At 42.0% G+C, this 110,836-nt stretch overlaps 1 protein-coding gene across 1 annotated transcript; it reads left to right on the top strand.

Moving 5' to 3' along the window:
* Positions 1–2,056: 2,056 nt before the first annotated feature.
* LOC143932951 (uncharacterized) lies at positions 2,057–73,588 on the top strand. The gene is made up of 15 exons (XM_077455883.1): positions 2,057–2,269; positions 7,742–7,969; positions 26,373–26,576; positions 27,792–27,947; positions 35,253–35,375; positions 36,138–36,311; positions 37,896–38,100; positions 41,109–41,198; positions 44,733–44,852; positions 46,874–47,037; positions 48,894–48,980; positions 52,227–52,373; positions 64,041–64,244; positions 65,755–65,861; positions 73,329–73,588. The coding sequence occupies exons 1-15, from the start codon at positions 2,057–2,059 to the stop codon at positions 73,570–73,572; spliced, it is 2,466 nt and encodes an 821-aa protein (XP_077312009.1). The 3' UTR covers positions 73,573–73,588.
* The last annotated feature ends 37,248 nt before the right edge of the window (positions 73,589–110,836 follow it).

Raw genomic sequence — 110,836 nt, 5'->3', positions numbered from 1 at the left:
CATTGAGACTCAAGGGGATTAGGCTAATGACAACAACTGGATATAATAGCAGATTAAGAGGATAGGTTGCATAACAATAACATTAAAATTTGTGTCATATCGGAATCTACCTCTATCTTTTCTACCTGAAACAAAAAATATTGAGATGATCATTGACCACATTCACAGGTTACCTAAACCTACATTTCTTTCTGAGACAGTGCCTAGAAATGTGATTCTTTGTATTCACTCACTCATGTTAAGGAACAATTTATGTAAAAAAACAAGAGCACTAGTCACCCTGCCTGACCCCTATGGCCAACTACAAATATTTGCAGATATATCGTAGCATACACTGAGCCATCACAGACAACTCAACACCATCACCAAGGCATTACGCAACAATCACATTCAGTACCAATGGGTAGCATCAGCCAAAATTTCCAACACTTACAACGGTCTAAAGCACATGGTGACCTCGGTTAAAAATGGGCTAAGTCTATTTCAGGAATGGAGCATTATTCCTAACACACCTGATGCAATCTCCATGGATCAAAGTACTGAAAGGGGCCTGGCAAACTCAGCCGATACCACAGAGTTCAAGCAGACCCCCTCAAAATAATTAGCAGACACAGGAATGTTCGCATTAAGTGGCCAAGTGTTCCTTGCCTATACTCGGTCTTGTAAACTCTTTACCTTCAACCTTGCATTCTTTGGCACCGTGAATGATTAAATACTTATATGATATATAACACAAAATACTGTGAATTTAAACAGTAAAAAATATATCTTGTGAATAAATCATTTTTAGCGTCCAAAATAAAAGTGCAAGTGCTCCATGTATTGCACAAAATACTTGGAAATATATTATAACAAAGTATATTTGTAACAGTCCATTATAGCAGCAAGACACTAGTATCACTTTTTATGCTGCTATAATAGACTGTTACAAATATACTTTGTTATAATATATTTCCAAGGATTTTGTGCAATAGACGGAGCACTTGCACTTTTATTTTGGACTCTAAATATTATTTATTCACAAGATATATTTTTTACTATTTTTAACTGTTTAAATTCACAGTATTTTGTTATATATGCATATAAGTATTTAATCATTCACCGCTTGTTTCTAGCGCTGCACATTTGTCATAGAAGTTTGCGTTATCACATTTGGGGAAGTGTTGACAGCTGTTATTAGTTTAATTTATACTTCAGGTTTCAGCAGCTCACAAGGTTTTACCCATTTACATTCCTTTGCACCGGTTGTCACCGGTTGTGCCTGCTCATAGGAAGCGATATCTAGGCGCTGACCTAGAGCAAGTTTTGTTTCTTTTTTTCTTACGATCACTGCTTACCAGTTTCTTATAGCAACTGCATCAGGTTGCTAAACGTTAACAGTTGAACTTATATGCATATAGAACATCTTTCACACAAGTTATATAGCTGTACCTCTGCGGCCCGATAGCCAAGAGCTTCCCGTGAGCTCAAGAATCAAGAACAGCTAAAAACCTCGATCTTTGATCTACATCTTTATTCCCGCTACAGCTGATACCTCAACATGACCATAAAGATCCTATCGCTCAATGCTAACAGTCTTAATCACCCGACCAAGAGATCATTCCTCTGGAAGTTAGCAGCACAAACCAAATCTGATATCATCTGTGCCCAAGAAACTTATTTCTGCAGATCTAATCCTCCTCCCTGTACTAACAGAAACTTTCCTAACATTTTTATGGCTAATGCCCCACACAAAAAGAAAGGTACCCTGATAGCCATCAAGAACTCTGTTCATTTTCAACTGCACTCATGGACTAAGGATCCAGAAGGGGCTACGTTATAGTGGTGGGAACTATCAACAACTTCCAATACACCATCATATCCATTTATGCACCCAACATCCACCAACTGAGATTTATCCTCAAATTACACATAATAGTTCTGGCTATCCAACAAGGTGCAGCGGTGTGGTGAGGCAACTTCAACATCACCCTGGACTCCCACATGGACTCCACATCTCTTCCTAAATGGGGCAAACCTGCTTTAAATCCATTGTTATCTAATACATGCTGGTACGATGTATGGAGATGTCAACACGCTTAAGAGTGTGACTACACATTTTTCTCAGCCTGCCGCAACTCATACTCTCGCATTGATCTCTTCCTACTGGACCAGTGGACATTACAAAAAGTCTCATTTGCATGTATCCAAATCCTATTCAGACTCACTACGTACTAATGTGGAAGACTTTTTTGCACCTAATACAGGCTCAGTAAAGAACACTCACACGGTATGGGCTGCACACAAAGCCTTTGTGCAAGGTCTCTTTATATAGATAGGGGCCCGGGTTAAAAGGAAGAGGGCACTGACAAGGTTTTAGATGAAATTCATCATTCCAAAACTCACATCCCTTTTTTCTATCACCCTACATCTAAACAAAAATGAACTGATCCACAAGCAGCACAGTGGTGTAGTGGTTAGCACTCTCGCCTAGCAGTAAGAAGGGTTGCTGGTTTGAATCCCAACCACAACACTGCCTGCAGTGGAGTTTGCATGTTCTCCCTGTGCCTGCGTGGGTTTCCTCCAGGGACTCTGGTTTCCTCCCACACTCCAAAGACATGCAGGTAGGTTAGTTGGCTTCTGTCCAAAATTGGCCCTAGTATATGAATGGGGACCATGGATTTTGGGCTCCTTGCGGGTAGGGACCAATGTGAATGTGCATTGTACAGGGATAGGGACAATTGTATACACTCACTCAGGTTGAACTGGATGGAGTGGTGTCTTTATTCAACCTTACTAACTATGTAACAAGCTATTGCAAATGCATTCAGTGTATTCTACAACAATCTTTATAACCTAAAGAATGACAAATCCACAGCTCAGCCAGTTGATTCATCTATTCAGGCATTTTTTGATTCTGTTCCGCTTCCCAAGCTAACCGATGCCCAACTGTCTGCCCTCAACGCCCCATTCACATCATTAGAACTAGGGTAAGCCATTGATTCCCTACCTAAAAACAAAGCTCCTAGACCAGAAAGTTTCGTGGGGTAATATTACAAACAGTTCAAAGATTTGCTCACTGACCACATCACTCCTATGTTCAACACTGCTGCCTCCTCTGCCTCGTTCCCTCAAGAAATGTTAAAAGCCTTAGTCATTACCTTGCCGAAGCCAGGGAAAGACCCTACTACCAACCCCCAAAACTTTCGTCACCCGGAGGATGATAAACATTATCCATCATGCTTGATCCCGTGGAGTGCATTTTCTGCTTCTATCTTTGGACATGGAGAAGGCATTCAATCAACCAGGCATTGAGGAAATTTGGTTTTCAGGGCCACATCCTATTAGCAATATTGGCACTATAATCTTGTACCTCAGCTCAAGTTTATTGTTCATCTCTGTTATCCACAACCTTTAGCATTACAAATGGAACGAGATAAGGATGTCCCCTTTCACCCCTGATATTTAACTCATTGATGGAACCACTAGCGGAAAAAGTTAGATCTATGCAGGAAATCAAATGCCTAATACTTGGATCACAAGAACATAAGAAAAATGTATTTGCTGACGATGTAATTCTCATATTATCCAATCCTAGCTGATCCCTGGCCTTAGTACAGAATACCCTTGAAACGTTTAGCCAAGTATCCTACTACAAAGTTAATGCCACTAAGTCCTTCATACTCGCCATGGGAATCCCGTCCAAAAAACTGTTTTTTCTAAGTAAGCAACATCCATACATATGGGCTAAAAATGTAATATCTTACCTAGGAATCAACCTTACCCAACATGTATCCTCCTTATTTCAAGCCAATTATACCCCATTCCTTAACAACCTACCTAAGGAACCTGGAAATATCTCCAAATCCCACTTTATGTGGTCAGGCAGGCTAGCTGCTTTTAAGATGCTTAAATTACTGCAGCTTCTCTATACTTTTAGATCCCTCCCCATCCCAGGTACCTTTATCCTACTTTGAGTCTTTACAAAGCATACCAAATAAATTTGTGTGGAACAAGTCCAAAGCCAAGAGCGCCAGGGCCAATCTAACAAAACATAGATTAGCAGGGAGAGCAGGATATATTAACTTCAGAGATTACTATAATGCCTCCATACTATCACAACTCAAACTCTGGTTTAAAAACAATGTCAATGGAGAGATATGGAATTAAACCAAATCCCAGGCCGCGACCTATATGTCTGGCTATTAACCTCCCTGGCGGTATGATTAGTTCTGGTTTTAGGTGCTGAAAGCGGTACAATTATTTTGCATGGAATATTGGCGTTTTATATTGTAGTCCTGTAATTCTTAGGAATAACTCTCTTAAATCTGTTCAAACCAGAGTCTAGTGGACATCCCGGGTATGATAACGTTTATAATGTAATAAATAATAATAAAAATTATTCAATAATGTAATCAAATCCAAAAACACTGAAATTTGCTCATTTGCAGAATTGTCACTGTCATTAGATTTAGTGTTTGATAACGAATTTCCCCACAAATCGCTATCGTTCAATTCTGCAAGTGATTCTAATTTATTATCGCTGTTTTCTAGTTGGTCTAAAATCACTTTTGACATAAAGGGACACTTTTTGGTTGCTATGGACAATCTCCAAATTCCAGGCAGAAAAAACAGTATTTATAATATAAAAGGGCATGCAGGGCACTGCACAGACAGCTAGGGACAAAGGGAGTGGGTCATTTTTTTATACAGTACTGTAATCTGTAAGATTACAGTACTGTGTGTGTATTGTGTGTTTTTACTTTTTTGAATTTGGCATCGTAACGTCGCAGGGAACGGAGCTCGGTGGCATTCGGGCACTGTGTGAATCGAGTGGAGGACAGCTCGATCACACAGCGTGGAGGACATCGCTGGATCCAGGGGACAAGGTAAGTAACTTCTCCCTGTATCCAGTCATGCGATCCCGAGTCTGGCTCGGGGTTACCGCTTATGGTACTGAAATCCCAACCCGAGCCAGACTCGGGATCACCGCTAGGGAGGTTAAGCAACCCCCCACCTTAAAACCAGCAATTTACAAATCTCTCCTACTATCTATGAATCGGTAGTGGCATTTAATTACTGCTTATCTAGGGCCTACAAAGGTGATAAACCCTACAAAATTCCAGCACCATTATCTGTCAAACATCAATTAATCCCAGATTTTTCCACTCAAAACTGGTAAAATCAGGGTATTACTCATCTTTCAGACTTATACTTTAAGGATTTAATCAAATCATTTGCTGAGCTGAGGAAGGAATTCTCCATCCCCCCGGGACTATTTTAAGTATATCCAAATAACTCACTGTCTGATTCGTAACCCACGGCTACAGATCTATGTCCATGAAAAAAATCTGGAAGTACCTATCCAGCACTTCCATGAACACTAAAGGCATATCACAATTTTACAGCCTCTTAGATGCCAAAAACACTTTCACTAAAATACCCCCAATCCTAAAATGGGAAAGAGATATAGGTAGATCGTTCAGCCCTTCTCAATGGTCTATAGCATTGGCATCTGGCTATAAAGCAACCCGCGCTTCCAACCTCTGGGAACTGATATTTAAAACAAATTTCAGATGGTACATTACCCTGACCCAAACACACAAACATGCAATGTCTGCAGTACCTACCTGTTGGAGGAACTGTGGGGAGATAGACAACCTCCTGCACATTCTCTGGGGGTGTAACAAAATACTGACATTTTGGGCAGATGTCTTTGTACTCATTGGCACAATTATCAAAACCCCAATAACTCCATCACCAGAACTCGCCCTGTTAAACATAGGAATTGAATAACTATCCTTCCAGCTTCAGGGCGTGACCACTCACATCCTGTTAGCTGCACGACTCACAATTGCCAGACACTGGAAATCTGCGGATCCATTACTAATTGATGAGGTAATCTCTTCAGTTCACACACATGGATCTTACGAATGTATGTGCGCATCATCCGAAAATAGACTTTCTTCCACAAACAAATTGTGGACCTCTTGGTTTGAATGGTTCCAAAGCAACACATGCTTTTAATTCTCTTGTTATAATGTACAACGTCTCTAAGTAATTCCACATTTTTTCCTTTTTTTATGTGAGCGATATATGTGTTCTGATACTCATGACCAATCTGTTTGTATAACATGTACACCCATAGTCACTTTGCCTTACTTGCTATTTTACTTTGTATTATGACAAAAATGCAATACAAACTTATTGAACTAATAAAAACAATAATAAATCCAACAAGGAGAGTAGAAAATCTTCATAATAGTGAAAGCATGTGAGCAGACCTAGGATCTCTAATTTAGAAACCTCACTAATAGAGTCCAAAAGCAATAAGATAAACTTCAATCAGGATGACTATCCTTCCAGCATCTACCACAAACTGAAATATCTGGTTTTGTTGGACTCACTTTTTTCTATGTCATGTTTCAACTGCTAAGTCTTCCACTGGCCACCAAACTTGACATCCAAGTAGTAATTCCGCTGAAAATAAATCTCAATCTTTTGTTAGAAAGCATGAGTCCCTCTGCCAAAGGTGGCAGAAAGCTGCAAAAATGTGTTACACAGGTTTTGTCAATAGCATGCCTTATAGGTAAGCGGGGTAGTAAAAAACTTTCCACCAGCTGAACATAGACCAAAGAAGGGAGCTGGACATTTACAGTACATTTGACAGTACACTTTACAAATCACATATATTCCTACATTAATTAAACTGTATATAGCTATTATTTATACACAATATATTTAGAGGAAGCGTTGAACTACTAGGAAGAAATTTAAACCCAGCCTACAGAATTGTTCTCCAATAGAAGATCTTTCAAAATTGTCTACATATGTTTTTTGCCTGCTAAGAAAACACATACACAGTCCTGAACTTGTGTTTATGCTGCTCCTGTAAACTGCATCCCCACAAGCGATACCTGACATACAATAAACATCTCTATTGATTGCACTAAAAGGCATGGAGGAATGGGGTATCACGTGACACAGCCTTCCCATTCAAGTCATTCACCATCTACCGTATGCTCATTGGCAACCGAGAGGACTGAATGCAACTGGATCCACCTATATAATTTAGTACACTAGTAAAAATAAAAAAATGTGAAACAAAATCTTAATAACAGGTCTATAAATGGTGAAAATGTAAAGTTTTTGTAATTTCCTGAAACCTCTGACTGCAGATCCAAACTGAAATGAAAATTTAAATTTCAGAAAATGACAAAATGGCTTGTGTAGCAATTACATATATTATATATAAATATTTTACTTACTGTATATTTTTAGTAGGGTTTGGGTGGAGGTAGGTTGTTCAAAACTGTAGATCTTAGATACATTTTTAATTTATATAATAAGCACCCATTTAAAAATATTGAATATATTTTATCGAAGGGCACTATTATTGTAAAAATTAGGGTAGTAATATTACTATAAAAATAATTACATGTTTATGAAACTTAGTTCAGGTAGACAGACCTATTTTTTACTTTAAAATTAATCTATAGATTCATATGGATAACTTACTGAGACAATGCTGAAAATAAGAACTTGGCCTGGTCATTAAGATGGTAAATTGGTATAGAGTTACAATAAATTTTCTTATTGTTGTATTAACTTAAATAACATTTTGTTAAAGATATAATTCTTTACTAACTTTATTGTTTTTTTTTTTTTGTTTTTTTTGTTTTTTGTTTTTTACCATGTCCTTATATCTGGAACAATGGTGAAGACATTATAATATACTTAGTATTACCTTTTCTGTAAACAGATCAGTAACTGTGCTGAAGAAATACAGAAGATCATGTCCAAATTACCCAGCATGTCTTATTCTGCAAAAGCAGCTGCAGAAGAAGCTGCAGACAGAATGGAAAAGCAGTATGTGGAAAAGCTGATAAGTTTTTTAAAGAAATCATACAATGAAAAACAGAATCCGCTACTGCTGGCTGAAATGAAGTCACAGCTAAAAGAGGAGCATTGTGCATTAACAGAAAAATTGGTAAACATTGCCACAATTTCCACATTACAGTTAACTTTACAATATTTTCTAAGACCTCTTTCACACTGAAGGCGCTTTTCAGGCATTTTAGCACTAAAAATAGCACCTGTAAAGCGCCCGAAAAGCACCTCTCAAGCCTCCCCAGTATAAAAGCCCAAGTGCTTTCACACTGGGGCGGTGCGTTTGAAGGACCGAAAATAAAAGTCCTGCAAGCAGCATCTTTGGGGTGGTGTGGGAGTGGTGTATACAGTACTCCTCCACCGGCCCTATCCATTAAAATCAATGGGCAGCGCTGCTGAAGCACCTGCAAAGCGATTTGGCAGCTGTGCTTAGTGGAAGCTTTTAACCCTTTTCCTCGGCCACAGGCGGGATTAAAAGTGCCCAGGTGGGGGCCAAACAGCACCGCTAAAAGTATGGTAAAGTACTTCTAAAACGAACAGCCCATGTTATAGAGTGAAAGGGCTCTTATACCCAAAATTCAATATCACAATATTTACTTACACCCTTATGTGTTCTACGTCATGTACTATGTCGTTATCAGTGATTTGGGTTTTAGCAGCAAATACTTGAGATGAGCAAACTTCTCCCACTTTTCACTTAATCTGCCCATTTGGATTGTTTTTCACTATAGTTATTTTATTGGGTTGCAATATTTTGCAATATTGCACATTAACCTCCCTGGCGGTATGATTAGTTCAGATTTTAGGTGCTGAAAGCGGTACAATTATTTTGCATGGAAATTTGGCGTTTTATATTGTAGGCCTGTAATTCTTAGGAATAACTCTCTTAAATCTGTTCAAATCAGAGTCTAGCAGACATCCCTGGTATGATAAAGTTTATAATATAATAAATAATATTAAAAATTATTCAATAATGTAATCAAATCCAAAAACACTGAAATTTGCTCATTTGCAGAATTGTCGCTGTCATTAGATTTAGTGTTTGATGATGAATTTCCCCACAAATCGCTATCGCTCAATTCTGCAAGTGATTATAATTTATTATCGCTGTTTTCTAGTTGGTCTAAAATCACTTTTGACATAAAGGGACACTTTTTGGTTGCCATGGACAATCTCCAAATTCCAGGCAGAAAAAACAGTATTTATAATATAAAAGTGCATGCAGGGCACTGCACACACCACTAGGGACAAAGGGGGTGTGTAATTTTTTTATACAGTACTGTAATCTGTAAGATTACAGTACTGTGTGTGTTTTGTGTGTTTTTACTTTTTTGAATTTGGCGCCGATCTCCACTCCCGTGCGCCGTAACGTCGCAGGGAATGGAGCTCGGTGGCACTTGGGCACTGTGTGAATTGAGCAGAGGACAGCTCGATCACACAGCGTGGAGGACATCACTGGATCCAGGGACAAGGTAAGTAACCTCTCCCTGTATCCAGCGATGCGATCCCGAGTCTGGCTCTGGGTTACCGCTTATGGTACTAAAATCCCAGCCCGAGCCAGACTCGGGATTACCACTAGGGAAGTTAAAAAAAATCCCTTTTAGACATCCACATGTTTCATCTTATTATGGCTTAAATACACATCAAAAATCAATTGTCGGAAATTTCGAGCATGTGTAGACAATTCCAACGCAACAAATTCCACGCATGATCTGAATCAAGTACGAGACGGAAGCCCTCAGTCTGATAAAACTAACATTCGTAATGGAGATAGATTCATTTTTTAATGAAGCGCCTTCTCTTTTTCTTTAGAATGCTAGAATAATGAAGTTCTTTTTCTGCTGATATTCACACAGAGTTCTGACAAACTGATTTCTTTACTATTTCTCGTGATCTCCTGAATAATCTTTTTTTTTTATTTGCCAGATCTGCAGAATAATGTTTTTTTTTTTTTAATAGTGATCTGATTTTTTTAAAATGTTTTTTTTTATAGTGATCAATTATAGTGATCTCCATAATATTTTTTTTTGTTTTGTGTGTCAAGTTAAAATAACACCATTATTATCTTATACTTGTTAATTTGACATTGTCTTTTTGAAATCTATCTAACTACTCACAAACTGTCCTTTTTGAACTAAAACACATAGTCAAGTATTTGTGAAAAAAAACTAGATTTATTAGTGGTCATAACAAAATAAAGAGGAAGGCAACACTGGATAAACTGTAGGGTAAGTACTCCTGCGCTAAAAGGAATCTATAAGTATAGTATATTAAAACAATAGGTGCTGCATCCACCGTAAGGACCAAACTCGTGTCCAAGTATTGTACAGTTAGAAAGAGGGAGGTGGTGTTGCGCTCCTTACAGAAATAATGTCCAATATTGCACTAGAGACTCGTTACACTCAGTTTGTTAAAAGTATTTTATTTATTTATTTATTTTTATATATATATATATATATATATATATATATATATATATATATATATATAATTTGAGTTTCTCCTTGATAAAATAAGTCACTTTATGAACTATTCACCTTTTGCATATGTTGCACAATTTTGAAATCACTTGTAGTTACACGATTTATCTTTTATGCAATATTGCACATGCTTGATATATGTTTTATATTTATTTTTAAATATGTTAATTGCACAATAGAAAATCTTTTATGATTAATATTTATGTCCCTCTTAATGTATACGCCAATCAATTCATGATATTATTTCATCTGCACATTTGCACTTTATTGGTGACACCGATGAATGTTTGCTAGTTTTAAGCACAATCAAATAGTTTAATAATTTATTATATATAAAAGGAAAATATATATAATATTCTGTAAGGAGCGCAACACCAACACTGGATAAACTGTTTGAAATTGGTGAAGCCTTTGTACCCCAGAACAGACATCAATTCTTTGACCGAAAAATTGGTACCCTGAGGAGTCCATTTAATAGGGAATACAATACAGTCCAGGACTTAGAGAGAGCGGGAGCAGCAGCAGATGACATGCATGTCCTGAGGCTGTGGTCTTTCAACAGCCAGCGTCTTTTGCCAGACCAGACCAAACCCAGGCCATCACTCTCTTGTCTTCCTTCCATGCTTCCTTCCAGGCTGTGACTGTGGTGTTGGAGTTGTGGCAGGAGGTGAAGGAGGAGTATGGTCAAACTCACATACCTGACTTTTTGTGAGTTCACCCATTACCCCCTTATTTATGGCCTGATACATGACTTCATCACAAAAGAGGCATTGGCCCACCTCCATTTCCTGCAATTTTCTGGCTGCCATGCCGGCATAGGCCTCTTGAAGATTGGGGGGTGGTTCTGAGAGCCACAGTAGCCTGCCGAATCAAAGAAAGCACTGACTCCTCCACGTTACTCCCCTTCCTGGACCTTTTTGTTGGAAGGTGGAGGGAAGGAACCTGCATTTCAGTCAGGCTACTGAGCACTGCCACCTCTTGGCTGCAACTTTCCATGGCCACCTCTTGGCTGCCACTTTCCATGTCCACCTCCTAGCTGCCACTTTTCATGGCCACCTCCTGGCAGGGCTGGTGCAAGGATCGTTGACACCCTAGGCGAAACCTAATTTTGCCCCCCCCCCCCCCCCGGCTGCGCCCATGACTCCACCTTACCCTGCCCTTGCTACACATGACCTATCTGACCCCTACACTGACCCCTTGACACATAAACGAATCCACCTGACTCCTACTTCCTGCACTACTCACATCACACTGACCCCTACACTGACCTACCTGATAATTACATCGACCTACCTGGCACCTACACTAACCCACCTGACACCTACACTGCCAATTACACTGACACTGACCATCACGCTGACACCTACACTGACCATCACGCTGACACATACCCTGACACATACCCTGACAATCACGCTGACACATACCCTGACACATACCCTGACAATCACGCTGACACATACCCTGACAATCACGCTGACACATACCCTGACAATCACGCTGACACATACCCTGACACATACCCTGACAATCACGCTGACACATACCCTGACAATCACGCTGACACATACCCTGACACATACCCTGACAATCACACTGACACATACCCTGAAAATCACACTGACACCTACCCTGACACATACACTGACACCTACCCTGACAACACATACACTGACACCTACCCTGACAACACATACACTGACACATACCCTGACAACACATACACTGACACATACCCTGACAACACATACACTGACAACACATACACTGACACATACCCTGACAACACATACACTGACTCTGACACATTACACTGACTCTGACACATTACACTGACTCTGACACATCACCCTGAAAACACATACACTGAAAACACATTACACTGACACATTACACTGACACATTACACTGACACATACCCTGCCTCTGACACATCACCCTGACACATCACACTGACACATACCCTGAAAACACATACACTGACACATACCCTGACTCTGACACATCACACTGACACTGACACGTGCACTGACACATACACTGACACTGACACATACACTGACACATACACTGACACATACACTAACACATACAATGGCACTGACACTGACACATACATTGACACATACACTGGCACTGACACATACACTGACACATACACTGACACATGCACCGACACTGACGCATACACTGATCATCACACTGACGCATACACTGACCATCACACTGACACATACACTGACACATACACTGACCATCACACTGACGCATACACTGACCCTCACACTGACGCATACACTGACGCATACACTGACCCATCGCACTGACACATACACTGACACATACACTGGCACTGACCCCTACACTGACCATCACACTGACACATACACTGGCACTGACCCCTACACTGACACATACACTGACCATCACACTGACACATACACTGACCATCACAATGACGCATACACTGACCATCACACCGACGCATACACTGACGCATACACTGACCCATCGCACTGACCCATCGCACTGACCCATCGCACTGACCCTCACACTGACGCATACAATGACGCATACAATGACGCATACACTGACCCATCGCACTGACCATGACACTGACCATCACACTGACACATCGCACTGACCCTCACACTGACGCATACACTGACGCATACAATGACGCATACACTGACCCATCACACTGACACATCGCACTGACACATCGCACTGACCATCACACTGACGCATACACTGACGCATACACTGACCCATCACACTGACACATACCGTGACACTGACACATCACACTGACACATACACATACCATGACACATCACACTGACACATACACTGGCACTGACACATACACTAACACATACACTGACACATACACTGACACTGACACCTACACTGACCATCACACTGACGCATACACTGAGGCATCACACTGACACATACACTGACCATCACACTGACACATACACTGACACATACACATACCCTGACACATCACACTGACACATACACTGGCACTGACACATACACTGACACATACACTGGCACTGACACATACACTGGCATGACACATACACTGACACATACAATGGCACTGACACACATCACACTGACACACATCACACTGACACACATCACACTGACACACATCACACTGACCTACCTGACTCCTACTTCCTGCATTACTCACACACAAACCCCCTCCATACAGCTCAATGGATCCATCCTCCTCCTTACCTCTGCTCTTTGATGCTGCCTTCAGCGACCATCATCCGGGCCTCTCCGACTACTCCGCACTGGGTGTGCAGAATTCCACACCCACTCCGCCGGGGAACACAGAACACCCACTCCGCCGGGGCCACGCCAGCGCCGTGCACCCGCTCCGCCTCCATCATATCCCCGCCGGGACCAGGCCAGCGCTGTCCACCCCGCTCCACGATGTCCCCGCCGGGCAGGAGGTCAGCTGACCAACCTCTCAATGCTCCCATCTCCGCTGAGCCCCGCCCCTCCGCTGCACTCACACAGACACACAGCGCCGCTCCAGAGGGACAGGCTGGAGCAAAGGAGTCCCGGAGCGGCGCTGTGAGATAAACACATGTGAGCACGGTGGGGCGCTCAGCGGGAAACATGGGGGATTGGTGGCACCGGCGGCCCACTACAGGGGGGGGGGCGAGAGATCAGAAGAGGAGCCCACACTGGACAGAGGCCGTGGTTGCGCCCTAGGTGGTAGTGCGCCCTAGGCGGCTGCCTACTTCGCCTAGTGGTAGCGCCGGCCCTGCCTCCTGGCTGCCACTTTCCACGCCCTCCTCCTGGCTGAGACTTTCCACACCCTCCTCCTGGCTGAGACTTTCCTGTGTATGAAAATGGGACATCGTTTCAGGTTTTTGGTCATCAATTACACACATTTTTGAGCTCATGACTGTTGCAAATTGAATGTTAACAAATAGAAAAGACTTTACTTCTGACCCCAGCATTTGTCATTCTTGTCCCAATGATTTTTGGCTACTACTGTCTATTGATATGTAAACCCCTTTGTTAATTCTGAAATTAGTGATCAATAATAACATCTAGTTAACCTCTTTTATTTTTGACAAGAAATAAGTTAAACAATGCTATACCTGGCTCAAGCTGGGCTCCTCCATATCTTCCTGGGTGGAAGGCCCAGGTTGGACTTCTGAAGCCTCATCTGAGGTGGAAGGAAGAGTGGAAGGAAATGTAGAAGGTTGGGAGTGATGGCCTGATTTCAGTCTGGTCTGACAAAAGCCGCAGTTTGTCGTAGTACAGCCTGGGGACATAAACATTGTTTGCTGCTGCTCCTGATCTCATGGAATCCTGAACCTTCTTGCCCTCCCTATTATATGTGCTCCTCAGGCCACCAAATTTGCACTTTAAATATGGTTGCCGTGGGAATCACAGGCTTCACCAATTCCAGCAATTGATCCAGCGCTGCCTTCCTCTTAATTTTATTATTATAAAAAGGGTGTTTCACCTGCCACAGACAGGGGAGTGCCCTGTATTTATCAATGAAACTAGGGAGGAAGTCATGATCGTTGAATCTATCCATTTTCTCTGCAAGACACAACACAAGACAAACCCTAATGTCAGGCTAAATTCTCCTAATCTTGTCCCAATATAGGCCTCAATCTATAAGCAGTATAAGCCACTGATCCCCCAAGTTAAAATTGTACCTTCATTGGCACAGTTGGTGCTTGCGCTACTCTGTCCTCCGCTCACAGATCATACGTACAACGCACGCATGTTATGCTTCATATAAACTGGGCAAGCGTGAAACTCTGCCCGCCCCTGACCTTCTTTCTAGTATATTCTCCACCCCTTCTCTTGTGGCGCAGTGGAAGAGCACATGCGGGAGATAGAGCAGGTGCATGCAGAAGAGAGCAGCAACGACTAAAGCCCAGAGCCACAAACCACACGATCCAGGAGATTTAAGGCATCAAATATGTCCTTTGGTGAGATGGTGGAGATAGTGGACATCTTGAAGAGAGCTGACTATGATAGGAAATATGGACCGTACACCAACCTAAATGTGAGAGGCCAAAATCATGACTAAAGTTGTGAAAAATCTGCAGAAGAATTCTGGGGTACGGCAATCCAAGAATCAACTGAGGAAAGACCTCAAATTGAGGGAGCAGGATCAGTACAGAAGAATCAATAGAGTGCTGCAAAAAAGTAACTATTTTGTCATGTGTTCCTATTATTATTATTACTTGCGTGCTGCTCCATGTGCTTTTCTTTACTGTTGTACAGTTAAAAATGGCGTTTAAAATGCCAAGTTTCAGGTCCGTGGGCACAGTAATCGTTTGTAGTAAACATCGTTCATTTGCCTGCTAATACAATGTTTTTTGCAGGTGCAGGTTAACTACATTTGTTCAGGCCTATTTATATTAAAAGAAGTTTGTTGTCTAGATGGATTTGTAACTAGAATGAAATGCAAACTTGATTCAGTGTAAAGAGAGGACACTTAGCAGCTGTTTACACATCTGAATGCAGGAGCACTAGTGTGGGACACCAGACCACCCTTTTTAGGGTGTCCCACACAGGTGCTCCAGTGGATACTAGGGGTGTCTCCATGTAGGAAACTTTACCAAAAAAGGTACATATTCCAGCTTGAAGAAAGGGGAAAAAGCATTTCTTCAGCTTGGAACTCCAAAACAGACCTTCAAGCAATATTTCATATTTCTATTTCTTGCCTCAAATATCTGTGTGCTAAGTATACCTTTTTTTATTCACATAGGACACCAGGGACCCCCAACCTCCTAAAGAAGGGGAAGTCACCACACAACAACATGAGGATGTGGAGGGAGGAGAAGTTCATGACATGGTTGAAATAGTGGAAATAGATATGGCGCTATACCGGTATGTGAGGACTCTCAGTATGCTGGCAAATAAAGTGTGGACATAAATGTGCTAAGTTGTGTTAGTGAGCATCACATAAGTGGGGGCACATATAATCCTCAGCGTGCTGGTTGATTTAGCACAGAAACACGTATTGTATATATTTCTCAGCGTGCTGGTTAATAAAACCCAAAAACCACAGAAAATCACAAAATAAAGGTCACAATATCACAAAACCTTGTGACCCCATTATGAAATGCTTATCTCTATATCATAACAGTATATGGTTATTAGTAAGGTGCAAGTGCAAAGAAAAAAAAAAAAAAAGTAAAGCTGAAAGTAGGACTAGATGTGGTAACTGGTGAAATAACCGTGAGTGTTATACTAATATGCAAAAAAAAAAAGCAAAAATAAGAATAAAAATAAAAAGTGAATATCACAGTGATGACACAATCTAATAATTAGTCCAATTGTGATGCTATATAATAAACATAAAAATACCATAAAAACTAAATGCAATAAAATTTAAATACAATAAAAAGATATAATACGAAAAAAATTAATAAAAATATAATATAATATAAAAATAGCGTCCGTTGACGAAACGCGTAGGGCGTGGCCAGGCAGCGTACACCTCGAGCTCAGACGGAGATAACAGAGCGGGAATTTTAAAGTTATATGCACTACCGCACTTTTAAACAGCCTGTTTGTAAGTAGTTTTAATCTATTTGCTGCAATAAAAACAAAGTTTTAAAACGGTATCACACTATGGATGTGCCTCTTCTCTACTTTATATAAACGTGGCACACTGCACTCACGGAGGAACGAGGGATCCCTAACTTTTACAGCTGAAGGAAGCCAGAGAGCGGCACAATAGCTAATATTGTGAAAGTTGATCCACCCCGGATGGGGTCCTTTTTCCGGTGAGAGCATAATAATACAACACACTAATAGCCACCGAATGTGAAGAACACAGCTGGAAACCATCACCCCCCTCCTTTTTTCACTTGCGGAACATTCCGTCACTCACTAGAGACTTGTTTCACCACGTTTAATGTTCACAATTCACCTGCATTTTTTGCACATTTTTATTTTTATTTTTTATTTTTATTTTTATTTTTATTTTTATATTATATTATATTTTTATAATTTTTTTTCGTATTATATCTTTTTATTGTATTTAAATTTTATTGCATTTAGTTTTTATGGTATTTTTATGTTTATTATATAGCATCACAATTGGACTAATTATTAGATTGTGTCATCACTGTGATATTCACTTTTTATTTTTATTTTTATTTTTGCATTTTATTTTTGCATATTAGTATAACACTCACGGTTATTTCACCAGTTACCACATCTAGTCCTACTTTCAGCTTTACTTTTTTTTTTTTTTTTTTTCTTTGCACTTGCACCTTACTAATAACCATATACTGTTATGATATAGAGATAAGCATTTCATAATGGGGTCACAAGGTTTTGTGATATTGTGACCTTTATTTTGTGATTTTCTGTGGTTTTTGGGTTTTATTAACCAGCACGCTGAGAAATATATACAATACGTGTTTCTGTGCTAAATCAACCAGCACGCTGAGGATTATATGTGCCCCCACTTATGTGATGCTCACTAACACAACTTAGCACATTTATGTCCACACTTTATTTGCCAGCATACTGAGAGTCCTCACATACCGGTATAGCGCCATATCTATTTCCTCTCTTTGTTTTTGCATCTTTCCACCCATCTGGGTGGAAATCAATAGAGGCTGCTCTTACCTTTACTTTGTACTCAGTTTTTATTCATCTTTACTCATATTTAATTCTAAGGTTCCATAGCGCAACCTACACCCCATTTAATGGTTGAAATAGTGACCACAACAGGTGAGTGTCCGAGACCACTGCTTCAGGTAATGGTATGCCTGCATATTTATAATGGTGTGTTTTTTATTTTAGGTGATATGGATGTTGTGGAAGAGGAAACTCATGTCACAAGTGCAAGTGCACATGTCCTCATCGGGGAGATCATGGTGTGCAATTGGGATTTAGAAAATATAAAGGAAAACATCAATGGTGTTTAACAAAAAATGAAGAACATCATTAATGTTTTAGGCATAATCTAAAACACACAAAAAATTGTACCTTGTTTACATTAATTCAAGTTTTAAAGTATTTTAAAAGTCACATTTTAAACATATTGTGTCAACATGTGCTATCTGCCATCACGGGATAGCAAGGTATACGTTTTGGGAGTACAACCCCTTCCTCGCAACTAAATTAGATGAGAGTAAGGGGTTGCACCCCCGAAACACGTCCATTGATCCCCCATGATGAGCTAGCACATGTTGACATTAGGCATGGGGTCAGGAGGAAAATCCACATTTTGACTCCCCATTTATGTGAATCTTCAAAATGTAGCTTTTACAGGGGTGACATCACCGCATCTGATGAAGGCAATACCAACACAGTTTTGACATACTAATTTCTGATATTGCCTTCACTTTCTCAAAGTTGAACTTTGTAAGTTCAGGATTTGTGTATGTTATGGTTTTAAACATGCCTGTTTAACCAAAAAAAATTATATTTCTAATGTCAAACATAAAAACAAAAATGTTGGTTTGTTCAAAAACCCTTTTCTAATGCACATGTGAATTTGCTTTGAGTAAAATGTTTTATACTCAACAATGTGTGGCTTCTTCTTTCAATGCTCAATACCAGTTTTTTGAGTAAGTTGGTGTTTACAGTGACAATGGGGGTTATTTACTAAAGGCAAATCCACTTTGCACTACAAGTGCACTTTCAGTGCACTTCCAGTGCACTTGTAGTGCAAAGTGGATTTTCTTTTAGTAAATAACCCACACAATGCTCTAAAATTGGCCCCAATCAGGCCATTTTATGCACTCAAAACAATTAATTCATGGTGCTGAAAAGGATGATTAGTTTTAACATTAATGCAATACATACAACAAAACCAATGTGCGTGTGTAGCAGACCCACAACAGAATAGTTAGCTGAGGAAGAGATTGTCACCAAATGTATCAAATAAATTACGTTTGTACTATTTAAGAAACTGGCCAAAAATCCCATTGGAGAACCTAGGAGACAGCTAAAAGAAACACAGTAAATCAAATGAAATATTATTTCAGTTTAAAATAAAAATGTATTTTAAAAATGTTTCTCAAACTCGCAAAGTACTCCAGAAATTTTTGTCTGACTTTGCAGGCGTATTGCAGGGGGGGCAAGCCAAGATGGCCAGCTTCAAGCGCCATCAGGGTTGGTTGATCGGGAAAGCTGGCCTCAGGCCCAACTAAGGCCACATAGTTAGTAGCATTTTTCCTTAGAAAATTGTGCATGATGTAGCAGACAAGGACTATATGGTTGATTTTATATTCTGCCATGTGGATTGGCATCAGGAATAGGCAGAACTGGCTGGCCATTTTGCCGAAAGCATTCTCTACCACTCTTCTGGCTCTGGCCAGCCGGTAGTTAAAAACCCTGTGGCCTGGGGTGAGGGTTCTCATGGGAAATATCCTCATCAGATGTCCTCCTAGCCCAAACGCTTCATCAGCAATGGACACAAATGGAAGTCCAGCCACGTTTTCTTCCACAGGTGGCAAGCCCAAGCCAACATTGTGGAGCCGTCTGTAAAACTTCATTTGGGCAAAGACTCCACCATTCCACATCCAGCCATTCTTATGAATGGCTGGAATAGTGGCGTTGAGACGTTCAATCCACATCACTTCTCTTTGCAATATAATCCCGTCCCAGTCACCAGGGTTGTCACAATTCCGATACCAGTATCGGTATCGGGACCGATACCAAGCATTTGTGCGAGTATTTGTACCTAATCTGATACCTGCAACCAGAAGTCGGCAGGTGGAGAGGGCGGAGCGGAGATGGATCTGGCAGTAGAACTATGGGTAAGCTGGCCTGGGCAGGGATGCAGGGCGCTGCCGCATATTCTGTCCAAAACGGTGACTGGAGCCATCACATTCGGTACAGGAAGTGACGGCTCCGTGTCTCCTTCAGAGGGTAAACATCACAATGCCCATTTTGGTACACCCTGCACTCGGCTGCAGTAAGCCAGCAGTGGATATCTTGTTCAGCCTATATAGTTTGGGCTGGGTGTAACAAGATGTCTACAGCGGGATTACTGCAGTCGAGTGCAAGGTGTACCAAGATGGGCACTGCAGCATACTTACTAGATGTTAAGAGACATGAATGATGAGAGGCAAGGAAGGATTTTGCAATGCTATATGGCATATAGCATTACAAAATCCTTCCCTGCCTCTCATCATTCATGTCATTTATTATGCAATTGCCAATAAGTGCTGCATTTCAGTGCCCGTCAGTGCCATCTATCAGTGCCCACAAGTGCTGCCTATCAGTGCCACCTATCAGTGTCCATAAGTGCCATCTATCAGTGCCCACAAATGCTGCCTATCAGTGCCACCTATCAGTGCCCATCAGTCAGTGCCAGCCATCAGTGTTAGCCATCACTGACAGCCACCTGTCAGTGCCAGCTATCAGTGCCCATAAGTGCCATCTATCAGTGCCATCTATCAGTGCCCATAAGTGCCACCTATCAGTTCCCATCAGTTCCCATCAGTCAGTGCCATCTATCAGTGCCAGCCATCAGTGCCACCTATCAGAGCCCATATGTGCCGCCTATCAGTGCCATCTATCTGTGCCCATAAGTGCTGCGTATCAGTGCCATTTATCAGTGCACATCAGTCAGTGCCATCTATCAGTGCCCATCAGTCAGTGCCAGCTGTCAGTGCCACCTATCAATGCTCATAAGTGCCGCCTATTAGTATCATATATCAGTGCCCATAAGTGCTGCCTATCAGTGCCATCTATCAGTGCCCATCAGTCAGTACCACCTATCAGTGCCTTCTATCAGTTCCCATCTATCAGCTCCCATCAGTCAGTGCCATCTATCAGTTCCAGCCATCAGTCAGTGCCACCTATCAGTGCCCATTAATCAAACTGTCTTAAAAAAGTGGTATCAGGAAAACCCTACCAGTCACCCTATCTTTGGCTCTGATGGACCATCTCCAAGACAAGAAACATCATTGCCGTTAGGTCAAATTTATGGTGTAGCCCAATATAGCGACCTACAGTGGGTAACTTGCCATTGCCAGAGTAGTACAAGTGATCTCCGATTCTTTGACAAAGTTCACGAATAGTTTTGCCCACACAGAATGCCTTGCATTTACAGGTCATCAGGTAAATCATCCCCAGTGCACCACAGTGTGAGGGAGTGCATGGGGCTATGGTTTTGCCACTCGGCAACAAGTATTTGATGCCCTCAAAAATCCATGGACAGCGGGGACATTGGCCACACTGAAAAGTATCACGTGGTCCAACCATGGGCTGCTGGGGGATCCTACAGTGACTACTAATGAGGCAGTCTCTAAGAGAGGAGGCTCTCTGGAACATTAAGTTAGGGGTGAATCTTACATGTCTATTAAGCACATGATGATCGGTGAGCAGGTGCCAGTGTTTGGACACAATCTCCCTCAATTGCTGATGATGAGCATAAAATTTTGTGATAAATTTAACAGTATTGGTTTGTTGTGGTTTGGGAGTATTATAGAGCAAAATTTGATGGAAGGCAGGGGTCAGCAAGGTGTCCACTAGGGTGTTTCATTTTTCCAAAGATGTGATCAAAGATATGACTTTGCTTACGCCCCGAGTCTCAGTGATGTAAAAGATAAACATATGCCAAATTTCAAGAAGATTGGATAATATTTAGCGTTGCACACATTGATCACTTTTATCAAAGCAGAATCTTTGGGCTTCACTTGATAAAAAGTCATATACAACAATGCTGGATGAAGAAAGTCCCATTCAAGGCTTTCTAGAAGAACGAGTGAAAATGGTTAACTACATCCAAAATGTCCTAAAAGACGTAAGTCATCCAAGAGAAGACTACAAAGAGTTATTACAACTCTAATTCATGTACCTAAGAGGTTGGTCTAAAAACTACTTCAGTTTCAAGATCCCAGGGGCACTGCATCAAGCAAGGTGGATGGCAAAGGCAATATATGCACTTAAAATTGTCCTCTTCACTAAACAGTTGAATATTCCTCAACGACAATTGGAAGGAATGAAATGGGTTGCACATTCTGTCAGCCTCATATATGTTCATTTTTGGCATGAGGCAATTGTAAGTCAATGGGCTCCAAAGGATGATTTGGATATGCTACAGCTTTTGAGTGCTTACCCAGATGCAGACATCAAAAAATGCAAAGAAAAAGGAAGTAAAACGATTAGAGGGTGAAAACATGGTTTTTGAAGGAAAAGACTTGAGCCATTTCATTACTAATAAAACAAAGACGTTCTTTGAATTGTTTGGGATCCACAACGTGACAGAATACAAGAGATTCCACCGTTCAAAGTTGATATGCCTATCATATTATCTATTAATCTTAGTGTTTAATAGTATTTTAAGTTTGTGTTTTCTAGTTTTCCCAATAAAAGTAATTAACATTAAAAAATCTTATTTTTTGCCTGCTTTTACAAAACAACCTCTAAATATTATCCAATCTTCTTGAAATTTTGCATATATCTTTTCAGACTCGGGGGAATAAGCAAAGTCTGCAAAAATTTTACAGTTTATTTTTTTCCATTAGAAAATGAAATATCCTAGTTTCCACACGCTGGACACTGGTGTCGGTGAGTGGCCTTGCAGGGTTTGTGGCCACCGCAGAGCATTTTTTATACTAACTTGAGTGACTGCTGCTATCACTGTTCCTCCTTCACCCGCCCGATACGATGGCTAGGCTCAGCCGCTCAGCTCCAGTGTCCCTCCTCCTGGAGATGTAGATCCGTCCCATGCTGCCCACTCAAGGGGAGTAGTGGTGGAGTCCTGCGTGCTGAGTGATCTTCAGCAGCTGTCCAGTGCAGGAGAAAACCACCAGAGAAGAACAGACAGCCAAAGAGGAGGAAACTCAGCCTCAGACGAGGCAACATATTTAAAGCGGAGTTCCACCCAAAAGTGGAACTTCCGCTGAACGTATCTGCACCCATTTCCGTGAATAGACTCCCGCGGGAGTCACGCCCCTTCCCGCACTCCCCCCACTGTCTCCTGGGAAACACACAGGTCCCAGGAGATAGCGGGGATCACTTACGATGTGCAGCGCAACTCGCGAATGCGCAGTAGGGAACTGGGAAGTGAAGCCGCAATGCTTCACTTCCTCATTCCCTCAATGAGAATGGCGGTGGCAGCAGCCGAGAACCGAGCAATTTCTCAGCTTCGGCTGCCGACATCACTGGACCCTCAGACAGGTAAGTGTCCATTTATTAAAAGTCAGCAGGAGCAGTATTTGTAGCTGCTGGCTTTTAATAAATTTTTTTTAGGTGGACTCCCTCTTTAAGCAGAAAATAATAAGTTAAATTGTAGGTGCTGCTAGTACAATGATATAAAAATATATATTGTGATCATGTACTGTGATTTGAAAGCAGTTCTCATTTATATAAGCATGTTGATGATTGATGAAAGGATCTATAGAGTGGACTAAATTATTCATTGTATGTGGAGTTAACTGCTGGACGCAGTGGCTGGCTCTGAAATGTTAATGTAAGTCAGTAAAAAGCTGCTCAGTGTATGTTGTGAATCTGGCCTGCTCTAAAGGGGGTCCTGCCCTGGCCTGCTCTAAAGGTGGATCTATATAGGGGAGGGGACCCTGGCCTGCTCTAAAGGGGAGCCATGGGGGACCCTGGTCTGGCCTACTCCAAAGGGGCAATCTATATGGGGGACCCTGGCCTGGCCTGCTCTAAAGGGGATCTATATAGTCCAGTTTCTCGATGTCCACCAGCACACACTGATCGCTCAGTAAATAGGCAGAAACAAGGCAGATTGCCATTCTATCAGTACAGAAGGCTGTTCCTGTGATTCCTCCTGATTATATTCTGGCTACGGTTCACACCAGTCTCATTTCTCCTTTGGGTGTCCAAATAATTGGCGCTCAGGTCCATGCTCCTCCTGAGAAACCTTGTGACCACTGCTTTGTCCCTGAGAGTCTCCATACAGCCACCCTGGAAAGATTCAACTGTTTTGGGCCATTTCCCAACAAGTCTGGTGGCCTAGTTTAGGCGCTGATGTAGTCACATTCATAGCTGCTTGTTCCCTGTGTGCTCAGAGTAAGATACCACAACATCTTTCAGTGGGCCTCCTACAACCCGTTCCCAATGGAGAAAGGCCTTGGACCCACCTGTCAATAGATTTCATTGTGGAGTTACCCAGCTCTCAGGGCAAAACAGTTATCCTTATGGTGGTTGATCAGTTCTTGAAGATGTCTCATTGTATTCCACTTAAGAAGTTGCCCACATCTAAGGAACTGCCTTCCATTTTTGCTCGGGATATCTTTTGCTTACATGGGCTACCCAAGGTGATTGTCTCGGACAGGGGTAGTCAGTTTTGTATTCCAGTTCTGGTGAGCCTGAGGAGCATCTCTGTGGTCTTCATTCCACTTGGGCACAAGTCCAGGAAGCTTTGCAACATGCCAATGATAGGTACAGACTCTATGCTGGTCACAGACGCCTGCCTGCGCCTTCCTACCAGGTTGGGGACAGTGTCTGGCTGTCATCTCACAAACTCCAACTCCATGTTCCCTCACTGAAGTTGGCACCTCGGTTTATTGGGCTTTTCCGTATTCCTCGCAGGATTAACCCAGTGTGTTAAGTTTTAGACCTTCCTTCTAATATGCGTATCTCAAATGTATTCCATGTCTCCTAATTAAAACCTTTGGTCTGCAACCGCTTTACCACCTCAGTGCCATGTCCTCACCCAGTACAGGTTAAGAACCATGAGGTGTATGAAGTACAGTCCATTGTTGACTCCTGTAGTTTCCGTGGGCGCATGCAGTACCTGGTGCATTGGAAAGGGTACGGTCTGGAGGAGCGTTCTTGGGTCTCATTCTTGGACATACATGCCCCTGTCCTCCTCTTTGCTTTCTATAGATATTTTCCCCTCCAACCTGGTGGTCCTTTGAGGGGGAAGGGTCATTGAGTCAGGGGTATTGTCAAGGCTGGACTCAGCCCTTCTCAGAGCAGGCCTCTTAGCTTTTGGTTAATTGCCAACCCCAATCTTTTCCAAGGTGACTCACCTGATGATGATATCCTGTTCCTCAGTCCTGCTGGTTACTTAAGCTGTTCAGTTCAGTTCCTCTCTACCTTCACCTTGGTCAACACATCTAGAGAATCTCTCCTGTGTACCTGTTGAAGATTTGCTTGGCTGACGTCCCTTCTGGTTCCTGATCCTGCTTGCTGTTCCAATATGCTGATTCTCCGGTTTCCTGATTTCCTGGCCTGTCCTGAAGTACACTAATTTCTGGCTCCCTGATGTCCTGGCTTGTCTGACTATCCGTTTCAGTTAACGAACTCTAGCTATGATTTGACTACGTTGCTCTGTTTACCTTTTACTATTATTATTATTATTATTATACAAGTGTGATTTTATCTGCAATTCTGTCTCGGGTCTGATTCATGGTTTCTGACACTGATAGACCTGTTCGGTTTGTTTTGTTCCGAATAAATATTCTGATAAATTTTTCATTATTTGGGGATTCGGATATATCCGAATACCCGAATTACAGTATAAACATAGTTTACCGAATGCTCCGAATAACAAAAATAAATTTGTTTGAATTTCCAAAATTCTAATTTAAATTTGAATCAAATTTTATACCGAATTCCATTAAAATTCGAACTGTAAACATATTTCTGAAATCAAACACTGTGTTTGTTATTAGAGTAACATTTCGAAATAATGCTGTTTTTGTTATGCCAAAGGCTATTTAAAGAGTCATTGTAGTCATTTGATGACGATTTTTCTTTATTTTTTTACTTTGCCTCATTCAAATAAAAAAAAGTATAACATTTTCGTTTTGACTGGTTCGAAATGTATCAGTTTGAACGTTTCAAATTGAAGAAATCCATAAATTCAAAGAAACATGCACATGTCTAGTCCCTGAATTTCTGCTTTGTAATAGTTCGTCTAACTGAATTTCCATTTGTACAAAGTCTGCATTTCAGATTTACTAGCTTTCTTTTCTAAGATAATTTGTGTTTTGTTTTTATATTCAGTGTGGTTGTTTACTATAACACACAATTATCATCTACAAAAAGAGTAATATTCTTGCCTCTTTTTAGCTACATGAGAAAGATACATTATCATTACAAGAAATGGCAAAGTGTTCAGAAACCAGATGCAAAATGGATTTTGCCATATGTTTTATGCTATATCAAAGGCATTTGCGACAGACTGTTATACTGCTACAAGAGTGTTTCAAGGCCCACAAACAAGATCAAGAGAAATTCTTCAAAAAATGGAGCTTGCACGACTCCACTAACACAGTAAGTTTTGCTTATAATAAAATGCAAGTTTTAGATTTCCTGTTGAAAGAGTTTTCAAGGATCTACTAAGATCAGAAAGAATAATACAATATGGAATGTATTGTTTGCTGGACTTGGCAATCCTTATTATTTGTAATACTTAATGCACAGAGAAGATGGAGTGCTGTGGGAGTGCCATCGTCCCAATACATACAGAAAAAGAATTGCCCTCCAAGTAACCAAGGGGCACTATTATCGGCATAACAGGCGATATGAACTAAAAAATATAATTTATAAAAATATAATTTTAAGGTCATTAAGGTCAAATTTCAAATTTCAATGACCATAAGTGACAATGAGCTTATAGCAGTGGGAGAAATGAGGTCTGTACAACGTACAGACTTGGCCACCTGCGAACACTTCTGTAGGTCTGTACGTCGTACGGACCTGGCAGTGAAAGGGTTAAGGTTAAGTGTTTTTATCTTTCCCGTATGTGTTTTTTGCTTACGGATAAAATTAGATGAAATAATGTTATGGTCACTGCTAGCCAGATGTTCTTTTATATGAACATTGGTAATAAGCTATCCATGGTTTGAGATTACCAGGTCCAGCAGAGCGTCATTCCCAGTTGGGGCCTCAATAAACTGGACCATAAAATTGTCTTTTAATAGATTTCTAAATTTTTACCCTTTATCTGTCCCAGCAGTGCAATTACTCCAGTCAATTTCCAGGTAGTAAAAAAAAAACATTATTATCACTGTCCTAGCCCTTGCAGCCCCTTCCATCTGTGCAAGGACCTCAGTCTCTATCTCCTCGTTAACACTGGGAGATCTTTAACACACTAACAATGATAACCTTTGTAGCACGCACACCCATATACAGTTCCACCCATAATGCTTCAGACTCATCACACGCAGTGTAACTAAGGAATACCTGTAATAACTGTGTAACTAAGGAATAGATTGCACTACAGCCTGGGAAAGAAACCACCACTTACCACTCTGCACTTTCAAGGTGACATATACTTTTACAAAAAATGTGCATTAGCCAGAGCAGGTCATGTTGTGATATATACCATGTAAAATACACACAGGGCTCATAATTGTAAGTTTTGTTTTTTCTACACACTTATGTGCGTAAGTTATAAAACACATAATGTGTTAAATATGTAATAATATGCATGCATCATGAAAAGATTCATCATCAAATTCTGTTATCCAACTTTATATTTTTAAGATGCCTTGCCAAGAAGATTTATTCCATCTATTTAACAACAAAACAGAAGTCAGATTTTTATTTACAGACTTGCAGCATGTCTTAAAACGAATTCAACTAAGGGAACGTCATCTGAAGGAATTTGCCAGTGAACTGAAGGAATATTGTTCTGACAAAGTGAGTATTTCATCCTATTTAATATTTTCTATGTTCATTTCTTTCTCCATGGTGTTTGAAATTGTTGAACTAATGGGGTGTATGAAAATAACATGGGTTGCATCACACAGAATAATAAATATGATTTTTTGAAAGTTAATTTCTGAATGTTCTCTATACCCAGTGCTTGCATCAGACATTGATCATGGGGGACAATGCGTGTCCTACACATATTAGGACATTCTATATGTAGGCTATAGAGGGGAGACACATGAGTAAATGCAGCCTGATGCTCAACACATCAACTCTGCTCATAAAATAATCCCCCAAACAATAAATATAGAAGAATTCATCACATTAATATTTATGAGTGGCCTCTCTTCCTTATGAGGGAATAGTCATTTTTACTTACCTTGTGTAACTGCTTTGAACAAAAATGCACCAGGCCACTAAAAACAAAACTGTGGCTCAGGGCAAGGTGTTTCCTTGGATGAGCAGGAGAGTGAGTAATAAAACCACTTGCCAACAGCAATACGTATATGTACGTTGAGATTTGCAAGTGGTTTACTGGGGTTATGAAACTATCAGCCATAAACCGGTATTGTAATAATGATATTTGAACACCCACCTAAACACTGTTCTGCGCCCTGGACCAATGAACACCACAATATTAAATGTAAAGTGCACAAACCTAATGTACACTTTAAAAGCAGCTACTTAAATATAATGGGAAAAATAATGGGTACAATATAAAAGCCCTAAAAAGTCCTTAAAAATATTGTAGCAGCGCTTCTTGTCCAATCTAATTGATCAGACAAGTTTTCATATATATATATATATATATATATATATATATATATATATATATATTCCAGAAATGAAAAACAAATAGTAGCGGAGGAGAACTATTAAAGTCTTTGCTGTGTTCTGTGAAGGAAATTTCCACCATACACTTCACCACATAAGGCAAACTTCCCCTATGGGGATGCACTCACCAGATATACAGCAATACTGCGCCTATAATTGTAAATATGCTTCTCCACCACTCCCCTATAAACTTCCACCAGATGTCAGTCTCGCTTAACAGGGGCTCCAGTAAACCATGTGAGAGGAATACAATGGCCACTTAGTGTAATACTGATAAAACATTTATTAATCCCAAAACACCCCCTTTATACAAGTTAAGCATACCAGATACTATAAAAATGAAGCAAAAAATAAGGTGCACTGTGCCTTTCTTTTCACGGTCACCGGAAGGGTGAAAGAGCATCCTCTGTGTACAGCAGCGGTCGGCTTCCTTGTTCCTCAGCCCATGGAACGGACACGTGAAGCACACACATCACTTCCGGTAGATCAAGTCATTGACACGTTTCGTCACTTCCTGACTTTGTCTGAGGGTCTCAGACGAAGTCAGGAAGTGACCAAACACATCAGGGGGTATTGCCTGTTTCAGCCGTTGACAGGCTTTCTCATGAAAGCGCTCCTTGCAGCTAATTATCTGGTGGATCATTTTCAGAAGCAGCGGGAGCAGCCATTTGCCAGTGTTTCTCAGCCTTACCAAGAAATGATCTGACAGGTCGCTCAACCTGATCGTCTCTGATCACCTCTATGGTCTTGGAGGACTGGAGCGAAGTCATGATGTCACTTCCTAGGGTCGAAGTAAACTATTTTTTTTTTAAGCAAAAGATCATATTTTTTTTACCTTCTGTTTTTAAAGGTAGAGGAGAGATTTGGGGTTTTATTGACCCCAGATCTCTCTGTAAAGAGGACCTGTCATCCCTTATTTCTATTACAAGGAATAAAAGTGATAAAACGTTTTTTTTAAAGGAACAGTGTAAAAATAAAAAAAATAAGAAAAGTACCCCGTCACTCTGTGCTCGCATGAAGAAGCGACTGCATAAAAAATGAGAGCAAGAACAATAATTCTAGCACTAGACATCCTCTGTAACTCTAAACAGGTAACCTAAAACTCTAAACAGGTAACCTGTAAATATATTTTTAACCACTTGCCGCCCGCCCTATAGGGAATTGACGGCGGCAAAGTGGTTTCATAATCCTAACCGGACGTCATATGACGTGATTAGGATTATGAGCCGCTGCGCGCCCCCGGGGGCGCGCATCGCGGCGATCGTTGTTGCGGGGTGTCAGTCTGACACCCGGCAACTACGATCTCGGTAAAGAGTCTCCGACGGAGACTCTTTACCATGTGATCAGCCGTGTCTAATCACGGCTGATCACAGTGTAAATGGGAAGAGCCGGTGATCGGCTTTCCCTCACTCGCGTCTGTCAGACGCGAGTAGAGGAGAGCCGATCGGCTGCTCCTCTGACAGGGGGGATCTGTGCTGATCGATTATCAGCACAGCCCCCCTGAGGATGCCCACACTGGACCACCAGGGACACCACTAGACCACCAGGGAAAAGGTAATAAAATCCATAATCCTCCCTAGACCACCAGGGATGCCAGTCAGCACAATGGGTGCCAATCAGTGCCCATAATGGATGCCAATCAGTGCCCACAATGGGCATCACTGATTGGCATGCATTATTGTTTGGCACTGATTGGCATCCATTACTATAACACCGATGCCGCCTATGAGTGCCCACCTGTGCCGCCTATGAGTGCCCACCTGTGCCGCCTGAGTGCCCACCTGTGCCGCCTATGAGTGCCCACCTGTGCCGCCTATGAGTGCCCACCTGTGCCGCCTATCCATGCCCACCTGTGCCGCCTATCTATGCCCACCTGTGCCGCCTATCTATGCCCACCTGTGCCGCCTATCCATGCCCACCTGTGCCGCCTATCCATGCCCATCCGTGCCGCCCATCCGTGCCGCCCATCCGTGCCAGCTATCAGTGCAAATTTGTGCCACCTATCAGTGTCTGTCTGTGTTGCCCATCCGTGTCGTCCATCCGTGTCGCCCATCCGTGTCACCCATCAGTGCCGCCTATCAGTGCCACTTCATTGGTGCCACATTGGTGCCCATCAGTGCCACCTTATCAGTGCCCATCAGTGTAGCCCCATCAGTGCCCATCAGTGAAGGAGAAAACTTACTTATTTACAAAGTTTTGAAACTTAAACAAAAAAAACATTTTTTTTTTTCAAAAATTTCGGTATTTTTTTATTTGTAGCGCAAAAAATAAAAACCGTAGAGGTGATCAAATACCACCAAAAGAAAGCTCTATTTGTGGGGAAAAAAATGATAAAAATTTCATTTGGGTACAGTGTAGCATGACCGCGCAATTGTCATTCAAAGTGCGACAGCGCTGAAAGCTCAAAATTGGTCTGGGCAGGAAGGTGTTTAAGTGCCCTGTATTGAAGTGGTTAAATTGTCGCCTATGGAGATTTTAAAGCATCACATGTTAGGTATCTATTTACTTGGCGTAACGTCATCTTTCATGTTTTGTTAAAAAAATTGGGGTAGATATTAAAGTGTATTTTTTTCCAAAAAAGTTGCCTTTGAAAAAAGACTATGCAAATACTGCATGATTTAGAATATTGCAATGATCGCCATTTTATTTTCTAGGGTCTTGTTTGGGGGTTCTAAGTATCTAACAATAATTACTGATTAAACAAAACAAAAAAGTGCCAGAAAAGGCTTGGTTGCACGTGAATAATTAAAGAGCTCAAATGGGATATTAAAAGTGGACAAATATACTTTCATAGACTAGATATTACATTATTTGAGTACCCAACAGAATATGTAACATATTTACTAAATTCAGGTTCAGGGCTGGATTTATCATTAGTCCACGTAGCCCAGTACTTCTGGGCTACAAAGCGGCAACTACCTTTCTTGTAAAATGATTGTAAATACCTTTCTTGTAAAGTTATTAGCCACACATTTTTTCCCATGATAAGTTTAAATCCAGTCACCTCATAAAAGCTAATTTATGAACTATCACAAAAGTTTCAAATATTGCAAGTCAGGTTTGGACCAGTAAAACAATACAAGTTTTGTGTAAAAGAAGTGATCCTTTCAGAAGGGAGAAGTTTTGGACACCAGTTGTGTGTCTTCAGGCTTCAGTGATGGAAAATCAGCACTGCTTAAATCTTTTTCCACTGGCTGTAAACAGAGTAACAACTGTTTAGTAAGCACAGCTTTTTGAAAGAACATAATGTAAAGCAGTGGTAATTTTTTGGGGGGGGGGGCAAATAGTATCAACACCCCCCCCCCAGTCGGTCTGGTCTGAAGCATCTACCCCATTCTATGGTGGGCAATGCTTCTTCCCGGCTTCACCGGTGGCTCCCCCTACTCAGCAGCACTCCCTTCCCCTGCTCTCCACAGGCATCGCAGCGACTTCTGCTTCCTTTCTCCTTCTCAGCGGCCAATTGGGACTCTTCTCTTTTTGGCCAATCAGAAAATGGGTCTCAAACCCATTTCTGATTGGCCAGATTGAGGATCAGTGTTTTAATAGTGAATATTAATTTGCTGTTATAACACCTGGGTGTGCTCGTAGCACAATGCTCTGTGCCAGGAGCCCACCCTAGTTTGAAGCCTATTAGAGCCTGTGGCTCTAATCGGGTGCTTCACAAAACACCCTGCAACTATAATTCATGTGCATGGGGACAGTGGTGCAGGGGGTGGTGGCTGTGGATAGAGGGGGTGGCACCTGGGCGCCCCAATGGACAGGCCGCCACTGACGTAAAGTATGATTCAAATGAATCCATATATTTGTATTTGAATTGCTGGAAGAATTATGTTCCATAATTGATAACAGGTCATCAAGTTGTACTAAAGGAAGGGGTTTGATTTGTAAATAATGAAATGAAAAGGGAAGGAAAACATCTCCCACTTTCTTAAATAGTGAGGGAAACATTAATATTGGTGTTTTGATTATGCCTCAAGGATTTTGATGAAGGTAAATCCATTATTTTAATGCAATCATTGTATATAAAATGTAGCAATGTAAAATACCAAATCTGCATATACACGTGTCTTTTCCCTGTATAACTATGATACCAAACATTTTTCCCATTACAAACAGAAATAGGCATATAAGCTAATATATAATCAGCTAATATACACAATGTTTAAAGCTAAGTTGGGATCAGTGAGTCAAATATGTAATTTTGCACTGGGGGGATTGTGAAAAAAATTTAGACTTCTTTTCTGTAGTTTTATTGAGATATATATACATATATACAGTATATCACAAACCCCTCACATTTCTATAAATATTTTATTATACCTTTACATGTGACAACACTGAAGAAATGACACTTTGCTACAATGTAAAGTAGTAAGTATACAGCTTGTATAACAGTGTCACTTAAGTTCACTTCAAAATAACTCAATACACAATCACTAATGTCATTGTCATTGTCCGCTGGCAACAAAAGTGAGTACACCCCTATGTGAAAATTTCCAAATTTGGTCATAAGTGTCAATATTTTGTGTGGCCACCATTATTTTCCAGGACTGCCTTAACCCTCTTGGGCATTGAGTTCGCCAGAGCTTCACAGGTTGCCACTGGAGTCCTCTTCCACTCCTCTGTGACAACATCACAGAGCTGGTGGATGTAAGAGACCTTGCGCTCCTCCACCTTCCATTTGAGGATGCCCCACAGATGCTCAATAGGGTTTAGGTCTGGAGAGACATGCTTGGTCAGTCCATCACCTTTACCCTCAGCTTCTTTAGCAAGGCAGTGGTCATCTTGGAGGTGTGTTTGGGGTCGTTATGTTGGAATACTGCCTTGTGGCCCAGTCTCCGAAGGGAGGTGATCATGCTCTGCTTCAGTATGTCACAGTACATGTTGGCATTCATGGTTCCCTCAATGAACTGTAGCTCCCCAGTGCCGGCAGCACTCATTCAGCCCCAGACCATGACACTCCCACCACCATGCTTGACTGTAGGCAAGACACACTTGTCTTTGTACTCCTCACCTGTTTGCTGCTACACACCCTTGACACCATCTGAACCAAATAAGTTTATCTTGGTCTCATCAGACCACAGGACATAGTTCCAGTAATCCATGTCCTTAGTCTGCTTGTCTTCAGCAAACTGTTTGCAGGCTTCCTTGTGCATAATCTTTAGAAGAGACTTTCTTCTGGGACAACAGCCATGCAGACCAATTTGATGCAGTGTGCGGCATATGGCCTGAGCACTGGCAGGCTAACCCCCCACCCCTTCAACCTCTGCAGCAAGGCTTGCATCACTCATACATCTATTTCTCAAAGACAACATATTAAAATTCTTTGGTTGACCATGGTGAGGCCTGTTCTAAGGGGAACCTGCCCTGTTTAACCGCTGTATGGTCTTGGCCATTGTGCTGCAGCTCAGTTTCAGGGTCTTGGCAATCTTCTTATAGCCTAGGCAGAGTTCTTTGCCACGAGGTGCCATCTTGAACTTCCAGTGACCAGTATGAGAGAGTGAGAGCGATAACACCAAATTTAACACACCTGCTCCCCATTCACACCTTGTAAAGACCTTGTAAACACTAATGAGTCACATGACACCAGGGAGTAAAAATGGCTAATTAGGCCTAATTCTGACAATTTCACTTAGCAGCGTATGCACTTTTGTTGCCATTGGTTTAGACATTAATGGCTGTGTGTTGAGTTATTTTGAGGGGACAGCAAAATTACACCATTATACAAACTGAATACTCACTACTTTACATTGTAGCAAAGTGTAATTTCTTTAGTGTTGTCACATGAAAAGATATGATAAATTGTGATAAATTATTTACAAAAATGTGAGGGGTATTTTCACTTTTGTGAGATGCTGTGTATATTTATATATATATATATATATATATATATATATATATATATATATATATATATATATATATATATATATATATATTTACATTATATTACCAAAAGTATTGGGATGTCTGCCTTGACGCATACAGTACCTGCCGCCGATATTGTGTTTCCAGCGCGATGGGATCACCGCTGCGAGGCTGTGCTTCTCGTGCTCGCTGCCCCCGTGAGATGCAGCGTATTCATAGGAATGTATTGGGGGCAGCGAGCGGGAGGTGCGACATAGCTCAGCGCTGGCTCCCACGACGGGGCTCACGGTTGTCAATCTCACAGTTAACAGCGGCGAGATTGGCACAATATCAGCAGCACCCACTGTACTTGTAATGGCATCCCAGTCTTAATCCATAGTGTTCAATATTGAGTTGGCACACCCTTTGCAGCTATAACAGCTTCAACTCTTCTGGGAAGGCTGTCCCCAAGGATATATTGTTTATGTATTACATAACTCAACAAATTAAAGATGAATTTTGCTTAATCAATGTTTTTATTCGTATCTGTGTTCTGAAATACTTCTCTCAGATCAAACAATGAAATATAACTAGCACAATATAATTTGACAGGTACACATTCTTGCATGTTTGGAGGAAGCAAATTGTCTGGAATATGAACTTCAGGCCTTTGTAGAACAGCAATTGAAACATCTAAAGGAAGAGCTTAAAGAGATATCTGAGAGTACCCAACAGGTAATTACATGTTCAATATCTAAAAATAAACTACATATGACCAAAGAGGAGTAAAGCTGCAGACCAGAGAAGTAAGCATTGTATGATAAAATTATATTCTAAGACGGTGGCTCTCAACTCCCGTCCTCAGGATCCACTAACAGGCCAGGTTTGCAAGATAACTGAAATACATGTCAGGTGATATCATTTTCTGCTCAGCGATTGCAGTATTGTGGTCTGCATCTCCCCAAGGTAATATTTAAAATCTGGCCTGTTAGTGGGTCCTGAGGAAAGGCGTTGAGAACCACTGTTCCAAGAGCATAATACTTATTGTTCACTTTGATATGTAAAATATGTGTTTTTGGTGTAAATATCCTGGCTAGTGGCTACAGCTATATCACTGGAAAAAAAAAATCTGTCATTCTGAGAATGCACAACTGTTAAGGCAACCCAGTTGCATCCGAGATCCTGGTCTGTTGGCCATGTTATATAAAACTGGCCTAGCACTGATAGAAATTTTGACATATATACTTTTATTGTACATTATTTTAATTAACTAAAAATATTTTCTATTGAAAATCAATTCACATTTTCAGTTAGTGTTTATTACAATTCAATAGTTACTCTAGCCTTTGTGTTCTGTTGTTTGATCTTTAAATGAGATTTAAAATGAATTAATTACGGTTTAATGTATCTTTTAAGTTATGGTAATTTCTTAACTCCTACTTCTGAGAATAAGTTTAAGTTCCTTTGCTTTTCCTTTTAATATATATTTTGTTACAGTGCAAAATGATGTCATCAGAACAAAAGAGGAACGTTCCATTAGATGAACAAGCATTATTCAAGCAAGCCAAGCAGGCAGAAGTGGAACAGGCTCACAGAAAACAAATTTTAGATGAACGCCTGAAACTCCAGGACCAGCTAGAACGGGGAGAATTGAGTGATTTGATGAAAGAGGTCAGGCAAAATTGGCTGCACTGTCTAAGTGCAAGTTCAGATTTTAACTAATGCTTTTGCAGCCATTCTCCCTGGCCCTCTCAATACACACCGCCAGGACTTATACAGTACAATAAAAAGGACCATAAGGAAAGCTAGTACAGATTTAGAAATCTTCTATATGATTAAAAAAAATAAAAAATAAAACATACAAATGCTGTTAAAAACTTCATAATTTACATTTCTCAGAATTTTGGAATTTTAGGTTATAGAAAAATAGTTGAACCTATATAGGGAAAATATAAATGTCCATGTATATGTAAGCTTTTAGTATGTTTGATATTTTCCCCTAAGCTTACAAGCAATATAGGTTTTATTAATTAAATGTTTCCTACTATTATTATATACAGTAGGTTCCTCTATAGAAAGTGAAATTCAGGGCTTATAGGGTTATAAAAAGATTTGTGTGCTTTTGATTTTCTAGTAGAGGTTTAAGTTGCTTCACTTCATTGGTACGTTTTTTTGTTGGAATCATTAACCCCCCTGGCGGTATTCCCGAGTCTGGCTCGGGGTGGAGATTCTGTACCAAAAGCGGTAACCCAGAGCCAGACTCGGGATCGCATCGCTGAATCCAGGGATTACCTTGTCCCCTGGATGTCCGCGCACTGTACGAATGAGCCGTGTCTCGCTCGATCTATCACGGAGCCGAGCTCCGTTCCCTGCGAGCATTGCGACGCACAGGGACGGAGAACGGCGCCAAATTCAAAAAGTTAAACACACACATTACATACAGTATAATGTAATTATTTCACATCCCCTTTGTCCCTAGTGTTCTGTCCAGTGTCCTTCATGCAGTTTTATAATATAAAAACTGTTCTTTATGCCTGAAAACTGGAGATTGTCCATAGCAGCCAAAACTGTCCCTTTACATCAAAAATGGTTTTAGACCAGCGAAAACAGCGATAATAAATTAGAATCACTCGCAGAATTGTGCGACAGCGATTTGTGGGGAGATCCGTCATCAAATACTGAAAAGTAATGACAGTGACAATTCTGCGACTGAGCAAATTTCAGTGTTTTTGAGTTGATTACGTTATTGAATAATTTGTATTATTGTTATATTATTATTTGGTATAATTATTTATAGTTATTTATTATATTATAATTTATGATTTCATTTTTCAAACTTTATCATACCCTGGATGTCTGCTAGACTCTGGTTTGGACAGATTTAAGTGAGTTATTCCTAAGAATTACAGGACTACAATATAAAACGCCACATTTCAATGCAAAATAATTGTACCGCTTTCAGCACCTAAAAACTGAAACAATCACACCGCCAGGGAGGTTAAAGTAATTGATTTTAATGTGGGGGCTGGGGAGGGGGATGGTCAAAGCAGCTTCAATCTATTACACTGGTTTGATTGTATTTTTTTTTTTTTTTTTTTTTAAAGGGATCTTCTGAAAGCTTGGTCTTTTCTAAAGAAACAATCAGACAATTCTGTAGAAATATTTTTACTATGTGCAGTCACTTAAAAAAAATTGCTGACCTAATATAACTGTTTGTTTGGGCCTTAATATTGTGTATTATTGCTTATATTTTAGAAACTTGTTAAGGAACACGATGAAACTATCACTTTTCTAGAGAAGGCTCTTCAACAGAGTCTTGAGATGCTAGATATGAAAATTGAAAAGGAAATATTGATAAAGAAAAAACTTGAAGAGTCCAGCAATCCAGATCTGGATATACCACAAAGAAATCCCAACTTACAGAACAGTGACCAGAAGATTCTGACTCTATTGGTAGACAGTATGTACATGGATTATATTGCAGTTACATTTCCTCCTGCCCAATCATACATAACCTGCAGGCATATAACAAATAACAAAGGAAGGCCCCATTTATAAAGTGAAATAAGTAAGCATAAGTAAGCATATACATACTGTAGCATTGTGGGAGGCTCTATATCACATCACCCAACCAGACACATTTGTCTGATGAGCCTGATTAAGAATCAAACGCTTGTCCTCCGAATCTTGTGTTATAATTGCCGGGTTACTGGACTACCATCCAATCGGAGGGCATGGTGCTCACACCAAAGACAGCTAAGAATGCTAGATGGCTGGGCCACTGGCGCCCTGGAAGCACCTTATGTCAAGCACCTGGCTATCAAATATGGGCTGCTAAATGGATCGAAGAGGCACCTTTCAGGGTATGGTGGCAGGGGAAACAACGGAACCAAAGCAAATTAAACACATCAGCAAGTGTGCAATGTGAAAGAAGGAGGAGAGGGAGAATAGCAAAAAGGATGGAAAGGAAAAAGGAAGAGACAGTATAGATCAGAGTCATTAGGAAAGAAAAGGGAATGTGTCAAAAGTAGAAACAAGGAGCACAAAGATAAAAAATGGAAATAGGAAAGAAAAATGTCTTTTATAAAAAGGTAAAAAAGGAGAAACAGTAAAATTGGAGGCAATCAGGAAAAATAAGGGATATGCCACAAAGATGAAAGGGGAAAAACAAGGAGGAGGGGGATGGGAGAAAAAAGAGGCAAGGGAAGAGAGAAATAAGGAAGCAGCAAAGGCACATTCCTGAAATGTGTGATACATCACGTATAACCAAATTTCTTCTGTCACTGTCTTTAGAGCAGATACATGAAACCCTTGTGAACTGTGAGATGGGAAAGCTCTTTAAAATATTTTTAGGGTGTACATTTCAGGAATGCAGTAATGTATTCCAATTGGTAGTTTTTGTGTAAATGGATGTGCTTTCTGCATTTCACCTTATACTAGTTGTGCATGTTGTACATCAAGATAAACTATGATTAGCCAGGGCTATTTACTGTTTATTTCTGCATTCATTTTAGTGGGATTTAGGATGTCATATGATGCCTGCTTGCGCAATATGTTTTTGCTACTCTATGATGTCAGAGGTTTGGGGGGGCAGTTCCTTTCTCTGATTGATGGATGGTTCATAAAATAGTTTTTCATTGTATTTTGCACTCAACACATGGCTAATGAAGAGGGTCTGCATGGCCCCAAAAAAATTGCACAATATTAACACTATCTTGTGACAGTCTCAAATAAATGTTTGGACATTATGATGATCCATGGTGTGCTGGCAATATACACGTTTATACATGGTGTCACCAGTCTTCAGTTGGTATCTGCACTCACTTACTCTACGGCCTTTTCCAGGAATATGTGCGGTGGGAATATTGCGCATTCTTCATCTATCCTTAATAAGGGTCTAATGAGGGTCTGGTATAGATGTTAGTGAGAGACACCACAAAAACAAAAAAAAATCAGCATGGGTTTACCCTTAAAAATACATACCACACCCTTTTTGCTTAATGAAGGTCTTGTATGGATGTCAAGGAGGACACTAAGCAAAAAAATAAATAAAAATGGTGTGAGGGCCCCCTTAAATTCCATTTCAGACTATTAGAGTTTGGTATAGATTTTAAGGGGAACTCCAAGCAAAAGACCAGAATTAGAAGTTTGGGGTCCTTGCCAAAATCCATGCCAGACCCTTACCCGAGCATGAAGCCTGGCTGGCTAGGAAAGGTGGGGGGAGATTATGGACCATTCATCCTGAACCGTACTAGGCCACATGCCTTTGCGAAGTACCTTGTCCTACTGTTGATGAAGGCAAGGGCCTCTTCCTCACAGCTCTGGCCTGGTGGTTGTGGGGACTGATTGGATTTTGTGGGCCACTTTTAAAATTTTTGAAAAGGGGCCTCTAGATACTATAATACCCCTACTTAGCCCCAAACAAAATGTAAGCAGTAAATATAGACAAACACTTTTTGAAAAGTTCTCTATTAAAAAAAAAAAAATCTCAAAAATGTCCCATAATGTAAATCTTTTGTCATTCACATCAGCTGGCAATGCAGATCCTTGTCAATCATGGCGAACGATGTCTGCTGACCCACCGGAAAAATAAATAAATAATTGCAATACATTTGATCCTGTTGCTCAGTCACAGCAAATGGCAGCTCCTGGGCCTTGCTGCCAAATGACATCAATGACCAAATATTGACATCATCAGTCACATTTGATAAACCTCCAAACAAGCAGAATTTAATCCCAACATGGGTTCAAACTGAACCCACAAGCAGGACTCTAAAGAGATTAATGCCATAACTTTCATTGATAATAGTAAATACAGAGACAAGTTTTCATGTACAATTTTTGGCATAGGCAGCACTGACGTTGAAACATTCATAAAAATAATGTTTTTAATGACAGTGTTGCGAATGTTCCAAATTTCTACAGAGACTGTAGGCAATGCACATGGGGGAGGGGGTGACAAGGTCAAGTCAACACAGAGGCAGTTCGGCTCTGTGTATCAGGAGTTCTGACAGCTGCTATTAACACATAGAGGTTGTTTTTTGCTAAAGGCAAAGAGGCTGTTATCTTAGAGGGACACAAATACTGTAACTGCAGACTTTTAATAATAGGACACTTACCTGTCCGGGGATCCCTTGATATCGGCACCCCAGTCGATTTTTCCGTTGGCTCTCAGGTGCTGCCATCGCCATTTTGAACTGCCCGGCAGCAGGGGAAGGAGTTGGGGGGAGTCAGAGGGGGAAATAGGCAGATAAGTGAAGTTTCCTCTTTTGGGTGGAGCTCTGCTTTAAACTCCTCTTTTAAACCTTTAGTTAACCCATATTGTTTATATTAATTCTCTCATCTTCCGCTTTACTTAGCTTTTCTTTAATTTCTATTACTTATAGGTACTGTATATTTTTAAAAAGATACCTCTATTTAATTTGTAAATAACTTAACCATGCTCTTGTCTATATTTGTATTGTGCAGATATAAGCATATTTCAAAAAGTTGACCAAATTGCAGCTGCCAGAACGACACTTTTAGTTCATCATATGTATAATTCAATGTTTCCTGCAGGTATAGTATGATTTTTGTTTTTTCTGTTGCTCTGGCATAATTAAAGTTTAATGTAAAGCTCAAGGATGCATCATCAGCTCTTGGAATGTTGAGTTTTTGGCAAATTAGTTCTTGGACATTTAGTGGTGAGAGTACCGTAAATGGGAAAGACAAAAACATGGTCTATCTTTTGCTGACTACTAACCTTAACATGATCTTTAAATGGACCCTAACACTTAAAGTAAATCTATGATCAAAGCATGCACTTTCATTTTATCATCAGAATTGTATGTGAAATCCTTTAAAAATAAATGTTCTTCCTTGTCTCCTATCTAGAGGGGCATAAGTCGTACTAAACCTTCTAGTTATACTGCTGCCTACAGAAGGGATGTACACTGACAAACAATTGTAACCCAGCCCAGGATAACCCCCTCCTACTACCAGCATGCCTTCATTTTTTTTGCTAGTGTCCTATATGTATGGACATCTTTTCTTTGGCTCTTCCAGAAAAAAATAACCTATTTTTTTTATCACTGTTTTTTCTTCAACATTTTTTCTCCAATTAGGACATCCCTGCCAGAGCTGTACCTACCATAGCAGCCATCTAGGGCAGCCTTTCATTAGCCTAGTTTTGGGGTGCCATACCCAGACCCTGCTGGGCTGGACATTATGGGTCTAGACTGAAAGTAACCTTCAGATTACTGGCAGCTTTAAATCCCCAGTTCCTACCACAGAAGGAGTAATACTGAGGGACGGACATCATTGACCAGATTGATTGTTGTACACCCATGCATTCAACATTGTGGCGGCATCTCCCCACTGTTACTCCTGCTTTTCATAAAAGTCACATAAAACTCCAGGTCTCGATTCATTCCTGCTGCCGTCTGCATTGACTTGGTTACCTCCAGCAATCTGACCTTATACCTGATACCTTCTGCTAGTTTTGTGAGTACCTCAGGCCTTGCAACATATCCTGAGCTACCATGCTTCATGTGCTTGCACCATGTCTGGTTCTAGACACAGTCAGGGAAGTTCCAGGTGCCTCCAGCTCACACTCCACTAAGGGCTCCAGTGCTGCTTGCAGTGTGCGTACTAATATGAACAACGTTTGCAGCCTTAAATCTTTGTGTCCTCTGCTCCTATAGTCTGTGCCATATTTTTAGACTTCCCTAGCTCTGTCAGGCATGACCGTGTCCTCTGCTCTGTCCAATGAGATTTTTACTTCACTCATGCATGATTTTTTTGGCCCAAATAATTCAGTTGTTTGCCGATGGTAAGCACAGAGGCCACAAGGAAGCTCCTGCACCCTCGCATGCAGACTTTATAAATGCCCGTGGCTTTATATCTGCCTGTGGCTTTACCAGCCATTTAACTCTTTACCTGCTGAGAGACTGTATGGTTCTAAATCTTTTCAATCCTTGCTAAGCGGATCTATCTCTGAGGAAACAGTTATCTGTCATCACTCTCAAAACTGAAATAAACAATTTCAGCTGTCATAGGGGTTGATTTACTCAAGGCAAATAGACTTAGCAAATAAGAATACCCAGTCACATGCAACAACAAAAACAGCATTATTGCTTGCACATGATAAACATATTCCCTCTTTGTCATCCCAGATGGTCCCTATTAGATTGCAATGTCTTCCCATTCCACCATCTCTAGTAAGTTCAAACAGACCATTATTCAAGCTTCTAGACTCAAAGATTTGATTGCTTCCTTCACCGTCAAAGCACATTTTACTAGATACAGTGAGTGCCTCTTGAGATCTTCGGCATCAGGATTCTGTGTCTCAGATTTGCCATTGTTGCCATCCTGGTGTTCTGTTTGCAAAGTCTCTAAGTTCTGTTCAGGCCTCTCCTGATATCATTTTTTTTGGTGTAACATTCTTCAAGCAGCTCTCTGAGTTGCAGGCAAACCCAGTTCAGTTTTTTATTGGATCTGTTTGCCTGCTGTTGTCCACTCCTCAGTTGGACTGTTTTAGGCTTCCCAAAAGCTTAGGACATTTTGTGGTAGCAGTCATTTAGGTGATTTTAGGATTGTACAATTCATGAAATGATATGCTATAAAGCTTACATGGTTGGGTTTATTTATTGTAATCATCAATTAATCATTAATAATCATCAATTTCTCAGTTGTGTCAAACTAAGTTACAGGGCTATTCCTAACATTAAACAAGGTATAATCAGTGTTTCAGGAGCTTTTTCCCAAATGTGACAGAATGTTTGGCTCCCAACAATCACCTCTTAATGAAGAACCATCTATATCAATCAGCCTGAAACTTTTATTCTTAAGGTTCTCCTGCTGAAAGTGGTTGTAAAGCCACATTGTTTTTTTCTTAGAATCCCCCCTGTTTGATAAAGTTATATGCCCCAGTGTATGTGCTTTCTAAAAAATATGCAGCTTTATACATTATTTTAGAGCGCCTGTGCTCACATGACCATCCGCAGCTCTCCTCCCCCGTTATGAGAACTACAGCAGGAGGGGCTGAAAACCCCTTGCTGACGTCAGACGGGAGGAGGTGAGGAGGGTGGTGGGCGGTCACGTGAGCGCCTAGAGGCACTCTGAAATAGCAAAGTTATTATACTAGCAGGAGAGGAGGAGTGGGGGGCAGATCAGCACTGAGACTAGCTGATAGCCAGGGAGGGGGGAAGGGGGAGAGACAGTGGGCTGTTGGAGGCACATAAACTGACCACGGTATCATGGATAAGCAGCCATGATAAACGTGGTCAGTATACAGAGGGGAGGGCAGCACCTGCCAGGATCAACCAGGTATTTTAGATTGTAGAAATGGACAAATTACTGTTATTCATGCTTTAAAGAAACAGGATAGTTTTTGTTTTTTTGGGTTACAACCGCTCTAAGTACTTTAGCCCTAGTTCACATTGGAGCAATTTGCCATGCGATTTTGACATACTGTTGGCAATGGCACTGTTCAAATTAGCGCAATGCCAACATTGCAGTGCTGCACCAATTTGAAGAAGTCGTTTCTGCAATACTTTGGGTGATTTAGGGTGCAACTTGCATAGACGTTGCAAAGATGAGTTCAAGGTCACACCTGAAGTTGCACTGACATGCGGCTTTGAAATAAAGTGATTTCAGACAAAGTCACATGATTTCAAAGTTGCCTTCAATGTGAACGAGGAATTATGGGGCTATTTAAGATAAGAGGAGATGAAACCAGGCTCATGGAGAGATGCTAGCAAAGATACTCATTGTTATGTACCACAGCTCCTTTGTTGGAATTCTTCTAGCATCTGGTTAATCACACTGGATATACCTGATATTACATCAGTGTTGTGTAAAGAAACACTCAAATTCAGCCCTGTATACTTTCTGTAAATTTTTCTTTGCTTTTCCAGTATTATGTAGTTTGGACCTTTTAGATCTGATTCTGTCAACAATTTAACTAAACTGATGTTCACAGCAACCTTAAATTTTACTTTTGTGTTTTTTTTGTACAAAATATTTTACCAAAAAATGTCATACATTTATCATAGTAATAGCAATATCTGACACTAATTAAATATCTTTACTCCTCCTTCCCTGGTTGAACAGATGAAAATACAAGCAAACTTCAAGAATCCTCATTATTGCTATCTCTACTGAAGGAAGTAGACAGTCAGCTGAAAGCCAATGTTCAGAGTATTAAGCTAACAGGAGTCAAGAATGGTTCAGGTAGGAAAGTTGATTTTTAATGCATCATATGTATCATGATGAGCCTTTTGCTCATTAAATAAATATGAAAAGGAAAGTAAACTACGCTTGGGTAAACATATTAAACTTGTGTATAGCAGAACCACTGACGTGAAATATAAGCCCATAAATAATGAATGTATAGCAAAAGTGGTGCGCTAAACAAAAATATAAATATGCATAAGAATATAAATGTAAAACAATGAGTCTGTGTCTTCCAACTGACATCAGTTTATTGCCTTCACTTTGATAAAAAGTGCACAAATGATTGTTCATTCAATTCCTCCACCTTGTGATAACCACCACCATAATAAAACATGTATTCTTACCAGATGGTATTGACCACCTATTATGGGGGGGGGGGGGGGGATAAGGCTTGTGTATCTTATATGTTCCATCCACACTTGCTCTTCCACATCAAAGCACAAGGGGAATTGTCCTCCGGTCCCGAAGCAAGATGTCCAATGGGATGTGTCAAATGCCAATAGTGAAAAATCCTTAAAGATCGGCTTTAAGTAACGTATAGCATGCCATTACATGGACACAATCTTTCTCGGTTCAAAGACAAGGACGTTGGTTCAATCCAAATGCGACGACAGGAGATAACCCTTTTATCTGACCGGTTTTGTTACAACAGAACTTCTTCCGGGGCATAGGTGTCTCTTCCTGTCAATGCTATGAATACATCCGATCACTGTCCAAGCCTCGCTCAATAGTTGTAACTATTTTACAACGATGAACCTGATAGGAAAAACAGAAAAAACATTCTAGGGATCAACCACAATAGTAACTTTTTTTCCACTCTTGAGCAATTAATGTTTTTAATTTTATGTAAAGCTTGCTCATTAGGTTTTAAGAAGATGTTTCTATGAATAAACTGTAGCATCACAAATGAATGTATTTATAAAACGTGTGCATAGCTGTTTTTCTATCAAAACTGCATTTAAATGCATTTGGTGTGAATGGGGCAAAATCAAATGTCCATACACTATATTCTCTGCAGACCAATGGTAATCATTGAAAAAAGTGTGTATGGGGAAAGTACCACATTATGGCCAGCAGAGCATGCTCAGTGACCATCTAGTGGTCATAATGCAATATTTCCCCATTCAAATTATTTTTGTTATAATGAACAAATGATCTGCAGAGCCTAAAAACATTTGATTTTTGCCCCATTCACACAGAACAAATTTGCATGCAGTTCTAGTGGATAAACAACTATGCAGAATTTAAAAAAATTAAATACACCCCGTAAAGTGCATTATTAGTTTTGCAGCAAATGGTACATTACAAATGCTTTTTATTTTATATTGAGAAAGTTATGGAATATTTGGGAAGTAGGATATTACGTTTTTATTGCCATGTTTGAACAAAGAAAAACAATTAGGGGCTTCTGGACTTTTTAGGCACCATACACAACACAAAAACCATAAAATAAAATTATAGGTTTTATTTCTTCAAAACTATATATGTTATTTATGTTTATGATTAATGATTGTATTTATTTATTTTTCTTTATTGCTTTACCAGTCAAATTAATACAAGCTCCAGAAGAAGCGTGCCGAGTCATGCGAAACATGTTGAGCCTTCCTTTGTTTAAACAGCATACCTTACACCGCGAGTAGACATTCTACTTATAAGATTATTAAATATATATTGTTTGTTTTCAAAAATATTTGAAAATATATAGTCGCGGGTTGTACTGTACATTGCAAATTGAGGTTACCAGTATTGTTGTGATAGATTACAATGTTACAATGGGTAAATGTTTTAAAGAAATAAAGCCTATAATTTTATTTTATGGTTTTTGTGTTGTGTATGGTTCCTAAAAAGTCCAGAAGCCCCTAATTGTTTTTCTTTGTTCAGATTAGTTTGGGATGTGGCACATGCTATATATTTTTATTTATCCACAGTACCACTCTGTGTGAGATACATGCATTCAAAAAGTTATTATTGCCATGTTGTCAAGCCACATATCACAAACATTTATTTTGATTCCACAGATGAGAATTCTTTACTGAGAAATGCATTCAGAGATATAGAGGATTTACAGGTAAACTGCGAAGGAGATCTAAGTCCTGTCCATCCCAAAGATCTATCAGGCAGAGAGTTTGTAATATACCAATATGGGATTTATATCTTGCAGCTCTTAAAATCACATTTTAATGTAAGTGTCTCTGTTTTGTATATACCACATTTTTATATATTCATGGGTTTTGCATTGTGTTCCCCCAATAGGGGCAAGGGAAGACATTTACTGCAAAATTATGGTGATCAAAAGGGGAACAGTATGCCTAGTTTAGTAACCATTTTCTGAATGCGAAGCAAGCATTATCCTTAGTGTTATCTAAAGTGCAAAGTCTTGAAGATCGACAAAACAAGTTCACTTATAAGCAGAATCTTCTACTTATCTATCCTTTACTCTCCTTCCATTCCTTTCAATGCCAGGAGTGAGAAGAAGAAGCCCTGTGTGGGCTATTTCCCAGTTGGAGCTTACACAGGGAAGATGATTATCACCCTCTATGTGCAGCAACTGCTCCCTGAGCACTGGGGCATAGATAAAGCAAATGAGGGAGGGTCCAAATTCCATCTCCTCAATTGGTGTCAAACCACGCACCTGGGCATGAGCTCTGCATCTTTTGCCTAGTGTTCTACATCCCAACACTGCTCATGACCATGTTTCTCTATTGTCTATGTTCCCACGCATGTCGATTCCAGGCACCTACATTATTTTCTATACAGGCATGAGGAGGTTGGCCTTAAACAGGACACAATCACTCCCCTCAGCACTGATCACTTTCTCACTGGCAGGAGAGGCTGAAGGAAGCCAGTCATGTCACCAAAGGGGTAACTGAGTGTGTTAATATGAATGTGTATATAGTGCATATGGGTATAGCAATGTGTGTGTGTGCACAATCTGTGTACACAGTGTATTTCAATAGGGGGTACTGCTGTGCTACAAATAAGGGGGCGGTGGCATGAATCATAGAGAGTGCTGGGCTGTCTATACTTTTGACTTCTGCACTGTGTATGTTACATGCATATGCATTACCCACTCCTGACCCCTTACTCTGTACATTACATACACCTAACCCTGCACTATTTACATTACATATTTCGGACCCCTGTAATCTGTAGGTAGGCTTACATTTTAAGCATTTTTTTAAATGTATTTCTGCCATACCCACATTTTATCTTTTTTCTCCTCTGGGGCCCCAGTGCCTCTAAATCCTGTAATCTGAGACAGCTGAACCCCCCCAGGAAAAAACAATTCTATGCCCCTGTTTGAGTGACCAACTGCCAAGCACAAGTCGCATTACATTGGAAGAAAGTCAATGAATCACATGATTTATTATATTCAGAAATAACAGGTATCTTTGTTCATGTCAGCAGGGAAGTGAAGGGAAGGTGACTATATGCAGGAGAGGTACTGGGCAACTGAGTAAATCTATTGTTTTGTCTATTGCATTTGAAGGACGAATCACAGGTTTGCATTATAGTTAGATGTCCACATCTCCTTTGGGCAGATTTCCTTTTACCTCTTGCCTTGGTCATAGGAACAGTAAATTGTATGAAGTCATTTAAAGTGGATGTAAACCCGATTAATTTCTTTTTTAGCTGGGCACATATAACTGTAGTGTTCTCTTATCTCTCTTTAAAGCATTATGTCTGGTAGCTCTGTCCTGCTCCGTTCTTCTGTTATCAGCCATCAACTTGGCTATTAAACGTTCTTTTTTTAGTCCCATCGTACGTGTTGTACATCGCCGCGTTCTAGGCAATCAGACTTTGGTGTTTATTCTGATGGAAAAAATGCGTCGTGTGTACGCGCCATAATACGTTATACTGTTATCTTGTACCATTGTATCCTTTTCTTTTTATGGTTAATAAAACTTGTTTGGAACAAAAAAAAGAGAAAAATCTTATGGAACTTATTCTTTCTCACTCAGTTTGCCTAAATGTGGGCTTTTATTTTGTGGCTGAATCGGTGTAGTTTATTATTATGACATCTAATTATTTCTACAGACTGGAGATCTCTCTTTACAAATGGCCTCTTCTTTGCCAAATAATAATTATCAAGGCAATGCCTTCACTCATTCTTTTTTGTATCTGGTAAGTAACTCCACAATATGTTTAGAACACTTAACATGTAAATGTTCCCTTATTTATTGTAGAGAATTCCATAATGTAGAACTTTATTTTTAAGAAAACCCCCACTTTTATTAATATTTAAAAGTAGAACTGCTCTATACACATATAGTTGCCACTTACAGTACATACATTACATTGTAATGAACTCATATTCACCTTTTCTAAAACTTCCCTTCCACCTTCATGGAGAACCTCCTGTTTATGTCTGTGAAGGTTCTCATTCATCCAGGACATTGTATAGCGAATAGTAGTTAATCACATGTAGCTGGAATTGTTCCGTAAATTTGAAGACATTTTGCAGCTTCTTCTTCAGTTCTGAACAAGTTCAGCTATATGTAACTAACTACTGTACTATAATCTTCTGCTTAAAGGCTAAGTTCACTTATTACACCATGTAATGGAGCTATTTGAGAAACACATTGTTTTTTTAAACCCTTGCTTTAAAAAAGCAAACAAACCTGTAAAAGCTACAGGATGATTTTTACATTTTTAACACCATGGGCAGAGACAATGTTGTTCATGCATTGGCCAAAGCAGGTCAGATAGACTGACAACACTGCTGCTAATTGAGAGGCAACTGCTTAGGGGGTTGTTTACTAAAACTGGAGAGCGCAAAATCTGGTGCAACTCTGCATAGAAACCAATCAGCTTCCAGGTTTTATTGCCAAAGTATAATTGAACAAGCTGAAGTTAAACGCTGATTGGCTACCATGTACAGCTGCACCAGATTCTGAGTGATCCAGTTTTAGTAATTCTCCCCTTTAGAGTACATTCACACAGAGGCAACACGACTTCGAGCGAGACTTTGGGAGGCAACTTGGATACGACTTGAGTATGAATCACAGCACGACTTGAGGCAACTTACAAGGCAACTTGAAGTTGCTTCCAGGACAGGGGACTTTACCAGTGGTCAATCACATAATAATCAGCTCTGTGGGAAGGAGGGGTTTGCCTAGAAAACTATTTTTACTTCCTGAAAAGTTGCTTCAGTTAAGACAGGGGATCAGACTTGGAGGCAACTTCTATTGAAATCAATGGGTACAAGTTGCCTAGAAGTCGGATTGAAGTAGTACAGGAACCTTTTCCTAAGTCGAAGCAACTTCAGTAGTGTACATTAAGACGGCTCTCATTCACTTACATTGATTTTATCATGTTGCGCGACTTGAGGCAACTTGGGACGACTTCAAGTCGGATCCAAAGTTGCTCATGTGTGAATGGACTCTAAGCCCTTGTACACACGGTCGGAGATTCCGACAACCAAATCCGTCGGATTTTGTCCGTCGGATTTTGTCCGATGGATTTTGTCCGAAACTGTTGTATACACACGGTCGGACAAAGTTGTCGGAAAATCCGACGTGATGACGTTATTTCATTACGACAGAACTACGTTCACGCTAGTAGCCAATAGCTTTGGTGTAGGAATTTGATCTGAGCATGCATGGCACTTTGTCCGATCAGAATTCTCTACACATGATCGGAGTATGTCCGATCGGAGCATTTTGTCGGAAAGTATTTCCGGCAAGTTGGAAAAGTTGGTCTGACAGATATTCCTATGGAAACAGTCCGATGCAGACCACACACAGTCGAAATATCCGACAAAACGCTCCGATCGGACACATTCCGATGGAATCTCCGACCGTGTGTACAAGGGCTTAGTGTTGCCAGCACATGATGTTCTATTACTGCAGGAGTCCTTAGTAAAAAAAAAACTTTGCAACAAAAATGTATTTCCTTAAATAAAAAAAAACTAAATAGAATGAATCATGATGCGATACTGAAAAATAGATTTCAAGCTCAAAACTACTTTATTGTCCATTTTCCCAAATATACACAAACTTTATTATTATTATTATTATTATTATACAGGATTTATATAGTGTGCAGCACTTTACTTTACATGGCAAAGTATGGGTATAAATTCAAATGTAAATTCTTGGGAAGTTTTCCTAATCATTAGTGGGATGGATGTAGGAGGATGGACATTTTTTCTCAAACAAATGAATTTCTAACAGTGTACGTGGTTTTCATTTGGTCAAATGTTAAATGCAAACAAAATTCTTCAAATGGCTTTCGAATGTTCTGAGAATGTTCTGAGAATTCTTGTACAAATCGTCTTAAGACTTTTCCTTTGAAGTTTCATTTAAAGTTCTATCCATCTATGGCCAGGTTTAGGCTCAGCATGAGAAGGCTGTATACAATAAATAATACAATAAAAAAAACTGCGCTATACAAAAAATTTAAAATAACAAATAATAAAATTGAATTACAAATAGTCCATATATTGTATCAGACCAATCAAGACCAAAAGGGTGATCACAAGTAAATAGAAGCAAAAAAAAAAAAATCATAGTCTCTAAAACACCGCAGTGCACATGCATGAACTTCAAAAGTGTGCCTGGTCACCCAGAAGTAGATTGTGCTTACCAAATAGTAAGCAGTAAAAGTGATCGGCTAAACCCAGCCTAGGGCCTCTACGCTTACAGATATCCACACCTCGGATAGGGACCACAAATAGTTAAAAGCCGTGTCCACCAAACAAGGTCCATACGCTCGGATAGGGACCACAATTAGTTGAAAGTGACGTCCACCAAACAAGGTCCGTACGCTGTCAGAAATGGCTCCGAAAAGAGAAAGGGACCACCATAGCGTACTACGCTCCAACAATATACAAAATTTATTCTTGGGAATAAAACGTACAAAAGTAGATCGGTAAAATGCAGTAAAACTAAGAAATAACGGCCGGCATATACACGGAGCCTGTCCTCCCGTATGGCGTGGTAAGGTCGCTACGTGCCTTCTCCAGGCGCATTTCGTCATCAACCGGACTTTGGTTCCCCATTGAAAACATCCGGTTGATGACGAAACGCATCTGGAGGAAAGCATGTAGCGATGTTCAATTTTATTATTCGTTATTTTACATTTTTTGTATAGCGCCATTTTTTTTATTGTATTAGTATTTTCTGTGTTATCGCACTGCATTACTGCTGCTTTTTTTAGCTTTTATTTTTTACCAGCGCAGGTACGTTTTTGTTTTTGTATACAATAAATACATTTGTTTGCTAAAACTATTTGATCTCAGAATTCAAGCACAGACAATTAAACAAGGTTAAGGTTTTCTTTCTTTATACTTTTAACACAATAAAATCAAAAGTTGTATGTCTAATGCAAGACTATGTATACCTATGAGATCCGATCCTTTTTTTACAGAGAGCTGAGAACAAACTCTTTGTTCCTCGAAAGTACCTCCAATCTGTGGGAAGCTTTATTCTTCTACTTGTTCACTGCATATCTCACATACTTTCTGATGGATTTGAGGATGATTCAAACCCTTTCTTCCTGAGGACCTTCTACCAGGTACTTTTCATGTTACCAGTGGTGGTTTATAATATGAGTTTCTAATAAATAGAGTAAAGCTACATAATCATACCACTCACCTAAAGGTGTAGATAATATATTGTTTATGTTACAAATATATTAGATATTTGAATAACAACTTTCATTTTTGAGAATGTGCAGACAACTTTAAACAGAAAAAATAGTGATCGTATATGGCGAAGAAAACTAATAGCAAGAAAAGGAAGATGTCCAAATGAAATTATGAAAGTAATGTCCAATTCTATTTTGCTTTATGTTTGACTTTTGCGGACTATAAATGCATATTTTATAATGGCAAACTATTCATACCCCTTTAAATCTGTATTAAATATAGTTGCATCCAAAAGTATTTGGTTGTGCACACATGCTCCAATGCTAAATTTCAGGGCTCTATAAATTTTTTGTGGACTAGGTAAACCATGAAATATGTCAACTGAATGTGAATTCTCTCTAAGCACCAAATTAAACTCCACTGTTTAAAAAAAAAAAAAAAATAGTGTGGGGTGCCTCCCAAAATCCATACCAGGCCCTTTGGGTCTGGCATAGATTTTAAGGGGAACTGCATGCCAAAATGTAAAAAAATAGCATGGGGTCACCCCCCCAAAATCCATACCAGGCCCTTCGGGGCTGGCATAGATTTTAAGGGGAACTCCACATCAAAATAAAACAAAATTGCCATGGGGGCTCCCCCAAAATCTATACCAGACCCTTATCCAAGGAAGCAGCCTGGCAGGTCAGGATGAGGGGGACAAGTGAGCGCCCTCCCTCCTGAACTGTACCAGGCCCCATGCCCTCAACATGGAGTGTTGATGGGGACAAGGGCTTCTTCCCAACAACCCTGGCTGGTGTTTGTCAAGGTCAAGGGGCGGGGGGCTTATCAGAATTTGGAATCTCGCCCCCCATGTGAATGGGTATTGGGTACATTATATCCCTACCTATTCACCAAAAAGTGTCAAATGTAAAAGCCACAAGGCAGTTTTGAGACAATTCTTTTATTAAAAAAGAAAAAAAAGTGTCCCGCGATGTACATCCACCATCCATCATGCCATCCAACTGACTTGAAAAATTTAAAAAAGAACAAATCTCTGCCTCTATGGGAGGCCCCCTGCCGACTGCTGTCTCTTCAACTTGACAGCTGTTATATTGGCAAGGGCATAACTAGATGACCCCTCCCCTTCTGACATAATGTGCTGTCATGTGACGTCAGAAGGGTATAGAGTCATCTGGTTACGTCATCAGGTGGCCCTGCCCTTGCTTATATAACAGCTGTCAAAGCAAAGAGACAGCAGTTGGCAGGAGGCCTCCTAAAGAGGTGGAGTTTTGTTCATTTTTAAAAAAAATTGGGTTCGCCGGGTGGCATGATGGACAGTGGATGGACATCACAGGACACAGTTTTCTTTTATTTTCTTCTTCTTTTTTTTTTAAAATAAAATAATTGTCAAAAACTGTCTCTTGTGGTTTTTATCCAATACCCATTCACATGGGGGGGGCTTGGATCTGGGTCCCCCCTTGTTAAAGGGGCCTTCTAGATTCCCATAAGCCCCTCACCCACAGACCCCAACAACCACAGCCCAGGATTGCCGGGAAGAGGCCTTTGTCCCCATCAACATGTTGAGGGCATGTGGCCTAGTATGGTTCAGGAGGGGGGCTTGCATGTCCCACCTATTCTGACCTGCAAGGTTGCATGCTCAGATAAGGGTCTGGTATAGATTTTGGTTGGAACCCCACGCCAATTTTTTTTTACATTTTGCTGTGAAGTTCCCCTTAAAATCCCTGGCCTGCTGTTTTGTTTTGTTTTTTCATTTTTTTCCATCTATATTGCCAGGAGCCAGCAATACATTACAGTCACGAGCAAGTTTAAATGAAATGTTTCCTTTAGAAGTGTAATTATTGCTGTGGTATGTTCTACACACCGCACAGATGCGTCACTTTACAGGCAGACTAAGGGGACCCCCCAGGCATGATATTTAAAGGATTATTTCATTTTTATTGTTTCACTTTCAGCATCATTAAAATCACTGCTCCTATAAAAAATGATTGTTTGAAAATAATACATGTCCCCTAGGGTAGTACCCGGGTCCCCATACATGCTTCCTTTATTTTGCATATAGTGCAACGGAGACCCCCAAAAACACATACTAATTACTTATCAAAGAGTATGAGGGTCTGGTGTGTATTTGGGGGGTACTCTTTGCATTATTTACAAAATAAAGGAGGTTTTCAGGCTAAAGAATATTAACAGCTTTTTTTCTATGTGTCAATTGGTATATGTGTAAAAAAGAAGGCATGGAATACCCCAACATCAATACCAGACCCATCCGGTAGGTGGGCCCTCCTACGCGAAGTAAAAAAAATTACAAGGAACCCCCCAAAATGAATACCAGACCCTTCAGATATAGATTTGACAGCTTGACATTCTAGGAACCAGGATACCGTGCCCTCAATATATAGGGGGGGGGGGGGAGACATGTTGATGAAAACAAGGGCCTCCTATTAAAATCTGGAAGCCCCATTTAAGATAAGGGAGCCCCCAGATATCATCCTTTCCCCCACGTGAATGGTTAGGGGTACATAGTACCTCAAAAATGATGAGGGACTGGTATGTATTTTAGGGGAGATGCATTATTTAAAAAATAAAGTAAGCTACCAGGGTAAAGTGCATTGATGGCTTTTTTTGTGACATAGGATCCCCCCCAAAATCAATACCAGGCATTTTATATCTGATATAAGAGGCAATAATGCAAAAATTACATGCGGTCCTCCCCAAAATCCATACTAGAACCCTTCAGATCTGGTTCAGATTTTAGGTAGGAACCCTGTGAAAACAAATAATTGATGTGCCCCTTCCCTCCTTATTACATACCACACCCTTAAACCAAGCATACAGCCTGGCAAGCCTAGAACCACACCAGGCCACATGCCCTCAATATGTGGGGGGGGTCGCTCGTTGATGAGAAAAAAACCTCTTTCCCACAACCCAAAGCCAAGAGGTTGTAGGAATGGGGGTGGGAGGGGGGACTTATTGGGACGTATCACTACTCATGCACAAAAAAATTCAGTTGTAAATAAGCACACACAAGTTTTTGACAGGTCCGTTATTAAAAGGTAAAAAAATCCAGCATTATCTCTCAAACACCAAAAGAAAAAGACCATTGATATGCCAACCAGCTCCCATGTGGCACACTACCATGCTAATGCAACTCTCTGGAGCTGTGATTATGTAAACAAGGGGATAGAACTGTGGTGACATTAATATTGACTAGGGATGAGCCGAACACCCCCCGGTTCGGTTTGCACCAGAATCTGCGAACGGACCGAAGGTTTGCACGAATGTTAGAATCCTATTAATTACAATGGACGCGAACGTTCAAAATCGAAAGTGCTAATTATAATGGCCAATATGCATGGTATTGTCCTAAAAAGGGTTTGGGGACCCGGGTCCTGCCCCAGGGGACATGTATCAATGCAAAAAGATGTTTTAAAAACTGACGTTTTTTTCTGGAGCAGTCATTTTAATGATGCATAAAGTGGAAAAAAAGTGAAATATTCCTTTAAATATTGTACCTGGGGGGGGGGGGGGGTGTCTAAAGTATGCCTGTGAAGTGTGAATGGGGGGGGGGGGTAGATTCAGGTGTATGCTGTGCAGGAGGCACACTACACCCACTGTAACAGTGCTAGGTTAGGAAGAAAAGCACAGCTGACACTGTCCCTGCCTTCCTGCTCTCTCCCTGAACACTACACTCACTGTAACAGAGCTATCTAAAGAAGTAAAGCACAGCTGACACTGTCCCTGCCTATCCTGCTCTCTATGAATGCCGCAACACACTACTCAAGGCTGCCGCGCTGGCGGCCTTATATAGTGTGGGGCGTGTACTAAACCCCATGAGCTATAATTGGCCACAGGCATCCAACCTGTGGCCAATTATGGCTCTCCTCGCTGCCGGCGCTGTGATTGGCCAAGCATGCGAGGTCACAGTGCATGCTTGGCCAATCATCAGCCAGCAATGCACTGCGACTGGCGCAGTGCATTGTGGGCCGTTCGTATCACGCGAATTTGATACAAACGGCCAACAAAGTTCTGGTTTTGACGATCGGACAAACGGCCAATGTTCGATTTGAACATGGGTTTGAATCGAACACCGGGCTCATCCCTAATATTGACCAAATATGACCATGACCACATTTGGTCTATAGCTATGGCCATATTTTGTATATTGTGTATGCTCGTGGAGGACCGTATTACCTATGTGTTCCATGCATCCCCACGCAGGCAGTGCTATTCATGTCAATCGGGATGTAACAACTCCAAGGGCACAGCTACTGCTCCCAATCTGACATCCGTGTGGGTGTAGGTGCACGGACTGAACAAAGATCCTGTGAGTTCAGGGCCATGTACCCAGAGCCACGTGAATATCAAATTGGGAGCAACGGCTGTGTTTGTGCAGTTGCTACATCCCAAATAACATCATTGGCACTGCCCACAGAACACCTGTGCATCCCTATAAAGGTAAACGTGGCCTTGCGGGGGCAAACACTGAAGTATGCCTTGTGTAAACCAGGCCTTACTATGTTTTATTTATTTATTTTTATTCATTTTTTATTTAACTTTTTTTTTTTGGGGGGATGTGTATTGCTTTGGTGAGAATTTAGAGATTTAAAAAGACCTCCAATGTCTTTTTTTTTTTTTTTGGAGACAGGGAAAGCCTTAGCTGCATTGTACATGAACAAATAGAGGTCTGTATAGAGATTTTTATTCATTCACAAAACTGAAGCATAGTACTTTGCTCCAGTGATACTATGCTCCCGTGATGATTGGACACAGGAGTGATTGCTCACTGTGCCCATTCAAGGAAAAGAAGGGGGCTGGTAAACACAACTGAAGTGACCATGAGCTTATAGCAGAAGGGAATGTCAGGTCCTGGCCAGCTGGAAGCAGTGCTGTAGGTTGATGCACAGTACAGCCCTTAGCTTACAGCCAGTGCCAAAAGGTCTAGTAGAATTTCTTTAAGAAAATGCCTCCAGCTCACCATTCAGGGCTGTCAGAAGCTTCTAAAAATATTCTTTTTGCTTACAAATGATTTTTATTATTGTAAAAGATCATAGTTTACTACACATGTGTAAAAGAAACAGAGGTACATCAAATATATTAAATATGTACTTAAAGAGGGATTCCACCAAAAAAAAAAATATTAAAAGCCAGCAGCTATAAATACTACAGCTGCTGACTTTTAATAAATTGACACTCACCTGTCCCGGGTTCCAGCGATGCCGGCAGCCGAGGCCGATCGATTGATCGGCCCTTTGGCTGCTGCCGCCACCATTCTAGGTGAGGGAATCAGGAAGTGAAGCGAATCGGCTTCACTTCCCGGTTCCCTACTGCGCATGCGCGAGTCGCGCAGCGCAATAGAAATTCTCTGCGCTGTCACTGGGACCCGTGTGTGTCCCAGCAGACAGCGCGGCAGGACAGGAAATGGCGTAGACTCCCACGGGAGTCTATGCCCGGAAGTGGGTGTAAATACATGTCTTTGACAGGTATCTCCACCCCCTCCCCCCTGAAAGGTGCCAATTGTGACACCGGAGGGGGGGAGGGACCCGATCAGCGGAGGTTCCACTTTAGGGTGGAACCCCGCTTTAACATGAGGTGTATGGTATATATAAAAATAAAAACATAGCAATACAACAAAAGAACAATAAGGATGAGATATGAGTATGATTTTTCCTATAAGGTTGTATACTTCAAAACACATTTTTGTTCTATAATGATAAGTGTAGTTAGATTATATAAGATGATATTTAGAGTAGTGTTATGTCCCAAGGGGACCACTTTTTAAAAAATGTGCATGGTGTCAGAGTGTATGGTGGATACTCTCTGAGAGTTTTATTTGTTCCATTCTACTCAACACCTGGGGCCAAGGAACCGTTGATGAATGTCAATTAAAAGCTATCATCCAATGAATTGAGTTAAACAGTGTGTGAATTAGTCTAATATTATGTGTGGGTACATTTGGTATAGATGCAAACAATAAACACACCTGAGGGGTGAGGGGTATTTTTTTTGCCTATAATATATTAAATCTTAACAGCTGCTTGTATTAATATCAATTCATTTTGATTTTTTTTTGCCAATATTAATTAGGTGACCTCCAGTGTTGGTCATCTTACTTTAAAAAAGTAATTAGTTAAGTTACAAATTACTTCTCCCAAAAAGTAATTGCGTTAGTAAGTCGGTTACTACATTGGAAAATTAATTAGTTACTCAGCAAAGTAACTGTGACAGGGGTGGCAGCGGTGGTACTTGAGGGTGTGGCAGCGGTGATACTTGAGGGGTGGCAGTGGTGGTGGTGTACAGTACTTGGGGGGTGACAGCGGTGGCACTTGGGGGGGGTGACAGCAGTGGTGTACTTGAGGGGGTGGCAGGCAGCGGTGGTACTTGGGGGGGTGGCAGCAGTGGTGGTGCCATCCTCTCCCACCACCACCTCTGCCTCTTACTGATCCCATCCCCCACCACCACTGATCTCATCCCTACCGTATCCCCCCCATCACCTCTGTTGTAGAAGTGATGGTGGGTGGGTAGGGATGGGATCATTAAGAAGCAGAGGTGGTGGAGGACTTGGGATGGATCGATTGCACTGCAATTTGAATCGTCAGACAGTCACTTACTTGAATGCCTCCAGAGATGCCTTTCCTCATGGGGAGAGAGAGAGACCCTCCCCTTCACTCGATTGGTGTCAGCTGACTTCATTTTTCAGTCTCCGCCCCACCTCCCTACATTCTCTCTCTCTGGATATTTCAAATGGATTCACAAAATTTAACCGCCCACTTAGTGTATCATCACCGCGCTAACACGAAACCCTCTAAATCTCTAGCTGCTACTTAAACATATAATCATACAAAAAAAGTGCATACAAATCTGTTAATCCTAATCACCAAAAGGTAAGTACCTTGTAGCGCTAGTGCTGTGTGAAAAATTAGTTCACTCAATCTACCTATCAAATCTCACTGTGTGCTAATATTAAAGATATACGCACAAAAAATACAGTAAATATCCACTCAAAACGGTGAACAAAACCATAACATATGTAATTACTTATACATGAAATATCTGTGAGTCACAAAGTGAACTGCAACTCCCCCAAAAACATATACATATAAATGAAAAAAATATGAAATATATAGCACAGGGGTGTCCAAACTTTTTTCAAAGAGGGCCAGATTTGATGAAGTGAACATGCTCGAGGGCCGACCATTTTGTCTGACATTCTTTAAACCATTAAAATTCGGTCTAAGTGTGTTCATTGGAGCTCTAATACACGGCCCAACAAAAATTCTCTTGCCTTTTTGCTGTGTGTGGTGAACAGATGAGCTCTGTGTGTTATTTGGATATACTGTATTTAATCGGCTTATACCACACACCTTATCTTTAAAAAGGAAGTCTCAGAAAAAAATAAAAATAAAAATCTTTCATTTTAAATAAAGACATGTGAAGCAAAATAAGGGTCAGTGCCCATCTGCAGCCCCCAGCGTATTGCCATGAATTCAGCCTCCACCTTATTGCCATGAATGCAGCCCCCAGCCTATTGCCATGAATGCAGCCCCCAGCCTATTGCCATGAATGCAGCCCCCAGCGTATTGCCATGAATGCAGCCCCCAGCGTATTGCCATAAATGCAGCACCCAGCGTATTGCCATGAATGCAGCCCCCACCGTATTGCCATGAATGCAGCCCACACCGTATTGCCATGAATGCAGCCCCCACCGTATTGCCATGAATGCAGCACCCAGCGTATTGCCATGAATGCAGCCCCCACCGTATTGCCATGAATGCAGCCCACACCGTATTGCCATGAATGCAGCCCCCACCGTATTGCCATGAATGCAGCCCCCACCGTATTGCCATGAATGCAGCCCCCACCGTATTGCCATGAATGCAGCCTCCACCGTATTGCCATGAATGCAGCCTCCACCGTATTGCCATGAATGCAGCCCACACCGTATTGCCATGAATACAGCCCCCACATTGCCATGAATGCATCCCCATATTGCCATGAATGCAGCCCCCATATTGCCATAAATGCAGCCCCCATATTGCCATGAATGCAGCCCCCATATTGCCATGAATGCAGCCCCCATATTGCCATGAATGCAGGCCACATATTGCCATGAATGCAGCCCCCATATTGCCATGAATGCAGCCCCCATATTGCCATGAATGCAGCCCCCATATTGCCATGAATGCAGCCCCCATATTGCCATGAATGCAGTCCCCATATTGCCATGAATGCAGGCCACACATTGCCATGAATGCAGACTCACCATTGCCATCGGTGCAGCCTGATTCACGTTCTGCAGCCTTGGAGGAGACAGGGAGGGGGGGCGGGATGAGCGCCGACAGACATACAGGAGAAACTCCTGTTTCTATCGACGGCCTCTTTAATTGAAAGTCCCGCCTCCTGTGATGGACAAAACGGTTGTCCAATGGCAGCGCAGGACGGGACTTCCTTTTACACAGGACGCCGTCCTGTATCCACGGCACTCGTCCCGCCCCCTCCATGGCAGCCAGCATATCTATCTTTTGTGGCCCCCGGCGAACGGGGATTCGTTGGGGGCCACAAAAGATATATATGTGAACATGACCAGACGGGCCGCCCGAAACCGGAACGCGGGCCGCGATTGGCCCGCGGGCCGGACTTTGGACATGCCTGATATAGCATATCTATAAGTGAAATAATATAGTCCGTCACCAAGAGGTGATTGCAACTCTTCCAACAATGATCCCTCTTTTTCGTGTGAAGAACTAATCGGTGTCCAAACAATTTTCATAAATCCTTCACCACACCAACAGTGTCCGTGACCCCCCTTGTAGGAGCACTCACCAACTGCAGAGCCCAGCACTCTCGTGCTAGGCTAGTAAAGCATTCAATCCCTTGCGAGATGATAACAGATGTTCAAATCATCAATCTCTGGATGTTCTCCTTTAAGGCTTCTATGAATCTATCTCATAAGACCCTCAAAAGAAAAGAGACCTCCAATAGTGCAATACTGTAAAACACTCCTTAATTTAAAAATATACTCCACTCGTTAATGCACTCACATGAACACTATGAAAGAAAGCACTCCAAAATCACATCAAATCACTTCAATCTTCAATAACATCGCACTATACTCCAAGGCATTGGTGGTCACAGTGGACATTCATTAAGCCGACAGCGTAATTGCTCTCTCTCACCCTTCCTTGCGTTTCCTGCTTGATTCCCCACAGCAGAGTCTGCAGTTTGAATAGAGCGCCACAGCCTCCTATTACTGTCCCTTTCGTCCAGCACCTCCTTCCGCCTCCGTGTATGAGCTTAGTGTATCAGTGATAGTTGCCAGAAACCCAGGCCCCCGACATGTTTCGTCATACCAGATGGGAATGGTGTGGGGTCACCTATGTCTTGGGTGTTAATGTATCAAAATACAGGGTCCATACACCCGGGCCATGACGCACCATTGACATGAATGTGTTTTTTGTATATACTTATTTCAAATTATTTGTTTGTATTGATTTTGTGATATATTGTAACTTGTTTGCCATGTTCTTTCCATCAAGTTGGGGTCCTTTTGAGCCTGTGGCTATTGTTATCCATTTGCCTCCAGTTGACCTTTCTCCCCGGCCTCGGTCAGTGTTGCAGGGGCGCTGTTGGCCATCGAGGATGCCAGGTGCGTAGACGCCCAGGGCATTTGCGGAATATTCCCAGTGATGCATCTAGCAATCGCCATGTACTGTTTTGGTATTCACCAGGATCCAACCTTCATAGATGGATCCCGTTTGAATTTCCTGGATCATTTCCATCTCTCCCTCTGCTGTTTTTTTATGAGCGCTTCACGGATACTATGTTGTCTGGGGCTGCCTGTTGCCCTGTGTGTGGATAGGATGTGATACATGTCATCTGCGCCTGCATCCCCCTCCTTCCCTGGACCAGAGTGCACCCTGGTCAAAGTGGTACCATAATCCCAGATCCCGTTGCATGTGCGGGGGCATCTGCACGTCCCCACTAGGCTGGTGATGTCAGACACCAGCCAAGTGGAGGGCGCATAAAGCTGGCACATTCAGCATACACCTTGCTGGTACTCGAGGGTGGCCATACACTGATTTACACCCTACAAGGTAATTTTTTTGTCCCTGCTAAAGAAAAGCATTCCCTCAGCATGATGCTGGCACCGCTATGTTTCACAGTGGGGATGGCATGTCCAGGGTGATGTGCAGCGTCGGTTTTCCGCCACACATAGCATTTTGCTTTTAGGCCAAAAAGTTCAATTTTCGTCTCATCTGACCAGAGCACCTTCTTCCACATGTTTGCTGTGGAACAATGGCTTTCTTCTTGTCACTCTTCCATAAAGGCCAGATTTGTGGAGTGCACGACTAATAGTTGTCTTGTGAACAAATTCTTCTATTGGTGACTTTTGAAGGCTATTGGTTCCACTAGATTTTAGTTAGGGGTATCAGGGTAAAGGGGACTGAATACATATACACGCCGCACTTTTCACATATTTATTTGTAAAAACCTTTGAACACCATTTATCATTTTCTTTCCACTTCACAAATATGTGCCACTTTGTTTTGGTCTATCACATAAAATCTCAATAAAATACATTTACATTTTTGGTTGTAACATGACAAACTTTGGAAAACTTCAAGGGTTATGAATACTTTTTCAAGGCACCATATATATCCCTATTTTTATTGTTTATTTTTCTGATTTTCCAGCTCTTGCTGGTTTACTAATCAGTGTCTCCATTTGGCACCCTCAGGCATTCGTATAACAACCTGTGCAGCGAGTATAGTTTTCTAAATCGAAGTGTTCTTGGTGTGTCACTTTGGTTTATGGTGTCCACCTGTCTTTTTCTATTTACAGTATATTTCTCTATCGATCTGTTGAGTAATTTACGGATTTGAATTATGTTATAGCTTGGTCTTTGTATGGCCTCTGCGGGCACACGGCACCCCTGGTGTCATCTGCACTGCCATAATAGCTCCTTTCCAGAGGTACTGGGAGTTTGTACTGGTTACGCAATGATATGGCTAACCTGGCAAGCAACAGTATTTATTTATTATCCAATAATTGTCTCTGGTTTTGTATGGTACTACCATTATAGTTCATTATAGTTTGGTTTGCTTTCTAAACAGTGACGTATGTATAAAACAATCCCTTGAGGAAGCCCTCGGTGTCCAAACATGATAGATAAAAAATTGTCTCCTCCTGTCTGAAAAGAATTCTATGTGCGATACACCTAAAGACACATTGTTCTTTGTTTATTTGTTCGTCGAATAACAACTTCTAATTTTGTACCAATAAAAATATGTTTTTATATATACATTTTTTGGTTCTATTGGGTCTATGGCACCCCCCCCCCCCCCCCAAAAAAAAATACCTTCCCTGTATACATTTTATTTTTATTCTGTATCCATGGGAAAATATTTATTTTACGTAAGGTGGTGCATGCTATTTTATTGGCACCCCCCCCCCCCCAAAAAAAACCTTCCCTGTATACATTTTATTTTAATTCTGTATCCATGTGAAAATATTTAGTTTATGTAAAGTGGTGCATGCTATTTTACTCTTGGATAGATTTTTGGCCTTACTAAAAAAATATATATTTTTTTTTACAGGCAATAAAAGTTTGCTTCAATGAAGGCTTTTTTACCAGACATGAATTATCATTTCTTTCCCAGTCCAATATTGTAAGCTCAACAAATGATGGTATTTTGACAAAAACAGAAGACTGTTTAAAGAAAAAAACAAAACAAAATGTCATTCCTGAGTTTATATCAATGAAATTTACACCATCAAATAAACATGTGTGTCATAAAGAGGTATACAAACAAAATATTTACCTAAAAAGTTGAATAATTATTTGTCTGTGTATTTGTATCCCCCCACACACACTTTGTTACCCCCATAGGTGTCAGTGCTGTCAGTCATATCAGTTTAATTACTTTACAGGTTTTGAGTGGGTTGATGTTGTCATGGTCAGTAATATTTATTCTGTTTTAAACCCTAAAAATATTAACATTCTCTGTTATATATTTATCACACTGGTTATAGGCTCAGATCGGGGTAGTATAGATAAATGACGTTTGTTATATCACTTGCCAGTTATTTTGCACTTGGACAAACTAGGCTTCATTTATTATACAGTCATACGGTAACACATCAGGACACATTTTGTGTTTCATAAGCCGCGTACACACGTAGCCGTCTGTCCGACGTACTTAGACTGGCGGACTTCCCGCCAGACTGTCGGACTTTCCGAACGGGCTACTTGCCCACACACAGCACTTTTTCAGCAGACTAATACGGCGTACAAAGTCCGCCGTACTATCCGCCCTACTTTTGAAATGAACGGACTCGCCCACACACGTGGAGGAAAGTCCGCTCATTTCGAGCGCGTCTCCAGGTAGGCGGGGCCCGCGAAGGATACGTCGCTGGCCCATTCCGATAAGCCCCCCGCCCGCAGACCCCGACAACCAACGGCCAGGGTTGTCGGGAAGAGGCCCTTGTCCTCATCAAAATGGGGACAAGGTGCTTTGGGGTGGGGGGGCCGCGCGGCCCCCCCCCTTCCCCAAGGCACCCCCCATGTTGAGGGCACGTGGCCTGGTACGGCTCAGGGGGGGGGGGCGATTGAGCGCCTTTCCTGGCCGGCTGGGTAGCGTGCTCGAACAAGGGTCTGATGTGGACCTGGGGGGACCCCCACGCCGATTTTTTTCAGGGTTGGGGTTCCCCTTTAAGTCCATACCAGGCGGCGGGGCCAGATTGGAGTGTAAAACTACTTTCTAAGTCCGCCGTACTTTCGGGGTCAAAAAAGTATGCCGGAGGCTACACACGGGGGGGATTGTCCGGCGGACTTGAGTTTGCTGGACTTTTCCACCCGCTTGTTTGATCGTGTGTACGCGGCAATAGTTTCATAGTTATTTAGGTTGAATAAAGACACCAGTCCATCCTGAGTGAGTGTCTACAATTGTCCCTATCCCTGTACATTGCACACTCATGTTGGTCCCTACCTTCAAGGAGTTCTCAATCCAAGGTCCCCATTGATATGCTAGGGCCAATTTTAGACAGAAGCCAATTAACCTACCTGCATGTCTTTGGATTGTGGGAGGAAACCGGAGTACCCAGAGGAAATCCATGCAGTCACAGGGAGAATATGAAAACTCCAGGCAGGTAGTGTCATGGTTGGGATTTGAACCAGCGACCCTTCTTACTGCTAGGTGAGAGTGCTAACCACTACACCACTGTGCTGCCCGTAGCAGTTTATAACCCTCAGTTTAAGAAACACTGTTCTAAAGGATAAAACTTTGGTCTGTTTTTTTTTTCTACCCTCAGAGGACAGATGAAATGTTGTCTATATGTGAAGTTGAAGCAATACTCAAGGAGAAATTGACTAAACAGAAAAAAGAATACTTTGATGACAGCTTTGCAAAGATAACCTGGTAAGGTCACATATGTGTGTTTGCTTGGTAGAACAGTATTAAGGAGAAACAGTCATTATAGGCATTGAATTGAGCCTTATCTATCAATAGAGATGAACTTCAGAAATGGACTGTGGTTCGAACAAACTTTTTAAAAATGTGTGAAACCCTCTAAATTTGGAGGTTTTGAACTTGAACTACCATTGCACTTTTTGTAACCTAAAGGTCATGTACTTCAGAAAATATATGATTTGGGGGGTATTTCACAAACTCTGAAAGCTGTAAGGGAAAAAAGTGAAGCTGCACTTGTCCTTCCCAGGTGCACTAATGCCGTGTACACACGAGCAGACATGCCGGCAGACTAGTTCCAACGGTCTTCCTGACGGACTTTCCAGCCGAGTTCCGACGGACTTCCCGAATGAATGGACTTGGCCACACACTATCACACCAAAGTCAGACGGATTCTAATGTGATTACGTACGACAGGACTAGAATAAGGAAGTTCATAGCCAGTAGCTGCCCTAGTGTCGGTTTTCGTCTGTCGGACTAGCATACAGACTCGAGTCCGTTGGAAAGATTTGAAACATATTCTAAATCTAAAGTCCATCTGATTTTTCAACAGCAAAGGTCCGATGAAGCCCATACACGGTCAAATTGTCCGACTAATTTGTTCCGTCGGACCTTTGCTGTCGAAAAGTCCGGCCATGTGTCCACGGCAGAAGACACTAGGAGGGGTGCACTGCAGCTGGACAACTTCATGTGTTAGGGACCAAAGGTCAAGAGAAAAGTAAAACACAGATCATATAATTTATATATCTAAAGGCATCCACGCCACTCTAAACCACATTAAACTAATTCAAAACAAATTGCAAATGCCAAAATGTGTAGAAAACTTTATAGTGACTTTGCAGCTGCTGTTTATTATCCTCAAAGGAACTATGCAGTGAAATGAATATGCTCAGACAGAGCTTGCTACAATATGTGTATATGTGTATTCGTTATGTGCCAAATCCACTTATGATATTATTAAAGAAATAATGATTAAATAATAAGCGGCCCATGACAAAAAAAAGATAAATAAAACAGTCCACTTAGGTGTGCACAACACCAGTGCTGGGTGCTTCTTTGTCCAATTGTGAAAAGTAGCGATATTCCACCTTGTGCTCATGTGACACTCATAACACTCACCAGACTCCAATGACCCTCTTGCTGTACATTAAAGAGGAGTCACGAATGCTTTGCTGGGCACCTCAGGACCTATACTGGCTTTCCAATCGGCTCCAGGCTTGGATGCAGTCTCTTCGTTTGAGCGATCCCCAGTTATTCTCCAATTGGTTCAGTGGATGATGAGTGGAAAAAAAGTAGGCAACATCTTCAGGAGCAGCTGACGTCAGGAGAATCTGCTTCTGAACACATCCCCTACTTATGACATAACACGTCAAGTAGCCTGCTTTATATGGAAGGAGGGGCACGCTAGGTTCTCCAGGTCAGTTCTTTATCGTTCCAAAAATTAAGGGGGTCTAGCATTACCTAACTTCAAAGCGTACTACCAGGCTGTAGTCGCAGACTGGAAATACGCCTCTATGTCCAAACCATGGGTGCAACACTCTCTAAGTGATTCTGACCTCTCCACCACTCCCTGGATTCCCCGTTCATTGAGGAAACTGTCTCCCCACATCTCTCCCCTAACCACCTCCTCCCTGACCATTTGGGATTACCTCCATAAGAAGATATCTTGGCCTTATAACTCCCCCTTAATGCCTCCTGAATCACAATTACTTTATGCCGGGGAAACTTGATATTGGATTCCAAACGTGGTCCCCGGAGGGACCCCTGTTGCTTCATCAGGTCCTTGCATCCAATGCCTTGAAACCACTGTCTGCCATCCTTGGAACTAAGCCCCTAACATTTATGGACAAATGGAGATATAATCAACTGCACAGGTTACTCCAATCGCTTCCCCAACCTCTGCGCTCATTACAAGACCTCAAAGGTATAGTGTCAATCTTCAGTTTCGTAGACCCTCCAGAACATGCGATCTCCCAATTCTACAGAGCCCTGATCGAACTTCAAACTCCTCAATACCCTGCCTTCCTATCCAAATGGGAATCTGACCTGGACTCGCCTTTACCAGATAAGAAAAAAGACAAAGTACTCCAGCTTGCACACGTCTCTTCCCTCGCTTCTTCAATGGTGGAAATAAACTACAAACTTCTCTCCAGATGGCATCATACCCCTGCGAAACTCTTCTTCAAGCTGCTGGAGACAATGTGGAGAAGTAGCCACCCACGCTCACATATGGTGGTCTTGTCCACGCATATGCCCTTATTGGTCCGAAATTTTGGCCTTAATTCACCAGATTACCAATATCAAACTCCCCCAGGACCCCTGGACTATTCTCTTTCATGCCACCCAATGGCCGATAGGCAGATACAAAAGATCTCTAATTCCCTATCTTCTCAATGTGGCCAAAGCCCTTATTCCCACCCTCTGGGGCCAACCTTACATCCCTTACATGAAATCCTGGGTTTAAAAAGTGAACAAAGTGAACCTTTTGGAAGAACTTACGCACATAGCAAGGGGTACCTTGGCCCGCCACAACCTTACTTGGGCGTCTTGGTCCTCATTCCTTACATCAACATCTTACAAAACCATCATCTCATCTCCGATTCCGAACAGCTGAAGAGAGAGGAAGCCCCCTCACATAGCTAATTAACCAGTCCAGACTTATATGACCTCATATATCTTGATGTCTTTTTAGTACTGGTATGTGTAACTATAGAATATGAGTAAGTTGCCATGCAAGCCATCCACCCCTCACCCATCCACACCCTACCCTACTCTTTTCCTTAACCCTCTTTCTTTTTCTTTCTCTTTCTTCCTTTACTGCTCTATAACTCGTACTCTGTACTACCATGCAATGTTAATTCACGATATGGTTAGCCAGGTTGCGTACCATTTGCCTACTAAATACTTGGTTGCCTTCACTGCTCCCATCAGCGGTCATAGATTTCGCTCAGTTAGTACGCAAGTATTTAACTCTTTATTTAATACAACCAGGGGTCTACTCCCCTCCCCCTGTGACACGGGGTGGGAGCGTGGACGCTTTTAATAAATGTTTCTGTATCATGGTGTGATTGTAACCTGGTATGGTAAGATATTTCTATGTTGTATGCTTTTTCTCTGTTTAATAAAAAGATATTGAACAAAAAAAAAACATGTCAAGTAGAGGTTCTAGTGTGTCACTTCCAGTCCTCAGGTGGAATGCACGCTTGGTTACAAGTGGTGTCTATCTTAACAGATACACTGAGAACTACTGCAATTGTACCTAGTGGCGTTTTAAATGTTTTAAACCATTTTTAATAATAAAACCAAAGGTTTTAAAGGTTTTACACTACGAGAGGCTTCCTCTCTCCTTTTTTTTTTCATTCATCATCCATTGAACCAAGTGGAGAAGAACTGCGGATTGCTTAAAGGAGGAGACTGCATCCAAGCTTGGAGCCCATTGGAAAGGCAGGATAGGTCCTGAGGTGACCAGCAAAGCATTTGTGACTTCTCTTTACTGTACAGTAAGAGGGTCATTGTAATCCAGTGAGTGCGGTGTGTGTCACATGAGCCCGAGGTGGAATATCACTAAGGCCGCGTACACACGCGCGGACTGTTCGCCCAACCTTGTCCGCTGAACAGTGTTTGGGCGGACAGTCCGCTCGTGTGTGGGGCTTCAGCGGACAGTTTCAGCGGACAGTTGGACGAACAAGGTCTTACGGAAATTCCGAAAAACTGTCCGCTGAAACAAGGTTTCAGCGGACTGTTCACTCGTGTGTAGGCTTGTTCGGCCAACTAAGTCTCGCGCATGCTCAGAAAGGATTTCCACGTCGGAAGGTTGCATTGCAGTGTATAGGACGTCGTATTTTTCGTCCCGTCGTACGTGCCGTTCACGTCATCGTGCACGGTTTCAGCAAACTGTTCGTCCGTCGTGTGTGGCCATGTCCGTCCATGCTAAGTTTGAGCGGACTGTTTGCCGAAACTGTTGGACGGACAAAGTTGGGCGAACAGTCCGCGCGTGTGTACGCGGCCTTAGTGTCACAATTGGACATAGAAGCACTGAGCACCGGTGTTATGCACACCTAAGTAGGGCAGGTACGGGCGGGGGGGGGGCAGAAGGATCGGATACCCTGGGCGGTACAATTTTCTGGAGGGGGGGTGCAAATGAAGTGCCGGCAGTGTGCTTCACAACTGTGTGTGTGACTGTACACACTAGCTGGCACCACTAATAGCTGTAAGGGAGGCAGGGCAGGAATGTGAAGGGGGGTTCTACAAAGGGGGTGAGGACAGGAATGTAAAGGGGGTGCCATAAAGGGGGTGAGGAAAGGAATGTGAAGGGGGGTTCTTTAAAGGGGGTGAGGACAGGAATGTGAAGAAGGGTGCTATAAAGGGGCTGAGGAAAGGTTTAAATTTTAAAACTGGCTACTTGGTCATCTTCCGTAGTATGTTGCATTCACAGTCTGGTCATCTCCTGTAGTCGCATTCGCAGTCTGGTCATCTCCTGTAGTCGCATTCGCAGTCTGGTCATCTCTGTAGTCGCATTCGCAGTCTGGTCATCTCCTGTAGTCACATTCGCAGTCTGGTCATCTCCTGTACTATGTCGCATTCGCAGTCTGGTCATCTCCTGTAGTCACATTCGCAGTCTGGTCATCTCCTGTAGTCACATTCGCAGTCTGGTCATCTCCTGTACTATGTCGCATTCGCAGTCTGGTCATCTCCTGTAGTCACATTCGCAGTCTGGTCATCTCCTGTACTATGTCGCATTCACAGTCTGGTCATCTCCTGTAGTCGCATTTGCAGTTTGGTCATCTACTGTAGTCACATTCGCAGTCTTGTCATCTCCTGTACTATGTCGCATTCGCAGTCTGGTCATCTCATGTAGTCGCATTCGCAGTCTGGTCATCTCCTGTACTATGTCGCATTCGCAGTCTGGTCATCTCCTGTAGTCGCATTCGCAGTCTGGTCATCTCCTGTAGTATGTCGCATTTGCAGTCTGGTCATCTCCTGTACTACGTCACATTCACAATCTGGTCATCTCCTGTACTATGTCGCATTCACAGTCTGGTCATCTCCTGTACTATGTCGCATTCGCAGTCTGGTCATCTCCTGTACTGTGTCGCATTCGCAGTCTGGTCATCTCCTGTACTATGTCGCATTCGCAGTCTGGTCATCTCCTGTACTGTGTCACATTCGCAGTCTGGTCATCTCCTGTACTATGTCGCATTCGCAGTCTGGTCATCTCCTGTAGTCACATTCGCAGTCTGGTCATCTCCTGTAGTCACATTCGCAGTCTGGTCATCTCCTGTACTATGTCACATTCGCAGTCTGGTCATCTCCTGTACTATGTCGCATTCGCAGTCTGGTCATCTCCTGTAGTCACATTCGCAGTCTGGTCATCTCCTGTAGTCACATTCGCAGTCTGGTCATCTCCTGTACTATGTCACATTCGCAGTCTGGTCATCTCCTGTAGTCGCATTCGCAGTCTGGTCATCTCCTGTAGTCGCATTCGCAGTCTGGTCATCTCCTGTACTATGTCGCATTCGCAGTCTGGTCATCTCCTGTAGTCGCATTCGCAGTCTGATCATCTCCTGTACTATGTCGCATTCGCAGTCTGGTCATCTCCTGTACTATGTCGCATTCGCAGTCTGGTCATCTCCTGTAGTCGCATTCGCAGTCTGGTCATCTCCTGTAGTCGCATTCACAGTCTGGTCATCTCCTGTACTATGTCACATTCACAGTCTGGTCATCTCTTGTAGCATGTCGCATTTGCAGTCATTGTATTTTATGTGAAATATATATATGCATATGAGCGTATCTTTTTTTCTTTTTTCTTTTGGTGGGGGAGTGGATCTTGGGAGGGAGTTCCCACACTTTTTTCCCCAGGACTTGACCCCTGGTCAAATCACAGCCCAAAGCCCTGTGTTGATAATCAATACAGGGCTCTTTACAGAGGGAATGATCTTTCTTTACACCCGGGGGAGGGTCAGCTTGCCATCTTTTCCCTGGGCACCGAATTACCTTTCACTGCACAGCACTGCACCTAAGAGGACTGTTTTATTAATATATTTTTTTGTCATGGACTGCTTATTATTTAATCATTATTTCTTTAATAATATCATAAGTGGATTTGGCACATAACGGAAACACATATATATATATATATATATTGTAGCATGCTGTTTAAACATATTAGTTTCACTGCACAGGTCAAATAACACAGTATTATCAGCTACTCACATATATATATACATACATATATATATATATATATATATATATATATATATATATATATATATATATATATTGTTTTAAAGTCTCTTTTTGATAATATAATGCATGTACTGTAGCTATCACACTTCTTACCCCGGCTCAATAAGGTATGTATTACCGGTACTGCAAATTTCGCACATATGTTCACTTGTCATTTGACATCTGGTTTATACCAGATTCCATTTGCTATTACCATATAATTGATATACATAATTCTCACATTGTAACCATGTACACTCTTGGGTTGATTTACTAAAACTGGAGAGTGCATAAACTGGTGCAGCTTTGCAAAGTAGCCAATCAGCGTCTAAAGTAAGCTTGTTCAATTAAGCTTTGACAAAACAAAAATGGAAGCTGATTGGCTTTTATGCAGAGTGGCACCAGATTTTGCACTTCCTGGTTTTAGGGCCAGTTTACACCACAGAATCGCAATCCAGTTGCGTTCCAGATGCTTTTCTGCATGCACGTTTTTGATGCGTTTCAGTGTTTTCTTGATGCGCTTTTGATGCAGCCAAGTCAATTTTTGTCCCCCTTCTTTTAACCCTAAATAAAGACATGTGTGTTCCAGTGCTTTTTTGGCGTATTTAGGTGTATTCCAGTGCGTTTTTGATGCATTTTACAGCGTTCCAGTACAGGAAAAATGCAACATGTTCTACTTTGTTTTCTTGTAACGCACTGGAAATGCAAGCACTGGTGTGAACTATGCCATTGAAAACCACATAACCTACTTTCCATGTGTATTTGATGCATTAAAAAAAAATTACTAGATTTTATGAACATTCATAAAGCAGTTATCTGAACCCATCAGCCTCATTGCTCTAAAGCAGGGGTCTCAACCTGGTGGCCCTCCGGCTGTTGTAAAACTACAAGTCCCATAATGCATTGCAAGGCTGACAGTTACAAGCATGACTCCCATAGGCAGAGGCATGATGGAACTTGTAGTTTCGCAACAGCTGGAGGGCCACCCATTTGAGACCCCTGCTCTAAAGGTACACACAATATCCAAGCCTATATAAAATGGAAAAAATATAAATATTTAGCCCCGATAGATATTTATTGCTGTATAGCCTTTTATTATTACATATATTTAGCTAATGCTATTCTGCAATCTCTGTTTGCTTAAAGTTGGTTATGTCTTGTATTAATATTAAAAATATTGCTTTCATTTAGTGAAATCACAAATCAAGAAAACAGTCATGATGGGATGACAATGGAGCAACTACATGGGGCGTTAGACCAACTGAACACTGAACTCATTGCAATCTTGGAGAAAGAAGTTGAATTACAGAAGATTCAAAAAAATTCAGAGGGACAATCTTTTTACGTAAAAGCACTATGTTTTGAAAAAGAGTGCTTGATTAAAAAAATTGAGAATTTAGAGAAACAAATTACTTATCTCAGCAACATAATGTAAAGATGTTTTAAATGAATATACATCCGTAAAATTATATTTTAAATGTAGAAGTTATATACAATTGTATATACTGTATATATATTTCACTTTTAATGCAGAATCCCTTTTCCTTTCTGCATTACTGATGAACTGATGCTGTAGCTCTGCCTGTTGTACCACTGTGTATAATAAACTTCAATATATGTGCTGCTTGATATGATGAGGTTTGCTTTCTCCCAACAAATATTTTTTCAATATTTTTCAAATAGGATTAGGATAGACACCAATCAGCCATACCTTTATGATCACCAATCTAATATTTAGTAGGTTCACCTTTTGCCACCAAAATAGCCCCACTCATCGAGGCATGGATGCCACCAGACCTCTGAAGGTATGGCACCAAGCCATTGGTAGTAGATCTTTTAGGTCTGTAAGTTGCGAAGTGGGGCTTCCATGGATCAGATTGATTTTAACAGCACATCCCATAGATGCTTGATTGGATTGAAATCTGGAGAATTTGGAGGGCAAGTCAACACCTTAAACTCTATGTTATGTACCTTAAACCCTCCTTGAACCATTTTTACAGTGTGGCATGGTGCATTATCCTGCTGAAAGAGGCCACGTCCATCAGGTAGTACTGTTTCCATAAGGAAGCGTCCTTGGTAACAATGCTTAGGTAGGTGGTACATGTGAAGTAACATCCAGATGAATGGCAGGACAAAAGGTTTCCCAGCAGAACATTGCTCAAAGCTTCACACTGTCTCTGCTGGCTTGCCTTCTTCCAGTACTGCATCTTGGTGCCATCTCTCCAGGTAAGTGACGTATACACACCTGGCCATCCACACGATGTACAAGAAAAAGTAAGTCACAGCCCCATACACAACAAACTGTTCAGCGCATTTTTTGTGCTTCCAATGCATTAACTTTAGGGAGAACGTGTTTCTAATGTTTATTGATTTCTAATATATCCCACAGACTTTCAGGTATCATTGTATTGGGATAATCAATGTTATTCACTTAAAGAGGTTGTAAACCTCTGAAAAAGCATAAAAAAAATCCAAACAAATCCTGCAAGACAAAGGCATAATGAGCTAGTATGCATCGCATACTAGCTCATTCTGAAATACTTACCTTAAAACGATGCCCCGGATCGGTGTAGACATCTTCCACTGGAGTTATGTCCGGGTTCCTGGCTCTGACACTGTGATTGGCCAGAGCCATGATGATGTCACTCCCGTGCATGCGCGCGGGAGCTACTGGTCATGGCACAGTCACTGAAGAAACAGCACCAGCAGCCCCGTTTCTTCAGTGTGCGTGTGCCGATGACGTCAGCAGGAGCACATATACTGAATATCTCCTAAACTGTGCAAGTTTAGGAGATATTCAAGGTAAAAGTTGTGTAACCGGGTTTACTATCACTTTAACCTGTCAGTGATAATAAAGTTACAGTATGGCTGATCGATCTACATTTTACTATTTCCATGTTTGTAGATTTAAATATTTCAGTTAATATAACTTCACTAACATATTTACTTAGTTACATTAAACGTTAAAATCATGTAAAAAGCTTTATTCATTAGATGGGATTTTTAAGTCCCCTAAATAGACCCTGCCAAGACCTTGCCTAACAACTGTGAAGTTTGTTCTAACCACCTTAAGATGTTAACAGGTGATGTGTGTCGGTACCACTTACAATAGCACAGACTATCTAGAGTAAAAAAAAACAGCAAACAGTATTGCTATTAACCTCCCTGGCGGTATTCCCGAGTCTGGCTCAGGGTGAGATTTCATTACCATAAGCGGTTTTCCCGATCCAGACCCGGGATCGTATTGCTGGATCCATGTAGGGGGTTACTTACCTTGTCCCCTGGATCCAGGGGTGTCTCCCCACTGCGATCAGCGAGTTGCCCTGTCTGGCTCGATCTGTGACAGCGCAGAGCTCCGTTCCCTGCGAGCGTTGCGATGCCCGGGGACAGAGTTCTGCGCCAAGTTCAAAAAGTAAAAAACACAGTATAGATACAGTATACTGTAATCTTACAGATTACAGTACTGTATCAAATAATTACACATCCCCTTTGTCCCTAGTGGTTTGTTCAGTGCCCTGCATGCAGTTTTATATTATAAATACTGTTCTTTATGCCAGGAAACTGGAGATTGTCCATAGCAACCAAAAAATGGCAGTTTACATTAAAAAAAAATTAAAAATTTAGTTATAGACCAGCTAGAAAACAGCGAAAATAAATTAGAATCACTTGCAGAATTGAGCGATAGTAATTTGTGGGGAAATTCGTCATCAAACACTAAAAGTAATGACAGCGCCAATTCTGCAACTCAGCACATTTCAGTGTTTTTGATTTGATTACATTATTGAATAATTTTTATTATAATGTTATTAATATTTGTTATATTATATTATATATATATATTTATATTATATTATAATTAATGATTTTGTATTTCAAATTTTATCATACCCGGGATGTTTATTAGGCTCTTGTTTGGATGGATTTAAGTGAATTATTTCTAATGCCGCGTACACACGGGCGGACTGCCTGGCCAACTTAGTCCGTCGAAACACATTTCAGCGGACAGTCCGCTCGTGTGTGGGCTTCAGCGGACTTTTTCAGCGTGCAGTCTGGCGGACTAAGTATTTCGGAATTTCCGTAATATTGTCCGTCAGACTTTGGTTTCAGCAGACAATCCGCTCGTGAGTAGGCTAGTTCGACGGACTAAGTATGGTGCATGCTCAGAAAGGATTTACACGGCGAAAGGTTGCATTGCTGTGTATTGGACTTCCTATTTCTAGTCCCGTCGTACGTGCTGTACACGTCATCGCGCAAGCTTTCGACGGACTGTTTTGCATCCGTGTGTGGTCAAGTCCGTTCATTCGAATGTAGGACGGACTGTCCGTCGGATTGTCTGACGGACTAAGTTGGCCAGACAGTCCGCCTGTGTGTACGCGGCTTAGGAATTACAGGCCTACAGGCTGACATGAAAATGATGAGGAACTTTTCAGATGTATCATATTCCTTTGTTAGTCTAGGCCAGTGATGGCGAACCTTGGCACCCCAGATGTTTTGGAACTACATTTCCCATGATGCTCTGGCACTCTGCAGTGTAGTTGAGCATCATGGGAAATGTAGTTCCAAAACATCTGGGGTGCCAAGGTTCGCCATCACTGGTCTAGGCTTAGATACTTTTACTGGCAAAATTGGTTGTTTACTATTTTTCTGTTCAAAAACCTTGGTTGATTTCAGGTTTGGGGAGAGGGAGAAGCTTGGTCTCTCATACTCTCCAAGAGGCGCTTGAAAATACAAAGTCTATTTTCAGAGCAGCGAGGCCGCAAAATGCAAAAACAAAGCCTGGCTGAGCCAGTGGGGTTGGTTTACTTAAAGTGTTACTAGAACAGGAGCCTGTCTTCACTATATCTGGTCTCCCACAGTACAAAGGACATGGAAATGTAATAATTTTAGTAAATATAAACTGCTAAATACCTTTTCTCATCAGCAGTTAGAGCAGTCTTGTGATTTTTATCAGTGTCTGGTTAAAGCTTGTAGGAGGAGTTTTCAGTCTCCCATGATTGTCCTATGAGGATGCAGGACCCCTGACCCTCTATCTGGATAGTGCTGATTGACCCTGTGCTGATCACATGCACTATCCCAAGAAAAAAAAAAAACCTCTAGCAATACACAAAACTGAGCATGTGCAGCTTGTCTCCTAGCCTCTGTATTATCTGGAAATGGATTAGGGACTCTGGGAGAAGGGGAGGAGCAGATAAGACAGGATCAAACAGCCTTTTTACACAATGCAGAGGATTAACCCCTTAGGTTCCACAGTGAGTATAACAAGCATGTTTTACTGCATATATACAGACTGATTTTACTGTTGTGGGTTTGGTAACACTTTGAGAAAAAAAGGCTGTTTACTTTGCAAGCAAATTTGTCCCAGAGCCTAGTGAATGAGCTGAATATTTCAAGTAATATCCAATGACAAACAAGTAAAATACAAAAACTGTGTTTTTCTTGCACATGATTGGATGATGATAGTCAGCAAAGCATTATCTCATTCAAGAAGCCCTGAGGCAAATTCCATTGCTAATCAATTTGCCTTTATTAACCTCCCTGGCGGTACGATTATTTCGGATTTTAGGTGCTAAAAGCGGTACCATTATTTTGCATGAAAATTTGGCGTTTTATATTGTAGTACTGCAATTCTTAGGAATAACTCACTTAAATCTGTCCAAACCAGAGTCTAGCAGACATCCCGGGTATAATAAAGTTTGAAAAATGAAATCATAAATTATAATATAATAAATAACTATAAATAATTGTACCAAATAATAATATAACAATGATAAAAAGTATTCAATAATGTAATCAAATCAAAAACACAGAAATTTGCTCAGTTGCAGAATTGTCACTGTCATTACTTTTCAGTATTTGATGACGGATCTCCCCACAAATCGCTATCGCTCAATTCTGCGAGTGATTCCAATTTATTATCGCTGTTTTCTAGCTGGTCTAAAACCATTTTTGATGTAAAAGGACAGTTTTGGTTGCTATGGACAATCTCCAGTTTCCAGGCATAAAGAACAGTTTTTATTATATAAAACTGCATGCAGGACACTGGGCAGACCACTAGGGACAACGGGGATGTGAAATATTTACATACAGCAATGTAATCTGTAAGATTACATTATACTGTATGTTTACTGTTGGTTTCACTTTTTGAATTTGGCGCCGATCTCCGTCCCCGTGCGTCGCAACGCTCGCAGGGCACGGAGATCGGCGATGTGATGCATCGAGCGAGACTCGTACAGCGGGGAGACAACGCTGGATCCGAGGGAGAAGGTAAGTAAACCTCCTCCTGGATCCAGCGATGCAGTCCCGAGTCTGGCTAGGGGATACCGCTTTTGGTATGAAAATTCAACCCCGAGCCAGACTCGGGAATACCGCCAGGGGGGTTAAATCAACCCCAGTGTGTCTATCTGGTTAGGCATGGGGTGGTGACAGGGTGTCTTTATTTATATAATTTATTGCAACTTGAAACTTTTATTTTTATTCTAGCTTTCATTCTCTATACCTGTCTACCTGGCTACTAATACCATTATTGTCTGAATGACCTCAAATCTAAGTCTAAGAAAATGTAGACCAATATGCTCATTTGTTATCCCGCGTACACACGGTCGGAGAATCCGTCGGAATGCGTCTTATCGGACCGTGTCGTCAGATAATCCGACTGTGTGTGGTATGCATCGGACTGATTCCATCCGAATCTCCGTCGGACCCAATTTTCCAACATGTTGGAAATATTTCCCGACCAACTGGGCCGGTCGGACGTAATCCGATCATGTGTAGAGAATTTTGAACGGACCAAGTGCCACGCCTGCTCAGATCAAATTCCTACATCAAAGCTATTGGCTACTAGCCTGAATCTAGTCCCATCGTAACGAAATTACGTCATCACGTTCTGAAAGATCGGATTTTTCGACAACTTAGTCCGACCGTGTGTATGCAACAGTTTCGGACACAATCCGTCAGACTAAATCTGACGGACAAAATCCGACGGATTTGGTTGTGGAAATCTCTGACCGTGTGTACAGGGGCTTAGAGTTTGCCAGTCTTCCCAAGTTTGTTGCACAATTGCAGCAAGCCCACATTGCATGACTCCAGATCAACATTCTTTGCAAACATTCTACAAGTCTGCTGCAAGTTCTGCTTCAGTATTGTTGTGAAATAGTCATCCCACCACAGGGGTCACTGTGGCTGAATTTTCATGCTGTAGACTTGCAGAGCTCTTACTGTAGCCTCACCACTGCAACTTTGCTCTTGCTAAATACTTGCCATGCAAATTTGCTACAAATTGGAAAAGTGTCAACTAGAACTTGTGCTTCAAGTGCTCTGCAAGTGTACAACCTGCCAGTGAAAATGTGCATCAAGTTAACAGACTTACAATTCAACACTGCCACAAATTTGTGGCAAGTTATCCTTGCTATCTGGCACATTGTCCACACTTCCAGGCACAAGGGAAACTTTGGATGTACAACAGTGGGAAAGCGTAGGTATGTGTGCTCTCATAGGAATTCCTTGCACAATCACAGAAATTAGCAAGCATGCTTGCCAGCGGGTGTGGCGCTCAGTGGCCTATACTGTATAAAATGCTCAGCAGAGAGAAGATGCTGAATGATCTTCGGCTTATCCTTTCTTATCTGAGACCTGGCCTGTTGTTCCTGTCTTCCTGTGTATGATCTGGCTTCCCCTCTGGACCTCAATACTGCCTTCTGCCTTACTTATTGTCTATCCAGCTATTACTGACCTCAGCTTGCCTCCTAAACCTTGGCTTTACATCCTGATTCTGCTGCCATGTTACTGACCTTGGCATGTTTACTGAATTTTCTCTTGCCACCTGATTCTGGAATCACCCTACTGGTCGATCTTGACTCGCTTACCAGACTCCGCTCCTGCCTGTTCCTGTAGCAAGCTGCTTCTGTGCCTGGTTCATAATCTAAAGCTTCCAGTTCTAATCACCTGGCTTCAGCACAGATCCAGACCAGTCTGCACGCTCCAGTACTTGTGCCATTCTGTGCCCTTACACACACATGATACTGTGAAAGTCTATGGCAGGCCGCAGCTGGATGGGGCTAAACACTGTATCCAGTGGTACTCATATTTAGGACCCTATGCGTTCAGGGACAAATGCAGAAAATGCCAGGTGAGACACACTGCAGTTAGTGTACAAGTAATGTACATGTACAGATTTCCTTAACATTTGCCCATTAATACAAGCCCAAAGCCAGGCTTGACCCAGGCCTTGTATATCATTAGAGAACCATTTTGTTGCTCCCTATCAGTTAACTTCTAATATGTACAGTTTTTTTACATGACTAGGACAGTCAGATAACTTACTACCCCAAACCACACATGCATGCAACCTTACCATTACTATTGAATAATAATTACTATTGAATAATGAATAAGGACACTGACACCTTATTGGATTTAAGTGGCCCATTCGGCCTTTTATTAACAAAACCAAAAAACTATACACATTATTTAAAGGGGTTGTAAAGCTTTGTTTTTTATTTTCTAAATAGGTTCCTTTAAGCTAGTACATTGTTGGTTCACTTACCTTTTCCTTCGATTTCCCTTCTAAATGTTTTTTTTCTTTGTCTGAATTTCTTACTTCCTGTTTCTCCTCCGTAAACTTCACACCATCATCCGAGTGGTGTTTAGTCAGCCAGGACAGCTTACTGAACAGCTTACTTAGGGGGACCAGGAAGTGAGAAATTCAGACAAAGAAACCAAAGAAAAAAAACATTTAGAAGGGAAATTGAAGGAAAAGGTAAGTGAACCAACAATGCATTAGCTTAAAGGAACCTATTTAGAAACTAAAAAACGAACCTTTACAACCACTTTAAATATTCCAGCTCCAATCCAAATACTTGGTTGCCGGTCCCTGACGACCCCATCTTCAACTTTTGAGTCTGTGATACCTTTTAGTTAGCATCTGTCCCCAGCCACCAAAATTGCCTCGAGGACTCACTCACTGACCACAGACCCCCACCAACTTATTACCCGGTAGTCTAGACTGAAACCAGACCAACCTGGAGCACTCTATACCTAAGATTGTCCCACCGTTTTCTTACATACCTCATGTTTTTATACTCATCATCAAGAACCCAACTGCAAGGACCCTCTTCAGCAGTCCACTCCAAAAAACGGGAAACACTTCCATTAGGGCGAGAGGGAGGGAGCGTTCCACCATGATTCTTTCCCAGTCTGATGACCTCTGCTCCACCCCTATCCTAAACTATACATACAACTCCTCCCCGTCTCATCCTGCCCTCCAATCCGGTAAGACAAGTTCTTTCTTTAAACACCCCCCTTTTCCTTAACCTATTCCTTTCTGTAAGCTACTCATACCCTGTCATGTATGTCCTGCACCTCCTTTTCAATTCAGCTGCATACATGTCTGTTCACTCATACGTTCATTGCTATGTAATATTTTCTACAAACATCTATTGTCTACTAAACAGAACTTGTTTCCCTGGGGCCACTTATCTTGATATAGTGAGAGGTTTTGGCACTGAGCGTGGAAAAAGTCTATGCCACCTGTCCATTTAATACTAAGCATTGAATGTACAGTATCGTAACCCTAATAGAAAATAGCTATTGTTGTATAGTGCCTTAGGATCTGATTCTTTTTTTATCAATGATAAAATGCTATGGAAAATTCAAGCATTTGTATATTAGGGAGTTCCATGTGACAAGTACATGGACTGATTATATTAGAGATGCCCTTATGTAAATAAAAAGCTTTAAGAAGGCTTCAATAACAAAGAAAATCATATTAATTTCTAACATCAGAAATTAAATTTTGACACCACTGAGAATGTTTTGTAATCATATTGCTCTAGATCATAAAAATCAAGCCGAAAGTAGATAGGAACTACTAGCTGAGGTTCAGGCAGATATAAAAGACACACATTAATGCAGCTCTGTATTCATTAAATGCAAGCTGTTTCAGAGCATGAATTTGAATTGATATCAGCCTGTAGGAGTCTCTGTACAGTAAACCTCATACTGGGAGAGGGAGAAGCAGCACAAATAATAAGCAGTTGTTCTGCAGCACAAAGAGCATACTAATAGGAGAGGAGAGCAGAGTTACAAGAGGATTAGCTCATTAGTGTGTTGCTTTTCCTTTCATTGTCTGTCCACAGGTGTGAGAGAGGAGGAAAACTGTAAGTATTACAAATGGTGGTCAGTCCATAAGGGGCGCAGGGGAGCAGCCCCCCTAATCTGTGTGCCGGGCCCTAATCTCCAGGCACATAGATTTCTATGAGATTTTTTTTATTTGAAGCAAATGATTACAGCATGAGGCTCTAATTGGCTTCCAAAAGGGCAAGCCCACCGACTTGTGACATTAGCGAATCAACATTTGCTATTGTCTTCCTGATTCTCCTCCCGGTCAATCAGGACAGGAAGCGGATCCTAAGACTGGCTTGGCTGGGAAGAGAAGCCGGGGAAGACGCTGCCCGTGACGTGGATGGGGTAAGTGCGCAGCTGGCGGGCTGGCGAGTGGGGGGGGGGTGGAGGGTTTGTTTGCTGCCCAGCCCAAAAAATGAAGCACCAGCCATCAATGAGTTTTACAGAACCCCAGCAGAAAAAAAACAGGTCTCCTCCACTTCCAGACAGGCTATGTGGTGTGGCAGAGCTGTGTAAATCTCAGAACTGGATGGACATAAATACAAATTCTTTGGCTGGTAAAACAGCTCCCATATATGTATTTCATATGCTTAAAGTTAGCTGAAGTAGTTTATAAATGTCTTGTAATTGCAATGGGGTTCACCTTTGCTCAAGGAATTAAGTTTGTCTCCTCTGCTTCCAAATACAAAGAATTGCCGCTCTAAGGCATTGACTTCTCCCAAAACAGCTGTCTCCACAATCCCACAGGGTGATGGCTCTGTTCGCAACAGGAACTGAAGTAGAAAAGATGTAGCTGGATAGCCGCACTACATAGCATCTAGGCTGGTAAACAGACTAACTGCACAGCCGCTTACTCCCTCCCTCTTATGCCGCGTACACACGATCAGACTATCCGGCGGACTTAGTCTGGCGGACAAACCGCCGTAAAGTCCGCCGGACTGTCTGAACGAGCGGACCTGCCCACACACGGGACTTTTCCGGCAGACGTAGTCCAGCAGACGTAGTCCGCCAGACTATTCGCTGTACTTTTGAAATGAACGGACTTGCCCACACACGGAGGAAAGTCCATTCATTTTGAGCGCGGCTCCAGGTAGCCGGGACTAGCGAAGGAAGTCAATGTCGCTGGCCCCCTCACCTGGTATGGACTTAAAGGGGAAGCCCTACGCTGTCATCTCTTTTTCTCTTCTTGAGATGTTGCCTCGTCGCTGTCTCTGGCCACAATGACAGGGACGTGGCATGCGGCGACTTATATAGGGACATAGCTGGATGATGTCCCCACCCCTTATTATGATGTCAATGTCCCTGTTATTGTGGCCAGAGACAGCAACGAGTCAACAGCTCAAGAAGAGAAGAAGAGAAGAAAAGACAGCGGCGAAGACAGCAGCAACAGCGGCGATAGAAGACTGGGCCACCGCTTGTAAAAGAGCTAGAAGAAGGCGCGGAGGCCCGGCAAGAAGAACCAAAGAGGGGGACAAGACCCCCGAAGTTAGAAGAAGAGGCAGCGACAAAGAAGAAAGCTGGGCTTCTCCGTTGGTAAAGGAGCTAGTAGAAGATAGCAGAGGAGTCCGGCGAAAAGACCCCCCAAGACGGAAGACGACCCCCGGAGCTGTGCAATAAATTATTTTTAACCCTTGTGTGTTGTGTTTTATTTACATTTTTTTTCACAGGTGAATGGGTAGGGGTACATTGTACCCCATACTCATTCACATAGGGTGGGGGGCCGGTATCCGGGGGCCCCCTTATTAAAGGTGGCTCCCGGATTCCGATAAGCCCCCCGCCCACAGACCCCAACAACCAATGGCCAGGGTTGTTGGGAAGAGACCCTTGTCCTCATCAACATGGGGACAAGGTGTTTTGGGGTAGGGGGCTGCGCAGCCCCCCTTCCCCAAAGCACCCCCCATCTTGAGGACACGCGGCCTGGTATGGCTCGAGGGGGGGCTCGCTCATCCCCACCCCCTTTCCTGACCGGCCAGGTAGCGTGCTCGGATAAGGATCACCATGTTCTGGCCTCTGGTCCTTGTCTGGTGATCCACAGTTATCTGTATGCTTCAACCAACAGTTGCCACTGCCTAATGCATCGGCCCTCATGCCACTCGATGTCCTCAAATCTCTTGTCACCACCAGGGGTGTTGGACAAGAGGTGCAAGAGAAACTACCTCTCCAACTCAACCACCACCAGGTACTGTACAAGACAAATTCTCCCACCCTCAATCCCTCTTCATAGCACAAATCCCCCCTCCTAGCACAAATCCTCTCACCCCCAAATTTCCCCTCCCAGCACTGCTTCTAGCACAAATTCTGTTCTCTCTCCCCTTCCAAATCCCCCCTTCTAGCACAACTCCCCTCATTCCCAGCACAATTGTTTACCCCCCCCCCCCCATTGTATCCCCAATAGAATTCCTCCCTCCCTTCCTGATACTTACAGACATGAGATGCCACAGCAGTTGGAACTCGCTGCAGAAGTAGTGACAGTAGCAGAGAGGAGGAGAGGGCTGGGAGAGGTGTGGGCTGTGCTCTCCTCCCACCCCTCCAGCTTCTCCCCCTCTCATAATAGTGCTTCCCCCTCCTGGCCTTGCTGAGAGGAAGCTCTGTGCATGTTCCCAGCATAGCGAACGGCCTGTCGCAAGCAGCTAGTCATCCATAGTTATGATCGGGAGCTGGTGCAGTCAATCATAGTAATCAAATACAGGTAATTAGAAAGTTGCCACCCCCCCTCATTTAAAGACCTAGTTAAAGGGATGCTGGGGCTGGGTGGGAAGGGGTTAATGGCATGTTGAGCTTTTTTAATCTAATTATGGTAGCGGATAACAATAATAATTGCCAGAAGCATCATATCTGTGTAATTGTAATCCATAGATGTCATTGTCCCTTCTCCCAGTTAACTGAGAACAATCTTTCCAAGTGCCTTCAGGGAGAGTCATCCATATCAACATAATAAGTTCCCAGACACAAACTGTATTTGATATTGCTTGTCTCTGTTGCTGCACAATGGCAGTAATGTGTCTGGCATGTGACAGGAAGACGTAGGTAAATGGCTCCATATAGTTGCATTAAAACAATTGTAAGAAGGCCAAAACAATGGCATAAAATTATCCTAAGTGAAGAGCATCCTTTATAAAATTGGATGAAGTTTTATTGAACACTTTTGCAAAAAAACAGAACACAAATGATGATGGAAAATCCAGGCTGAAAGCAGTATTAAACCAAAAAGTGTTATTATATTGCAGCTTACAATTTCTTAGATGTGGTGGCTGCATTCATTTCCTTTTTTAGGCTTTCTTTCTTCTTTTTTCATCTGGTCATCCAAGTCTGTTGTTTTTCAACAGAAAAGCTCTCTTGCAGTTACAGGGACGAGACAGACCATTTAACACTGACAGAGTGTTTAAAATTATCAGCTTTTATTTACTCATGTATAACCTATATCCTAAAATGAAGAAAAACTGTTTGTTTTCTGTAGCTGATTATAAAGTACTAGGTGGAGTTCAGCTTCAATTAAAATGGTTGCAAACCCTTATAATCCACTTTTTAATACAGGTAAACCTATAATAAGGCGTAAGCCCCATACACACTATCAGATTTTCTGCAGATTTTTTTCCTTCAGATTTACCAAAACCATATAATATGAGGTCAAATCTTAGGAGTTTCAATTTGTATGCAATCAGGCCGGCCCTTGCACTATGTGGTTTTGGTAAATCTGAAGACAAAAATCAGCAGAAAATCTGATAGTGTGTATGGGGCTTTGCCTGTAGCTACCGTGGATATCTCCCAAACCTGCACGGTTTAGGAGATATCCCCTGTATCAGCATGTGCCGACATCATCGGCACATGTGCACTGAAGCAATGGCTTGTTCGTGCCGTTGCTTCGGCTGACCTGCCATTACCAGTGTCTCCCTCGTGCATGCCAATCACATTTCCGGAGCCCACGATACCCAAAAATAACTCCAGTAGCAATCCGGCCAGAGTAGTGTACAGGGACCGCTGCGGTGGCTTCAATATAAGGTGAGTATGCATACTAGCTCATTGTGCATTTGTCTTGAATTTTTTTTTTGTACGTTTACAACCACTTTAACAATGCTGCTGTCCAAATCTGCTCCCCCGTGAGCCTTCCTCCAGAATGGCGTCTAAATAATAGTGTTTTACTGCCCAGATCACCAGGTGAAAACAGAGGGAAAAAAATAAATAAAAGAAAATGAATTCAGCCACGACATCTAATGATTGGTTTGCTGTAATATAATAAGTTTTGGGTTCGGGTTTAATACGACTTGAAGTCACAAGGAAAGAGGCCCATAACCAATAAAGGTGTGGTGCCAGTAAGACTTGTTGACATCTTAGGTGTTGCCTCTCTGAAAGTGATGGAAAGGATACACATGGATTAGTGTAAAGGCGCACTCAGTATAAAGGTTTGTCACACTTGCAGTTATATTTATGAAGTTTATTCAAGTTATTAGTTCACAAGTGATAAGTAAAACTAACGTCGGGAAATGCCTCTCACTTCATCAGAGCTAGTTTACAGGGAAACTGATAAGAATCTCAAGATTGCAGTGTACCATATTAAATACCTGAGACTGTGGTTACTGCTGTATTATCCTTCTGCGGTGTGGATAGGGTTAAACTGAATATTCATTATTGCAGAAGTGCAGCAGCCATGGTTAAGGAGACCACTTTACAATGCCCAGCTATGGAGTGTCAGCAATCTTGGCTGGGTCTGATTCAAACCTGAAGGTAAGGAAGGAGAAGGGGTCTGCAAGGGATCTGCAAGCTGAGAGGAAAAGCAGAGGATGGTTTTGAAGCAAGCAGGTGTGTGGGGAAATTACTGAGCTGCTGCTGACTGAACAGAACCCTGTCAAAGCTGCCTACAGTCAGGAGGGACACCTCAGAGAAGATTGCTTATAGACCAGTATGAGGTGTGAATTGGATTGGGTATTGGGACACCTGCCTTTACACGCACATGAACTTTAATGGCATCCCAGTCTTAGCCTGTAAGGTTCAATATTGTTTTGGCCCACCCTTTGCAGCTATAAGAGCTTCAACTTTTCTGGGAAGGCCGTCCAAAAGTTTTAGGAATGTGTCTATGGGAATGTTTGACCATTCTTCCAGAAGTGCATTTGTGAGGTGTTGGACGAGAAGGCCTGGCTCGCAGTCTCTGCTCTAATTCATCCCAAGGATGTTCTATCGGGTTTTGATCAGGACTCTTCAGGCCAGTCAAGTTCCTCCACCCCAAACTCGCTCATCAATTTATGGTCTTGTACTTGTGTTTGCAAATTGCATTGAGCAACGATTGGATGTTTCTCTATCTGTTTGTCTAGATCCATACACATAACTTTTCTGACATATATGCTCACCCCTGCCTTCCCTTTGGAATGACACACACATGCTACCTATGTTAGGTATGTTGTTACATGGCTTAGGGCTGCTGTCATAGCAGGGGAATGTGATATATGGCTGGGCAAGATGATCTTACAGACATTTCATATTCCTCCTTTTTGTGTGTATATATATATATATATATATATATATATATATATATATATATATATATATATACATATATATATATATATACATATATATATATATATATACATATATATATATATATATATATACAGTTAATACTTTATACACCAGAGGTAAGCAACCTTGGAGAGGTGGAGATCTACCTGAACCACATAAAATAGATAGAAGATCATCAGGGGTTCGGTGCTCTGTTTTAATAGAGAAATTGACTATCAAAAGCCTAAAATCTCTTAAATCATCCTGACACCATAACAACCATGGTGACGTAATGATTGAAGCGCCAATACCAGCCATTTTCCATATAAATTGCCCCAAAAAAAACATATTTTATAGCAGTGCCCCTCCCGAGACTGGACTCTGGATCCGCCCCTGGTCCATCGTTGGTGTCAATGGGAGGAATAGTGCCCCATTGTTGGTGTTAGTGGCAGGAAGCCCTACTGTTGCTGACAGTGGGGGGAATAATGCCCCAAGGGACAGACAGAAGCAAGAAAAGGGCCACATCCAACACCCAGGCTGCAGTTTTGCGACCACTGCTGTAGAATATCTGTCTGTAATTTCAACTCTCCACGTATACAGTGTTCCACAGATTCTCATTCTTACATTCATTGTTACAAAGTGTTTTCCACAAAAACGTGTTGTCTACAAAACAATAGATGTTTCCTTGAGGCAACAGGTCTTGTTATAGCAGGAGACTTTGGCACTTAAGTTGAGAAGTTGAAGCCACCTGCTCGTATACTATAGATTGAATTCATCATGCCCCTAACAGAAAATAAAAATAGCCATTGTTTTATGTAGCCTGAGGCTCAATCTCACTTACCATTGAGAGAATGCTGGGCATAAGTTCAAGTCTATTCATAAGAGATCCCATGTGAGCAGTGTACAAAGTGGTTATTTGAGCAGTGCAGTTGTGATACTTATTGGCCTGAAGAATTTTATATGATCACGAAAGCCGTGAAAAGTGCTTTTTACTGGGTATTCAATAACAGCCAAAAAAACAAGATATTCAGATCTGCTACCGTCTAGCAGATCTGTGACAATGGTTTGTGATGAAAGCGATAGTACCCCAGCAGGACTGAATTTATATTTTCCCAAGTAAGCTTTTGTGACCCACTTAGAAGTATACTCTACCAAAGTAGTGTATCTCTTATGAATTCTAATAAGTAAGATGCTGAGTACATTTTGTAAATGTACTTACAGCTGTACTTTGAGGAACATAACCACCTCTCAGAAAATACCAAATGTTTGCTACTTTTACAATATACTTATAAGTCTTTTCTATGCTGTTGATGGGTCTTATTTGATGCAAATCAGCTAGGTTCTGATAATCCTTTAATCTTTGGGGTACCCAGTGCCTATTGCCAGGTGTAACCCAAGGCCGATTCTGTAAGCCCTATTCTTCATCTTGAATTAGTCTGTCTAGCAGTGGCGGGACAAGGTCACCCAGTGCCCAGGGCAAAATGTCAAACTGCATCCCCCTTTCCCTTAGGGTTAGGGTCAGGGTGCCCCCTACCCCTGCAATAAACCCTTGCGCCAGGGGCATCCGTCCCTCCTGCCCACCCCTTGTCCCGGCCCTGCTGTCTAGCACTAAAAATCTAGTCACCTCCTCTCTACTATCAAAGTTGACTTTGGTAGAGTCAGCCTTTTGTTGCTTTTTCTAGAAGCCCCAGACCTATTTCAGGGTCATTTGGATTCACACCACAAGCAGCCTTGGTAGTTCACTCAGGGCAGCTATTAGAAAATATGGGGCCCTGTACAACCTACCTGACAGCCTCCACCCAAAGAAAAAAAAAATCTAATTAAAATTTTCACTAAAAAAGACAACAAAATCATTAGCAGACACAAAACACTATATAACATACAAAATTCCTGTTAAACATTACAGATACAATTGTATTGAGTTAATAAATAACACACTGCCTGTGGATGAGGTCCTAAGGCTCATTTGTGTGGGTGCTGTGACCTGTAGAGTGTGACTAAACAGTTTGTTTATGTGGTTGAAGCTGTGTGCAGTCAGCCTTATGCTATGAGGATACTGTTGACTCTATGAACACAGCCGCGGGTCCTAATTTGACAGGCCTCTGGGTGCAGGTGTATGGCCCTGAATACTGAATACTGTGTATTCATGCCCACTCACCCACATCTGCACACCTGTCAAATTAGGACCTGTGGTTATGTTTGTACAGCCGCCACATCCTCATAGAGTAACAGGCAACTCCAGCTGTAAATTCATACCATTAATTCACATGGCCAGAGTCCTTGGGACCTCTCGTTCATATGTGAGGTTGGGAGGACAATAAAACCACAGTAATGTGTTTTTCTGACCCCCCCCCCCCCCCCAACTGCTACCCCTTTAGCTGAAGGGGCAGGATCTGGGGCAGCACCTGGCTATTGCAGGAATTATAGCCCCTGTGAATGGCACTGCTCTGCAAGAGCCCCGCAACTGCATGCAATAAACACAGTTGTGGAATGCTAAAGGAGGTTTGAAGAGGTTAAAGCAGGCAGTGAGGAGGTGATAAAGTGCTTTGAAAAAGTATTCACACCCCTTGAAATTTTCCACATTTTGTCATGTTACAACCAAAAACATAAATGTATTTTATTGGGATTTTATGTGATAGACCAACACAAAGTGGCACATAAATGTGAAGTTGAAGGAAAATGATAAATGGTTTTCAAAGTTTTTTACAAATAAATATGTGAAAAGTTTGTATTCTGCCCCCCTGAGTCAATACTTTGTAGAACCAACTTTGGCTGCAATTACAACTGCAAGTCTTTTTGGGGATGTCTCTATCAACTTTGCACATCTAGAGAGTGAATTTCTTGTCTATTCTTCTTTGCAAAATAGCTCAAGCTCTGTCAGATTGGATGGAGAGCTTCTGTGAACAGCAATTTTCAAGTCTTGCCACAGATTCTCAATTGAATTTAGGTCTGGACTTTGACTTGGACATTCTGACACATGAATATGCTTTGATCTAAACAATTCCATTGTAGCTCTGGCTGTATGTTTAGGGTCGTTGTCCTGCTGGAAGGTGAACCTCCGCCGCAATCTCAAGTCTTTTGCAGACTCTAACAGGTTTTCTTGTAAGATTGCCCTGTATTTGGCTCCATCCATCTTCCCATCAACTATGACCAGCTTCTCTGTCCCTGCTGTCTTGGTCTATCACATAAAATCCCAATAAAATACATTTGTCTTTGGTTGTAACATGACAAAATCTGGAAAATTTCAGGAGGTATGAATACTTTTTCAAGGCAATGTATAGCATCCCCTTGCTGCCTATCAAATACTCTCTGAAGAGCGATCAGAATGCCAATTGCTGTTGAGAGATCAAAGCACTGGTGAACAAACCCTTTTTTTTTTTAATTTTTTTACATTTTCCTTCTTTTTTTTTTTCGGGGGGACTTGGGTGAAATATCAGGGGTCTAAATATCAGACCACTTTTGAAACCCAGAAAGAGACTGAAGTCAAAGATGCTTCAGTCTCTTTCTCTGTAGGCTCAGCTGTGCTGCACAGTGAATGACCAGAAAGTGCTCTGTGCAAACTGGCTTCCTGTTCATTTATATTGCTCACTGTTTTCATTCAGGAAAAGCAGTGCAGTGTGTTCTGAATGGAGCATGGCCAGCACTTGAATAGATCGCTGTTTAGTGCTGCCAGAGAAAGGCAGGGAGAGGAGAAGAACCAGCAGTGCTGCTGGAAGAGCGCTAAGAAGAGCACAAAAGCCGTACATTCGTCCCTCCCACTTTTGCACTGATGGGGGCGGGCTCGGTACAGATGGGCTGGCTATACTACTGTATCAGCGGCCCTGAGCTCACTACCTTTAACATTTACCTTGGGTAAATTGATGCCATTAAGCCCCCCACCACAGTCAAAACCTACCCACAAATTTGTCCAGCCCTCTACCATCACACAAAACAATCTTTCAGATAACTTTGTATTTCTAACTCTCTCCAGCCTATTTTTTCATTTTAGCACTACTAAAATGCATGCATAATCCAACTAAGAGGAGTCTAGGGGAGAGGGGTCCAGTGAATAGAATCCATTTGAGCTTTTTATTTTCCTATATACTTCCAACCCCAGGTCTCCATGTCCCAACTCCATTCTAGTCCATCTCAGAGTTCTGGGAGTGCCCGTTCACTTTTACAGCTTTCATCACCTTCAGCTGTCTTCCACTGTATAAAACATTGAACAGAGAAAGGGAAGCTATTGTAATGGCAACAATAGGTTTCATAAAGATAATCATTAATAAATGAATGTACCTTCATTTTAATATGTATAAGCCCTGGGTAATGGGCAATATGGCTGTTTTGCTGGGTTTTTTTTTTAGTGTTGTTATTTGATACATTTACATCTTTATATTTTTAGGAATACAAGGTTTTAATTTTAACTGTTTTCATTATTACCTACAGTTCAGGAAGCTTACTACAATTCAAAGAGGCCACATAGCCAAATTTTTAAGGCGTATCCTTCCAAACTGTCCTTCGCCTTTTATATTTTTGTAACGATTATGTTTTAAATATATTTTTTTAATTATTTGTTTCCATCAAAATAAGCAATATAACAATATAATGAAGGGTTATACTCAAACAGACCAAATTTTTTTCTCCATTATATTCGAGTCCATAGCAATAGATAGAAAAATTCTCCTATAGGGCAAAATGGATAACCAATTCACGGACTGTGTATCATAATACAAAAACAGAAAACCTGTAGGACTATATAATATTCAGAGACAGGGTGAAATGAAGAGGAGGAGAAAAGAAACATTAAAGAAAGAAAAAAGGTCTAATGAGGCCCGAGAAGGGAGAGAAAGAAAGAGCTTTAGCACCCCATTAGTGGATAATAAAAAATGTATGATAATAGACAGATCATATCAAATCTTTAAGTGTGGTAGAGGTGGAGAAGTCAAGCTATTCATACCACAAGACCTTGAATTTTTCAAAAGTATTATTATGCAGTGCAAACATCTCCTCTATTCACATGATATCATTAACGGTACCCATGACCCACAGGGATAATGGAGGTGGCTTATCCGTTTTCCAAATCAAAGGAATCAGTTGTCATGCTGCGGAGAGGAAGAAGTGCAACAGGCTTCGTTTTTGGGACGTACTGAACTCAGGAGCATGTACAGGAGTTCAATCTCTGTGGTAGGTGACAGGGACTCCTGATACATTTTATTGTAGATGGTAAAAACTGGACCAAAAGGGGAAAATCCCACTGCACTCCCACCAAATATGCAAATAGTTCCCCTCTATCGAATCACATCTCCAACAAGTGGCGGGTACAGAAGGGAATATAATATACAATGAGAGAGGGTCCCTGTACCATCGGGAGAGAAGTATATAATTATTTTGCTGTGTATAACAAGAAATCATGTATTTGTGAGTAAAATTAAAGTCTGCCAATCAGCAGTTGTAAGCTCCCTTCTCAAGGCTGCGGATCATGCTCCGGTATATGGAGGAAGTTCATTGTGCATCAATGCATGAAGTGATTTATAAATTGAAGAGTGTAGGTGTCTGGGTGTCTCGGAGAGGGAATACAGTCGTTCATACTCATCAGGGAGTGGTGTATTTGAGTGGAAACAAATAGTCCCGTACAGAAGGAAGACAGATGGATGGCAGTGACCCAGTCACTGCCACTCGAGGGGACCAACTGGTTGCCCAGTATCGGTATGAACAAAAGATTGTATTGCTGGCAAAGCCAATTGTGTCAACCCCCTCATCGCGGGAGTTGCAAAGAAGAAAGAAGAAGATTACCGAGATATGTTTGAATGGAAACATCTAAAAGAGATTGGGACACAGAAAAAAGTCAATGCGACTATATGAGTTGTGAGCGACCGAAAATAAACTGTAGTGCCTCTCCAAGGGATCTTTCTTGACTTTGTAGAAATGCACCCTGCATAAGGTGTCCTATGTACTCTGTCCAGCTCTAAAGGTGCATCCTTAGGTTTCTGCAGCAGCTGGTTAAAAATGTCCGTCACTGCCACAGCAAGATCTTTATGATCGTCTGATTCTGGAATTCCCCCTATGAGGATGTTATTGTGGCAGTTCCTGTTTTCAATGTCATCTTTACAAATAATGATAACGCTCTTTAAAAAATAAAACTAATATATGAAATTATTTAAAAGTTCAATTAAATAATAAGTGACTTCCAATGGGATATCCTCGGATATGGTAATCAAATTGATACGCAGAAGAAGGAATAGTCCTAATCCATTTTATACGTAAAGGAAGAGGGGAACCATCACCAACACCCAAAATCACTGACTCTTACCGTCAGTCTGCAGATATAAACGCATGTAGTAAGTCACAAAAGAGAGGCGGTCCTCTATGCTGATTTCCCTTCGTCTACAGGAACGTGGTCCTCTCAACAGGAGTCATCCAATGGGAAAAAAAAATTCTTATTCCTGCTTAGTGGACACTTCACTTCCCAGGAAATCATCTGATTGTAAATTTTCAGACCAATAATTCTCCCAAAAACCATAAAAAAACGTAAAAAAAGTGGTCTCATTGCGCAGATTTACTGATAAATCAATAACCTTTTATTAAATAAAACGTAGTTCAACTCACATTTAAGATGAGGTAAAAAGTAGAGGGAGAGCTATAAATACAGGTATCAATCAAACATTTAGTAGCTTACCTTAACGCAGGTGTCAATCTGTAGCTGTAATGAGCAGCTCATTTGAAACCACCGCATTCCCGCCATGTTCTAGATGTATTCCACCATAAACAAACAGGGGGAGGGAAACCAAGTGAACCACTTCCGGTGCGCCGTGCGCCTCAAAACACCGGAACTTCCGGTCTAAAGATGCGCTCAAGCGGACCGTGCTAAATAAGACCTCCAAAGGAACTTTATTTAAATAAATAAATTGTGTCCTGCATAGCGAAGCCGCCCTAAAACCATAATAGCCCAACCCAACGAGTATCTCGGGGCATCCATTGGATATCAGGGTGATAGACAAGAAGATTGTCACTAAAACCTTTTTCAAAGAAACTGACCGTAACGGGTTTATTAATATTAATAGTTGCCACCATAAGATCTGGTTGGATTCTATTCCGAAAAGTCAGTTTTTACGATTAAGGCAGAATTGCACCGAAGTTGAGGATTTTTTCAAAGAAGCTATTATTCCGAGAGCCCGTTTTATTGAAAAGGGGTATCAGGAGGAAGTCCTAGAGAAAGCTTTTCTTTCGGCCCTTTATAGGGATAGGGAAGAGTTGCTAGGGACGAGAGAGAAGGTTGAGGATAATTCCTTTAGATTCTCGTTCATCATGAGTTATTCAAATCAATATTATGACATTAAAACCATAATGTCTAAATACTGGAATGTACTCAAAGGTGATAAAGTTCTTAGCTCTTTGCTGCCTGAACGTCCCAAAGTCGTTTATCGGGGAGTACCCCCTTTACGACTGCAGTTGGCCCCTAATGTCATTAGTCCACCGAGAAAGTCTTCTTTCTTTCACAACATGGGTGGCTTTTTTCCATGTAGGAAGTGTCCCATGTGTAAATTGAACTCCCTAACTTGTAGGAGAACTGAAACGTTCCAATCAACTTCTACATTGGAAACGTTTCAGATAAAGCTGTTTATTACTTGCTCCTCGAAATACGTAGTCTATCTAATACAGTGCCCTTGTTCGAAACAGTACATCGGGAGGACCAAGCGACAATTACATGTTAGGCTGGAAGAACACATAGCCAACATTAAGAAGGGGTTCCCAAAACACAGTCTGTCGAAACATTTTGCCCTAAAGCATGATAAGAACCCTCAGGGTACCATTTTTATGGGTATTGATAGATTCCAGGGGCACTGGAGGGGCAGTAATATGGTTCGTGAAATCTCACGTCTCGAAACTAAATGGATTTATCAAGCTCAATGTTACGCCCCATTCGGCATGAATGTCGAATGGGATGTGAATGCATTTATTAGCAACAACGAATGGTGTTCATTTCTTGTGATCTAGGCCCTTTTTTTTTTTCGATTTATGTACATGGATACCACTCCTTTGCTCCTTTATGGTGATCACGGTTTCTTCCCCATATAGTTATACTTGATCCTTGGATGGATAGGCGTATAACATGATGTATTTTATGGTTCTGAGGGGTTAATTTGTTTTTTCCTCTTGCTGACACCATTATTTTATATGCATATAGTCCCCGTAAAAAGGGAAATAAAATGTATGTTTTTCTCTGTATATTTTAAGCGATATAATATATTTTTCTTTTAATATTCTTCTTTTTGTTGCGTAAGAAATTAATTTTTCTGCTGTTCCATATTTATTTTTTTGGCTTAAATTGCTGCTTTGTCTTTTGCTATGATTATTAGTTTTTTTTATTAAATGGCCATAGAGCATTGTTTTATATTCCTGTTATGGTTATTGGTCATGTCAATGGGAATATGTATGTTTCCATTTTTTAATTTGTGTCCCTGCTTTTGTGTTTGCCGTTTTTGGGTGAGCGTTTTTTGTTGTGGGTCGCTAGCATGTAGACAGTTGCTTGGCTTTTGCTGTGCAGATTTGCATTGAGAGGTCCTCTCTCTTGTTGCTGATCACTCCACGAGTAACCGGAAGTATGCTATTTGTGCAGTGGCTCTGAGAGCTGGAAGGCATGTCTACACCGGAAGTGCTGCGTCGTGAGACGCATATCACTTCCGGGTTCACCAGGCGACCTGACGGGGAAATCTCGGTAGCTGGATGCCCCGAGATACTCGTTGGGTTGGGCTATTATGGTTTAGGGTGGCTTCGCTATGCAGGACACAATTTATTTATTTAAATAAAGTTCCTTTGGAGGTCTTATTTAGCACGGTCCACTGGAGCGCATCTTTAGACCGGAAGTTCCGATGTTTTGAGGCGCACGGCGCACCGGAATTGGTTCACTTGGTTTCCCTCCCCCTGTTTGTTTATGGTGGAATACATCTAGAACATGGCTGGAATGCGGTGGTTTCAAATGAGCTGCTCATTACAGCTACAGATTGACACCTGCGTTAAGGTAAGCTACTAATTGTTTGATTGATACCTGTATTTATAGCTCTCCCTCTACTGTCACGGTCATGCACCTGAGGACGCACGTTGGTGGCGAAACGTCGGGCGTATTTGGGACTTGTAACACTAGAAGGAGCACAGGAGTGGTCTTCATTCTTTTCTCATCTGTTGCTGAATGTTATTTGATGCCTTTTTACCTCATCTTAAATGTGAGTTGAACTACGTTTTATTTAATAAAAGGTTATTGTATTACCAGTAAATCTGCGCAATGAGACCACTTTTTTATGTTTTTTATGGTTATTGGGAGAATTATTGGTCTGAAAATTTACAATCAGATGATTTCCTGGGAAGTGAAGTGTCCACTAAGCAGGAATAAGAATTTTTTTTCCCATTGGATGACTCCTGTTGAGAGGACCACGTTCCTGTAGACGAAGGGAAATCAGCATAGAGGACCGCCTCTCTTTTGTGACTTACTACATGCGTTTATATCTGCAGACTGACTGGTAAGAGTCAGTGATTTTGGGTGTTGGTGATGGTTCCCCTCTTCCTTTACTTATGAAATGGATTAGGACTATTCCTTCTTCTGCGTATCAATTTGATTACCATATCCGAGGATATCCCATTGGAAGTCGCTTATTATTTAATTGAACTTTTAAATAATTTCATATATTATTTTTATTTTTTAAAGAGCGCTATATCATTATTTGTATTTGTGTATATATTGTTTCCAGCAATATTTGTGTTAGCAGCTATTTTTGTTTTATATAGATTTATTTTGCTTTCAGCGCAACAATTTTTTTTTATATTTTTCAATGTCATCTTGTTGGTACGTAATCTGTTGGCTCACAACAGTGTGGGAGTTTAGGGTCTCTTCATGGGATTGCAGATCATTGCAGAGGACATCTGTGGTGTTCTCAATATCCTCCATGTGGACACCCAGATCCTTCTTGAGCTCATTGATCTCCTGCCTATAGGTCTTTTTAACACGTGTTACACATTGTTCAAAATCAGACTTGGCGGGCAGGAATCCAATAAAGTAATACAGGGATTGCATCTGTGTCTCTAAGTCCCAGCCATCCCCCAAGCAAACGGAAGCTTGGAAGAGGCTATGGAATCACCATGTGAGCTACTCAGAGCCTCCTGGGGAGGAGGAACGACCGCGGGAGCTCGCCTGCATGTCAGTCATGTAGTCAGACTGGGCAGGGGAGACCGGTGCCATCTTGGAAGGCTGTTTACTCTGTGCTGCGGCTGAAGAATGGGTGAAAAAATGCCCCAGGTCTCCATCCGAATGTCCCCCTCCATTCTTTTTAGGATCCTTGGGCTTTGGGTTACCCATCTGCATGGCTATGAGAAGGTTTTAGCCATGTAGCAATCCAGTGGGTGTCTCAGGGACTGGGAGCTGTGCTGAATCATGTCTCACTGCTCCATGCGCCAAGCCACTCCCCGCTAACGATTATGCTTATATAAGAAAAAACATAAAAACAAAAGAAGAAAAGATAAATGACTTCAAACACAGTTTTTACATTCAAAAAATGTAAGATACCAGGCTTACACTATATCCAGTTAAAGAAGAGCACGCATACATTATATTCAGCAAAGACACAGCTCAATCCGGCAAAGAGACATCTCCATATAGCAGAGAGACATCCCTCACACCTGTACACAATCAGCTCCTCTCACACCTGCACACACTCAGCCCTTGTCAGGAAAGTCATGTCCGTGCAGCAGGAATTGCACGACAGATACGTACGCTCGCCATGTGCCGTCATGCACTTGCACAAAGCATGCGCACGCATGCCTGTCACTGTTACCTGTGCTGACCTCTGATCTTGATCAGGCTTGTTCCCACTAACGCTGTCTGCTTGATACCCTGACCCTGGCTTGTTTTGGACTTCTCTTCTGCCTGCTGCTCTGCTTATCTTCTTGAACGTTCCTGACCCAGCCTGCCTGATCCTGCATCTGCTCATCCAACCTGCCACGGCTAAGCCCTGCCAATCGCATACAGTTCCTGCTCCTACTGCAATTCCAACCTGACACGGCTCTGCTTTGACTAACCGTCACCAGCCAGCCTGATGCACATCCGGTCACGGACAACCAGCTATACTGACTACTGGACTTACCTCAGGCAAGCCTATGTCACTGTGGTTTTGTGGTTGCTGTCTCGCCTCCAGTGACCCACAAGCCGGTGTGGTACAAGAGGCTCTCCTCTACACGTCAGGCTCATGAACCAGGCACGTGACAACCTGTCATGGTTATGCAATAGAGTTCGTCTGCTTACCTGTCTCCATGTGTTCATCTCTAGAGACCAGCCGACCCTCACCTGACTGATTTTTTAATCCATCCTCTGGCATGGCTCCACCCTAGCTCCTATCAGAGAACTCTATATTAACCTGTGCACTGCAGGCCAACGCTGCTGATCAACCTTTGTGTGTTAGCTTCCTGTTACCTGCCGTGTGCTCTTCTGTTGTTTTCCGTTACCGACTTTGGCGTGTCCTTGACTATCCCTGTTTGCCTGTGATCCTGACCTTTTGGCGTGTCCCTGACTATTCCTGTCTGCTTGTGGCCCCGACTTTGGCTTTGTCCCTCACCATCCCTATCCTCCTGTTGCCTACTGTGGGTGTGAGCTGGGGGACCCTGGGGGTCGCGACCTGGAGCCAGTTGCAGCCAAGTCCATCCTCACCACTCGAGGCTCTGGTGAACACTTGCTGGCTCTTAGACTCCGCGCCCCAGGGAATCTTACGCTCTAACCCCAGTGGGATCCATCTTGGTGTTCTGGCGGCCCTGCCTTCCTATCACCTTGACCCCCGTCCGCAGCAATCAGCCGTAGGGTCCACAACCCTATGGTGTGCATCTGTCACCTGGTCTCAAGGTGACCTGACACAACCCCTCCATACCTGTACACACTTAGCCCCCAAACAAAGACATCTGTAAACACACATACACAGCTCTGCCCCCCCCTCCCCCGTACACAAACAGCCCTCTCCCTTCACTTGTACACAAAGATCCTACTTGTAAAGGGGTTGCCATAATCCCTGCTCTTGTTTACACAAATCTAACACATGTCGCTGAGGCACAGAGAGGAGCTGGAGCCAAGCACAGTCCAGAATACAGTATAGGCAGCACATAATAGGAGTGCACATGCAGGAAGTAGCCAGAGGTGACAGTAATGAACCTGATGGGAGCTCAATGACACAGAACAGCAGTAGCAGTGGACTCCTCTTCTGAAGTGCACCTATATAGAAAGTCAGTACAGCCACATGGTGCCCCTGCACCCATGTGAAAATAATGCACTGGGGGGGGGACCAGGCCCCTTGGGATGCCCAGACCTCCTACTTGTCTATGGGCTTCCCCCACCCCCCCTCTTGGCGGCCCTGGCTGGGATATCAAAATTCCAAGTTATTTCCTGCCAAGTAAGCCCAAAGTGTTAGGCATGAGTAGAGGCTACAAAGTGTTTTAAGGGAGATGTTCCTGTAGTTTCAGTTTTTCAGTAGGGTGTGGTTGTAGAATTGGACACTCTTGGAATTGAGAATTAGGAATTGGGAGCATATAACTTTTACTGTATATAGGTAAGTTGTCTGTTGCCTTCAGAGTGTCAAAATCGTGCAGCTTTTGGTATTATAAAAAAAAAATGTTGTGCTGTATTAACAAATTTGCCTCAGTCATGTGATGCTAAGGTGATAACAATAAATAAACAACAAATTAATAACAACATTGGATCACTGTTCATTTAAAATAAAATCCACACTGAGTCCATAACCATATGTGCAAGAATGAAAATTAAGGACAGCTAAGCCTGTTCTAGTGGCTGGTAATTGTAGGGTTTCATGCCTCATTACAGGAGTTTCTTGAAAAACTTTGGAAGAAATATTATTTTCTTTTGTTTAAATAGATTTTTATTTAGTTATAAAGAAATGTGGCATTGTAGTTTACAACAGCGCAAATAATGAACACAGTACTTTTACAATGGTGGATAAATATACACGGCCATGTCAACAAACATACAAAATCAAAGGTGTTGTATCAATCAATGTACAGGTATAGTGAGATTCCATATACATTGAGAGATGATTACAGATGTTTTGAATACTCCTTGGTAACCACTGAATAGATGATTGATTTGCTCACCCAGAGCAGGAAGCCACCTTCTGTTCGTAAGAGCAGTGTAATTGATGTTATGGATGTCCAGTATGATGTTAGTTTAGGGCAACCCCATATAGTGTGTAGAATATCTCCTCTCTTATCGTACCACACGGGACACAAAGCCATAGTAGTTACTATGTGGGTTATAGGCCACCTTCAGGTGATGGACACTGGCACGCCCTGAATTAAAAAATACACTCCCTATATATACCCTCCCACTGGGAGTACCTCAGTTTTGTAGCAAAGCAATACACATGTATACCAAGAAAGGAGGAACCTCTGAGTCCAGTGATGTACTTCAAAGAAAAGGATTTTACAAGTAAGCTGTTATAAAAATCCTATTTTCTTATCGTACATACCTCAGTTTTGGTCACGAGTGAAGATGTGCTGTGCTGAGCTCCACTGGAGCAATCCTTGCTGGGGCTAGCCATGCAGACTGAATCCATTCAAACTATCTTTTTGGCTGAATTGAATGGTACTCGGGCCTCGTATCCAAAGAAACTAGGTTTTTCTTGTAACGCTTCTCTTTTTAGAGAGCTGGACTCCAGGATCCAGTACTTGTTGGTAGTAAGGCCATAAAGTTTTACTGGCGGAGGTACTATTACAGGTCCATGATTCTGGGTTTCCTTGGATCTCCAGCTCCTGAAGGTTTAATGGAACCCATCATGAAGGGTGAAGATTGGGTCTGCTGATTTATCACAAAAAACCCTGCGGCAGGAAAGGTAAGTGGAGTTTTTTTAAAATTTTCTTATGAATGTCTCCTTTAAATCAGTAAATGTTGTCTTGCCTATGTGTCACCACGGTGGGCTGTATTGAGCACTTACGTCTCATGCTTCTCAGAGAGCTCATGTTTGTCCAGGAAACTGCAAGTTTCTCTTGCTCCGGTGCAGCAAGACCTCCGGTAGGTCTGGGGGGTTCCCTCTCCCCACCGGATGCCCCCCTGTGCCAGTTTTCTTCCCCACTTCACAGGGAAAGGGTGCCAAAGGTTTTAAAAAAATGGGACATACAGCACGCCGCTCGGCGGTTTCCAGGCCCCCTCCGCAATTCATACTTCCTCCTGGTGGATCCTATAGGATCAGGGGCCCGTACTCATGTGGAAAAAATCTATTTTATTTTTTTTAAAGGGGGAGGGCCATAGATGGCAGGGGGGGGCAGGTTAGCACGGCGTTGGCGTCCTCCAACGTCCAGAGTGGGAAGGTCTGTTTTTTAAAGCACCATTGTGTTATTTATGTTGCAGGAGGGACACAAGAGCAATGAGGTTGGTGACACATGCATTCCTTTGACACATTTAACTACTGCATCAAGCTGAGCATTAATAGCAGTGACAGAGATGAACTATTTCTCAAGCAGTGGATGCATTACTTCTGGTAGTACCTCTGCTTTGTGCATCGGGCTATGGTCAGAAGGAGGTGAAAACACCTCAATAAGGGGCTCTAGAAAGACTTATTTAGTTACACGGAAGCCTAGATCCATCCTAGTAAGATGGCATCCTCCCCTGAGAGAGAGTAATATGGCTGGTCACTTGAGCCGTCAGGAGAAGCAAGTGTTGCAGCTGCTCTTAAACACTGCAGGCCCTGTGTATATTACTAGGAGTTTTTTTTCTTCAACCATTTTAAGCTTGAAGTAAAATTTTGATGCTTTAATCGCATCCCAGAGTGTGACTAAGCATAACAGTTCCCCGTCCATTGCTCAAGACCCTCATACTGAGAAACAAGGAGCGAGGGATGGCACATTTCTCTCTTTGACCAGGAAAAGGCTGGTGTCTCCTCTTCTGAAGAACCACTGCCAGTAACGCAGTCAGTTGATGAGCCCACTTCTGCTTGGGTTCACTAAAAGCCCACCCCAATCTGTTCATGCTTTTTCTATCCATTCATGGCTAAGAAAGCTTATGTATTTTGAGTGAGATCACCCATATAAACAGTTTTTTTTCCTCTGAAAAAGTTCTCAATACTTTATTCTATGGAAGAAAGGGTTTTATGGAGAGTTCCAGCAATTAACGCTGCTATATCCTCTGTAAACAAAAATCTGACTTGTCCAGTAGACAATGCTCATATGCTAAAGGGTCCAACAGATAAGAAATTGCAGTTCCCTTTTAAAAAAAATCTATATTTCACTCGCAGGTTCAGTCATTCAAACATGCGCTGGCGTTCAGAGTATCTCAGTCCTTAAAGGACCAATTTATAGAGATACTCAAAGTTATTCCTGATCAGCAGGCCCAGGGTTTGGCCGGCATAACAGAAACATTCTGTTTCACAGTTGACACTATGAAAGATTCTATTCTCCAGGCCTGATGAATCATGCTAAGGATGATACATGTGCATAATATCCTATGGTTGAAAGATGGTCAGCCGAAGCGCCATGCAAAAAGCTCTTGGCTAATTTCCCTTTTTATGGTGAACGGTTATTTGGAGACAATCTGGATAAGTATATCCAAAGAATTTTTAATGGAAAAAGTTCCCTTTTTTTCCGGTTAAGAAGTATTTTTCTTTTAAATGTGCTTCTTCTCCAGTGCCAGGGGCATCTGCCTCCAGGCAGTCATGACGGCCTCCACCGTCAAGATTCAAGAGGTAAACCTCAGGGTCAGTCCCAGGGTTAAAAGAGGACTTGGGGAGGTAATCCACAAAACAAAATGCTAAAACCTTATGAAAGGGCGACCCACGCTCGCTCGAGTTGGGGGGGGGGGGGGCTTGGACAGTTTTCAAGGGGCTGGCAGGAACAATGTCAGAGTTCCTGTCTCATTTTCTCAGATCAAAACATTCCCAGAGATCCGGTGAAAATAAGTCTTTCTTTCTAGCTTTGGATCATCTCTTGTCACTCTCAAAGAGTGATATCGGTGGTCCCCTTGGTAGAGGATTAGGGTTTATGCAAACCTTTTTTACGCGTACAAAACCGTACGGGGCTGTCAGACCCATTTTAGATCTCAAAGATCTAAACTGGTTTTGAATATCTGTTCTTTTCGCATGGAGTCAATCTGATTAGTAGACTCTGTCCTACAAGGGGGAGAACTTCTGGCATCAATCGACATCAAGGATGCTTTTTTCCATTGTGCCCTTTTTTCCCCACTCACCAGAAATTTATGCTTCAAGGTAGAAAATATTAATTTTCAGTTTGTAGCTCTGCCTTTCAGTCTAGCTACTCTACCTCGAGTGTTTACAAAGGTCCTAGCATTATACCTTTAGCCAGGGTAAGGGCTCAAGGTATAACAATACTAGCCTACTTAGATCTTCTCTTCAAAAATCAATTTGGTAGCCCGCTTAATCCAAACTTTGGTCACCACAGTTAACTACCTGGAATACCTAGGCTGAATTCTCAACCTAGAGAAATCCTCCTTAAATCCATCAAGGAGATTGCATTACTTGGGCCTGATCAATGATACAGCTCAGAAGAGGATGTTTTTTTTTTCCCAGGAAAGGTTCAGTTCCATAAGGGAACTGATTAAGTTACTCAAGTCAAACAAGAATCCTTCTGAATGAATTTGTTGGTAAAGATGGTGGCTTCTTTCGAGGCTGTTCCTTATGCACGGTTTCATTTAAGACTTCTGAAAAACAATATCCTGTCAACTGGGAACAAGAAGGCCCAAGCTCTGGGCTTCCCAATGTGTTTATTCCCCAATGTGTGTCAGAGCCACAATTGGTGGTTGATATCCAAGAATCTTCAAAAAGAGAATCCTCTCTACCAGATACCTGGAAGGGGGTAACAACAGACGCCAGCCTTCTGGGCTGAGGAGCAGTCCTGGAAGAAGAATCTGTCCTAAGGAAATGGAAATCCAAATCAGTGATGACCTTCTCCATCAATATTCTAGAGATTCGGGCAGTACGCCTGGTTCTTGAGGCCTGGACACTCAAACTAAGGAATTGTCCTATCGGGATCCAATCCAACAGTGCCCCAGCTGTGGCTTTTATCATTCACCAAGGGGGCAAGAGAAGTCATGTGTCCCAGAAAGAGGTGAATCATATTCTATCTTGGCAGAAAAAAACATTCCTTGCCTATTAGCAATTTTTATTCCAGGAATAATGAATTGGCGGGCGGACTACTTGAGTCGCCAACAATTGTTCCCGATGGGGGAATGGTTCCTTGACCCTGACATGTCTCTGTTGATATACCAGAAGATGGGGAGTTCTGGGTGTGGAACTTTGTGTCAAGGACAAGGGATCCGATGGCATACGAAACAGATGCCTTAATTTTTACGTGGCATCAATTTTTTACTGATCTATGCGTTCCCCCCTGTTCTGCTGATTCCGCTCCTTCTTCGCAGGATCAAGTAAGAAGGGAAGGAGGGGATTCTTGTGGCCCAGAAGATCTTGGTTTGCGGAGATCATAAAGATGGCGGTGGGGGACCCTTGGACCCTACCACTATGGCCAGACCTTCTCACGCGAGGCCCAGTATTCTATCCTACCTTACAAACACTAAATTTAGTGGTTTGGCTATTGAGACCCACATTATGAAAGATTGTGGGCGGTTAGCCTCAGTAGTTCTACTTTGGTTAAATGCTAGGAAGCCGGCCTCCAGAGTCAAGAATCTGGAAGGCATATGTCTCCTGGTGTAAATCCAGGGGTTGGCACCCCAGGAAATATGTCATAGGTAGGATCCTTGAATTCCAACAGATAGGATTAGAAATGAAGCTGGCCTTGAGTACTATCAATGGCCAGATGTCGGCCTTATCGGTCTTTCTTTTCATTAACCACTTGCTTCTTTCTCTCTGGTTTGTAACTTTATTCAGGGGGTAACGAGGATTAATATTTCAGTTTGGTCACCCCTAAATCCTTGGGACTTAATTTTAGTCCTGTTGGCTTATAGAAGCAGCCTTTTTTTGGAGCCAGTACGAGATATTCCCTTGGTCCTCTTGACGGGGGAAAAATAATTGTCTTGGTTGCCATATCTTTTGCAAGAAGAATATCAATGTTGGCTGCTCTTTCTTGTAAGGAAAGGCTGAAGGTAGTATTGGGTTTTCCTTTAAACCAGGATATTGTTCTGCCTTAATTTTTTGACAGAACTTCATTTCTGTGGAAGAAAGGTCACTACATTTTCTTGATGTGGTGAGAGCGTCAAGGTCTATTGAAAGTCACCACTCAGATTCGTAAACAAATGTTTTGTTTGTGTTGCCAGATGGTCCTAAAAGAGGACAGGCAGCATTGAAATCTACTATTTCTAAATGACTTCGTCAAGTGATTGTTCAAACTTATGGTTTAAAGAGGAAAATTCCTCCTTTTCATATTAAAGCTCACTCCACCAGGGCTGTTAGTGCTTCTTGCGCAGTGCATCACCAAGCCTCCATGGCTTAAATCTGCAAGGCCGCAACTTGGTCTTCGGTCCATACATTTACCAGATTCTATCAAGTAGATATAAAAGGCATGAGGACATCGCCTTTGGGTGCAGTGTACTGCAGGTCCTCTAGTCTCTTGGTGCCCTACTTTGTTGTGTCTCCCTCCCTTCAGTTGGCATTGCTATGGGACATCCCACATAGTAACTACTATGGCTCTGTGTCCCGTGATGTACGATAAGAAAATAGGATTTTTATAACAGCTTACCTGTAAAATCCTTTTCTTTGAAGTACATCACGGGACTCAGAGGTCCCTCCTTTCTTGGTATACATGTGTATTGCTTTGCTACAAAACTGAGGTACTCCCAGTGGGAGGGCATATATATAGGGAGTGTACTTTTTAATTTAGGGCGTGCCAGTGTCCATCACCTGAAGATGGCCTATAATCCACATAGTAACTACTATGGCTCTGTGTCCCATGATGTACTTCAAAGGAAAGGATTTTACAGGTCAGCTGTTATAAAAATCCTATTTTCTTATCGTACATCACGGGACACAGAGCCATAGTAGTTACTATGTGGGATGTCCCATAGCAATGCCAACTGCAAGCATTGATTTGTCAAATGAGGGCTAAATCACAAGATTTTGTCGCGAGTCACGTACCATCTTAGAAGAAATATTATTTTAATTAGGTTATTGGTAGCAACTGTAGTGGCTTAGGTCCTTTGGTACTAGAATTCCTCAGTATTCGAACTGTTGAACCCATTGCTGGGTCCAACCCTTGGCTTGTTGATCCCCCCCCCCCCCCCCCGCCTATGTTACTTTTTGTCATGTAACTGACAATTTACATGGTGGTCAATAGCTTGCTAAATTCACAAAGCTGCATGTTTATTAATGATGGTCATCCAACATTTGTCCCTTTAATTGCAGTTCACCTAATCCAGAAGTCACCTATTGAAATACTGATGGTGCCCCCTCTATGCTGAGTGCCAAGCCATTAAAGCTACAGGTGCACATGTCTGGTATTACGAAGAGAAAGAACAGACCTCCTCAGGGTGCCCACCTATGAATGAAAGCACCTTGTATTCCAGTCATGTGATCACATTAAGCATATAACCAGGACACAGGGAAGACTGGAGGATTGTTTCTCTTCCCAGCAGACGCTCAATTTAAAGGGTACATTACATGTGTACCTGGTAGTTTTGGGGGTTTAGCTATGGATTTCATAACTTGTATATAAGTTGTTGGAGGGACTTCTATTGACCACCAAAGAACATGATAATTGGTTGCATGCCTTTTGTTTACTACTTTTGTAAGTAGATTTTTATTTTATTCAATAAAATATCTTCTGTATGTATGTTTGGTGCTGATTGAAGATTTTCACCATCTGTAGAGAGCAGCAAGGATGTGAACGATTCCATGACATCATTGGAACTGGATGTGTATAAGAATATTTTTTTAGCCAAGTAGTTGACTTATATCCTTTACACTCAAGTAAAGACATGGGGGTTATTTACGAAAGGCAAATCCACTTTGCACTACAAGTGAAAACTACAAGTGCAAAGTGCACTTGAAATTGCACTGAAAGTGTGCTTGGAAGTGCAGTCACTGTAAATCCGATGGATAGATCTGAAATGAGGGGAAGCTCTGCTGATTTTATAATCCAATCATGTGCAAGCTAAAATGCTGTTTTTTTGTTTTTTTTTTCCTTGCATGTCCCCCTCAGATCTACAGCGACTGCACTTCCAAGTGCACTTTCAGTGCAATTTCAAGTACACTTTGCACTTGTAATGCAAAGTGGATTTGCCTTTAATAAATAACCCCCACAGTAATTGTTTTGCACCAATATGTGATATTTACAGAGTTCTGATTTATGAATCACCGTTGCATGGATTTAGAGGGAGGCAAAGGAAACCCCAGAGATATTTCTGACTAATTAGGTCTTAAAGGGGAAAAAAATATATATAGGGCTGGGTGTGAGGTGATGAGGAATCCAAAGCAATTAATTATGACTTTGCATTAATTTATGCCATTTAGGAGAATGAAAGATGGCTGTTGATTAGTTGTTGTCGGTTAGAGCCCTTTGCTTTTCAAAGTGACAAAATATAAATTGTTTTTGGTTTGGTTTCTCTGGAAATTGTATGCACCCTTTGCATCTAGGAACCATAAATTTAAAAACAAATTCTACCCAATTACTATATTTCTACATTACATACATACAGTACAGTGCACATTACATACATGTAAGGATGGAGATAAGTATTTCAAGGCAGAATAAAATGATTTAATCTAAGTGGGATTTAATTATTTTTAACCCAAACTGAACCTTTTTTTAAATTATTGTTATGTCCTAGCACTGCAGCCATTGCTGAACATCCCTGGGTTGGCAGCAGGGTCGGTGCTGGAGGTCTGAATTGCTGCTGCCATACAAACAGAGCTCGAGTCCTGCGGGAACGCATGGGAACGGCGTCCCTGCACTATTTTCACAGTGGAAACGCCATTCCCTTTGCAGGACTAGAGCCGCCTGAATGAGATGTATGCAGAGTAGCGCAAGAAGCGTTTGGCTGTAGTAAGCTCTCCCTCACTTCACACAGCGCTATTCGCTCCCCGGCGGCCCCTCCTCTCTTCTCGTCTATGGTCTATCCCAGATGATGTCACTAGCCAATGGGGATAGACGAGAAGAGAGGAGGGGCCGCCGGGGAGTGAACAGCACTGTGCAAAGTGAGGGAGAGCTTACTACAGCCAAACGCTTCCTGTGCTACTCTGCATACTGCCTAGTAAGATGACGATGTGCCCTATAATGTGCCCCCTGGTGTGCTATGTGCCCCATGCCCTAATGTGCCCCCTGCCCTGATTTCCTATGTGCCCTGTGCCGTAATGTGCCCCCTGCCCTGATGTCCTACGTGCCCCACTGTACCCCATTATGTGCCCTGATGTGCCCCATGCCGTAATGTGCCCCCTGCCCTAATGTCCTATGTGCCCCATGCCGTAATGTGCCCCCTGCCCTAATGTCCTATGTGCCCCACTGTGCCCCATTATGTGCCCCATGCAGTAACGTGCCCCCTGCCCTGATGTCCTATGTGCCACACTGTGCCCCATAATGTGCCCTATGCCCTGATGTGCCATGTGCCCTGATGTGCCATGTGGCCTGATGTGCCATGTGGCCTGGTGTGCCCCGTGCCCTTATGTGCTATGTGCCCTGATGTGCTATGTGCCCCATAATGTGCCCTGATGTGCCATAATGTGCCCTGATGTGCTATGTGCCCCATAATGTGCCCTGATGTGCCATAATGTGCCCTGATGTGCTATGTGACCCATAATATGCCCTGAAGTGCCATAATGTGCCCCCATGTGCCAACGTTTCCCCATGCCCTGATGTGCCATGTGGCCCGATGTGCTCCATGCCCCGATGTGCCCCGTGCCCTTATGTGCTCTGTGTCCTGATGTGCTATGTGCCCCATAATATGCCCTGATGTGCTATGGGCCCCATAATGTGCCATAATGTTCCCTGATGTGCCCTGATGTGCCATGTGGCCTGATGTGCCCCGCACCCATATGTGCCCTGATGTGCTATGTGCCCCATAATGTGCCATAATGTGCCCTGATGTGACATAATGTGCCAACGTTTCCCCCATACCCTGATGTGCCCCATGCCCTTATGTGCTATGTGCCCTGGTGTGCTATGTGCCCCATTATGTGCCTTGATGTGCCCCATGCTGTAATGTGCCCCCTGCTCTGATGTCCTATGTGCCCCACTGTGCCCCATTATGTGCCCTTATGTGCCCCATGCCGTAATGTGCCCCCTGACCTGATGTCCTATGTGCCCCACTGTGCCCCATAATGTGCCCTGATGTGCCCCATGCCCTGATGTGCCATGTGGCCTGATGTGCCCCGTGCCCTTATGTGCTATGTGCCTTGATGTGCTATATGCCCCATAATGTGCCATATTGTGCCCTGATGTGCCATAATGTGCCCCATAATGTGCCCTGATGTGCCATAATGTGCCCTGATGTGCTATGTGACCCATAATGTGCCCTGATGTGTCCCCATGTGCCAACATTTCCCATGCCCTGATGTACAATGTGGCCTGATGTGCCCCATGCCCTTATGTGCTATGTGCCCTGATGTGCTATGTGCCCCATAATATGCCCTGATGTGCTATGTGCCATAATGTTCCCTGATGTGCCCTGTGCCCTGATGTGCCATGTGGCCCAATGTGGCCCGCACCCTTATGTTCTATGTGCCCTGATGTGCTATGTGCCCCATAATGTGCCATGATGTACCATAATGTGCCCTGATGTGCCATAATGTGCCAATGTTTCCCCCATACCCTGATGTGTCATGTGGCCTGATGTGTCCCAGCCCTGATGTGCCCCATGCTCTTATGTGCTATGTGCCCTGATGTGCTATGTGCCCCATAATGTGCCCTGATGTGCTATGTGCCCCAATGTGCCACGTAATGTGCCCTGATGTGCGCCATAATGTGCCATAATGTGCCCCATGCCCTGATGTGCTATGTGCCCCGTGCCCTAATGTGCCCCATGCCCTGATGTGCCCCATAATGTGCCATGATGTGCCCCATAATGTGCCATGATGTGCCCCATAATGTGCCCCGTGCCCTGATGTGCCATGTGGCCTGATGTGTCCCATGCCCTGATGTGCCATGTGGCCTGATGTGTCCCATGCCCTGATGTG

The sequence above is a fragment of the Lithobates pipiens genome, unplaced genomic scaffold, assembly GCF_037356315.1.
Source record: "Lithobates pipiens isolate NorthernLeopardFrog02 unplaced genomic scaffold, aLitPip1_a1.2 Scaffold_27, whole genome shotgun sequence".
NCBI lineage: Eukaryota > Metazoa > Chordata > Amphibia > Anura > Ranidae > Lithobates > Lithobates pipiens.
Note: the sequence above shows the minus strand (reverse complement) of the source record. Positions and strands in the feature narration are given on the sequence as shown.

Bases quoted from the DNA above. Each gene is read 5' to 3' on its own strand.
- LOC143932951 (XM_077455883.1), top strand. From the start codon at position 2,057: ATGTATGGAGATGTCAACACGCTTAAGAGTGTGACTACACATTTTTCT. The intron at 41,199-44,732 runs GTATAGTATGAT...CTGGTTGAACAG, and splicing joins TAATTCAATGTTTCCTGCAG to ATGAAAATACAAGCAAACTT. The intron at 65,862-73,328 runs GTAAGGTCACAT...GCTTTCATTTAG, and splicing joins AGCTTTGCAAAGATAACCTG to TGAAATCACAAATCAAGAAA.